The sequence below is a fragment of the Callospermophilus lateralis genome, chromosome 5 (assembly GCF_048772815.1).
Source record: "Callospermophilus lateralis isolate mCalLat2 chromosome 5, mCalLat2.hap1, whole genome shotgun sequence".
NCBI lineage: Eukaryota > Metazoa > Chordata > Mammalia > Rodentia > Sciuridae > Callospermophilus > Callospermophilus lateralis.
Window position 1 is genome coordinate 63,696,763 of NC_135309.1, and position 110,487 is coordinate 63,807,249.

At 52.4% G+C, this 110,487-nt stretch overlaps 2 protein-coding genes across 3 annotated transcripts; both read left to right on the forward strand.

The window, feature by feature from the left end:
• The first annotated feature begins 27,670 nt into the window (after positions 1-27,670).
• Arsi (arylsulfatase family member I) lies at positions 27,671-33,074 on the forward strand. The gene is made up of 2 exons (XM_076855929.1): positions 27,671-27,981; positions 31,598-33,074. The coding sequence occupies exons 1-2, from the start codon at positions 27,671-27,673 to the stop codon at positions 33,003-33,005; spliced, it is 1,719 nt and encodes a 572-aa protein (XP_076712044.1). The 3' UTR covers positions 33,006-33,074.
• Positions 33,075-40,610: 7,536 nt separating this feature from the next.
• Positions 40,611-100,453, forward strand: Camk2a (calcium/calmodulin dependent protein kinase II alpha). Of its 2 annotated transcripts, XM_076856722.2 has the most exons (19): positions 40,611-40,672; positions 56,091-56,185; positions 63,009-63,068; positions 69,642-69,696; positions 70,592-70,657; positions 70,741-70,813; positions 73,431-73,533; positions 74,759-74,842; positions 74,978-75,072; positions 75,961-76,083; positions 76,440-76,523; positions 77,689-77,731; positions 80,492-80,532; positions 85,558-85,590; positions 86,564-86,612; positions 92,976-93,051; positions 95,582-95,676; positions 99,285-99,513; positions 99,718-100,453. In XM_076856722.2, exons 1-19 carry the CDS (start codon positions 40,611-40,613, stop codon positions 99,719-99,721), a joined length of 1,470 nt encoding a protein of 489 aa, XP_076712837.1. In that variant the 3' UTR covers positions 99,722-100,453. The 2 variants fall into 2 exon arrangements, with proteins under 2 accessions (XP_076712837.1, XP_076712839.1); XM_076856724.2 differs by lacking the exons at positions 40,611-40,672; positions 56,091-56,185; positions 63,009-63,068; ... (8 more) ...; positions 77,689-77,731; positions 85,558-85,590 and having other exon boundaries at positions 80,340-80,532.
• Positions 100,454-110,487: the final 10,034 nt, after the last annotated feature.

A 110,487-nucleotide genomic window follows, 5' to 3' on the forward strand; every position in this document is an offset into this window, starting at 1 on the left:
TTAAAAAGAGTCTATTTAAAGAAATGAATAATAATACAGGTGCTGTCCAGACAGAGCCTATGGGGTGAGGGGGGTATGGGAACAAGTGAAATTGGGCAATACTGACACACGCAATCATGGAACAAAAAAGTCATATATTCTGAGAATCAAAGACCATTGAAGTTTAGAAGCCCAGAGAACACAGAATCTTAACACCATCGACCCTAAAATGTACCATGTAAAACATGAGACACTGTAAAACTTGGTCTCTCACAAAATATTAGCAACTGGGGGAGAGAAAGCCTTAAAACCATGTGTCAGTTCAGTCTCCTCATTTTGATCTTGAGAAACTGAGGATCCAAGAAACTAAGGCTAGGATGAAATATTACATGTGAAAAAGCCTTGTCAAACATAGAGCCTTCAAATACGAGGGGTATTTGCAAAGGGACTCCCCAAATCAAAAGGCCTCCACAAAGACACAGGTCAAGACTGAAAGCAGCCTCCTTGGTCCCTGTCCTAGCATCTGTGACTCTCTAAGGTCTCCACAGCTCTTGAGGCTCTTGTGGCCCAGGCTGGCCTCTTCCGGGGCTGAGGTAAGTCTAGGGAGGGTCAATGGGAGGCTATGGCCAGAGATCCAGGATGGAGGCCATGTTCAGAGCTACATGGAGGGTGCTGGGGGCACTTTTCATCTTTTCCTCTTACTGAGCTGTAGCATTTCCACTTGCAAAACTAATGAGTTGCTAAATTTCTGTTCTGTGATTTGAACTCAGCTTTTCCCTGGGGTCTCAGGTTCTCCTTCTGTCCATTAGTCAGGCACCTAAGCACCTCTTAGGGCTGCAGGCTGATTCCAGGGTCTTATTTATAAAGAAAGTAGAGCTCCATTCCACTTGGGTTTGGAGAGTCTCAGTGGGGACCAACATTAATCAAGGCAGGGTCTTGAGAGCTGCTGATATAGGGAATGGCCTTTTTAGGAAAGGTCCCTGTGTCCTTACTTCTACAAGAGTGGATTTGTGCCTGGCGTGGTGGGGCACGCCTGTAATCCCAGGGGCTTGGGAGGCTGAGGCAGGAGGATTGAGAGTTTAAAGCTAGCCTCAGCAATTTAAAGAGGCCCTAAGCAACTCAACAAGAATCTGTCTCTAAATAAAAAATATAAAAAAGAGCTGGGGATATGGCTCAGTAGTTGAGTCCCCCCCAACCCTCCCGCCCCACACACAAAAAAAGTGAACGTATTTCTCCATGTACCTGGAATTTATCTCTCCTTGGCCAGGGGTACCTCCCTTGGAAATTTGGGGTTCAAGGTGTGGCCACCAAGCTGGACCGTGTGATGAGGTCAGAATCGCTGTTCTGACTTAGGGCTTCTGGTATTCAGCTTTTAGAATTGCCTGCCTCACTGCAGGCACAACATGTGGCCCTATCTAGGGCCCAGCCCTCTGTCACATTATAGGGAGGTGGGGACAGGGTGGGCCAGCACTTCTTCTAACCCCATAGCCGATGGGCCCTTTCTCCTAAGGCCAGACTGAAGGGAACTCCTTTAGTTGAAGACTCCAGGATGCCCAAGGCCCTCGGGTTGCCCGTTGCTCATGGATGGCATCCCGTCTGCCAGGACCAAATTTTCACTCTCACTTTTAAAGTGTGCTTTGCCCTCCCTCTCCCCCAAGAACTGTTTCATGTGGCTGGTGGGAAGGGAAGTACCATGGGTAGCTGCTTCTCTGTAGTTGCCTGGCTGGGCCTGCAGCAGGCCCTTCTTCCTGAGGTCACCACCCGCAGCCCACCTCCCGGGAGCCAGGGGCCCTGGGTGTCAGGGATGTGGATTCCTGTGTGCATTCCAGGTGCCCCACAGCAGCCCCACCAACATGGCTGACCCTTTTCTGCCCACCATCCTCCAGACAGGCGCCTGGGGATGAGGAAAGAAAGGACCACTTCTCCTCGCCGGGCCTCAAAAGCGGCTAAGCCATTCTCTCCACATTAATCATGGAAAAGACAGCGTGCCCCAGCGGGGAGGGAGAAAGCTGCCTTTTCATCTGTCTGTCTGCATGGGTCTTGACACAAAAGCTCAGCCCTGGCTGACCTTGACAGCTATCCCACCGTCTCTGGCCCACTGGGTTCTCTTCCACCCACAACCCCAAAAGGTAACAGGACTGGGTTACTCTTCTGAGAAAACCGTCCACAGCCTGTCTTGTGCCCTGTGCCCCGAGGAGGCCCGCTCTCACTCCTTGGCACCGTCCTCAGGCTCCCTGCCGGCCCTCCCTGGCGTTACCCTGGGCTGGGACTGTTAAGTATTTCCTCATTAAAGCCTTGGCTGCTCGCACAGGCCTGCAAGCCAACACCAATAGTTACAACCGCCCCGGAATGTTTGGACAGATTTCTGCAGTTACGAGTTTCTGAAGTTGAAAGGTTTTATGGACGGGGACTGCGCTGGTATAGGGGAGCCCATTTCTCCAGGGCCCAAGTCCTCTGTCTTAAGATCCCAGCAGCAGGAAGAGAAGAGAAGGCATGAAGGAAGACTTGGAGGCCCAGCAAGGAGTAGAAGGAATGCGGCCTGACTGCCCCCCACCCAGGGATCTGCTGAGTTGGGGATGGGAGTGAGGTCAAGGCAGGGGGGGGGGACACCAAGGAACACTCCGTGAAGGGGGAGCAGCAAATCTTGGGTCCCTTTTACAATCACATGAACAACCATTTGATCTGAAGGGTTTTTCTTCCCAAGGCTGACAACCTCAGAGCAAGATGGAGGATTCTGTTGTGAGCTTCACAGGGTCCAAACTGGACCCAAAGTGTGTGTGAGTGTGTGCCTTCTGGGGCAGAGGTTCCCTAAATTACACTAAAAAAATAAAAATTATTTTGAGAGAGGTTCTTGCTAAGTTGCTGAAGGGGGGCCTCTGACTTGCAAGCCTCCTGTCTCAGCCTCCAGGGTTGCTGGGAATATAGGCATGTGCCACCAACCACACCTGCATTCTAAATTGCACTGTATTTTAAAAAGGTATTTGTGATCCGCATTACTAAGTTGTACTTACTCCCTCCTTGTGTTGATACACAAATTGAGGCCCATTCATTTATTCAACTACTCATTCATCAAATATTTCTTGAATGTCTCAGCACCAGAGGTCACCATGGGGAGCCAGACAGGAGGTTCCTGTGGTAGGGTGCTGACTGTCCTGGGGCTGAACTGGGAAGTGCACCCAGAGTGAAGGTAGAAATGAGAAAAGAAGTATTCAGATGGCCAGGTGGCACGGGGAAGATGCTGGTAGGGGCTGGTGGATAGAAGCTGGGTGGTGAGAAGACGGCTCTGACAGTGACATTTCAGCTGGGGCTCCAAATTTAAAGGGAGCAGCCAGTGCTAACGTCCCGAGGGGGATAAGCTTGGAGGGCAAGCAGGGAGGTCAGGGTGGCAGGTCAAGTGTAAGATGCAGCAAGCAGATGAGGCCAGCAGGGTGGATTATGTAGGTTCATGGAAAAGAGTTTGGGGATCATTCTGGAGACAGTGGGAAGCCACAGAGAGTTTGGAGCAGAGTTCAGAGATTCTGAGGGGGTCAGATCGGGCTCCCTAGAACAGCTCTGACTTGGAATCCCTCTTCCCACTGGACCACATTGCTTCTCCCAGTCATCCAGGTTCACTCCCTCTGTATTCTTTGTGGAAAAGGAGGAAATACAAGAAAGGATCTTAGTGGCTAGAGTGATCTTCCTGATTCTCGAAGTTCTGGAGCTGTGGCATGAGAGGACCCTATTGCAACATCGGGTCCAGGAGGGAAAGGCACTGGCCCAAGGGGACCCTGTGCACCGATGGCAAAGCAGGGACCAGGCCCAGCTTCTCTCTCAAGCTTCTGTCTTTCCACTGGTCCACATACTCTGTGTGATCACAATATACTCTGGTCCCAACAACTAGTCACAGGCCAGAGCTAGGCTAGGGCCTGCAGTCAGGGTTGCCGGGATCCAGAGCCAGAAGAGATGACAGGTAAAGAGGAACCAAGTGGTCTCGGGAAGGGAAGCCAGGAGCAGGGCCAGGAAACCTGGTAGTTCTTCCCCATCCTACAGTAAACCCACTGAAACACAACAAACACCTACTTCTTTTCTATCTTATTTTAATATTTTTTTGAGTTGTAGATGGACATGATACCTTTATTTAATTTATTTATTTTTATGTGGTACTGGGGTTCGAACCCAGGGCCTCACACATGCAAGGCAAGTGCTCTAGCACTGAGCCCTAGCCCCAGTCCCCTTTTCTATTTTAAAGAAATTCATGCTCATATTAAAAATTCGTCATACAGAGAAGTAGAGAATAGTTCACCTAGGATCTCATCCCCCAACCCAATTGAGCCATTGATGAATAATTTGCTATATTGTATATTATGCCAGACTAAATGGGTATATTGTAGGTTTTACTGAATAGATAATTTTGGGGTTTGCTCTCTTTATTCAGCTGAACTCTACCATCTAATGGAAAACAGTGATGTATAAAAGAAACAGATGGACTTTCAGGCCCAGCAGCAGAACTGGTGTCATGTGTGTATGACCTAAACAGTTGTAAAGAGTCCCTCGCTTGGTTTAAAAAATTCGTGTGTGTGTGTGTGTGTGTGTGTGTGTGTGAGTGAGTTACTGGGGACTGAACCCAGGGCCTCACACATGCTAGGCAAGTGCTCTACCACTGAGCTACAACATTCCCAGATCTTTTTATCTTTTATTTTGAGACAGGGCCTTGCTAAGTTGCCCAGGCTAAACTCAGACTTGGGATCCTCCTGTCTTGGCCTCCTGAGTAGCTGGGATTATAGGTGTGCACCACCATACCTGGCTTAAAATTCTTAATAATACATGAGAAGGGACCCCACATTTTCCTTTTGCACAGGGCCAACCAATGAAGTAGCTGGTTTTGCTGGGCAGTCTGGATGAGAACCCCCGCCTCAACCCTGGCTCACAGCCTGATCTCGTGCATGTTTAACCTTGCCGTATCTTGTTTCTTGGGCGTTAGACAAGATAATTGTAATATAGTCCTTGCAGGGTCATGGGGAGAAGTAGATGGATGGCTTCCCAGGGAGCCCTTGGACAAGCAGCTGTCCTCTTAGGTGCTTCTGCTTCTCCCAGTCCTTCTCTTCCAGGGAAGCGCCCCTGCTCTGAGGACTGCCCCAGGATCTGCCTCTGGAGCCACCTCTCCTGACTCTCCCCTGCACTTTGGCATGTCTACGAAGCCCTGTTTTTACTTCAGCTTGTGACAACACGTGCCCCTCTTCTCCTTCCTTCTCAGCTGTGGCCTCAGAGCTTAGATTTCACAGAGCAGACAGGTTCCAAAAGTTTTTAAAAATTAAGAACTAGGAGACTGAGATGGGATTGTCAACTATTTTCTTTGGCTAAAGACATTTTTTTTTTTTTTTTTTTGGAAAGCTATTGTTGAATGCTGGGTGTGGTGGTACATGCCTGAAGTCCCAGTCCTCTGGAGGCTGGGGTAGGAGGACTGCTTGAGTGGAGAAGTTTGAACTGGGCTGTCTCGAAAAAAAGAAAAGAAAAGAAAAAAAGCTATTGTTTTAATACAGTGATAACTTCCTTAAAGAAAGGACTTTTTAATATCAAACAAAGCAGGATGGGTATAATCCCTGAATAGAAGATAATCCTTGAAATGAAGGAAGTGGAGCTTTAAGAAATCCACACGGTGGGCACTGGGGGCTGTTCCTCATCACACTGCTGAAGGAGACCCCTGGTTCTGCTCCCTGCTGAGGAGACGGGGAGCTTTTCTCACTGGCAACTGTGATTTTCAAGGGGTTATTTTTTTTTTCATTCTGAAAGAGCAGCAGGGTCCACAGGTTTGAAAAACTGTTATTAATCCTTAAAAAACTTCCACGTTGAAACCAACACGGGCCTGCTTTTAAATGTTTGTAGTGCCTCCCTCTCCCTCTCGGCTTTCAAGAAGTGGGGACTTCAAAGGCCATTTCCTTGCCGAAATAAACACTGGGGCTGGAGGTAGGGGAGAGAAACATGGGCTTGCGGAGTGGAAAAGAAAATCATATTTTTCTTCTAAACGGGATCCAGACCCGTCACTGTGTAAATGGCCTCTAGTCTGGAGGCCAAACATTCAGAAGGTTGAGGACAAGGGCTGGGGGTGTGCGTGGGAGGTGATGACCAGTGCCTCTGCCCAGTGTGTTCCAAGGTGGGAGCCTGGGTGGCTCTGTGCTCAGGGGCTGTGTTGGCGACTTGAAAATGCTTCAAGGGGTTTTAGAGCTGGATTCTGGAGCCCGCTGGCTTCAGCGGAGGCTCCATTACCTAGAGCTGTGTGGGTGTAACTTTCTCCTGCCTCAGTCTCCTCCTCTGTATAGTGGGGATACTAGTTTTTGTGAGCGTTAAGCTAGTGTAATTGCATAAGATAGTGCCCGGCATTGAAGGAAGCCCTAGGTAAATGTCAGCTGTGGCAGTCATTTGTGAAAACACTCAGAAGACAGGATCTCTCTCCAGTTCGCTTCTCTAAGGTCTTGTCTAAGCTTGAGCCGTTCTTTGATTCTGATCCTTCCACAGGGAGACAGTTGGACTCCCTGGAAGAGGAACAGACCTTTGGCTTCCTCTTGGCCCAGGGGGAGGCCTGCCGCAGGGGTGAGGAGCACAGGGGCTTTGAGGTCTGCTCCTCATGGAGCCAGGGTGTGCCCAGGGCTCTTGCGCCTGCTGCTCTGACTGGGAGCCCCTGCTCAGCCTCCTACCAAGGAAGTGCTACGGGCCACAGAAATACAGGGACAGCTCTGAGAGAAAGAGCCTGGTCCCCTGGTTTGCAGAAGGGGCCAGAGGGCCCTGCCTTAGACAATGGTGGTCCAGGGGCTTCTGGCAAGAAAGGGTTCTTGTGGGAATAGGTGGAGGAGTCCTAGGTCGGGAGGACTGAGTCTTGTCTGGACTGTCATGGCCCCCTGCCTAAGCAGACATTCAAGGCCTGTGTCATTCGCTTTGTGAAGCCCTCCCCTCACTCCTCCCTGCCTGTCCTCTGCTTCGTAGTCACACAAGACCCTGTTCTCCTCCCGTACTCCCTGGCCACATCGCTGGCTTATTTTGTGGGCTACATGCTAACTTCTGTGTTTCACAGAAGATGGATGATCTAGAAGAAGAGGGCCTGGGACATCAGGATCACTATATATATCACACACTATGTACCCCCTGGTTTGGCACCGCACATGACTGCAATAAATATTAGTTGAACAGATAGATCCAGACTGAAAAGATAGCCACAATAAGGGTGATAAAGAAAAAAGGCTGGTTGGGGCTGTGGCTCAGAGGGAGAGAGTTCGCCTACCATGCCTGAGGCACTGGGTTCAATCCCCAGCACCACATACAAATAAAATAAAGATATTGTGTCCACCTATAACTAAAAAATAAATATTTAGGGGCTGAGATTGTGGCATAGCAGTAGAGCGCTCGCCTAGCATGTGCGAGGCCCTGGTTCGATCCTCAGCACCACATAAAAATAAAATAATGTGATGAATTACAGCTAAAAAAAAAAATAAAAAAAAAAAAAGGTATTTTAGATTCATTCACACATGTACGTCAGGTCTCCCTTCCTCCCCCTGCGCTCTCTTCCTTCTAAAATACGTCAAGTGTGTCCTAGGTGCCCAGCCTTATGTTAGGCACTAGGGTGGGGTGGGGTCCATATTGAATGAGATGGAGAAGGTCTCTGTCATTATGGAACTTATATTTTGGTGAGGGAGAGTGACAAAAGGAAAAGCTTTCCCCTAAATACCACACCTCACATTTGAGCAATGTGAGGTGTGGTATTTAGGGGAAAACCGGGCATAAGGGCTGTGCCCTTGGGGTGGGTGGGAAGGAAGGCTTGGCTGAAATGCGGAAGACCTGAATGGAGAGAAGAAATGTAGCACATGGCTACAGGGAACGGTCTCCTGGGGCCCTGAAGGGTTAAGGCCGGGCGGGGAGGGCAACCTGGGCCTCTTCTCAAGCAGTTGGTCGGTTGGTCATGGAGCTCCAGAGAAGCAAGCTGGAAGGTTCGCCCTGGCTGGCCTCTTCTGTGAGGAGGGAGGAAGCGCCCTAGAAGGGAGGGAATAGACCAAGTAGAGCAGAGACAAAGCAGGAGGTGGAACCGGGAGTCCTGGCCTTGTCTGAATATCCTCCCTGGGGCCCATCCTCCATTCTGGAGCCAGCAGTGTCCTAAGGATGGCCTAGGGCACAATCACATGACAAGAAAGCTGCCCAGGCCTCTCAGAGCCTGTCCCATCTGAAGGTCTCTCCGTTCACTCAGAAGACTGGGGCTCAAAGACAGAGGCGAGGTGTGCAGCTAGCCCGATGCTTGAAGAAGGCCTAGGAGCTGAGGAAAGAAGCCACGGTGGCCTGCCATCTGTACCTCCTGTGCTCTGTTCCCTGTGGGGACGATGCTTGCTTTTGTGCCAAGTCAGTAAGTTTGCCACGTGTCAGCCGTGCGCTGAACTATCGGCACTGCCATATGGGGCCATACCACCCTCCCCGCTTGGCAGAGAAGGAAACTGAGACCCGGGGAAGGAAGGCCAAGAGGAGGGACGGGCTCACAGAGAGAAGAGTGGATGGGGCTGGCTGAGCACGCAGACTTGGGACACTTAAGTAGGACAGCTGTGTAGAAAGACAGCCCTGGCAGTGACTGCTGAGCTCAGGCAGAGGCATAGGAAGATGCAAGGTCAGGTCTTCTCCCTGGTGCCTGGGCTCTTGGCCTGCACAGTCCCTTCTTCTTCCCTACCTCACTTGAGTTTCACAAGACCTGGTGGTTAAAAGGGGGACTTTTTCCTCTTATTACCAGGAGGACCCAAGTGAGGCCCAGAAAAATCAAGTGCTCAAGGTCTTACTGGGAGTGGCCTGGTCCCCCAGCTAATGCTCTCCCTAGCCCCCTTTCTTTTCCAGTTTCTGTGGCCTCCATGGGGGAAGCCAGAGGTCAAAGATCCATGTTTTCTGACTCCCAGTTAAGTTGGGATACCTGAAAAGACACGTTGAAGTCCTAACTCCAGCGGTACCTGTGAATGTGAGATTATAGGGAATAGCGTCTCACAGGTGAATAAGATTAAGATAAGCTTGTGTCCTTATGAGAAGAAAGGAGTCACATATAGAGCAACCATGTGAAGACACAGACTCAGAGGGAGATCCCAGTGTGACAGCTGAGCCAAAATTGGAGTGATGAGCGTACAAGGTTGCTGCTGGCCACCACCAGGAGCCAGAGGCTCAAAGGGAGCATAGCCTGGTGGTATCTGGGCTTCAGGTGTTTGACTTTTAGAACAGGGAGAGCCAATTTCTGTTGTTTCAAGCTACCCAGTTTGTGGTACTTTGTTGTAGCAGCCCAAGCAAACCCTGTACGTGATATCCAGCTTTTCTACCTGGTACCCAAACTGACCCCCCAGGAGTAAGAGAGCGGGCCCCATTTGATGCACTGGTTTCCTGAGACCCCCTGCCCTCAGAGGCCAACCATCCCCAGGTGAGCCTCACTGATGCCCAAGGCTCCTCTCTTTACCTTGGCCTGAGTCGGTTCAGAGCTAACAGCATTCTTTAGTCCCACTGTGTGAGGCCAGGTGCCAGCAGGGTGGAGGAGGCAGGAGACCCAGATGTCAAAGATACAGCTCTAACTGAGGACAGACCTCTGGTTGGGGTGACACCATACAACTGCCCAGAGAGGGCTTAGGAAACACTTCCACTTGGTGACTGTCAAAGTCACCCTAAGATTGGTGGCCTATGAACAGGGTCTGAAAAGGCAGGAGGGGTTTCACCAAGCAGGGATAATGCTGATCAATAGTTCAATGTTTATAAACACCTCACGATGCGCTTTCCGTGAATCCTTCCCCCGTATTGAAACCTCACTCCAGCTCCTTGAGCAGGAGAGTCACATGACTGCTTCTGATCCCGTGGGTTGTTGGTGACGAGTCCTGCTTCCCCACATGTTGAAGTTTGAACATTAGAGAAGCACGCCGAGGCGAGCACATAAAGCAGGGTTTATTTAAAAAGGGGTAACATAGACTTCTCCCAGGAGGGAGAAGGGGGCATAGCTGGTGTCCTGGTATCCCAAGACGCAAGGGTGTTTTGTCTTTTTATAGGTCTTAGGCCTCCTTTGTTCTCCTTCTCTCTTCCCCTTATCTCTCCTTCTTGCATACTCGGTGGGCTGGCCAAAAGGTGGGAAAGAGGTGGGCTGAAGGGGGAAGGACAGGATGGAGCAGCCCAGGACACATTAATTAACAGCCTTATAGCTCCCTGTAGGGAGGGGCAATTCCTGGTTCAGGTTACCATAGCAACAGGTTGGAGCCAGGGCAGGTTCTTGATAGGGTGGAGGAAGGGCTCTGAAGGAATTAACATTTCAATCCCTCAGGAGACAGTCTCCAACTTCCTGGACACTCAAATTGGCCTCCTTGATCCAACTGACTGGATTTGCCTATCTATACTGACTGCCTGTCTAATTCAGGCTTCATTTCCATTTTATAGATGAGGAAACTGAGGCCCACAAAGGTTAAGGGCGAGTCTTAGAGAACAGCCTTGTAGCAGAGCCCAGATTCACACACAGGCTGTCTCTTCACCATGACTTTGGTTGGGCGGAGATGGAGGTATATATCATTCCTGAGAGAGGAATGGTAAGATCCAAGACATGGAGAGTCGAGGGCATTTGGGGGAAGAGGGCAGTTTTCCAAGGTAGTGGGCTTGGGGAAGGAGGCAACAGAGAAGGTAAGAGCATTCTCCATGGAACGTGGAGGCTTGGCTCCCGCCCTGGCTTGGCCAGTGTCTAGCACAGCACAGTAATTAAGCCTGTAGCTGTGGAAAGAGGGGGGCCGTGTCTTTGGTAGGAGTCTGGGTGGCACTCTGAATTTGTCAGATAGCTTCCTTTGTGCTGCGGTAAATAAACAACCTGAAAGACTTAATGGTGTCTAACATTCAAGCATATTTTTTTGTTCACGTTACATAATCATTGTGGCTCAGCTGGGGCTCTCTCCTCTGCACTGTCCTCACTCTGGGACCTGGGCTCTGGATGTCCTCACACCAGGAATTACATGTTCTAGCCCAGAAGTAATGCGCAATTCAGAAAGGGCTGCAATTGTCACGTGGTCCCACCCAATCATAAAGGAATCAGGGGGTGGCAATCTTCTACCAGCCAGTGGGGGCAAAAAGCCAGAAATGTTTGCTGAGATGACCACGTAGCTAAGCTGCATTATTAAATAAGAGTGAAACACACGGTAAGAACCTGAGATCCTTTCCAATCTCATTTTAGCTCTCTGATTATTTCGAGGAGGAAAGCTCGGGCAGCACTTGCGTGTCATGGGCTCTTATCCACACCTGCCAGCAGAGAACAGTTCTCAGGCTCATGTCTTTGAACCGCAGCAGAAGCTAGCCCCGATTTACTCCCATTATTTGGTTCTCATTGCTTTTATTTTCACCTTTGCTCGATAAGGATTTTTGTTCATAACAGCAAAAGAACTTTCTTTTCAGAAAAAGAACTTAACATAAACAAACAAAACAAAAAATCAGAGTAAGCTTTAGAGTCAGAAGGTCTGAGTTCAAATCCTGATTCCTCTACTTAGTAGTTACTTGACCCTGGGCCCGTCATCGGAATGCCTGAAGCCTCAGTTTCCCCATCTGCATTAGTAACCACAGCACAGGGTGGTTGTGAAATGCTGGCCGAGCTCTTGTGACACTGTCTGACTCATAGTAAGCTCTCAAAGCTAGAGATTATTGGTATCTAGGTGGGTGGCCCCTCCCTCCCTAGCCTCAGTTTCCCTGCCTCTGAATTGTGTTTGGGGATGCTCTACAGCAGGCTGTCATCCTTGCTTAGGAAAGTCGCTGTAGAAGCAGGTCCTTGAGTGCCAGGATAACTGAACTTCATAGGCAGGGAGAGGACCCCAGCAAGCCTGGGCAGCCTGCCCCCTCCCCTGTGCTGTCCGTCTCTGCAGGTGCTGTGCTGGGCCTCTGGCTGACAGCTGTATTTTCTCTGCTCAGCAAAAGCTCAAATCATAAACAGCAGAAATCGGGTGACCTCCAGCCCCCGGAAAGCCTCACGCCAGGGGCCTGGGCAAGAAAAAGCTCCTTGTGTCTGGGACAGGGGTGGGCTCTGCATTCCTCAGGTCCAACCACTCCGGTAGATTTGCTCCTGGAATGCAGCTGGAGGGCCAGGTTCCCCCCCCCTCCCACCCCCTACCGCCAGAAATAGAGTGGCTAGGGCGTCTCTGCTGTGGTCTCCCACTCACTCAAAGGCTCTGCTGGTGCTGGAGGGCTGAGGGTCACAGCAGCTTGACAGGGCATGGGACGTGCCCTTGGGAAATGGTCAAGCTCTTACAATTTAGTTTTGATCGAGGCATTCTGGGGTCTTGATCTGGAACCCCAGTCTACAGAGTCGTGGACTTGCATTGGCAAAGAAGGGAACATGCTTTGTCACAGGACCGGCCACCCCTGCTCTCACGCCCCATGCTCCCCTTCCCACTGTAGCCCTGTGATATTTTTGCTCTTCCTTCCACACCAACCTTCCTCCTGGCCTAGTGCCAGTCTTGTCCTTGCCCCTGTCCTTGACCTGCCCGAAACACTCCTCCTACCTCTTCACAGGATGGCTTCTCACATCCAGCCCTCACATCTCTGAGTAACCATCGCCTGGGAGAGGCTGCTTCGGGCCACTTGTCTGTGGTGGCCTGCCCCTTTACCATTTCTGTTGCTTTCTTGAATATTTTCTTTTTTGCTTATTATCTATTTGCTGCCTCACTTTCCCTACCAAGATATAAGTTCTACGATGGCAGAGACCATGTCTATAGATATCTGTGTTTTCTCTGCTCAGCAAAGGTCATAACCATGAATATCAGCGATCGTGTGAACCCCAGTCTCTGGAAAGCCCTGTTCTGAACTCTGTCCCGCCCTGGTAGGGACTTACTACATACTTGTTAAACCAGTGAATGAGCGAATGAATAGAAGGAGCACTGAGAAGAAACCTGGATAATATTTTCTATTTCCTTAATAAACCATGAATTCCTGCAGCTCTTGGTGCCCTGCACCATGCTGAGTGCACGACATACGTGTCCCCACTTACTCCTGCCATAGCCAAAGTCACACCGTGCATAAGAGGCGGGTTGAGACTCCAACCCCAGCTACCAGGTTTGACTGTGGCAGAGTATGTGCTTTCAGTCCCCACTCTGGACACCCAGAAATGAGGAGTGACTTGCTCAAAGAGGGGTGGTGGGGTACGAGAGAGACTTCTTACTGCTTCCTACCACTCTCCCAGCCAAGATAGTTGCTGGTACTTTCTGCCCCGGAGCTACTTCAGAGACACGGTGAGGTCAGCATTTGGAGTCTGGGCAGCACAGCGGTAGCTGGGGTCTCTCTGAGTCATAGAAGCCCTGTGGTCCACAGCTCCCAGGTTGTCAGGCCATGACCCGAGGCCACTCATCCGGCTGGTACTTTAGGCTGGTCTAGCTTGAGGATACACAGGAAGACCTGAGGCTGAGCTACAGAGTTCTCAGCCACAAGAATGCTGCTGACTCATGGCACAGGCCCACAGTGACTCAGGGGCTGCGCAGGCACAGCCGTTCCAGGGGAGGGGAGGGAGGGAGGGAGGGAGGGAGGGTCTTGTGGTGGAATGCAGGCCAGGCCTCAGAAGGGCCTGACATGTCAGGAGGGCTCTTCCATTTCAGCAATTGTTATTATCTAGCTGAAAACCCTTAGGCAGCCCTTCCCCTCTAGGGCCTTGATTTCCCTGTCTCTCTGTGAAGGAGACTTTGCAGAGGATGATCCAAGATGGGCTGTCATCTGTGATTAAGATAATGAAAGTCGGTGAGAACCAGGGGATGCAGGCCTCAGATGCCTTGTGAAGAACTGAGAGTGGACTTTGTGGAGGCCGAAGTCTTAGACTGAGAGTTGAGTTTCAGGTTCCAATCCCATTCTTGACGCTGGCTCACTGTGTGATCTTGGTAACATTATCTCATCTTTTTTCTTTTTTTAAAATATTTATTTTTAGTTATAGGTGAACACAATGTATTTATTTTACTTTATGTGGTGCTGAGGATCGAACCCAGTGCCTCATGCATGCTAGGCGAGTGCTCTATTCTGAGGCACAACACCAGCCCACATTATCTCATCTTTTGGAGTCCCCATACCTGCATCTCTCCAAGGCCAACTGCCGATGAGCAGAACGTCCTATCACAAGTGGACTTTTACTGTGCTTTGATCTCTGCTGAGAATGCTCTGCCACCATTTCCGTCTCCTAATTCTTTAAGGGCCTGGGCAATACCACTTCATCAAAAGAGCCTTTTAGAATCTTCTGTTCAGTATTAATCGCTCATAGGTATTAAAATGATGGCACGAATCTCATTTGATGACACAAAAGTGTCTGAAATATATTGTGAAAAAGGAGGCAGAATAAAATGCAAAGATGTGTTTCTATCCATATATATGTGTCTATAAGTAGAAATGCACAGAGAAAAAGTAGGATATATATATGTATGTATATTTATGTTAATTATGATAATCTCTGAGTCATGAAAATTGTGTTGATCTTTATTTTTTTCTTAATATTTTTAAAATTGCATGCAACAAGCATATTGGTGGACAACATGAGTTTCTTTCCAATTAAAAACTTCACCTCCACTTCTTCTAAACTAAAATCTGTCAGTTCTGGTTGGCCCTGAACAGTTGTCTGTAGTGACAGAAGTCCTTTCTTCTTTCCAGGCCTTGTTTTTCTCACCTATAAAGTAAAAGAGCTGTACTCTATGATAGAACTTTCTGCAATGGTAGAAAAGTTTATGTCTGTGTTGCCCAGTAAGGTACCATTAGTTCTTGAAAGGCGGCTAGTGCCATTTAGGGACCTGAACTAATTTAAATCTCAGTAATCACACATAGCTAATGTCCATCATATTGATAGCTCTAAATTCTCTCCACACTCTGATATTGATTGGGTTACATCTTACTTATTAAGCTAACATTTCATTTTTCCAGAAGAGTAGCCTGTTTTCTGCCCTTCAGGAATGTCAGTCTCAACTGCAACCATGTGGTTCCAATTGGAGGGGTTGGGGTTTTTTGTAGATCCTACCCCTAGGCTCTGTTGATTGGCCAGTCTGGGTATCTGACTCAAACTTGGCCAATCAGAGCCCCTCTCTGGGAATTTCAAATTTTGTTGTGATAAAATTCACATAACCTAAAATTAGACTTTGTAAGTATGTGTGGGGCCTGCATATGCTAGGGAAGCACGCTATCACTGAGCTACATCCTGAGCCCTAAAATTAACCCTTTAAAGCCAACAGTTCAATGGCATTTAGTACATCACAATGTTGTGCAATATCACCTCTACCTAGTTCTAAAACTCTTCCAGCTTCCACCAGCCCCTGGCAAACACAATGTATATTCTCTCTGTATGGATTTACCTTTTTGGATATTTCACACAATAATGAACTTTTGTGAACTGGTTCATTTCACTTAGCAATTTTTTTTTTTTTAATTTGTGTTATAGTATACATCAGGGCTTCATTATTTTATGACCGAATAATATTCGAATAGTATGTATTTATCAAATAATATTCAATAGTATAGTATTTACTAATCTGTTTATCCATTCGTTGAAAGGGCATTTGGGTGGTTTCCCCCTTTGACTACTGTAAATTTAGTGCTGCTGTGAATATCCATGTACCTGTATTTGCTTAAATTCATTTTCAGTTCTTTTGGGTATTTACTGAGGGGCAGAATTTTGGGTATTTACTGAGGTAATTCTGAATTTAAATCTTTGGGGAACTGCCGAAATGTTATGCACAGTGGCTGTGCCATTTTATGTCCCCACCAGTAATGACACATATGTCTTCCCTGGTGATCCTACTTGTCTGGAAGAATGAAAATGAATCCAAAGAGGGATCGAGGTGAAAGATGGGATGGGTCCAAGCCCTCTCTGAAGCCTAGCTTTATCTTGTCCCCTTCTTTGTGGTCACACCAGAGATCTCCTCTGCTTGCCTAAGCTGGTCAGTGGGTTTCTCAGTGGATACCTTCTTACTGCTGAGTCAGAGTCTTGAAAGCCTGAGTCGTATTTGAGGGTGTTCTGGATAGAACCCTCCACAAAGTCAGCCACCTATTTCTAGCCTAGACCCAGCAACTGAATCATTTTTAGCTCCTCTCCAGGTCCTGAGTCCAGACAGAACCCTAAGACACACTTGACCTCTGCTGATCATCTGATTGGAAAGAAGGCCAAGGAGGCTGGTGGTAAAGGCTGGTGGGAGGTGGGTGTTAAGGGAAGAAGAGAGCTGGGGTTCCCCTGAGGACACAGTGGAGCAAGGAAAACAGAAGGGAGGCCAGAGGCCAGGCCGGGGGGAGAGGGAGGAAAAGGTGGAAAGAAAAACCCAGCAGAATCGCCAATGTTTAGATGGCCTTTCACAGGGTAATTGAGACAGACTGTCCGTGGCCAAACATGAAGGCAATGTTCTTTCAGCTTCTGAACAGAAATAACTCCAATCTCATTTTCTGGGTAGAGGAAGGAATGGAAAGTGATGGACAGGGGTGGTTTTGGAGACAGAGGTCAGGCCACTCTGACCTCCTTCATTCGGTATCTCACATCTGAGATCTGGGCCCGTGAGAGCAGTATGTTGCCAGTTATTTTTCTAAAAAGGATCTGGGAACACATGGGCACCCAGTATGAGGGCCCTGGATATAGTGGTAGGGGTGTCCTAGCTGCAGGCCATGGGAGAAAGGCCCTGAGAGTAGGAGCAATGTAATATTTGGAGGAGGAAAATAGGCCACGGGTTCCTTCTTAGATAAACCCTGATAGGGGCTTTGATCTTGTAATTATCTTCTAAACACAGAATGGAAAGATAATCCACCCTTCCCTGTTGCATGGTTAGTTACAATTTTCTTCTTACTTTTGGATAGCTGAAATGCATAAAACGCAGGACTTCATGCATGGAGGTTCTCACTGTAATACTGCTATAGGTTTGTGGCTTAGAGACACAGGACTTCTGATAAATTTTACCTCACACATGTATATACCAGTTTTCTAGGCCTGCTTATAACAAAATACCTAAAACTGGGTGACCTAAACAACAGAAATGTACTGTCTCACAGTTCTGGTGTCCAGAAGTCCCCCATCAAGGGTGGGTTCCTTCAGAGGGCTGTAGGGAAAATCTCGTCCTTGCCTCTCTCCTGGCTTCTGGAGGTCTCCTGGCAGTCTTTGGTGTCCTTGGCTTAGATAGTCTTCATCCCAATCTCTGCCTGTCTCTTCACATGACATCCTCCCGTGTTTGTCTCTGTATCTAAATTTCTCCTTTTTATAAGGACGTGAGTCATATTGGACTCACCCCAAACACTTCATCTTAACCTGATTAACTCTGTAAAGACCCTATTTCAAAATCAGGTCATATTCTCAGGTACTGGGGGTTTGACATTTCTGTTTTAGGGGACAAAAGTCAAAGCAGAACAACATGATACCCATCAAAAGGGGAAAAATATTTTGATACATTTATAATTGTATGCATCAAGTTATAGAGAATATTCCTTACAGGAAATAATTTCCATTTTGTCTAAGCATCTCTGTGAGTGAGTCCTCTGCTTCTGATTTTATGGATCTGATAATGGGAAGAATTTTCCACAGCCTCTTCTCTGGCTCCCTGCATTTCACTTCTCTTCAACACACACGTTTCTATTGCCAGGTACAGGGAACAGACTCCTGATACCATTCGAGTTGGGAGCCCATACCTTTGTGTGAGTACACCAGGTGAGTCAGCTCAGTGGGCGGCAAGAGATTTCTACACCAAGTCAGCCAACTCTTACATGTTCTCGGAACCTAAAATTCCACTGAAGGCAAACTTAATGTGTCCCCAATTTAACTTCCCCTGAGCCAGACCCCCCAATGCCATGGTGATTCTAAAGCCATTGGATAAGATGAGGAGAGGAAGAGGGCAGAGTGAAAGTCACTGATCACAGCTGACTGCAGTTCAACTGAGTAGGCCAAATTTTATTGAAGCACGTGACCATGTGAGCCCATTGTCAGGGTCCCTTTTAGGGCTTGGAGAGGTGTCTGTGCTTAGGGCTTAGAGAAACATCCAGAAGCTTAAGCTGTGCTAGTCTCTTGGTCAATCTGCATCAGGACAGGTATCTCTCTCCATCCTAAAAAATTCCCACCAATGCTCATTCATGAAAAACATACTCATCTAGTGTGTGCCAGACCTTGTGCCGGGAACTCTGTTTGCCAGAGCCAAACAAAGCAAATTGAATGTGAATCCAACTTCTACACCACAGCTTCCAGGAAGGAATGGTCCTGGAGAGCCCGGGTGCTCCTAGGGATGTGCCTTGGGCTGAAGGTTAGGCTAGAAATTGGGATCAACCCCTATGGTGAGTCTTTTGAGGGCTCCTGTGAGAGGAAAACTCCTCCTAGGACAATCGGGATGCTGGAACACTTTAGCAATCAGAGCTCTAGACTTAAGGGAGAATCTGTCAACTAACTCCGGAGCATGGAGATGACCCCAAACCAGACCTAGGAGCCATGCTGCTCCCGGGACCCTTTCCCCTGCCTGGAGTCCTGAATGCAGGGACTAGAGATTCAACCTCCAGATCCGTCCCCTGTCCTTGGCCTGGAAATTGCTGTTGAACAGAAACTCACGAATCCCTATATCCACCCACCCTGCCAGGAGCTGATCCCAGCTGCCTGCCTCGGCGCCTGCCCAGCCTCCATCCGGACCAGCAGGAAGAACTCATTTTGGGGGCATTTTTCGCTAAGTCTTAGTGTTTTCATAACAAATAGGTGACAAGGGACAATGCACTCCAAAAGGGCCAAGTGATTTGTGTTGTCCACTCTGTGGTTTCATCCCTGGTGAGCGAGGGGGACACGACAGTCATTGAGTGTTTTTTACATCAATGAGTGGACTAAGGAGATCCTCGACTTCTGGGCGGAGGAGGGAGTGTGCCCATGGTAGTTGGTACTTGCTCAGTTGCAAGTGACAGACTCCAACATAAACTGATATAAGAAAAAAGGAATGTATTGGGTCACATCACCAAATTCTTATTTCAGGTATGACTGGGAAGGTTCATGTGCTCAAATGAGATCATAAAAAAATCCATCTGTCCTGCTGACTTGGCCTTCTCTCTCTTGGATTTAGCCCCAGGTGGGTCTAGGCTTCTAGTCTTCTTGCTCCATGTCCAGCAGGAAAGGGACTAACTTATCTCAAATATTCAAACAAAAATCTCAGAACTAAGTCTCATCATGTAGGCTTGGGTCACTCGCCTGTTCTTGAACTAGTCACTTTGGCTAGGGATGACTGATGCTCTCATGGTCCAAACATGCTCTGGAGCTGACCCACTGGTGGAAGAGGGAGTGGTTATTTATCTATTTTTTTTCCCCCAAGGAACATCTGAGTTCCGTCACCAAGAAAGACGAAATGGTTGCAAGGCAGACCACAGGTAGCTGGCACAGTGTTTGACTAAAGTCAGAATATTTGGGCAAATCTTCCCAGTTCTGAGCTTCTGTCACCTCACCTGTCATTGATGACAATCTTGACACTAACAAAATCCCTGCCCTTTTTCTCATACGAGAGCTTTTGTGAGGTCCTGAGTCGCTGAATTATATACTAGTAGCTAACATTTATTGGGGCATCACTAGGCAATCTGGCCCTGTTCGAAATAAGCCCTTTACACATTTATTTTAATCTTTACAACCACCCATCTTGCTGATGAGAGGCAGGTTGGGAGAGGTTACAAGCCTGCACACTGTCACACAGCCAGGAAGGGTGGAGCTAGGGTTTAAAGCAATGCCCTCCAGCATGAAGCTATATATAAACTGTAAATAATTTTACAAGCGAAAGGGATTATTAGTAACGGTCTGTGCTGTTAATAATAGTAATTTTAAAAAACCCTGAAAGGGAAATTCAAATAAATTCAAACAAATGTTTGTTTAGCACCTACTATGGGCCGATCACTCACCAGGGGCTCAGAAGGAGACACATAAATAACTGTGAAACAGGCTCACTGTGATCTAATAGAGTCATAAACATGCCTGGGGGATTGACTGGATGGGGAGGGGATGCCTGGGGTGGGTCTGGAAGGGTCTCTTGGAAGAGGTGGAATTTGAGCTGAGCTTTCAAGATTAAAGAACTTCAACAAAGTGGGGAAAAGAGAAAATCAATTTGTAAGGGATCGGAAGGACGGAAAGACCAGAGCAGTGTTCTTGGATAAGGGTTAAGTACTTCTATGCAAAATAACTTTCACACCAGCAGGAGCTTGAAAAGTGATTGACTAAGTAGAGCGCAGCAGTTGCCATAGGAACAGAGGCAAGCTTCATCCCTGTCATTAGTGAGCATCCTTGCCTTCGAGCTGTCTAGCTAAGTCCAGGGTGCAGGGGGAGGGGGAAGCTGGGTGGCACTGTCCCTTAGGAAAAAAAAAAAAAAACCCAGAAAGGTGCTGCCCTGGGAAACTGATTTTGGTTGCTCATAGAGAAATAGAGATGACAGGTGACATCTGGGTCTGAGAAGATAGGCAGCCAGAGAAAGTCTCTGCCTTGAAGGGCTTTGGGACGTTCCAAAGCTAGTAGAGCAGGTAGAGGAGGCCCAGGAAGGGAACAGGAAGGGCAGAGAACAGGTCTTGAGAGGAGCTTCAAAGATGGTTCCATTCCCACTTGGTACCTGAGGCAAGGCGCAGCGTGGAGGCGGCTCCGCCAAGGGAAGCCTCTTAAGGCGTGTATCTGTGCCATTCCCAGGTCCACCCAGACCTCCCAGGGCTTCTGGGGGATGCCTGGACATTCTGATGCATTGGACGTGTGGCATCTAATCACCCATGTGCAGAGAGGAGAGTGGAGATCCCATTTACAGGCTGGGCAACAGGAGAGCACATGGTAGGATCTTTAATAGAGTAAGCGTTAGGTTTGAGACCTAGGTTCAAGTTTGGCCTTGATACTTTCTAGCTGTGTGTGGGTGACCTTGGGTACATTATCCACCCTTTCTGTGTTTCTCAGTTTCTTCATGTGTAAGATGTAGATGATAATAATTTTTCTTCTGTCATAGGACCATGTAGGAATTAAAACAGTTAATTGATATAAAGAGTTGTACACATTACCTAACATAATAGTGCTCCATAAATTCAAATTGCTATTATTATTATTATTATTACTTCAAGTGTCAATTTATATCAATTCATTATCCCCTCCCGAGACAGGGTCTCCTTAATGGTGTGAACAGCCGGTATCTCCAAGTTCAGTAGATGATAACAATGGAAACAGTAATCGTTGTTCTTCTATGTACTCAGTGACCATTATCATAAAGGAGGAAGACACAATTCTGCTGCTGGATGTCAGAGGAAGGAGCCTGAGCTTACAGCAGACAGCTAGTAGCCATTAAAAATTTCACAGGCGAAGAATAACTTGATCAGGGGCATGCAGATTTTTGTCCTGAGGTTATATACTTGTAAGAATAGAATCTAAGTATACTGACAATAGAATCTAAGTATAGGAACAATGATAACAATAGCTATCATTTTGAGAGAGCTTATTATACACCAGGCACCGTGCGAAGAGCTTCATGAGTCTTGTCTGTGTAATCCTTCCAACAACCTTATGAAGTGGGTACTATTATTATTATTATTACAGTTTTATAAATAAGAAAATTGGGGCACAGAGAGTTTAACTCAAGTAACTGAGTCACACAGCTAGCAAATGGCAGTGCTAAGCTAGACCATGGCAATCTGTGCCAGGATCACATATTAACCAGAACCTTCTCTTTTCCTTCCCTGAACCTATGAAGGATCTGGGATGGGAGCTGGGGGCAGCCTGGCATCCTTACTTTTGAGAGCCTTTCTATTTTTTTTAGAATCCTCCCTGCACTGTTTCTCTGGGACTTCTCTTTCTTTGAGTGTGTGTGTGTGTGTGTGTGTGTGTGCATGCAGCACATGGAAGAGAAAAAACTTCCGCTGACTAGTGAGGACAGAAGCCCCTGGACATCAAAGTGGGTAGAGCCCCGGATGGATGGGCCAGAGGCAGGCCTGAGTCCCTTTAGGCCAATTCCTCCCAAGGCTGGCAGAGGCTGTGGCGGGAACTTCTGAGAACCCGGAGAACAAGTCCTTTCATACGGCCTCCCTTTGAGCTGGCCTCCGAGTGGGGCCAGGTTGGGTGGGTGGAGGGCGGAGAGTGTGCAGAGAGGTGAGGCCGCAGTCGGGCTGGGCAAACAGATTGGGCAGCGGCTGTGAGCACAGAGCGCCCATTGTGCAGCAGGAGCTCTGCTTTCAATAATCTACTCGGAAGAATGTTTCATTGAGCGCCAGAGAAAGAAGCCATTGAAATGCCCAGGGCTGGGCCCCATGAAGGGTTAAAGGCAAGAGGACTATGGGTGCCCAGGCTCTTGCCACTGCTGGCCCAGATGCCTGATATAGGGATCCTGACCACTAAGACAAGGGCACATGGTGGGACCACCCAGAGGGCCAGAAGCAAGCATCAGAGGGGAAGTGTGGTCTTCCCCCAGAAATGCAAAGGGGTACCCAGCATCAAGATGAAAACTCCTTTCCTCCAAGAACCATTTTACCCAAGTAATAGCCAGCAGGCACTGGGCCTCTAGGTGCCCCTGGCCCTGACTCATGTGGTAGGCGTGTCTCACCTGGACTCCCGACGTGGACATGTAGCAGGCACCCCTGCCACCTACTCTCTATGACACATCCTCTCTCCAGTATGGCTTTCTGAAACTCCTCCGAGCTTTCCATTGATCATTAATTGACTATAATTAATGATGCAATCATGGGGATCATGGGGGTTGCAGTATGAGCCAGTGATCACTGAGCAAGATGACTAAGGTGAACCTGGGGGATCTCCTCTTCCTGAGAGAAGGACGTGGAATGACAGCTAGCAATAGAAGTGGGATTCTGGCCTCCCACACCCAGGGCCACACACCATTTCAGCTGCCAAACCATGGGTGCTTGAAATGAAAACATGTAATGGTGGCACCTGGGAATTTCAAAGAGCAGGCAGAAGGTAAATGGCGGGCCTGCCACCAGGAGTGAGCACACTCTTGCTGGTTTGCTGAGAGTGACCTCCAGCATCACAGCGTGGCAGCTCCCACTGAGGACCTCCCTCCCTCCCTCAGCCTGGCCCTGCAACGGAAGGGGAACATACACTGTGCACTTCCATGCTGAGTATTTTGGATGAAGGCCTTAAAGAATAAATGATGGATGGTGCAGCGGCACACACTGGTAATCCCAGCAGCTGGGGAGGCTGAGGCAGGAGGATCTCGAGTTCAAACCCAGCCTCAGCAATTTAGCTTATAAGACCCTGTCTCTAAATAAATATACAAAGGGTTGGGGATATGGCTTAGTGGTTAAGCACCCCTGGGTTCAATCTCCTGTACCAAAATAAAATAAAATAAATGATGTCTTTCTGGTGTTCTTAAAAAGAGGATCCTGAACAGAATTTAAACTCTGGAGGGCAATTCTTCATTCACTTCTGGGCTGGTGATGTCCTTGGGTCTCAGTCATAAGGCTCTTTCCTGCTGCACCAAGTAGTCCCGATCTCCTAGACTTCGGAATTCATCAGCTGGATTTAACGTTTATTCTTTTATTTCTCTCTAATGTTTTTCTGTGAAACTGTATTACTATATAGTGATATAGTAACATTATATAGTCCCTCTGAACTGCTTCTAATATTCATGGACAGGGAATGCGATGATTAGTCTTGTAAGAATTGTGCGTGAAGTAGGGGCCAGCAGACTTGGAGTGAGGAAGGCCTGGGAGCTCTCCTCTGCATGATCAATTTCGGACTGTTCAGAAGTTTTCTATGTTTTCCTGCAAGTCTTTTGATGTGGTCCAGCCTGGACAAGTTGACCTCTAGCAAGAGGGTGACAGCACACACAATCTGTGCATAGGATCTTTGCCAAGGGCAGTAAGCCAGAAGGAAATAATATCTATACTAAGATCATTTGAGTTCAAAGTGACCAAATACATATATATATATATATATATATCCTCTCTCTCTCTCTCTCTCTGTCTGTCTCTCTCTCTCTCATGCATAGCAATGAAAGATGAAGCCAAAACACAGACTTACTCAGTTTTTCACTTTCATATTTCCACACTCCAAAAAGTTGTCTGAGCACAAATAGTCAAATAATGACATTTTTAAGTTGGAAAGAACTTTCAAAGTCCTTTAGTTTTTCTCCCTGTTTTCGTTCAGGAATCTTTTCTATTACCTCCAAAACAAATGAGCCTGTATCAGTGTTTCTGGAAGTCTGATTTCATTAATGAAGTGAAATTCCTGACAGGAAATAACAGGACAACACCCCTGCCATATTTGATCTGCATTTCATGGGCAAATGTTAGGTTGCTTGTAATTTATTTATTTATTTATTTTGGCACCAGGGATTTAACTCAGGGGTGCTTTACCACTGAGCCACATCCTGAGTCCTTTTTATTTTTTATTTTGAGATGGGGTCTTGCTAAATTGCTTATGACCTGGCCAAGTCACTGAGGCTGGCCTTGAACCTGAGATCCTCTTGCTTTAGTCTCCCAGGTCACTACACCCAGATTCTTAGAGCATTTTTATGTGGAGTTATGGGATGAGAGCCCACCTGTGTGAATGGGAAAGGATCTTTCCTGCATGGGGGAACATTGCTAATGTCAATCATCTTGGAAACAGCAGGTCCTGAGATGGAAAGTTGCAAGGCTGGGTTAGCTGGCCAGAGAGGGAATGCCAGCTTTGCCGAGCCTTCCTTTGAGGCCTCAGTGTATCAGCTTTGAGAGACTACCAGGGTCAGGGTAGGACTGATGGACTTTGTCACGGAGGATGAAGGGAGTAAGTACTCTGAAGGAAACACAAAGAGAGGACGCGTAGCCAATCTTGAAAGAGATATGACCTGGATTGGCATTACACTTTGTGTTTATTTCTGCTTTGTTGTCCTTGAAACTTTGGAAACGTCTGGTTTAAATGTTCCAGCCTGGCCCAATGGTGTAACGTCATCTAAGAAAGAGCTGACGGTCAGTGCTTATTTCCCTAGAGCACCAGAGGGCGAATGCTGCCCTCTGAGGTTGCTGTGGATTTGGGGTGATTACTAAGAAACTCCTAAAAGAAATGTGAACTTTGAAGAATAGGAGTCGGCCCCAGAGGCCCGCCCACTCCTCTCCACGTGGTGATTTACCCATCACTGCCATCCTTTTATTTAGCAGATTGCCAGAGTTCCTATAAAAGTGATCCCTTAAATTGGCCTGAATCTGTCTCCTAGTAACTTTCACCCACAGGACTTAGCCCTTCCTCTCAAAAGCACAGAGAAAAATCCTAGACACTCACATCCATGGAGTACTTACTATGGCTGGGGACTTTATTGAGAATTGTGCTGTGTCTCATTTATATCATTATCCACTTTATAGACAAAGAAATTGAGACCGAGGGAGGTAAGATGACTTGCCAAGGGCAGATCCCATGAAAATGACAGGATTTAAGCTGAAACTGTCTGATGTCAGAGCCTACAGTCTTGAACTCTGAAATACTTCCTTTCTTGTCCCTGTGACATCTCCACAGAGATCTGCAGCCTCCAATCTCATCCCCAGGCCCTTTTGGGGGCCAAGCTAAATCCCCACCCCACCCCCTCACCATTTTTCTTTGGGCATGGAGCAAAGCCAAGCATCCCTGACCAGTTAGTTCCTCCTGACCAAGGTCTGGGATAACATAAGGAATGCAAAGCACAGGTCCCCTGACCTCCAGTGACTTGCCCCGCTTTGACACCCAGGACAGCCTCTGCTGAAGCCTCTGGAAGCACCATTTTAGCAACCTTCCCCTCAGGAGGCTGTGCTTTTCCTGTCTGTCCTCCACATTTCTTCTGCCAGAACAACAGGCTCAGTTTTCCCTTCTGATAAATCTGGTCACCCTAAATATGGGGCTTTAAGCAAACAGGAGTGGCTGGCCCCACGCAGCCCTCATTTCGAAATGGAGATTCACAACGGGCTCCTCTTTGCTATTTTTGAGGTCTGGTTTCTTTCTCCACACACAGTGGTTTTAAGTGAGAGGGAAGGATCTTGGCAGGGGAAAGGTGCTAGGAGAGTGAATGCACCTGGGCAGGTTTTGTTTCCCAAAATTCCCAAGACACTGATCTCTTAAGAAGCTCTGGAAAAAAGCGGGTCTTTGGTCACATGATGTCGGGAAATTCAGTGTTACCCACACACTCCTGGAGCTCAGCAGTGTGCATGCTAAACTTTGAAGTCCTGGGAATAAAGAAACCTAATGATTTTTGTTTAACCTGGTTTTCTATTTAAAAATGCAGCATAGTAAAAATCTGGATATGGATGATGCAGAGCTGAGGTAGCAAATGGCCCTAAGGCTTGATATATTGTTCAGATAAGTTCGATTTGGCACACACAATGCTTAAATTTTGCTTTAAATTAGTTACTAGCACTTAATACTTTGAATATTCTCATATTAATCCAGATTGGGGTGTTCTTTTTGAAAAAATTAGAGCATCTGGAGACACTGGTCCACATTTTTTGGTGACAACCAGTGAACAGCTCGAAACAAGGGTGTAGTCTCTGAGTCACTGAAGCCCCAGGGCTTCCCTAGGCATGCAGCTGCCTCTGTCTTTGCACCCATGACTACTTGGATGTAGTCAGCAAACTTTTGTGTGAAGGTTTCCTTGGTGGGAGTTGGCCTGGGTGACCCCAGAAGCCTATGCATCCCTCCATTCATGCAACAGATACTGATTGTACTGTCATTGTGTGCCTGACCCTGTGGATATAAGGCATATGTATACAACAGCCCCACCCTCCTAAGAATCTAGCTGGGAACTGCAGAATGAGGAAGGGGAAGGGTAGAGGAGAGAAAAGCTGGCAAGGCCCCACTTGCCAAAGTACCGGCTCACAGAAGTGAACTGATCTCAGGCAGCCACTATGAACCCCAGAGAAGAAGCCACTAACTTGCTCTGATTTAGGAGAGATCCCGGTTCCCAATCCATCTCAAGGCCTCAGTTTCTGCATCTGTAGAATGACTCCATTGGCCTAGAGAGTGGTGCGCATCCCTTCTAGGGTTGGCACTTACAGATGCTAAGACTTGGTGATGAAGGAATGTCTGACTGGGCCATTCCGGAATTGTTCCACCGAATTCCAAGCAGCCCCCCTCCCTCCTTCTCCCAATCCCGTCCAGGGGCGGGCGCTGGAACCGGCCGGCTGAGCGGGCCTGGGCTCCCTGCCCGGGGGCGGAGCTGTCGCTCTGGCGTCCCGCCTCTCCACCTGGGGCTCGGCCCGGCAGATGTTACAACTTTTTCACGTTCACTCCTGCGGTGTCCCCCCCAGGCCCGCCCACCCGGTGTCTCCCTCCCTTTCCCCGCCAGGGTCCTGCCCACCGCCCTGCAGGGAGCCGGACTGTTCTGAGGACTCCGGGAGGGGCCAAGAGGCCGCCCCGGGCTAGAGGGTCGGGGGGAGGAGGAAGGGAAAGCAGAGGCAAGAGAAATTAGGAGGAGGGAGAAAACTGGGGTAAAAAGGAAGAGGAGAGTCAGAGGATGGTGGAGAGTACTTTTTGGAAGCCGTTCCGCCGCGTCTCGGGCTGGCCGGGCTGAGCTGGGGGAGAGGGATCGAGGGCGGCGCGGGGCGGGCGATCGAACGGGCGGCGGGCGGCGGCTCTGCGCGGGCCTGACCTTCCCCGAGCGCCCCGCTGCGGCCGCGCAGGTCCGACCCCGCCGTCGGGCTGCCGGTCAGGGATAAGACACTGGGCCACCCCCGGGGGCGCTGAGCGCTCTGTCAGCACCCAAGCCGGCGGGCGGGCCGTGCGCCCTGGGCGCGCGAGGCAGTGAGGCCCGGGAGCCCTTCGCGCAGGGACTCGCCGGCCGACTTGGCGATGCACGCCCTCACCGGCTTCTCTCTGGTCAGCCTGCTCAGCTTCGGCTACCTGTCCTGGGACTGGGCCAAGCCGAGCCTCGTGGCTGACGGGCCCGGGGAGCCCGGCGAGCAGCCCTCGGCCGCTCCGCCGCAGCCTCCCCATATCATCTTCATTCTCACCGACGACCAGGGTTATCACGACGTGGGTTACCATGGCTCAGATATTGAGACCCCTACACTGGACCGGCTGGCAGCCGAGGGCGTCAAGTTGGAGAATTATTACATCCAGCCCATCTGCACACCTTCTCGGAGTCAGCTTCTCACTGGCAGGTAGGCATGGCCCGGACCCTTGAGGCTGGGCGTCCAAGCCCTCCAGTACACACTCAATATATTTTCCCTGTTGGAACAACCCTTTCTGGGACCCAGGAAACCCGTACTATGAGCTAATTTTGCTTCTAGTTGGCTGTGGGATGGTTGGCAAGTCCTTGCCCTCTCTGGGCCTCAATTTCTCTCCCCTTACACTGACAAGATTTGTTCATCTTTGAGATCTCACTCTGGTGTTCTAGGACATGCACATTCACACCATGTGGAGAAGACATCTGGTCATCCCTTTGTTAGAGGAACATGGCAGCCTCTGACACTTATTTGGAATACTGCTTCTATTCACAGACTCTGAGCCTCTGTGCAGGTCACTTAACTTCTCTAAGGCTCAGTTTTCTTGTCTATGCAATGGGTCAAAGAGCAGTTTTTATCTTGAAAGGGAGCAGTGAGCATGGAATGAGTTGTGTATGACCTGTTTGGATATTCATAAGTGGCAGCCTTGGTGTCACCAGAAGGATCTGGGTCCCTGCACTACCTCCCTGTAGTTAGATGACTACATTGGGAGAACACTAAGGAATTGATAGGTGGAAAAGAAAGACGCCTAGGATGCTGAGACCCATGTAGCCTGGGGCTGGTTACTTCACTTCACCAAGTCTCTGTTCTTCCATCTGCAAAATCCTCCCAAGTTCCAAGTTGGCTGGGAGCCCCAAGGAGATGTGTTGCTCTCTCCGAAAGGAGTCATCCCCAGGCAGGCAGCAGGATTACAGGATTAAAAGAGCAGGGAAACAGGAGGTGGGGGTGTGGAAGGCAAACTCTGGCCACTTAGGAGAAAATCCTCTGGCTGGGCTGAAGTTAATCCCCCTTGGAAGGGGGCCAAGGCACACTTTCTCTCAAGTTCTACCCCAGAGTCCTGTGTGTGATCTCAGGAGCCAGAGCCTTAGTCTTCTTTCTCCTGGATGGGAGAAACTGAGGCACGAAGTCAGGGACAGCTCAGCCTGGTACCTGTGCTCATGTTGGGGGTCTCATGGAAGAGGGCTGCAAGAAGAGCCCTTTCTTTCTACTATTTGGCACTCAGCGGTTAGGTCCAGATATAGAGGGAGAAGAGGAGAAGGAGGAAGAGAGGTGAGGTGTGCATGAGTTAAGGGGGGGGGGGCATGAGAGTGCCAGACATCACTAACCCCCTGAGGAGGAAGGAGGAATCTGCTTTCCAGAAGAGTTGTGCACAGGTTAGCATTTCTCTCTCTGGAGAGCGGAGACTTTAGGTTTAAGCAGCATTGGAATGAGCAGCCAGCAAAGGCAGCTCTCCAGCCCCTGATCTGTGAAGTTAGCTGAGCGTGGCTGCCCAGCCTCTGCCCCCACCCTCTGCAGCTGGCTCCATGTGACAGATACTTACTGATCTTGTTAGCATTTGTTAATGCATCCAGTCACATTTGGTGAAGCTGGAGAAAGAAGCTGGAGTGAGCCAATGCTTCTCATGTTACTTATTTGCAAATGGGATTTGGTGACTCTTAGCTGGCCCACCCACATTATAAGCCAGTGCTCCATGGAGCCCCACCCAGAGGCTCCCCTGGGACTCAGGGTGCTTCTATCAAGTTCAGACATTTATTAGCTTGACTAAGGCCCTGAGAGGCGGTATCAGCAAAAGCTTTTGAGCATGAGGTAGATAGACTGGGCTCAGGGTTCAGCTTTACTGCTTGCCAGCTGTCTGACTGTGGGCCAGTTTCTGCATTTTGTCAAGCCTCAGTTTCATTATATGTAGAATGGGTGTAATCAGAGTCTCCCTGTAGGCTTTTAAAATGAGGATTAAATGAGATAATGTATGTGTGTAGCACATAATGTTAATATGACAGTAGTAGTTAATTATAGCTAACCAAAATAACACCTCTAAGATAAGGAAGCCAAAACAGAGAGCCCTCCTCCCCGCATTTAAGGTGTCAAATACTCAGGTCTTGAGTAACTTGGATGCCTGAGGGTGAGAAAAAGGTGTGGGATTCTAAACATTTGTGAAGTTCCAGGCTTCTTATTTACTCTGGGACTTTTAAGACACCATAAACAGATCTCATGGGGTCCTTGACCACAGAATGGAGGAGAAGGGCTATGAATGAATAAATGAGGAATTCAGGATTCTGTGGAACATCAACTCCTGCCGCAGGGCGTTAGCCTGCCTGAGTGACTTGGATAGAGGGACTGCATGAGCTCACAGTCATGTGGGAGTTTTGTCTCCTAAAATTCGGGAACTAGATGGGTCTTAGAGGCTTCCCATTCTAGCCAGCCCCCTTGTACACATGAGCAAACTGAGGTCCCCACATGAAAGGAGATGGGGGCAGCCTGAAGAGTTCCTGCTTGCACTGTGCTTGGATTTATGTTCAAGTCGGCTTTACCCCTGACCCTGAGTGACCCTCCTCTTCCTCTGACCTTGGTTTCTTTCTGTGTTTTGAGGATTGAACCCATCAGTACTCTACCACTGAACCACATTCCCAGCCCCTTTTATTTTTATTTTGAGACAGGGTCTCAGTTGCAGAGGGTCTTGCTAAATTGCTGAGACTGGCCTTGGGCTTTTGAGCCTCCTGCCCCAGCCTCTGAGTCACTGGATTTATAGTCTTATGTGCCACTGCACCCAGCTGATCTTGATCTTTTTTTTTTTTTTTTTTTTTTTTTTTTTTAAGAGTAGTTGAATAAATTAGATGAGGATTTGGGTCTCTTCTGGCTTAAAAGCCTCTGAGAGTCATCAGTCATTCATTCATTTGTTCATTTATTGGTCCATTCCATAAGGAACTGAGAGTCCTCTCAACATGACTTGGGTGCTGGGAATACAAAGCCAAGGAAAGGACAGTTCCATTACATATCACTGGGCCTGAGAGTGTGTACAACTGGGAATACTCCCATGGGCAAATAGGACAATGAGGGTGTGTATTAAATGCTGGGGACCCCAGAAGTAAAAGTCACTCATTCTTCGAGAAAGCAGTGGGAGATATGACAGCGGGACTAACATTTGGGTAGGGCTTTCAAGAGTGAGTATGAGTTTGCTCGGGAGAATGGGACTTGCTCTAGGCTCCACAGCAATTTGGTGGCTTACTGCTCAGGACCTTTGAAGTTTGGAGCCAGACTACTTGGGATACAAATCCTACTCCAATTACTAACTATGTGAATTGCCAGGCAAGTGATTTAACCTGCCAAACCTCAGTTTCCTTATTTGGGAAATGGAAATAATAATAGGTACCTTCTAGTTGGTGGTGACAATTTAGTGAGATCATTCATTAAAAAAAAAAAAGCCTTATGCAGTGCCAAGCACACACTGAGTGCTTGGTGTTAGCTATTATCAATGTTATTATTAATGTAGATTAAACTCTTAACTTCTCAACTCCCTAGCTGTGTGAGCCTGGGCTTAAACATTCTGAGCTTTGATCTCTATAAAATGACATCAACTGAAAATACCTATTTCGGTTAATGTTGTGGATCAATGAGAATGCTGAGCCCTTAGGTAGTACCTGGTGGTTACTGTTACCATCTTTTGCTGATAGTGCTGGGACCAGAGCCCCCCTCAGAGTGGTATTGGGGGTGGATTCACAGTAGTGGTGGTCTGTAGCTTATCTTTGCCTACTGTGTCCTCCCTTTCCCCAACCAGGTACCAGATCCACACAGGACTCCAGCACTCCATCATCCGCCCTCGCCAGCCCAACTGCCTACCCCTGGACCAGGTGACACTGCCACAGAAGCTGCAGGAGGCAGGTTACTCCACTCACATGGTGGGCAAATGGCACCTGGGCTTTTATCGAAAGGAGTGCCTGCCCACCCGGCGGGGTTTTGACACCTTCCTGGGCTCGCTCACAGGCAACGTGGACTACTATACCTACGACAACTGTGATGGCCCCGGGGTGTGCGGCTTCGACCTGCACGAGGGTGAAAGCGTGGCCTGGGGACTCAGTGGCCAGTACTCCACCATGCTCTACGCCCAGCGCGCCAGCCACATCCTGGCCAGCCACAACCCCCGGCGGCCCCTCTTCCTCTACGTGGCCTTCCAGGCAGTGCACACGCCCCTACAGTCCCCTCGAGAGTACCTGTACCGCTACCGCAGCATGGGCAACGTGGCCCGGCGGAAGTACGCAGCCATGGTGACCTGCATGGATGAGGCTGTGCGCAACATCACCTTGGCCCTCAAGCGCTATGGCTTCTACAACAACAGTGTCATCATCTTCTCCAGCGATAATGGTGGCCAGACTTTCTCGGGTGGCAGCAACTGGCCACTTCGAGGACGCAAGGGCACTTATTGGGAAGGTGGTGTGCGAGGCTTGGGCTTTGTCCACAGCCCCCTGCTCAAGCGAAAACGCCGGACCAGCCGGGCGCTGGTGCATATCACCGACTGGTACCCAACTCTGGTGGGTCTGGCCGGTGGCACTGCATCGGCAGCTGATGGGCTAGATGGCTATGATGTGTGGCCAGCCATCAGCGAGGGCCGGGCTTCGCCACGCACAGAGATCCTGCACAACATTGACCCCCTCTACAACCATGCCCGGCACGGCTCCCTGGAGGGTGGGTTTGGCATTTGGAACACCGCTGTGCAGGCCGCCATCCGTGTGGGTGAGTGGAAGCTGCTGACGGGAGACCCCGGCTGTGGTGACTGGATCCCTCCACAGACGCTGGCTGACTTCCCAGATAGCTGGTGGAACCTGGAGCGCATGGCCAGCGTCCGCCAGGCTGTGTGGCTCTTCAACATCAGCGCCGACCCTTACGAACGAGAGGACCTAGCTGGCCAGCGGCCTGATGTGGTCCGCACCCTGCTGGCTCGCCTGGCCGACTATAACCGCACCGCCATTCCTGTGCGCTACCCGGCTGAGAATCCCCGGGCTCATCCTGACTTTAATGGGGGTGCTTGGGGGCCCTGGGCCAGTGATGAGGAAGAAGAGGAAGGAGAGGAGGAAGAAGGCAGGTCTCGAAGCTTCTCCCGGGGTCGCCGCAAGAAAAAGTGCAAGATTTGCAAGCTTCGATCTTTCTTCCGTAAACTCAACACCAGACTGATGTCCCACCGGATCTGATGGGTGGGGGTGGCAGGGATCTTCGTTGCCCTGAATAGACTTACCCCCTTCAGTCAGGCCCTACTTATTCTCAGGGAGAAGCCTGAGGTCAAGCCTACATGTGAAGGGTAGGAGGGTGCAGAACTGTTCAGCTGAACAGGTTGGGAACATGGCTGGGGTGGGGGTGGGAATAAACCAAACTGGGAGGCCTGGGTCCCAATCCTGCCTCTTCACTGACTTGCTCTGTGACCTCAGGTGACCTACATGAGCTTTCATCCTCAGTTTCCTCATCTGTAAAATGAGGTCCCGTGACTTTGTGACTGCTAGGCACCTTGTACCTGGGGATATAGTGGCGCCCTTGCCCCCTTGAAGCTTATGGAAAGGCCTTCCCCTGCACTCTGGGCCTCTGTGGTGCTGCTTGGGTGACGGGCCACAGGGAGGCAACTCCAGGCCAGACCCTAGCTGGGGCATGGTGGGCTGACTACTCTCTAAAGAGACCCGTGAGAGCTGAGGGTAAAGGTGCCAGGTAGGGAGGGCCCTCATGTGGCCTGGCCAGTCCTGGTGCCAGATGGCATTGGGAACCATGCTGGAAAGCTCTTCCTTCTGCTTCTAGGCACCCAGAGAAGTTATCTGGGCCCTAACCTCCTATAGTATCAAAAGTGGCAGAAACAGCTGTGAAAAGAGCCCCAGAACCAGTATTTTCTTTGACCTTGGCATGGTCCTTTCGCTCTGGGCCTGCCTTTCCCTATCTGCACATGGAGATGCAGCCCTGGCTCTGCCTACCTCCCAGGGCTGCAGAACACTGGCCAAGCTATAGGTCATGGAGGAGCCCATGAACCTGATTAAAGTGCCCTGACACAGAGGCAAAGGATGCAGTGCAGTCTGTGAGCACATGTGTGGGTACAGGTGTGTGTGCATGTGCGTCCTGAGGGCAGGTGTGAGCTCACGGTTGAGTGAGGGAAGGGGAGAGAAGGTGGACAGCTTCGCTAGGGGGCAGAACATCTGGATTCCACTGCATGTCCTCAGGCAAACCCCTGGCCCTCTCCGGGCCTCCGTGTCTCCCTGCACAGCGGATCATCTGAGAGCTCTTTCTACTTGGCCACAGTGGGCGTCTGGTGTGTGTGTCTGGGGGTGCGGCGCCGGGTGTGGGGGCGGGGCGCGGGGTTGCGCAGCCTTCCTGCTGCACAGTGCTCGCTCCTCATCGCACACAGCGTTCTGCATATCTCCCTTCAGGTTCCAGTCGGGCGCGGAGTGTGTAGGCGAAAGCCCTGCTGTGAATTTTGAAAATAGTTATTTTTGTCGCTGGCAAAGGAGGCCTGTTAGGACTCGTCAGCTTGTGGATGAGCGGGATGGGTGGGGTGGGGTGGGTGCGGTGCGTGGGGTGTTCGGGTGTTGGTTACAGTGCCGCATCCCCACCGCAGTGATTGAGCCCAGTAGTGAGGGTCTGGCCTGCGGCTGCAAGGTGGAAATGACTATCCTGTCCTGGGTCCTTCCTCTCAGCCCTGTTCTGTTTGCCTCTTGTCACTTCCCCACCTGAAACCTTTCCTGGCTTCCCTGATGTTGAGGCCTTCTGCTAGGGCAGGGACCAGGGCTGCAGAGGCCTCCAGAGTCCAGTGACCCCAGCATTTTTGCTTGCTCAGGAGGGAAGTTCTGAAGAAGTCACCCATTAGAGTAATGTTGTGGCCGGGTGTCCACCATGGGCTGGACTTTCCACTGTCTGCCCACAATTCAGGATGCTCCAGCTCTGCCAGGTGCTTTGTGACTGCTATGTACCTTGTACCTGGGGCCATAGTGTACCACTATTGCTGCGGCACGTTGCTAGACCTTGCAGAGACGCACAGCATCCGGGGCCTCCTTGTAGATCCAGGTTTGTGTGAATTGTATCAATGCCTCTGGTGCCTGCTAAGTTGGCCTTGGGCAAGGTGGCCCAGCCTCTAGCTGCAGCCCCTGTTTCCCTTCCTGGGGCCTGTGCCTTTTGGGGCCACAAGTGCCAGACCACAAATGATCTTTTCTCCCCTGGGGATCAAGACCTATTACTCCCTGCTATTAACTTGGCCCCAGACCATAGAGGCAGTTGGGGATGGCGGCTGATTCCTGTTCCTCACGCCCTGAGAAGGAGTCTGGGCCCATGTCTCCATCAGGTTCTCAAACCCAGTTCAGAGTTCACGTAACTCAGAGCCTCGCTCCACCCAGAAACCAGCAAACAGCCCAGGAGCCCCATTTAAGCTTCAGCCTGCAATCTGGTGGTCCAGGCCTGAAAACTGGTGGAGGCTCTCTTTCTCTCAGGGGTTGTGCCATGAGAGGCTCAGCCTGCTGTGGCCTCTGCTGTGCCCAGCAATCAGCATTCAGCATGTCCAGTGCCCTTCTGCTCTGGCCTCCTGTAGTCCCCTGAGTTCTCTTTCAGTGTGCTGGGTCTGCACTCTGGCAGACCCCCATATGGCACTGTTGGCAGGTGCTTGCAGCACCCTAGTCTCTGTAATAGGTAGGAGCTGGGGTGAGGGACAACCAGAGTTAGTCCTGGCCTCTTCAGTCATACATCTGGGGGAACAAAGCCCAGAGATGCTTGCTGAGGTCGCCAGTTTCTCCCTTGGCTGGACCAGGTGGCAGCAGATCTGTTAGCTAGTGAGTTAGTGCCAGATAGCAGCCTGTCCAAGCTGGGTCCTGCCTGTGGAGTCCTGGACTCTAATGACCATTCCCTAGGTAGCCTGGAGAGACCGCCACCCTTGCCAGGGCTTTAGCAGTGTTTCCTTCTTGTACTAGGTGCCTCCTGGCTTACCCTGGGACATGGGCAATCACCTCAGCCAGGAAGAGGGAGGGCAGAGCAGAGTGGGGGAAGGAGCAATTCTGGCGGCCAGGAATTCCCACTTCTCATGCCTCTGACTTGTGCAATGATGAGAGGGCAGCCTCCCCTTTCTGGGCCTCGGTTCCCCACTTGTTAGGGACATGTGCTCTCTAGTGCAAGCCTAATAACCCAGGGCAGGGGTGCTGATATCACAAAGACTTGGGTTTGAACCCCAGCTGCATGGCCCTGGGTGGGTAGGCAGCACCACATCTGTGCAAAATGGGCATGATTGCACCTGTCCCAGGCGGTGCGTGATGTCAGGGACAGATGTTACTGTGCTGAGTGCTTACTTCAGGGCCTGGCTCTGTGGTGGGAATAACTACTTTTCAGGTCCCTGGAATCAATAAATGAAGATTTTATCTCCATCCTTTTCCCACTGAGGAAAACCTCTGCTGCCAGCTCTCCAGGACTGGAAAACTTGGGTCCCCTCACTGCAGGTCATGCTGTGCAGTCCTTGGCTCTGCAGCCACTGTCCTCTGTCCCATGGCTCCCTGCTTCACTCTTCCCTGCAAGGAAGGCTTTTATGCAGGATGCTTTGGGGGACAGTGCTGCTCTGTGATACTTGACTTCCTTCTGTGCTCGGCCTTGGCTTTGCTTGCTGCACTGAATTAGCCTGATCACCCTCCATCCAGACCCTTGATAGGATCATTTCTCTCCTGGCCCACTTTCCACTGATTCTGCCCCACACTGGCTGCCCTTAGTGGGACAGGCCCCACGGGGACCCTTCAGACAGCATGTTTTCCTTAGTGCCTGCTCAGGCCCTGTAGGACCCTGCAACACTTGGGCATAACATGCATGTGAGCATGGGGTGGACTGTGGGAGTGGGATTTGAGTTGGCTGTTACAGTGTCCCTGGGGCTCCCACTGCCTGCCCAGGAACCAGCTCCCGGCTCCTTTTATTCTTCCCATCAGTGTGGGGCACTGCTTGTGTTCATAGCCAATCCCTATCCTGGCTCGTGGGTGCTGTGCTCAGCAACTTCCAGGGCTCCCACCACTGGATACAAGCCCATGGCACGCAGGCCTGCTCTTGAATGCCACATGCATGTTGCAGATGGGGGCACACGTGCTGGCTCTCGTGCCTGCCATGGCCTCGGGGAGTGGGGAGTCTGGCAGGAACAATCCCCCTGATGCAATCATCGGCTCTTTCTCTCAGCACCACAGAGGCATGGCTGGCTCCTCGCTGCCCGCCACCACCGGGCACAGCTGCCAGCCTTTCGGGCACAGAGGAAGCAGTGAATTAGTGGTCATGCCTCCTCGGCAGATTGGCAGTTGCATTCAGTATGGGGGTGCCTGTGGGAGGCAGTGCCCACACCCCTGAGCTGGGTTCTAGAAGGTTCAGAGGGGCATGTATGCGTGTGTGTTAGAAAGGCTTGCCAAGGAAGCCTCTTCCTCCTCTCCCTCCCCTTCCTCCTCTCTGTCTTGCCCAGACATTCCTCCATCACCATCAGATGCATCCTGCAGCCTGGGAACTGCCCCTCCCCCCATACTGCATACACAGGAGACAAAGTGACAGAGACTAAGACACAGAAAGGAAGGGAGACAGAAGCTAGAACAGAAGTGGAAAGGAATGGGAAAGATGGGGAGAATGGAGAAAAAGGCAAGAAAGAGAGAAGAAAGGAGAGTTGAAAGTAGAGATGGAATCTGGGAGTGGAGTGGGGTGCGTTGGCCCCGCACCTTGAAGGCACGTAGGCCGCCCCCGTGGTCCCTGTCAGAGACAAGGAGCCAGTTGGCCCTTCTGGGCTCCCTGAAGCCCTTCACATCGTCCTCTGAATTACTGCGAGCTCTTCTAGGAACCTGATGTGGGGACCTCCCCCATGTGCTCTGCTGGATTCTGAGTTCTGTTTCATCAGTGGGAGGGGGAGAAGCAGCAGAGTGGTCAGCCAGCCCCAGCCCCAGCAGGACCTTTGTTCAGAACCCTAGATATCCATTAATAGGCTTTCTGCACACTTACCTTTTGTTCTAGTAATTTTTTTTTTTTTTTTTTTTTTTTTTTAGTACTGGGGATTGAGCCCAGGGCCTTATGCTGGGCAAGTGCTCTACCTCTGAGCTACACCCCCCCCCCCCTTCTTGTTTTGCTTTTGGTTTTGTTTGTTTTTACTAATTTTCAAAGCAGAGATGTGATTTGGTTGGCAACTGATGAGCTGGAGGTCTAGGGACTTTTTCTCCTAGCCTAGCCTTCTAATCCAAATCATGAGCTAAACTCCTGTGGGGACTCAAGAGAACAGCTCCCCAACATGCCAGGACTTGGAGATGGTTGTGTGTGCTTCCATGATTCAGCAAGAGGTGTGACGGGAAAAGACTTCTAAGTCCTGGCAAGTTCCCCACGTATTGGACACACATATTATGTCAGCCACTGTGTTCATCTCACTGGATCTATAGAGTGGCCATGGAGATAGGAAATATCATTTACTCAATTTTTCACACGAAGAAACTGAGGCACAGAGAAGTTAAGGTACTTATTCAAAGTTGCACAGCCTATGAGTCACATAGTCACCCTAATGACTGAAAAATGTTGCCTGTCCTCTCCCCTGGGCAATGGCTGAGGTGGCCTCAGTGCTCCTGGGTGTGAAGGCATTCCACAGGCCTGGCGGAGGATGGGGGGGGGGCATCAGGTGGCAGCGCAGCCCTTCCCCTGCCTCCCCACACATGTGCCTCTAGCTTGGCCGTGGTGTTCTGTGCCCTGCCCGCTGCCCACCGCTGTGTGGTCCCCAGCGCAGGCCTCTCCTCTTTGCCTCTGAATTGCAACGTTGGCGGCAGAAGCGGGAAGCATATTGTGTGCAGAAACAAAACCGAGTGGTTTTTCCTTTTTCTGAAGGTGGTAATGGTGCAATTAGTGGCTAAGCCATTACCCCCACCCCCCTGCTCGCTCCCCTCCTTCTCCTCTGCCTCCCTCCCTTTCTCTCCTGGGAAAAGTGGCTGAATTAGAGAGCTTGCCCCTCCTCCTCCCTCCACTCCTGACTCCTAGGAGGAAGGGCACAATGGGGGGCTACTTGATGTTGCCAGGGTCCTCTGGACTTAGGCTTGCCGGTCAGGGACTGTTGGGATTGGAGAATACCAAAAAGCAGACCATAGTCTAGCAAGCGAGGCAACCAGTAAGGCAATTTGGATATTCAGAGGGGTGAGCTAGAACCCAGAGCGTCCGGATCCCTGATCCTTCTGTCTGTCCCATGCTCGCTGGGGGGCAAATGCTGTCAGGGGGCTCAGCCTGGGAACTGTGAAATGAGCTAAGGGATACTTTTCCCCCCCTGAGTGGAGGAGGTAAGTGTGTAGAGTCAGAAGTTCCAAATACAAGCCAGAGTGATGGGATAATACTTTAATACTTCCCTTTTCTTTTTCTAGAAACTGAAAAAAGACCTTATGTTTACATAGTTCCCAAAGGCCTTCATGACCCTTAAGCCACGGGAACTTCACAGCCTTTCTCTGCAAGGGGAGTTTTGTTCCCCTATTTTATAGAAAAGAGTTGGAGGCTCAGAGAGGGTCAGTGACTTGCTCAGGGTTACAGAGTTTATAAATGCCAGAGCTGGAATTTGAACTCAGATCCTTACTCTTAAACTCTAGTTCCTTTTCTTCTTAAAACCCTGGGTTGTAGGTGTTGCGGATGCTCTGAAGAACTGCAGTTGGTAGGGAAGTTGCCCATGGAATTTGGAAATGAAGCTTTCAGAGCAGGACAGGGCAGGTCCATGGCCTCTGGCCAGCCCCTGGTAAGCCAGGCCATGCTAACCTCACCAACGCTGCCTCTTGCCTTTTTTACCTTGACTTGAAGCACAAACAGAAACTGGGACATGAGCCCCAGGAGACCAGATCTCCACTGTCCCTCTGGGCACGTAGGTTGCGGGAGAGGCTGCAGAAGAGGCCTCAGGAGGGACCCACTATCACAGTAGTGAGAGGTCAGGGTGAGCAGGTGGCCAGAGTTATACCATCCACAATCCTGGGGTCTCCTCTGCACTTCTTCCCCAAGCTAGAGAACCAGGGTGATGGACAGGGTGGCAGAAGAGCAGAGAGGAAGAGCAAAATAAGAAGGACAGAGGCAGAGGTAAAACCCAACCAAACCACAGAGGGGAACACAGAGACAATTATAGAGACTGAGATCCACAGAGAGAGACATCCCAATGAATTAGCCATCATTTCCCTGTAAACCTTAGAACCCAGCTGTTGCCAGGGCAACGGGGCAATACCTGTCTCTCCAGAGAAGACGAAGTTGCCAGGGTAACTACATCCTGTCTTTCCCAAGGACCATCCTGGAATGTGGCACCCACTGGCCGTTACCATGGCAACTGCCTCTTTGCCCCACTTAATCCCATCCCGTCTGCTATAAGGGACTCATAGTTGGAGGTGGGGGAGGTGGGAAGGAGAACATGACTTGTGGACTAAGTTTGTTCTCTTCCCCCTTCTCCATGCCCCTCAGTGCCTCACCCTAGGGGTGCCGAGTCCACCCTCCCTTGGCCCCTCACAGGCTTGCGGTATTGTGTGCGGTAGAGCCAGGGCGTCCGGGAGCAGGTTTTGCAGTAGAAGGCAGGCAGGTGTTGGGGAGGCAGTTACCGGGGCAACGGGAACAGGGCGTTTCGGAGGTGGTTGCCATGGGGACCTGGATGCTGACGAAGGCTCGCGAGGCTGTGAGCAGCCACAGTGCCCTGCTCAGAAGCCCCAGGCTCGTCAGTCAAGCCGGTTCTCCGTTTGCACTCAGCAACACAGGCAGGCGAGTGGCCCCTAGTTCCGGAAGCAGAGCAGCAGCGCTCCAGTCCTGGTGCCCCAGCCCCGAGCCTTGCCTGCCTGTCCAGTGCCAGGATGGCCACCATCACCTGCACACGCTTCACAGAAGAGTATCAGCTCTTCGAGGAACTGGGAAAGTGAGTTGCACCTCAGGGAGTCCTGGAGGGTGCAGGGGGTCAGCCTCTAGGGCTGGGGGGCGTGTGCCTACATTGCTCGGGCTCTCTTGTGCACACAGAGGAAGGCAGGCTGCATGCTTTTGGGGCACTCGCATGTGCACAAGGTGCCCAGAGTCAGGCATAGGCATGTTTGTGGGTGCAGATGTGCCAAGCCAGCCAGGTGTGTGTGTGTAAGGGTGATAGGTTGGTGGTCTATGCCAGTGTGTGTGCACATGTGTGCAAACATGCACAAGTAGACACAACCTGGGTGCTCACAGATTCTTAGAAACTTAGGGTTAAAAGGGATTTTCCTACTCAGCTGGAATCCCTTCTCTAGTTTCTCTTGGATATCTGTGGTGACGGACAGTTCACCACCTCCCAGGTAGCCCTTCCTGACTTTAGACACCTACAGCCCTCGTTCAGAGTGGCCAACTTCCTGTAAGCATATCCTCTCCCCACTGTCCCCTTTCCAGCTCCTACCAGAAGTGAGGGCATAGGTACAGGAGGGGTTAATATGCGAAGGACTGGTGTTAGGTGGAGGGGAGGTACAATCAGCAAGCTGGGGGGACACCACTGCTGCAGGGATGATAATATGAAGGGTGAAGAGCTGGGATCCTTTGGCAAGGTTGCCCAGCCCCAGAGCCCATTTTATGCCTCTGATGACAGATGCGAGAAGGGTGGGAGGGTGAGGAGCCAGGGGAGCGTCTTGAGGGAGCCCAGTAGACTGCAGAAGGGGAAGGTCCCTGGATGCCCCCAGCTAGGGTTGTGGAGGACCTGGGATGATCAAGGGTTGGGGTGCAGTTTGGAGGTAGAGGGTGCCCCGTGGGCAAAGGAGCGCCAGTGCCCTGGTTAGTTATCACTGCCGTGGCAGCTGGAGCATGGAGGGGAGGGCCTTTGGAAGCAGGTGTGTGTCAGTTGGAGGTCTAGACATGTGAGGCCAGGGTGCATTTTGAGGCGGAGGTTGATGCGTGCTGTTGTATAAGGACTTTCGAGGAGAGTTGGTCAGGTTGTATAAGTACTGACTCTGGGGTACACTTGTGTGCACCAAAAGGTGTGCAAACATTCATGTTTGCTTGTGCACCAGAAAGAGGTGCTTATGTGTGTGATTGGTGTGTACAGCTTGAAGATGCAAGTGTGCCCTGCAAAGGTGCACATGTGTGAGAATGTAGAGTGCTGTTGGCTGGGTTGCACGGGAGTGAAGGTGTCACTGTGTGTCACTGTGTGAGTCCGTGTGTGGCAGGTCAGAACTGGGTGCACATCAGTAAGCAATGAGTGTGGGGCCTAGGCATGTGTGAAGACCCACACGGAGGCATGGACTCAGCGGCATTCCCATGGGGTCTACATGTGCACATCTGTGAGATGCCTACAGGAAGGCGTGTGTGCATATGTGTGTGTGTGTGTGTGTGTGTGTGTGTGTGCGTGTGCGAGGCCTGGGCTCACAGGCTCGTGTGGGTGTTGTAGGCGTGTGTGAGCTCATGCTGGTGTATGCATATGTGTGGGAGGTGGGCCTATGGCTGTGTAAAGCAGAATGCCTGCACACGCACGCGCACGTACACGCACACTCACGCTCAGCCCATCCTAACACCTAGAGACACAGGCCAGCTTCCTTATGCAGACACACACTCTTGTGCAAATGTGTTCATTCTTGCCTGCAGACTTCCTGCCTTTCTGAGTGTGTCTTTGTGCTGGAAGTGGGGGAAGGAATACAATGTTTAGAGCTGCTCTAGAGGACTGGGATGTCCCCCAAATTCAAGCTGGGACTTCTCTTCAGCTGGTCTCCAATGCCCACTTGGAACCTAGGAATTGTCTGATTAGCCAGGAGCTGCCTTTAAGATTGCCACCAAGGCTGGCTTGTGGCAGGACTGCGTCACCGAGCATAGTGTGATGGTTGGAATGTGACTAAAGTGCTCAAAGTGACATCAAAAGTGCTGCTCTGCCCCTAGAGGAGAGGCTGTCAAGATGGGGCTTAGTATGGGTGACTTGCACAGAGACCCTCTGTGAGCCTTGCCACCCTCTGCCTGCCTGGGCTCTTGGAAGGACCAGGGCAGGAACAGGATTTCAGGGGAGAGGGAGCCCTGGCAGGAAAACTGAGGGTGACAGTCTAATCAATGTCAGACCTCTTCCTTCCAGAACCCTCAGTGCTCTTAACCTTTTCTAGGTCACATATTCCTCCAGGAATCTGGAATCTGATGAAAGTCTAAATTGACATTCCCCAGAAAAATGCACAAACCTACAAAATGTTGCGGACACTGTCAGGAGCTTTCAGGGGAGGACTGTGCCTGGGCCTGAGTTGAAAGACGCCTGGATTGGAGAGAAGGGGCTGAGGGGCCCGGCCCCACATCTTCTAATGTCTGTGTTACGAGGTCCAGGGCACACCGTGGAGGAGGCAGGCAGCTCGGGCTCTGTCTATCCGCTTCAGTCTGAGCGTCCAGTGGGGCAGGGTGGGCTGGCGGCACTCAGCTCTTAGCTCTGTGACACTGGGCACTCTGTGACACTTCTTCCCTCATCTACACCCTGGAGATTAAAAAGACTAGTGAGGATTAAGTGGGATGGCGGGTGGAGCTGCAGCCTTGAGCCAGGGCACACAGGGACTCCAGCAGGACATCACTGCTGGGTTGGCTGTTGGGCTCTGGGGTTGGGCAGGGCTGGGGAAGGGAGCAAAGCCTTCTATTTCCCTTTTCTCTGGAGTCTGTGCAGTGTGGGGGAGGGTTGGCCAAGGCTCTCCTGGGCTGGCAGAGAGGCTTTGGCTCCCCTTCTATCAGGGGGGCAGTGAAGGTGCGTGCAAGGCCTACTCTTCAATTGGTGACTCCTGCCCCTTCCAGCCAAGAGAGTGTGGTCAAAACCCAGAAGCCAAGTCCCCTTCCAGAGCCCACTCCAGGTCACCAGCAGGAGGACTGGCAGAGGAGGCTAAGTTGACTCTAAAAGGGGACATTGGGGCTTTTGGGCCTCCTTCAGCTGGGCCCTGTGCTGACGAGCTGGAGAGGAGGGCAAGGACCCTCCAGGCTTCCTGTCCTGCCCAGTGAGGCCTGGCTTGTCACTGCAGGCCTTCCAGGACCCCAGGAAAGGGCAGGCTCCTGGCGGAAGGGGAGCTGCTCTTCCCGCCTAACGGGCAGCCAGCTGGGGGCTGTGGCTGGAGGCAGGGCCCTGAGCAGGGGTTTCTGGAGCTTCCAGATGCTACCAGACTGAAGGCCCCACCAACCCAGAAGAGGCCAGAACTGAGTTCCAGGTCTCCTAGAGGGCTGGCATGAGGCTGTCTTGTGGGTCCCAGAGATGAGCTGACTTCCCTGTCCCCTGACCCTGACCCTCATCCCTCCCCAGGACGAGAGACATGGGTGGCCGGAAGAGGAGCACTGAGTCTGGGGGGCAGGCAGGAACAGGGTGCTGGGTCACAGCTCCCACATACTCGGCCTTCTCCGAAGCCCAGGATCTCTGCGAAGGCACGAGTGCTGCGGGTGGGGGCCAGAGAGACGCACAGAGGAAGGGGTCAGGGCCAAAGCAGCGGAGGAGGAAGGAGGAGGCCTCCTCCAGTCTTTCCCAGACAGGGCTTCAGATCCCACCCCTGCCACAGAGGTTAGAGAGACAGAGAATCACCCTGCAGCCTGTGTGATCACTGGGCTGTACAGGAAAAGCCTCCAAAGGAGATTTTACTTGAGAGAGGAGGGAGGGAAGGAGGGAGGGAGTTCAACCCACTCGTTTCTCTCTAGAAACAAGGATCTGAAATTGACTCAGGCAGTGCTGGGTAGGGGGAGGGTTGCGGGGGTGTGGGTGGCCAGCCAGGTTGACGGAGGGAGGAGAGGCCGGCCCCTGAGTCCGAGCCTTTCTTATTCCATGGATTTGCACTGTGCACCAGGCTGGGTCGGGCTGACTCATGGGTGGCAGGCAGCGTGGCCCAGAGGCAGCCCCCCGCACTGGGGGCCAGGGTCCTGGCTGCTAAGGTTCAATCTTGGGCCCAGACTCTGATGCCTGTTGAACGTTCTTAGCAACCCCACCCTTCTCTGACAGAGCCATTAGGAGGATGGACGATGTCATAGTGGAGAGAGAGGCCACCTAGACATCAGTGCCCCACCCAAAGATGGGAGTGTGCCGTTATTCGGCTTCGAATAACCTCTCATACCCAGAACACTCTGGGGCTCACCAGGGGCACCTCCATCCATTAGCTCTTCTCTGGGTGGGGGGGCAGGCAGGGCTTATTTATCCATCTCACAGATGAGCAGACTGGGGTGAGGAGGAGGGTGCCTAGGGGATGGCACCCAGGTCTCCAGCACCCATGCATGTTCTGAAGGTTGCTGAGAGGGGCTCTCTGGATGCTGTAACCAGGGAGCATCTCCTCTCTTGAGCACAAACAAGGGAAAAGGGGCAGTAGCCTCGGGGCGGGAGGGACTCTGAACTGTCCCTTAATTTTCAGCCATGATTCTGTCTTGAATTTGCTGGGCCACCCTGGATGAATCACTTATCCTTTGTGTGCCACAACTTTACCATCTGTAAAATGGGGATCAAATCTCCATAGATGCCGGAAATGCTCCATTAGGGTGCTACCCCTTGCAGCCTCTCTTTGTGCAGGATTAATGAGAAGTTGCAGACCCTAGAGCATTGGAATTGAGAGGACCATAGAGAACGCCCATCCATTGCACAGACAAGAGACAACAACCAAAGGGAAGGAAAGTGATTTGTCCAAGGCCACAGTGAGAAGCAGTGGCAAAAGTCAGGAACAAGAGACAGTGATTTGCAGGGATCAGAAACCAAAGGATGGGAAATTGGGAGATAGGACCTCAAGAGGGGTGTAAGGGATGGCGGGCACTGTGGCACATGACTGTAATCCCAGCATCTTGGGAGGCTGAGGCAGGAGCATTGCAAATTCAAGGCTAGCCTCAGCAACTTAGCAAGACCTTGTCTCAAAATTAAAATAATTAATAAATTAAATTTAAAAAGAGGGGGTGTGAGGACAGGGGAGGGGATAGCCTTTCCTCATGTTCTCCCTCCAAGCCACCCGAGCGGCAGGCAGGCACATGTTCTGGTGCATGCCGCAGCCCTCCACCCCCACACTGCCGCCCCCACACGGGCTGAGACACACTGACACTCCACCGAGCCTCCCTCCCTTCCTGCTACCTCCCTCCACAAGCACACGCTGACACTGCTGCCAGTACCCCCAGCAGGCTGGCCCAGGCCTTCTACGCAGGGTGAGGGCCTCCCTCGGGGTCGCACGCCAGCATCCCTAGGCTAATGTGCACACACGTGCACCTTCACATAAGCTCACAGGAACACATGGGTGCGCACACACACACACACACACACACACACTGGCTGCAGCAGGACACAGCTCAAGTTCACCTCCTAGTGCAGGGACAGCAAGATGATGCTGGCTGGGTTCTGGGTTCTCTCTTCTTCTCTGTCTCTCTCCATCTCTCTGGTCTTTCTCTCTCTCTCCGTCCCTTTCTTCTCTTTAGGCAGGCCCCTCTCTAACATAGCCCACCTGTCCTGTGTGCCCACTCGTGGCCTGTCCATTCTGAGCTACTCCATGCACCGTAGGGAGCCTCAGTCCAGGTGAGCCTTGCACAGCCCGCTTGCTGAGACCCACCTCGAGGGCACTGCTGTCTGCTACGTGTCAGGTGGCTCTATAAGGCCAGGAAGACTTACTGTGCTGGAGAAGGTTAGGGTCTTGGTATCTTGTGGTCACATAAAAGACAAGACTCATCTTGAAGTCTTGAAGACAAGACTGATCCTTGAAGCCATTCAAGTCTTTCCTGAGCAGATCCTCTGTTCCTAGCCTTGGGCTGAGCTCAGCCTGTACCACCTGCAATCTCTGCCCTCAGGGGGCTTGCGATCTGCTATGAAGCCAACATTAATTAAATCACTTTAGAAATTATTATTTAAATGCATCTGGATAAGGGCTATGAACAGAGCTGTGAGCTTCAAAGAGACCTCAACTAGTTGGAATGAGGGAAGTCTCAGGGAAGAGTCCCCTGAGCAGGTGACATGGGGAGCTGGGGGCAACTAAGAAATAACCAAGTTGGGCGCAGTGGTGCACACCTGTCATCCCAACTACTCTGGAGGCTGAGGCAGGAGGATCACAAGTTCAAGGCCAGTCTAGGTAACTTAGCAAGACCCTGTCTCAAAAAAACAAAAAACGAAAACAACATATAAAGGGTTGGGGGCACGGTTTAGTGGTGGAGCACCCCTGGGTTCAATCACCAGTACCAAAAAAAAAAAAAAAAAAAAAAGTGAACAAGCGGAAGGGGAGGAAGAGTGTTCCTGAGAGCGAGACCAGCACAGGCAAGGGCTCTGAGGTGTGCCCTTCAGTGAAGCCCGTCAGCCCCCAAGGGACCTGGGGTCTCACTCTTCTCTGGCCTGTGCAGCCTGCCTGCAGCTTCCAGATGCTAGGTCCTAGTGGAATATTAAAAGGCTGCTATGGTCTAGAAGACGGAACCCAGGCAGGGCGGGAATGGTCTGGAAGCCAAATCAGGAGAGAGAGAACACCGAGGAGCAGGGGGCCTGTAGCAGGGAGAAGAGCCCTGTAGGGGCTGCATCCCCCCGACCCATGTCTGCAAGGGTGTCCTCAGGGGCAGAACAGCAGAGTAATACAGTAAGGGAGGCAGATTTCATCTCAGCACCAGGAGGAACTTTCTCACGTCCACAGCTGCTCCTCTGCCCCAAGATGGTGCGGCCTCAGGAGTCAGCGCTGAGGAAGCTGCCGTATGCAATCCACACCTTAGGCCTCCCTGGTGTCCCTTCGCCCCAACATCCCTGCTCTCACCTAGTGAGATGATTGCTCCAAGAGTGAAGAGGGAGACAGTGCAGGGCCAGGACAGCCTCAGTTCCATCCAGAATATCTGAATAAGAGCAGGGGTGCAGGGGTGCACACCTGTCTTCCCCGTAACTCAGGAGGCTGAGGCCGGAGGATCACACATTGAAGCCCAACCTGAGTAACTCAGCGAGACCCTGTCTCAAAATAAAAAAATAAAAAGGGCTGGGGATGTAGCTCAGTGGTAGAGCACCCCACTGTTTCACAGGTGGGGAATTAAAGCCCAGAGAGGGCAAGAGCCCTGCCTGCCCATGGCCACACAAATTGGTGACACAGTAGAACTAGAGTTCCAGACTCTTTCCATTTCAGCCCAGGGCTCTTACCCCTCGGAACCACTCTGCCGGACACATGCCCATGGTGAGGGCAGGCTAGGCAGCCGTCAGAGGCCAAGGTGAAATCAGCTCCTCGGCACCTGCCCTGTTTGCCGCTCTCCGGCCCTCCCTCTGAGCACTGTGAAGAGTTTTCTGTTTTTCCTTTTTTCTTTTTGTAACCCATTCAAGAAAACCCATGTACAGCCAAAACAAGGAATATGCTGGAACTTCTGTTGGTTCCATGTTCCATGCAGCAAACAGAATCTTCTGGTTCCCAGGCCTTCTGTGTCCCCCACGAGGCTTCTGCTGGGTTGGCGTTGGGGCCCCCGGGGGGTGGGGGGGAGGTGGGACAGCTCGTCCCTGCAGCATCTTCTGGAGTCTGGGAGTGGGTGGTGCAGCCACAGTGGCGGGCAGCAGGGGAGAGGAGCCGTCTCAGTAACGGTCCCGGATTATCCGTCTGTCTGTGTAATGCTGTGGCTGCAGAGTTCTGCTCACAGAGCTGCTGAGACAAGCTGAGGAGGGGAGGGGGCAGGCAGGAGGAGGGCATCCCAAGCCCAGCCTGTCTTCTCTGATCTAGTTGCCATTTGGGGGAACCAGCATAGCTGTGTTTTGCTTGTTTATTTTTAAGAAAGTATACTACCACTGAAAAAGGAAATAAAGAAAAAGAAAGAGAAGGCTCCAATATTATACCAACAGTCGATCACACAGATAGGAGAGCTGAGGCCCCCAAAGAGACAGCATTTGATTAAGGTACACAGAGCTTCTGGGTACAGGGTGCACACCTGTCTTCCCTGGGACTCAGGAGGCTGAGGCTGGAGGATCACACATTCAAGCTGGGGATGTAGCTCAGTGGTAGAGCACCCCTGGGTCCAATCTCCAGTACTGGGTGGGGAAACCCCACCTTGTCCAGGATTTTCCTTTGTTTCTGAGCGAACCTGGGCCTGACTTTTCAACCATTTGGGGTTGAGGAGCCCTCGGTGGTTCTCATGTAAGTGACCCTCTCCCAGTCATGCCCACTTGCTCTTGCATGCACCAGGCTGCATATCTCCTGCCAATCTGCCTATGTTACAGCCCACTGGGCTCCAAATAGGGTCCCTCTGATCCCAGAGTATGGGGTATTGGAAGAGCAATGGACCCTGAGTTCAAGGTCTTGGCCTTAGTTTCTTCATCTGTGGAATAAGAGTTGGCTTGCATGGTAAGGTTTGACTGGGAATGTGGTGTGGCCCCCACTCTGGTCCAACAGGATGCTGCTCTGGTGGCCAGCCCCAGCTGTTGCTTTCCCCCAGGCGCTCTAACCCTATCTGTTCTGGGCAATCAGATCAGTCGGCCTAGGTCACCACCAAGAGATTTGGATGCTAATCCTTTCACAGGCCACTAGTCTGTCTGCATCTGGACCTTCTGAAATCACCCCAGCTCATCTCAGAAAGCCAGATGCTTATGTATCTTAACAGAGTGGGGAGATTTGGGGGAAGAGAGTGGCTTGCCATGGAGCATCCAGGCAAGGAAACGAGCAGGTCAAAGTGTGGAACCAGAATTCTGAAGGGGGGGCGGGAGGTGTGTGGATGCAGATTTCAGTCCTGAGTGATGTCAGTGGCTTTAGCCATTTGGAGAGTCATGGGCTGCTTTGTGAAGCGGAAGAATATGCGTCCTTTGCCCAGAACAATGCACAGACACAGCATCATTTTAATACAATTTTAAGTGGATTCATGAATGCCCAGAGCCTCCCCAGAGATCCCAGCTAATGGCCCCTGGTACAGGGGATGGAGGAGGAAGTTGTCAGAGGTTGGGTGGAGAGGGAACAAGGAGCTTTAATGTGGCTGGGGGACTGTGGGACAGCAAGGCACTGTGGGTGAAGGGGGATGCCAGGGACAGCAAAGTGACCTAGAAAAAAAAGGGGGGATAAGCCTTGAAGCAGTGTGGTCACTGGGCCCAGCGATACCTGGTATAGGACAGCGAGGCGGACCAGGGCCAAAGGGGGGGCTGCCAGGGGCAGTGGGGAGGGGAGGCTTTGGGTGGGTGAGCCTGGCACGAGCATTGCTTCCATGGAGCCCTGGGGGTGGCAACCAGATTGCAGTGGGTTCATGGAGTGTGGGAGGTGGGAAGAGGAGGCGGCGGATGTCGGACATTTGTTCTGGAAGTTTGGCAGCAAAAAGAACGGGAGGGAGGAAGCAGCTCTGGCTGCTGGGTTGAGAGAAAAGTTCTCGTTGTTTCATTTTATTGGGGGGAATATCTGAAGAGGCAGCCAATGAAGGGAAGATTGAAGACTGTAAAGAGCCCAAACAATCAGACCCAGATGAGGCCAGAGTGCAGGGAGAGTTCACGAGTGTGCAGTCTCCGGGGGCCTAGGGGATAAGAGACCCCCTGGAGGAGCTCTGAGTGGCTCCCAGGGAAGGCGAAGAGGTTTCCCTTAGAGGCAGTTGGCAGCGACTTCTCTGCCTGCAGGGACACTCACAAGGACTTCTATCCCCTTCTTTCAAATGGGGAAACTGAGACCCAACAGGATAAGCAAGCTGGTAGTTGAGCTGGGTAGGGACGCGGGTCTTCTGTCCCCCACCCCCAGTGCCCTTGCTGCTGCACCTGGCAGTCATGTTCACATTTCAGGGTACTCCAGGCTGGAGCAGGTGGCAGACCCCCGTGGCTGGCAGCCCACAACGCCCAGGACACGGCGCCTGCCAGGCAGCCAGAAAGCAATTTCCCAGTGTGAATCCTCTCTTCACAGCCCATTAGCACGGCCCCACATTCTCTACAGCTCTGCCCTCTCTGCAATCTGCTGGGTGCCGGGTGGGGCCTCCCTGCCAGCTCACACTCGTGCCTGCACACACCAGGGCAGCTGCTCAGCCTGGGGAGCAGCCTTGCCCCCCACTCCCACCATGGCCTCTACACAGCTCCTCCCTGCTTGCTTCATCCTGAGCTTGGCCAGCAAGGTCCATTTTATTATCGATGATGCTAACTGTTCTCACCCCTTGCATATCACGGCCCCTGTACAGGGCATTGTTTCTTGAGCATTTATTATGCTCCAGGGATTCTGCTAACTCCAGCCTACTGATTATCTGAGTCCTGGAAGCCACTGCACAGGGTGGGTACTCTTATTGTTCATATTTTACAAGGGAGCAAACAGGCAGACTACAGGGAAGCAACCTGCTCATAAGTGGCTGAACAGCAATTTGAACTCTGGTTGGGCAGGTCCAGAAATGCCTACTCTTACTCACTGAGAATTGCATTCTCTGACATGGTAGGCATTAGCCACATAGAGCAACTTCAAGGAAATCCAATTAAAATTCCATTCTGTGGTCCCACTGGCCACACGTCCAATGCACTACAGCCATATTGCCTGGTGGCTGCCCCACTGAGCAATTCAGAGTATTTCCACCATCACAAGAAGGGCTGTTGCACAGACCTGGGGTATGACACTGAAGCTGGAAAGGCCTCCACACTATTGTGCCTCATTCCCACCCCAGCCTCCACATTGCCAATGAAGAAACTGAGGCTCACAGCAGGACCCAGCCCTGCCCAAGTCCTCCCAAATTCCACCCTTCAGTGTCTAACTTGGGGTGCTCTACTACTGAGCTATACCCCCAGCCCTTTTAATTTTTTAATTTGTTTTCTCTTTTGAGATGGAGTCTCACCAGGTTACTCAGTCTGATCTTAAACTCATGATCCTCTTGCCTCAGCCTCCCAAACAGCTGGGATTACAGGTGTGCACTCCCCTTTCTGGTTTTTAGTCTCAATTGTGTGCGATGACTCTCATCGGCCCTTGTCTTCCTGATCCCTGCCACTGTGGCAGGCAGAGGGGCCTTCCCTCCTACAGACGGAGACTGAGGCTGCATGGGTAGCAAGAGGTCTCCCTGGCCCAGGCCCTTTCTTTACCTCCTTGGGCCCCTCTCCTCCCTGCTCTGTCTTGTTCTGCTCCGCGTGCTTGGCCCTGAGCCGGAGCTTTGTCTCATCTCCCTAGCACCTGGGGAGCTGGTGCCCTGCTCGGATCCATGAAGTGCAAGTTCCAGCCATGCAGTCTGCTAGGGGTGGGCCAGGACCGGACCACAGGTCTTTGTGACCACAGAGTCCTGGTTCTTGAGGTTATGGTCTCTCCTGCCTTTGGTGGAGTTAGGAGAAAAAGTCCACGTGATCTGAATTCTCTTCGCAGGGTCACTGGGAATATGCCGGCTCACTCGAGGCCTCAGTTTCCCAGTCCGTTAAAAGGGTTCTGACTTCACAGAGCTGCTATGCAGGCCAAGAAGGTGCTTGTTGCTTGTGCACTTGGGGTGAAGAAGCCCTCTGGGTCAGTAGTTCTGAGCTGGTTTTGAGAAACGCCTCCCTCAAAGCACCAGAGGAAAGCCATGCGCCCCTGCCCGGGACAAACGCACACACCTAACCTCAAGCAGATATGATATTCTTGTTCTTCCGTGGTTCAGAATCCCTGCGGCCTCCCTGCCCAAGGCCTGGGCCTCTGATCAGGAATCTCTGATTCTCGTGAGAACTTGGCCCTGTCCTGAGCAGCAAGTTTCGTGAGTAAGACTTCTTTTGCTTCATAGATAGGGCTCTTAGGCCCCTGGCTCCTTAGGGCAGAGCCCAGGCTCATAGGTCCCATCAAGCTCCCAGTACAGAGCCCAAGTGACGTCCCTACTGGTACTGATTCCAGGAGAGATGGGATATGTAACAGGACTTCCCCAGAAGGTAGTTAGGGCAGGGCCAGGGTTAGAAAGAAATCATGTATTCCCACGGTCCACACACAGGGGTTCTGATTTAGTAGGAATCTATATTTTTAAAATATTCCCAGGAGATTCTGTAGCTGCCAATTTGATGACCACGAACCTAAAATCTTTACCTAGAATAGAGTTTTATTTTTCTAATGGAGAAACTACACTTTATCCCTCTATCCCTCTATCCACTGGACACATATTAATTGAACTCTAGCCCTGGACTGAGCACGGGCTAGATGCTGGTGCAGCCCTGCCCTCAGCAGCTGGCCGCCTTCCTCTGTCCCTGCCCGCCTCTCTGTGGAGGGTCAGAACCCTTCCCAGAAGTGGCCACTTTAACTGTTTTCTCCCCAGGGCTGTTGAGAATCTAGGTTCCCAGCTGGCAGGAACCTGAAGGTCTTTGGGTCCATCCCCCTGTCTGGATTCGAGAGATCAGTAGTCCTCTGCTATCCTCAGATGCATGTTCCTGTCCCTCTAAAAATCCTGCCTAAAAATTCTCTCTTGCCATATTTCCGTTTCTCTGGCTCTTGCTTATATCAACCTCCTGCTCCTACACGGAACACTTACAGAGGCCCTTTGGGTACCAGACAGACACTGGGTCCCTGGTGCTGGGGCCTAGAGAGGGAGGTGCAAGTTCTGGCCTCTAGGAACTCACCCAGCTGGGAGAGACAGGAGGTGGACGAGCTGCCGCCATCCTGGACCCGATGGGGAATATGGGACCGTGGTCTTGTGATATAAGACAAATATATAGTTGGTCTTGTGCCTGGTGGATAGCAGAGCTCCTAAGACTCTGCTAATTTCCTAAGGGATAGGGCTGTCCAGAGCATCTCGAGTTCTAATATTTGGTCTTTGATCCCAGTTCCTGACATATTAATCCCCCGGAATTTCTCAGGGGCTAGGGGCATCTTTTGTTCTGATGAGGTGACTCTTGGTGGTCTTCTGGATGGGGCTGGCATGATTTGCTTGAAGCCTTCAGCCCCACCCCCACCTTCGGGGAAGATGAGAGGGCTGGGGCCTGAGTTAATATTCCTTCTCACCCACGTGATGGAGCCTTCATAAAGGTGCTGAGGGGTGGGGTGCAGAGACCTTCTGGATGGTAAACAGCCATGTGGCAGGAGGTTGGCACACCCCAGATCCACAAGGACAGAACCCCTGTGCTCAGGATGCTTCCCAGCCTTGCCTACCTCGTCACTGGCTGTCCATCTGTGTCCTTTATCATATCTTTTGTTCTATAATAAGTAAATGTGTTTTTCTGAGCTCTGTGAATCATCCTAGAAAATTCTCTAGCCCGAGAAGAGGGTTGTGGGAACTTGCAGTTGTTGCTAGCCAAGTTGGACAGAAGGTAACTTGGGGACCCACTGCTAGCGACTGGCATCTGAGATGAGGGGGCTGTCCTGTGCATGGAACCCTTAACCTGTGGGGTCTGCACTAACTCTAGAAAGCATTGTAATAGAATTGCGGGACACAACTGGTGTCCACAGAGTAGAATGGGTTGGTTTGAAAGAAGCTGTCTCTATTTGGTGACCAGAAGCACGGTAGGAGTGAGTCAGGGAAAGGAAGTTTTCCTATACAAGAGGGGGGGGGTCCAGGGGTTCAGAGGAGGGACCCACAGCAGGAGCAGAGTCTTGTGGGGGTCACGGGGCCTACTGCTTTCTTTCTGGTGAAGAACAGGCAGGGCTGCACACCTCAGGGCGGACCTACCATTCTGCATGGATTCTGGCCTTTAGCTTTCCTATGAGGTCGTATTTCTGGGTCCCTTGGGTTCATCCCGCCTCTGTCTTCCTCTTCCTTCTCTAGAGCTTCCGGACTGCTCACTTCCTGCTGCCCAGGTGTGGATTCAGAGACAGCGGACCCAGGCTGTGAGCAGGGCAGACCTCCTGTCAGAGGCCTCCTCTGCTTCTGTCGCTCTCATCTGAGTGACTTGGCTGGCCTGTTTTCTTGGGTGGGGAGATTGAAACTTGGAGGCTGTGTTGGGGAACCTGGGCAGGAACCCAAGTGGGCTCACTTGGTGTAGAAGTCAAACACCCAGAGGCGCTGATCTCGGAGATGTGGCCCTGCCTGTAACTTGAGCCATCGACATGGAGCTCCACTAGACCTTAGAGTCCTGAGCCTCCACTCTGGTCACAAGGAGTCAGAATGGCCATTTTAGCAAGATGGCTGGATGACCTGTAGGAACACCTGTGTTTGGGAAGTCTGCCCAGGAGCTCCTCTTCTTGCCATGAGTATGTGTTTAGGGCAGTGATGGTTGTGGCCAAGGTCACTGTCAGGCCCCTTGGAAGCCTCCTTGGTGTAAGTTGTGGGGCCAGATTGCCTCTGTGGGACAGAGCAGAGTGCAGCGCTTGGTGGTTCCTCAGCTCCAGATCCAGCCCTCAGGCAGGTCCCGCCTCAAATCCTTTTGAGATAAGACTCCAATTGGGAAATATCTAGACTTTTAGGTTTTCTTAAAAAACTAAATGATGTGGGTGATGAGCTCCATTGCATGGGACAATGCTCCATTTCCCCATGAGCTCTGAAACCCACAGTCCTTCCCCCAAGTTCTCTTCTGGTCATGGATACTTTGAGGATAAAATCCCAGGAGCCTCTTAAAACACAGGAAAGGATGCTCAGCCTCACTCTTAATATGATAATTAAAAACTAAATCAATATCTATTGTCATTTTCCATCTCTATTACCAGCAAATATAAAAAAGGTTGATAACACACTGTGTGGACAGTGGCAGAGGAAATCGGTCCCCTCACATATTAGTGGGAAAATAAGCTGGTGCAATCACTAAATAAGATGCACAGCCTCAGTCTCTATCAAAATTGTGAAACAATGTCTACCTCTAGACCAAAAAAACATCCATTCTAGGAATTTATGCCACAGATGTGTGTGCACATGGGAAATGTAATCCTAATACCCAGTACAAGGTTGGTCAGTATAGTACTCTTGCAATAACTAAAAATTGAAACTAACCCACTTGCCCTTCACTAGGGGACTGGCTGGTAAAGTACAGGACAGTCATACAATTACATATGATATAATGAGGAGCTCTTTATGTTTTGATATGAAGAATGATCTCCAAAATACATTACTAACAGAGAAAAGGAGGATACAGAACAGCTTTGTGAGGGGGTAGGTATCTGCATAAAGAGGCATAAGGTAGCAGCGGCTACCTCCAGAGAGGGAACCTCAGAGACTGGGGTACAGGGTTGGCAGAGTCTTTTCACTGTCTGTACTTTTTTTAAAAAAAAATCTTTTGAACTTTGAGTCATGTCCATGTGTTACCTACTCAAAGAATAAAAGAAGCTAAAGAAGATTTTAAGAGACCTGGATTCTGTGGTTCTACCACTACAGGATTCCAAAGCTTTGCAACTTGGTGAGCCAAAGTTTTGGTGACCCCAGGAGGCTGATCTTGAGTGAGACCAAGCTTCTGGGTCCCTCTCTGGCTCTCTCCAGTCATGCTGTTCTGAGCTGGGCCACAGCAGTCCCTGTGCCCCTGAGCAGCTCCAATAGCGGCTTCCCTCCCAGCACCGAGTAGCTGTGGTGTGAACTGCAGTGTCTCCAAGGACACAGCCCCGGGCCTCTCACCTTCTCTGCCTTCTCTGTCCTCCCAGGGGAGCCTTCTCCGTCGTGCGCAGGTGTGTGAAGGTGCTGGCTGGCCAGGAGTATGCTGCTAAGATCATCAACACCAAGAAGCTGTCAGCCAGAGGTAGGTGCCTGGCCCAGGCCTGCCCACCTCCAGGCTCCCCTTCCCTGCCGCCCTCCTCCACCCCTGGGCTTAGAACCAAGACCCAAGTCCATCCCCCTGGATGCTGGCATGGGAGTGCTCCTGCCATCCCCTCTGCCTGATACCCGAACCTGGCTGCTTACATGGCTGGCCCTGTCTCCACCTTCAGGTCTCAGCTCTGTTACATCCTTGGAAGAGCTCCTCGGGCCACCCAGTCTGAGGGAGTCTCCCCCTTTTCTCTTTCATACTGTTGATTTCTGTCACCGCTTTCCCCTGACCTAGCCTCATCCTATTTGCTGGGCTGTCTCCTGGTTTAACATCTTATTCTCTGGACTGTAAGCTCCAAGAGGGTGGGCGGGTCTCATTCTGAGCTCTCTGCTCAGCACCTGGGACAGCGCCCACACTAGCTACTCCAAGAGCCCAGTGAACTGCAGGGGAGCTCTGCTTCAACCACACCAGCCCGCTCTCTGGTCCCAAAACAAGTGGTCTCGGAGGTGACCTAGGTTTTGGGAAAGATAGCTAACTAATTCTAATTTGCAGAAAGGTTTGGGAACCTCAGGCCTAGGACCTTACCAGTGGTCCTGGAACATCAGCATCAATGTGCCTGTGAGACTGTGAGAAATTCAAAAGCACTGGGCCCCACTCCAAACCTAAAAACCCCAATCTGCATTTTAACAAGATGCCTGGGCGAGTCACATGGACATGCAATTTTGAGAAGGCGGCCCAGAAAACTGCTCCTCATTGGCCTGTGTTGAGGGGCAGTAATGGCCGGGACCATGGTCAGTATGTTGGAGAAGATGCCAATCTCCATCCCAAATGAAGCAGTGCGGGAGCGGCCTCTGCCCATCTGCTCAGGGTGGTTCTGAGGGATGGTGTGGGTGCGGTGGTGGTGGTGAGCTGTGTAGAGGAAGGGAGCCATCGTGTGAGGGCAGGCTTCGTGTCCAGGTGTTTGAGAGGCACAGCTGGGTCTGGGTCATGCCTGGCAGGCCTAGGCTTCCTGGAGGTCCCGCTGTACGGGGTGCTCCCGCTGTTCCCTGCAGGCCTCCTGGCAGGCTCCGTGTTGCACTCTGTGTTGCTGCCCTTCATCTCTCCAGTTCAGTGCTGTTGGACCAGTGCTTTCTCCTAGTCACTGACCTCCCCTGGTGTCCTGCAAGGAGAAGAGGCTCAGCAGAGGCAGGGCCTCTGAAGGCTCAGGGCTCACCCATGACATGGCAGGGTGAAAAGGCCAGACCGGTGGAAGTTCTGGAGCCAGGGGCAAGGAGCAGGGTGGGCAGAAAAGCTGGCAGGAGTCCAGAAGGCTGGCTCTCATGTCCAGAGGCCTGGATTTACTGTTGCTGTGTGGCTAGTGGCAGTCTCGTGACTTCTCTGTGCCTTGTGTCTCTGGGGATCAAGGGAGATGTCCCAATCTCTGAGATAGAGGGAGGATGTGCTTAGAGTTATGACTTGGTGGTGACAGGATGAGGTTGTCTCAAAAGGGGTGTTAGGAATAGAGATCTCCTTGGATGCTGGGGGACTGGAGGGCCTCACCACCATCTCAGAGGCACATCCATACACACACACACACACACACACACACACATATGGAGGCTGAGAGACAGAGGTGCATAGGAGGGTGGAAAGGCCACCTCTCCGTTTGGGAGGTGACTAAGCGTTCCTGGGACAGTGTGTGCTCTGGCTATAGCGGCAGTCACCTCCAAGACCCTCCCTCTGGCTATTGGTTGAGCTTTGGCCCTGTGGCCCAGGCCTAGGTGAGTTTGTGGAGAGTGGGGGCAGGGAAGGTATAGGGAACATTCGGGAAGAAGTCTGCCAACTGCCAGGCTCTGCGCCCAGCGGGAGAGGAGCAGCATCTCTTTGTTTGCCACTCACGGTGCCTCCAGGGGGTTCTAGAGCTGAGTTTTTGGCAACACACTCTGACTCCTCCTGTTGGCACTCCTGGGGGACTTCTGGCAGCTCCCGCAGGGGCTGTGCCCATGGGGGCTGGAGGGGCTGGGGGCATCTGTTCTACCCTCCCAGGGAGCTGCGGCTTCCCTGTCCCCACCCGGCCTGGCCTCTCCTAGCAAGTGATCCTAGCAAGTGATTCCCAAACCCAGAAGCCATTTCTATATGTATCTTAAAATTAGTCTTAAAAAATGCTTATAGTATGATTCAAAAAACCATAAAGAAATTAAGTGAAAAGTAAAATTTTGCCTGTCCCAATCCTTGCCAAATGTCCCTGGGAGTCTTCTTAAAAATGCAGCTGCTGGAGCTCTGCCGGCGAGGGGTGGAGTCAGCGGGCGAGGGGTGGAGTCAGCGGGCGGGGGGTGGAGTCAGTCGATGAGGACCGAGCTCCTGCATGGCAGAATCTGGTCGTGGCAGCTGGCTGGCAGAGGCTCAGAGAGGCTCCCCGTGCCCCTCCTTGTTAGGGCTCTGGACATGTGGGTGTGTCCAGTGCAGCCAGAGGAACTAGCTTGGGGACTGTGAGCTCCTGACTCCATGCCCCACCCCCAGCCCAGCGGGGTCACTAGTGAGGCTCCCAGGGGCTGAGTCTCAGCACTGGGTGGGAAGCAGAGTGGGACCTCATTGGGCTGCACCTGAGTCCATCGCAGTCCTTCGAAGGAGCCCCGAGGAGGAGTAAGGCACCTGTCTCCTTTCTTCCCCAGTCTCCTCCCCACCTTGCCTGGACCTTGGAATTACTTCTCCAGCCTCCCAGCGTTGGTAGCCCTGTTGATGCCCTCTGCAGCCAGAGGGCATTTCCCGTTCCCAGACTTGAGGCCTCTTTCCTCCCTGGCTCGTGTGCCCCGTGTTTGCTGGAGCCCAGTCCCTCTGAACACAAAACCCCACCAGATGTGTGACTGTACTTCCTCACAGGCCTGGGCTGTCCTGTCCTGCCCTGCCCTGCCCTGATGGGACTGTCTGGCCCCCAGGGACCTCATGCAGTGTCCACCCACTTAACCTCAACACCCTATCGGTGAGCCACCCACCCAGGGAGGGAAGAGTGCTCCCAAGATGTCACGGTGGGCATTAGAGATGATGCTCCCGGGTACCAGGCAGGAAGCTGGAGACTCTTGGCTTCTGGAGACTTCTTACCAGTGAGGGACTCTCCTGAGCTGGATGGACTGTAGAGAATTAATGAATTATCAGAAAGGGAGGCAACACAGGATGGTCATTATGGATGCAGACTGAAATCCAGCTCAGCCGTTTGTCTGCACTGCTACCCTGGAGAGCTGCCTGGGAGCTTTATCTTAGGCCCTGGGAAGTCGGCAGGGACCCACAGAAGAGGTCCGCCCTCTGTGTGCCTGTTTTCTAGGGAATGAAGCTGAAAAGAATATTAAACACATAAATCAGCTGGGTAGTCTCAGGAAGAGGTGAGTAATGTCAAGAAAGGCAGCATCATGGGGAAGCAGTGGGACAGGAGGGAGGCTCTGAAGGAGGTGACATTGTCCTGGGACCTGTCTATAATGAGAAGGCAGCTGTCCCTGGGAAAGAGCGTTCCAGGCAGAGGGAACAGCATGTTTAAAGGTGGTGCGAAGGGGCTTGGTGTGCCTGAGGCCAGAAAGGTGATTTTGTGGCTGTAGTTTCCTGCCCACATGAGGCAGTACCCAGCCTGCTACTGCTGGCTGGGGTGGAGTCTGGATCATATCATAGGTCCATGGGGAGGCTGTTAGAGTTTGACACCGAGGAGTGACAGGATCTTACTTAGAGTTTTAAAGAGCTACTTGCTGGGTGCTGTGGTGCACCCTTGTAATCCAGTGACTGAGGCGGGGTGGAGGGGAGGGCTCAGGCAGGAGGATCACAAGTTCAAAGTCGGCCTCAGTAACTTAGTGAAATCCTGTCTCAAAATAAAATATGAAAAGGACTGGGATTGTTACTCAGTGGAAAAGTGTCCCTGGGTTCCGTACCCAGTACTGCAAACAAATAAATAAACAAATAATAAAAGCTCTTCACCTGCCATGAACGACTGTGTGGGTCAGGGAGTGAGCCTCAGGGCTCTAGTTTCTAAAAGGGCCACCGGACAAGTGGTTTTGATAAGGGGGTCAACATTTTATTTTATTTATTTTTTTGTCACCGGGCCTCCATTTCCCCATCTACACATCAGAATGAGAAGTCAGAGGTCAAGAGAAACATGGTCCTTGTCTCGAGGTTCTCCATACATTTGGAAATGACAATGTTGCAAAGACGGTTACAAATGTAAATATTTGCATCCAATAAATACTGCTTTTAATGGTAAAAGGTACCATGCAGGGCAATTGTGGCATGCCTAAAATGATAATCCCAGTGGCTCAGGAGGCTGAGACAGGAGGAGCGCAAGTTCAAAGCCAGCCTCAGCAAAAGTGAGGCACTAAGCAACTCAGTGAGACCCTGTCTCTAAGTGATATACTAAATAGGGCTGGGGATGTGGCTCAGTGGTCGAGTGCCCCTGAGTTTAGTCCCTGGTACCCCCATACCCACCAAAAAAGATAAAAAAAAAACGATAGCTCCTGGCATTCCAGTAGGGAGGTCTGGTGACCTGACAGCGTGCCACCCACCGGTGGAACTGTGCTCCTGGCTGACCTCACGTGGAGAAAACACCAACATTCCAGATTAGGGCTCTGCATGTGTCACCTGGGCCAGAAGATTCCCTGTCCCCTCGGATAGGCCTGGCCTTGACCTGCCTGACTTCTGGTTCTGTGGAGCTAGAGTGGGGGCATCTGTACGGAGTAGGGAGAGGGTCCAGCTCCCTCGGGGTGCTCCTAGTCAGTCTTTGATGGGAGGCCCCTCATTGGCCCAGGAACCGACATCCTCTGCCCTGGAGGAAACAGAGGGAGACTGGGGGCCGGGGGAGCTGGATGCCTCCCCAGCCCCCTCCTCTTCCCTGGCCTGCAGCAGGTCTTTCCCCCGGGGCTGAGCCTATGGAAACAGAATTGGACTTAATTGCTTTGCTGGTGGCAAAGCCGCCTGGATCTTGGCTTTGGTAGCCTGGAGGGCAGCCAGGGACTGCTCCAGTGTAGGAGGATGGGGAGGGGGAGCTGGGTGCCCAGGGACAAGAGCTGGGACTTTCTCCATCTCTGTCACCTTCCTGGGTACCTGCTTTGCAGGGGCCATTCAGTGGCCTGGGCTTTGGTTCTGGATTAGCCTCTGAGCATCTTTGCGAGTTCCCTTCTGCGGGCTCCGCTTTTCCCACCAGCAGATGGGGGCGGGTGGAGGCGGTGGCTCTGAGTTGGAGCAAGGAGAACAGCTCAGCAGAGTTTAAAGCCCAACTCTGAGCCAGCCTCAGCAACAGTGAAACCTAAGCGCTCAGTGACACCCCATCTCTAAATAAAATATAAAATAGGGCTGGGGACGGGGCTCAGGGACGAGTGCCCCTAAGTTCAATCCCTGATACCCACAGGCCCCCCCCCCAAAAAAAAAAATCCCAACTCTGGAGCCTGACTGCCTGGGTAAAAAGCAAGGCTCCCTCACTCCCTATGGGGGAGATTGGGGACAAGTACTTACTCTATGAACCTCTGTTTCTTCCTCTATAAAGCCAGAAAAAACGATAGTACCTCTCTCAAAGGATTGTCGTGAGGGCTTTAATGGCACCTAAAGCACTCTGCATAGGGCCTGGCACATGGTAGATACAGGTTGAGCATCTCTGAGCAAAACACTCTCAGTCCAAAATGCTGCAAAATCCACAACTTTATGAGAGTTGACATGCAGCCACAAGTGGGAAATTCCATTCCATGAAACTTCATTTCATGCACAAAGCTATTAAAAATATCAAACCTTCAGTTTGTGCATAAAATGTAAATGAAACCAAAGAATTTTGTGGCCCGCTTGAGTCCCATCCCCAAGGTATCTCATTATGTCTATGCAGATATTCCAAAATCTGAAAAATTTTTTTTGAACTCTGAACAATTCTGGTCCCCAGTGTTTTAGATAAAGAACTCTCAGCCGGTATTCTTCATTTGCTAGTAGTTTCTCTTTAACCATTTTGTTTTAAAAAGTAGACATTCGCTATGGAACTGTGAGAAAAGCACCACAAAAGGAATTGGAAAACCGCTGATCCTGAACAAGGCCTCTCTCCCGGGTGGGTGGGGCCTTGGGCAGGGGTCATGGAAGGCAGGTGAGAATGAGGGGGCAGGCTGAGGCTGCCACTTACCCTGCAGGTCCCTGGTCCCAGAGTCCTCAGAAAGGAAATTGGTGATAGGTCTTCCGGAGAGAATGGCCACTCCTTTAGGAAGATTCATTCATTGAACATTTGTTCTTTCATTCAGCTATTCTTGAGCACCTACTGTGTGCCAGGCATTCAGGCAGATGCTGGGGTACAACACAGCACCTGCTCTTAAGGATCCAGAGGTCCATCGGGGCCCTGAGAGTGCAGAGGAAGGCCCTGCCAGCCTGCCTGTCAGGATAGGTGGCCAGGAGCTGGTGACATCAATGGACGGACGGGTGGGAGTGAGTGATGGCCGGTGAATGGCAGCTGGGAGGCGGCCGGGAGATGTTCCCTGTTGGAGAGCTGCTTGTTCCCAGAAGGAGGTGGCCAAGTGTAGAGGTGGAGGTGTGGCGCTCAGCAGGGACATCTGGTCGAGGGGCAGGAGTTGGCATCCTGGGCTGCTTGGCCCAGGAAGAGTCTAGAAGAAGGCCCCACCTTTGAGAGCACTGGAAACGGAGGCCCACGGAGGGGGAGGCCTCACCTGGCCTCCCTGCCTCCCACTTGCCCCACTGCCTTCCTGGAGCTTCCCAAGGCCCAAAGGCCAGCTCCTGCAGCCCGAGCTGCCCTGGCAGGGGTGACAGGAGGAAGCCCTGTGGAGAGCCGGAGCTGGAGGCCGCTCCCTCCCCTGGGACTCACCTGGTGTTTGTGTTTCAGACCATCAGAAGCTGGAGCGTGAAGCCCGCATCTGCCGCCTGCTGAAGCACCCCAACATCGGTAAGCCTGGGGGCGTGGGGTGCCCGCGTGGCGGCCCCTGCCTTGCCCATCCTGGCGGGCGTTGGCCTCATGGAGGGCAGCTGCTCTCTCTGTGGTGGAGGCAGCCGAGGTGGGAAGGGGGTGTCTTTGATGGCTTCCACCTGCCGCAGAGACCAGCTCGTTCCCGGAGAAGGTGAAGAAAGTCCCTTCCTCCTGCCCCACACTGCGGCAGCCTCCCTCGGAAAAGCTGTTTCAGGACAGCTCCCGAGGCCCAGACGGAGATGAAAATAGGCCAGAGGCACACCCGGCCCTGACCTGCACCCACTCCCCAGACTGGTCCCCTGCTAAGTCCTGGGAGACCTGCTACCACCTGCCTCTGAGAGACTGTGCCCCGGGGGGCCAGGACAGAGCCAGGGCAGCAGCACTGAGTCCCCCTGCTGTGCACCTGGGGGTTGACCCCTGCCAGTCAGGGCTAGGGTTAGGAGGGGAAGGGCTCAGCTGTCCATCTGTCTAGTTCTGTCCGAGATTGGCTGTGTGACCTTGGGCAGGAGCACTACCCTTTCTGAGCCTCTTTCCCTATCTTCGTGAGGAGGGGGCTGTGTGGATGAGGGCTTGACCTTCTCTAATCACCTGGGCACTTTGTGAAAAGTGCTTCTGACTCACCGTCTGAGGTGGGGCCTCAGGCTTTGCAGTCCCCACAGTGGAGAGGAGATGCCAGGCTGCTGAAAGAGCACACCTTGCCAGGGAAGGCCTCCTGCTCCCAGGGATGGCTTCACCCTGACAGTGCCACACGCATCGCATCAGGAGGGGAGCCTCTCTCCGTGCCCGGGCCCCCAGGGGTCACCGCTCCTGCCAGGAGAGGCCCCAGGCTATTGATGTCCAGGAGGCCCCTCCCCCACTGCACAGCAGCAGCCAGCGGCCAGGGCCAGCGGCAGAGAGGGGGCAGCCAGGTGCTGGCCTCAGCAAGGAACCTGCTTGGACCCTGTCCCCATCTGCTAACTTCCCACTGGGTGGCCCTGGGCAGTGCCCGCCACTCAGGGCCTTCCACCCGCGGGTTTGAACAATCTCCATCTCTGGCGATAAGCCTTGTGGTTCTTACAAAGGGAGGAGGTGGGGGGGGCTGCTGTATAACTGCAGCTGTCTCAGGTCAATGCTGCCTGCTGTGCGCACCTCTCCCATTCCCAACCAAGAAGGGGGGGCAATGACTTGTGCGCTCTGGCGGATACCAACTGAAACTCAGATCCTGGGTTTGCTGCTCAATTGCTGTGTTACTCTGGACATATTGCTTAGCCACTCTGAAGCTCAGTTTTATCCAGAGGATGGAAATGATACCTGCCTCATAGATGTGATAATTAGATAGAGCATAATGCAATGACAGACCCCCCGCAAGTGCTTTGTGATTGCTCAGCTGCCCTTCCCAGTCCTCCCTTTCTCAAAGAAGGATCTTATCAGAAGACACCCTCTGGAGGGGCGGGGCTGGGGTTGTGGCTCAGCCAAAGAGCACTTGCCTAGTACGTGAAAGGCCCTGGGTTCGATCCTCAGCACCACATAAAAACAAATAAACTAAATAAAGGTATTGTATCCAACTACAACTAAAAAATAGATACTAAGAAAAAGAAGACACCCTCCTGCCTGAAACTCCAGAAGCTTATCATTGCTCAGAGCCATTGAGATTGTAGGTGATCCACAGAGACACCATATAACATGCTGATTAAGAGGCTCAGACACATCAGGTCTCAATCTCAGCTCTGCTGTTTACTAGGTGTTTGAGATTGGAGGGATGTGAACCTCTCTGAACCTCAGTATCCTCCTCTGTGAAGTTGAAATAATCATGGTATCCAGCTTCTAGGACTGTTGGGTGGGTTAAAGGAGACAGTGCACTTGGCCCCAAGCTACACTCAGAAGTGACAGCTGTCATCTTCATGGCTGTTATCATCACCGAGACATTTATTTCTTCCTTCCTTCATACACCTGATGTCAAAGGACACCTGAGGACATACCACAGGTTGAGGCCTCTACTAGGCCCTGAGGATGTATGGGAGGAATGAGGACAGGGTGGGCATGGCTGGGCATGGCTGGTACCCAGGGCTCTGGAGGGCAGAGCTGAACGTCTAGCCAGGAAAATCCTGGAGGAGTCTTGAGACATGGCCAGGGCTAGAAGGGCCTGGGAGGGGCCCAGCTATCCTCCCAGCAGCTGCTTCCAATCTCCTTGCAAGGAGACACAGATGTGGCTGCAGAATCCAAGAGGGCAGCCTGTGCTCAGAGGAACTAGCCTGCATCTCACCCAGCCTGCGTGGCAAATTCAGACAAGGGCACTGAGCACGGTCTACATGTGGCCACTGCCCAGCCCCAAGGCGACCAGGTGAGGGAGGTGCCTGGCTCAGCACAGGTTGGTCCAGCTGGGGACAGCAGTACCCTGCTCTCTGCACCATCACCACCCATGCTGGGGAAGGCCCCAGAAGGCCACCCAGGGCTCAGGGAAACTTGGTCTGTGCTAGGGACAGCCTGGGGGCTTGGTAGGTGATGGGCCAGATGGCTCTGTCTTCATTTATTGAGCTCTTCCTAGCACTGAGTACTACGCTGAGTACTCTACAAGACCCTCACATTAGCACCCGGAGCACTCATTAGAAATGCAGGCTCAGGAGGCTAAGTCGTTTGCCCAAAGACACAGCTTGTAAGAGGTGGACCTATGAGGGGACTCAGTAGGCTGACTGCGAGTCCACGTTCCTAGTCACTCCACTTAGCTTCCCAAGTGGGCATCTGGGTGTCCCTCGGGGCACCCAGGGAAAAGAGCAAGTGCTGCCCTTCAACTTCAAGACAAAAATTGCATCCACTGGAACCATCACAGGAATGTCAGAATTTCATAACTCTGGCTGCATTACTGAAAACTAGGTTACAAATTTGTTCTGTGACAATATTTAAAAGTCAAATGACAGCATAACAATGGTCCAGTCACTCCACCAGGGGGCAGGGCTACTACTGTAGCCTGCTGTTCTTGAATCCTGCCTTTCCTCTTGGGCTCATTCCTCAGGGCAGCCTCCATGATAGGAGGGGAGGCTGTGTGTGAACATGACACTGAGAGAAGTCCTGTCCCCTGGGTTCTGAGGAGTGATTCCGCTCTCTCTTAGGGACTGAGGCAGACTCCAGTGCTGTTGTATAGGTGGTGCACTGCCCAAGTGGGGGCTAGTGTCCAGGCTGTGTGCCCCTGCCGGGCGACTCAGAGGGACAGCATTTTATAATAGCGCAAAGTCATCACAGAGCAGGAGTCTGCTCCACAGAAAATCCCCGCCACCTTCTGTCTGTTTTCCTGATCCCTGAGGGTGGGTCTGGGATCCCGCTCTTTTGGGGGGCTCCTTCCAAAGGTGTGGACCTGGTTCTGAAACCCCTTCCTGAGATGGTTCTCGCGGAAGCTTGGCTTCTCAGAGCTTCTCACACTCAGGAAAGGGACATTAAGACCACCTCCTTCTAGGGTAGACAAGAAAGGTCCACTCCCCAGGACCCATTGGAGATAGATGGAAGAAGAAAAGGGTCTTTTACATAACTCCCCCTGACACACTCAGAATCCACATTAATTGCAGATAAATGGGACAGCAAATACTTTTTGAAACCTCTCCTGTAGCTGCCCACCTAGAGTTGAGATCGGGTGCCATGTGGGTCTCTGCAGTCACACCTGGCATGTCGTCTCAGGTCAGGTCTCAGCAGGGCCTGAGACAGGGGCGGGGTCTCTGCAAGCAGCAGAGGAATGTTAGGCCCTGGCAGTCGGGGCTCTGGAGGGGAGGTAGGATTGCTGGGTTCCATCAATCAAATGCACAGCTAAACACACACATGAATTGTAAAAGTTTAGCCTGCATGTACTTTTAAATGCACTAAAAATTAAAACAGATTAATAGAACAACAGTTAGAAGGGTAGTAAAGTAAGTATAGGAAAACAGGAACTGGAGTGTGGGTATAGAGGTTTTCACATGACTGTATGTATGGATTTTTAAAATAATAAAATGTTGTAAATTAAAGCAGGATTATCCTGTGTACATCTTGAGATTATTATTTTTTGCTTTAAATATATTTAAAACATTTTGGTTCTTATGTATTAGTAGTTATCCTTATTTAAGAATGTCTTAAAATTTTAGCCTGGTGTGGTGGCTCATGCCTGTAATCCCAGTGACACGAGAGGCTGAGGCAGGAGGATTGCAAGTTCAAGGTCAACTTCAGCGATTTAGCAAGACCCCGTCTTAAAAAATAAAAAAAGACTGGAGACATAACTCGGTGGTAGAGGGCCCTTGGGTTTTAGCCCCATTACTACAAAAAAAAGTATTGAATTTTTAAAAAATATTTTAATTTTGTTATTTATTTTTATGTGGTGCTGAGGATCGAACCAGTGCCTCACATATGTGAGGCAAGCGCTCTGCCATTGAGCCACAACCCCCGCCCAAATTTTAATTTGAATCGGTGTCCTGGTCGGTCCCATCTCTGGAGCTCCGTTCCCATCCTCTGCAGACACCCACCTGGGACTCTATCCAGCCTGTCTCCTAGTTCACTTTCTAAACTTGATGTGCAAATATGAAAACCACAGCAATTCAGGGGACTCAGTATTGAGTCAGAGATACAGGCACACGGCACAAATCAGTGGCACTAGGATTTACAGTGAAAAGTGAGTCTCCCCCAGGACCTGCTTCCCAACTCCCCTCCCCCAAGGCAGCCCCACACCCACTTCTCTGTATTCTTCCAGAGAAACTTACGTCGTATAGAAGCTTAAACACTTCCTTCAATTTGTTTATTTATTCTCTTTAGTTATACATGACAGTAGAATGTACTTTGACATAGTATACATACATGGGTATAAATTCCCATTCTTGTGTACATGATGTGGAGTTACACTGGTCGTGTCTTCATACATAAACATAGGAAAGTTCTGTCCCATTCATTCTACTGTCTTTCTCATTCCCATCCCCTCTCACTTCCAACTCCTCTCCTCCTGTCCAATCTGGTGAGCCTCTCCCCATGATTGTGAGTCAGCACCTGCAAATCAGAGAGAACAATTGGCCTTTGTTTTTTGGGGGATTGGCTTATTTCACTTAACACCATACTCTCCAGTTCCATCCATTTACCGGCTAATGCCATGATATCATTTTTCTTTAAAGCTTTGAGTAATATGCCAGTAATATATCACGTATTCTTTATCCATTCATCTGTTGAAGGGCATCTAGGTTGGTTCCATAGTTTGGCTATTGCGAATTGAGCTGCTAAAAACATTGATATGGCCATGTCACTGTAGTATGCTGATTTTAAGTTCTTTGGGTATAAACCCAGAAGTGGAATAACTGGGTCAAATGATAGTTCCATTCTAAGTTTTCTGAGAAATCTCCATACTGCTTTCCATAGTGGTTGCACTAATTTGCAGGCCCACCAGCAATGTATGGGTGTGCCTTTTTCCCCACATCCCCACCAACATTTTTTTGTTACTTGTATTCTTGAAAACTGCTATTCTGACTAGAGTGAGATGAAATCTCAGTCTAGTATTTAAAAAAAAAATTAAATTTGTTCTAGTTAATTACACATGACAGTAGAATGCACTTTGATATACTATATATAATGGAGTATAATTTCTCATTCTTCTGGTTGTACATGATGTAGAATCACACCAGGAGTATATTTACATATGTACATAGACTAATAATGTCTGATCCATTCTATTTCATTCCTACCCCCATACCCCTCCCCTCCCTTCACTCCCCTACCTAATCTATAGTAACTCTATTCTTCCCTAACTCCCCTGCCCGCAGTGTGAAATTGGTATCCACATATCAGAGAAAACATTCAGCTTTTAGTTTTGGGGATAGGCTTCTTTTGCTTAGCATGATATTCTCCAGTTCCATTCATTTACCAGCAAATGCCATAATTTTATTATTCTTTAAGGCTGAGTAACATTCCATTTCATATATATCTATACACACACACACATACACACACACACACACACATATCCCATTGTTTTCAGTGTAGTTTTAATTTGCATTGCTCTAATTGCTAGAGTTGTTGAACATTTTTCACATATTTTTTGACTGTATCTCATCATCTGCGGAGTGCCTGTTCAGTTCCTTGGTCCACTTATTGATTAGGTTATGTGTTTTTTGCACACTTTCTTTTTAGAAAGAACTGTACATACTGTTTTGCACTTTGCTTTTTCATCAAACAATACAATCTGGAGATGATTCCAAGCCAGGGGATCTAGAACTGCCACATTAACAGCCATGTAATTTTCCACTGTGTGGATGAAGCATGATTTTCAGAGCCAGCATCCCTGCCCTATGCCATGTTCATGTTTAGGTTGTGGTACAGGAAAGGTTGAGAGCCCTGTCCCGTGAGAAGTTGGTTTTGGCCCAACCAGAGGCATCCCCAGGCCTCTACCCTTCCTTTCAGAAGCACAAGAATAATCTGGGAGCTCTGGATTCCTGGGAGTTTGGCCTGAAGAGGCGACAGCTCCTCGGCAGGCAGCTCAGGCTCCTGTCCCCCCTGCCATAATATGGGCTGCAGGGGATGTGGGGGGTGGGGAGCAGTGTGTCCAGGTGTAACCAACTGCCTTGGCCTCTCCCACAGTCCGGCTCCATGACAGCATCTCTGAGGAGGGACACCATTACCTGATCTTCGACCTGTGAGTCTGGCCCCACCTGGGATGAGGCATGGGTGTGGGGGTGCTCGGCCAGGGTCCCCAGCGCTCCCTGGCTGGGTAGAATTCCCTCTTCTGGTCTACATGTGGTAGGTCTGCTCTTTCCCCAGATGTGGTAGGTCTGCTCTTCCAAGCCCTCCTAGTTAAACCGCCAAACACTTTTAACTGTGATCATATACTTATTTATTTGGGTACTGGGGATTGAACTCAGGGGCACTCAGCCACTGAGCCATGCCCCCAGCCCCATTTTATATTTTATAGAGAGACAGGGTCTCACTTAGCGCCTTGCTTGTGCTGAGGCTGGCTTTGACCTCACAATCGTCCTGCCTTAGCCTCCCCAGTCACTGGGATTACAGGCTGCGCCACCACTCCGGGCCATATATTTATTTTTGTTTCTCTTCTATTCGTGGCTAGTGATGCTGGTTTACCATTCATAGGGGTGATATCAAGTTTCCTTTCGGATGGGTTTGATTTGTCAAAGCAGGCAGGCGATGGCAGTCTTCCGTGGTGGGTGGAGGGTGGCCTGGGAATCAGCAGTGACTCTGGTCTCATCTGTTGGCGGGGATCATGTCCGTTGGGGGCAAGGACATGGAAAGAACACAACCAAACAGTGGTTGGGCTCCTGCAGCGGTGATCCTGCAGTGCTCTGGGTGCCCTCTGCCACCAGCCAGGACCCTGCCCGGGGCGGGGTCTGAGGGGCGGGGGAGGGACCAGGGGAAGGGAGGGTGTGCCCGTGGTGGCGCCCAGGGGCCTCAGGTCCCTCTCTTTTGGACTGAGGTTCTGAGGTCCCTGGGCCCTGTCCCTAGCTTCTGGGAGACTCCTCTAGGCAGGGTGGCGCCTGGGGCTTCTGTGGGAGGGTGACTGCGTGCCTGTCCCCCAGGGTCACTGGCGGGGAGCTGTTTGAAGACATCGTGGCCCGGGAGTATTACAGTGAGGCTGATGCCAGGTAAGCGCAGGGCACTCCTCCTGCCCGCTGCCCGCTTGGTGAGGAGGCCTGTCCTGGGCTGACCCTTCTCTCTCTCTCCCCAGTCACTGTATCCAGCAGATCCTGGAGGCCGTGCTGCACTGCCACCAGATGGGGGTGGTGCACCGGGACCTGAAGGTGAGCGCCCGCGATGGGTGTGGCCAACCGGAGTCCGCCCAGCCCAGGGCCCCTCTGGCCCTTCCCAGCTCCCATGGAGCAGGGTGCAACTGGAACCCCTTTCATTTTCCTTTTGGGCAGGAGGGAATATCCCCCCACTGTCTTCGGAGGAAGCTGAGCTCAGGAAGGCAGAGCAGCTGGGTTTGGGCTCCAGGTCTCCTGACTCCCAGCCCCAGTTCAGTTAGACCCCCGGGGCCGCCCGGGGTGCAGGGCGAGGCAGAGTCCTGGAAAGGTCCAGATCCCAACCAGGTTACAGTTGCTGGAGCTGCTTGGTCCGACTGGCTCCCCTCTGCCTGCTTACTCCTCCTTGGCGGGATGTTGGCTGAGAGAGCTCCCTGACCCAGACTCTTGTTCGGGTCTCAGGCAAACGGCAAGGAGAAAAAATAGGACTTGGGGACCTCTAAGTACCCCTCTTTCCACCTAAGAGATGGACAGGACTACGCAGCCTAGGACTCTCCTGGCCACTCAGCCTTGCCCTCTTCTCTTGGACATGGTGGACCTCCTCTGCTGGGCCTCATGGCATCAGGGGCTGGGAGCATCTTGGTTTTGCAAAATAGGACGTTAAGGTTGAAAGAGTCCAAGGGCATGGATTTCAGTTGTGCCTGAGCAAGGAGCACGGAGCCCAGGCCTTCCAACCGCAGGTCCTATAACCTCAAGTCCAGTGCCCGAAGGCCACTTCAGACAGCCCGTACTTCTGCAGCAGCCAGCCCCTTCTAGGGTGACCCTTTTGTGTATCCATGGAGCCTCTGCTTATTTGGCCTTCAGTGACAATGAACTTACTTCCCATGGGGCTGCCCCTAGCTGTCCCTTGCTCTTTCCTGTTGTGGGACTCTGTCCTGAACCCCAGTTTGGAACCACACAGATATCAAGCCTTCCACTCTAGAGAGACCTGATCAGCTTTGTGGTAACCCCGAAGTATTGGCGGGGTGGGCTCCCCTTTCCTACCCATATGTGAGTTCCAGGCCCTCCTTCCCCTGGATACCTCCCGGGTGCTCCATTTGTTCCAGGCCTCTCTTGGGGACACTGCTCTGATAAGCACCCCTGCCCACCTCTAACTGTCTTTGGCAATCCAAGGCTTCTGACCTGTGCCCCGGGCAAGGTCCTTGGGGTTTGATCCAAGAGGGTCTCTGGCCAGAGGCAGGGCAGCTCTCCCCGAAGGCCTGTTCCCATTATAGCTCCGGCCCCTGCCCGGGTGGAGGAAGGAAGGAGGAGAGGCTGCCCAAATTTAGGCCACTCTGGATGCACTAATTAGAGGCACATTCATCAAATCAGGGCAGGACGGCCACTGAGACCCAGGGCACATCGAAAGTACAGTCCCTAGAGGACAAAGGCAGTCTTCAGGAGCCAGACAGGGGGAGCTGTACTTGTGTGGGACCAAGCTGGCTTTGACAGGGAAAGGTTGGAGGTGGGACCCCTCGAAGCCCCGCTGCAGAAAGGGTCAGAGGAAGAGTGGGAGCCAATTTTCTCCAGTCTCTTGGCTCCTCCCCAAGCAGCCAAGCTCAAGCGCTGACAGCTCGCCTCAGCAGGGTGCTTCCTGTGAACTGTCTGGGTTGATCCAGACACCACCCCATCAGGGAGGCCTTGTCTCCGTTTCCCTGAAGGAAAAAACTGAACTCAGAGAAATGAAATTATCTGGTGAAGTTCCACAGCATAGAAGTCACGATCCTGGGACCTGAAGCCAGGATGACCCAAGAATGGAGGGAATCTTAGTCTCTCTTTGTCCTGAATCCCAAGGTGGAGGGGGACCAGCAGGAAGTGGAGAAATTCTGAGGGTCTGAGCCAGTGGAAGGCAGCAGCCTCAGTGATCCAGAGGAGAGATGTGGGGCCTCCCCCCAGGTCAGCTGTGGTCCTGGGGCCAAGCTCCATCATCTCTCGACCTATAGTGATTAAGATGGAGTCAATCCCTGTCTTGAATCTGACTCCAGCCCTTCCAGCTGTGTGATCTTGCTTAACCTCTCTGAGCCTCGGTTTCCTTAACTTTATACATGTGATAAATATGTAGGTAACAAGAGACAACACAGATGACACCTGATGACTCCTTCTTTCCATGGAGTAATCATGGGTGGGGGAGCTTCTTTGAAGGAGTATCGTGAAGGTGAGCTGGACAAAGGGAAGAGGATAGGCTTACAAGGCTGGAAGGCAGAGCAAATCAGGCAGGGGAAACAGGAAGTGCAAAGGCCCTGAGGTGGAAGGTGGCAGAACTGTTTCAAAGGATGTCAGGTCACTGTGGAAAGCAGTGGTTGTTGGGATGGTGGGTGAGAGGATGCACTTGGAACATAATGGCTGGTACACAGCAGGACCCATAAACCCTTCTGCTTCTTTCTTGTGGTGATGGCCTTAGCACCCCCACCCTGTGCCTAACCTCCCCTCAACCCAGCTCCAGACTTGGGGTGGCTGGTGGAGGAAGGGTTTTTCTGTAGAAGATGGAGAAATTGCCAGGGAATAGCTCCCTCTCTGTCCTGGGGCCGGGCCCCTGGGCTGTGTGGCAGCTCTTCCTGTGAGCCCAGTCCCCAAGGTGCACTTCTGAACCTGCTGTCTCTCGCCCTCTCCTCCCCCTTTTCTTCCTGGTCCTGGGAAGCCGGAGAACCTGTTGCTGGCCTCCAAGCTCAAGGGCGCTGCCGTGAAGCTGGCGGACTTTGGCCTGGCCATAGAGGTGGAGGGGGAGCAGCAGGCATGGTTTGGTGAGTGGGGCGGGAGTGGCAGGGGCGTTGGGGGCCAGCCAGGGTCCATGCTGCACAGTCCACCCCACCCAGCCTCCAGCCAGTCAGTGGGTGGTGCCCACCCTGTCTCCCTGGGGCCAGGTGCAGGAACAGGGCCATCACAAAAACCATAACATGGCTTCTTCAGGTGAGCCACGTGGTCACCGTCAGCAGGGGCTTCTGTGGACAACCTCAGCCTGGATGCTGCAGATGAGGAGACTGGCTAGGAAACTCGGAAAAGGTCAAGAGCTTAAGAGGGCTGGAGTTAGGACTTAAGCTCAGATGGCCCAGTGCTCTCTGGGATTTCGGTATAATTCAAAATCTGGTTATGCTTTTTAGTGGACAATAATGATCAGTGGTCAAGGACCAGAGCTCTGGGTTCAAGTCCGGACCCTGCTACTTATGAAGTGTGTGGCTTTAGCAGAGTCATTTCACCTCTCTGAGACTTTGTTTTCTCAACTGTAAAATGGGGATAATCATACTATGTTCCTCAAGGTCTGTGTGAGGATTAACTGAGACCAGGCTTATAAAGTGCTCTGCCCAAGTTCAGCACGCACACCCAGTAATTGGTAACTGTTCTATGATTACTTGCTAAAATACTTCGTTTGTCTTTTATTTTGCTTGATCTTCCCCCAAACACTGGGAGGTATTTAAAATAGGAATCCCTAATCCTTCATTTGTCACAGGAGGAAGCTGAGGCTCTAAAGTAAAGAAACCAGATAAGGAAATTAGGGGCAAAGCTAGAGTTAGGGACAGGCCTCTGGCCTCTCATGACCAGCTCTGACAAGGCAGTGGGGAGTGGGGGATAGGAATGTTAGCTCTCAGTGCAGAACTGGTATGGCAAGAGCTGAAGGCCACCAATAGTTGGTTGGTAGAGGGGCTGGGAGGGCTGTTCTGGGAAATGTATGACCCTGATCAGGACCCCGTGGGAAGGAACTCTGTGATTGATTACTGCTGTCTGCCACAGACTTTGCCATGGGGAGTGACGGCCGGTGTGCTAGGTGCCTGTCTACCCTGGCCTAGGGACTTTGCTGGCTTACAGAGCCCACCAGGGTTGCACGGTGTAACCCCCAAGCTCTGGGGGTCAGAGGCTGTTTGTTCCAGCTCTAGATGACCCTCATCCCCTCTCCCAGCAGGATCTGGCTCCAGATTACTCACATGCCAATCTCTGTGTGTCTGTCTGCCTGTCTGTGTGTCTGGGGAGCAGGGTTTGCAGGGACACCTGGATACCTCTCCCCAGAAGTGCTGCGGAAGGACCCATACGGGAAGCCTGTGGACCTGTGGGCCTGCGGTGAGTCCATCCAAAGGCCTGCTCCTCCCCTGGGCCACCCAGGCCCTGGGTCCCCACACTCCTTTCCATCACCCTGCCTTCATCTCTCCTCCCCGCAGGGCAGGGGGCTGAAGGTTCTCCTGGTCTTCTCCCCAGGGGTCATCCTGTACATCCTGCTGGTTGGATACCCCCCATTCTGGGATGAGGACCAGCACCGCCTGTACCAGCAGATCAAAGCCGGTGCCTATGATGTGAGTGTTGCTCCTCTCTCCAGCCACCCTGCCCCTGTCATCCTCTGGTCCCCTTCTAGTGAAGCTCAGAGATCTGAGGAAGGACATCTTCCTCCCGCCTTTCCAATCCCCCTAGCTCCCCGGCCACTTTCTAGAGCCGGGGCAAGGGATGAAGCCCAGGGGAGCCTGAAGATGGGCAGGGCCAGGCAGCTCAGGAGGTGCCTAATGAGTAGGGGCTCGAAGTGACGCGATCTGTCCTGCAGGGGCCCTGGAGGGCAGAAGGGAGGGGGCAGCCCTGAGCTGTATTTTTTCATTTTTTTCTCTCTCTTTTTCTTACATATACAAATAGTCATAGTAGCTCACATGTCCGTAGCACTCATCTGATTGTTTTATGCACTTGGAGACATGAGATCTTCACACCAGGCTACAACATAGACACGAATACCATCCTCACTTTACAGATAGGGGAGCCTCTGGCCCTCGCATCCATCCATGCTTCTAGCTACTGGTGTCCATCAAGCCCTGTGCCATGAGTCCTGTGATAGTCACACCTCGGCATCCCAGAGATGGCTCACGACAGGCCCAGGTCTGGGGGAGACAGAGGCAGGACCTGGACCCAGGTCTTCTGATTCTTCTGTCTGGGCCATGACCACGGTCAGCCCTTCTCTAGAGAGGGCACAGCCTCAGGATGACAGGGGGAGGTCTCCTTTCCCTGTGACCAGGCTTTCATCTGTCCTGGTTCCCAAGGCTCCGACCCTCCCCTGGTCCCGAGGAGTCCCGACTCCTGGCCGTGGGGGCTGAGTGGATGGCATTAGCACCCCTGCCTGCTCCCCTGCCAGTCAGGGGCTGGGGGATCGCAGGGGTGGCCTGGGGCAGGCTGGGCAAACCTGGCCCCTCTGCCCCTTCCAGTTCCCATCACCAGAATGGGACACCGTCACCCCAGAAGCCAAGGATCTGATCAATAAGATGCTGACCATCAACCCATCCAAACGCATCACAGCTGCAGAGGCCCTCAAGCACCCCTGGATCTCGGTGAGCTTCCCACAGCAGGGACCCTCCCCAGAGTCCCTCTAGACTGCAAGGTCCAGGCCCCTGTGGTATCCTGGCCCTGCTCCTGCCTGGGGCTGATGGGGCTTAACCAGAGAGACTGACCCTACTGTGATGCTCGGGGACAATATGGAATTGAGGGATGTCCTGTGTTGGCACATGACCAGGAGTGTCCCTGGCATTGACCGTCGGATGCCAACATCCTAAGCACTCTGCACCATCCCTAGAACAAAGAATTATTTTCCCAAGAAGCCACCACACCTTGTTAAGATGCCCTGCTGCCCGGACCTAGGCTGTCTTCCAGCACATCTCACTACAGACCTCTCTTTCTCCTCCTCCAGCACCGGTCCACTGTGGCCTCCTGCATGCACAGACAGGAGACCGTGGACTGCCTGAAGAAGTTCAATGCCAGGAGGAAACTGAAGGTAACAGGTCCTTACCTTCCATACCCCCCAGGCTCACTAGTTCTTTCCTTCATTGATTCCACAAGCATTTATGGAACACCTACTGCATGCTAGACAGCAGGCTGGGATTTGGGGAGTGAGCAGTGAATTAGACCCCATCCTCACCCTGACTGAGCTCGTGGTCTGGTGGAGAGGACAGACATGTGACCAGGACATTGCGGGGCCATGGTGAGTGCTGTGCCGGGGCTGTGGGAGGACACAGTGGGTCAATGGCATTCCCAAGTCTGGAAGGTTCTGGAAAGGGTCCCAGGAGGCCTTCCTGGAGTCAGCTGAGACCCTAAGGATAAGCAGGGATTGGATTTAGCACAGTGTCCAGTCAGAAAGGGAAGGTGCTCCGGACACCGAAAGGCCCTTGCTGGCGGCGGCGGGAGGGGGCATGACCTCCTGGAGGACCAGAGGGGGTTGTGAGTGTCTGGAGAGAACTTTGGGGACAAGAGATGACTGGGCAGGAGACCACTGTGGGGTGAGAGGCCACAGCACTGAGGGAGGATGACTGTGGCCAGCATGATCCAGGAGAACCCGGTCCCATTCACTGCACAGTGAGCTGTGTCATAGAGGAAGTCTCAAAATGGAAATGGGGATGCTTAACGTCAGAGATTTTCAGATTCAGAAAGCGTCTGAGTCAGGTCTGAATCAGACAGCAGGAGGAGCAGGGGGTGATCCCCCAGCCCTTTGCCGATAGCGAGGGCTTCTCCACAAGGAGATCCTCCGGGCTTCTGAGCCGTGGGCCACAAAGCAGTGAACTAGCCCTGGAGGAGGGATGCAAGGTCTCCTGTCATTGCCCAGGCAGGAAACTTTAGGAGTGGCCTTTAGGAGTCCCCGCCAGTAGGTGTCCTCAAGTCCATCAGCTTTGGCCAGGCCACGGGTCCTATTAATATCTGCGCCTGGGATGGCCCTGTCCCAAGAGCTGTGCCGGCCAAAGCCGACTTCTCCAGGGAGGGTGGGGGAAGGGCTCTGGGCTGCAGGGTGGGGGTGGGGGACAGATGGGGGCACAGGGGCAGAGGCTTTGGATCTGTCCCTGAAGAGACACCTGCTTGTCCTTCCCTACACCCCTCCCATTTCTCTGTCTCCCCTCCTCCCCTTACCTCCGGCCTCCTTCCCCTGTCCCCACTCTTCTCTGTTGCAGGGAGCCATTCTGACCACAATGCTGGCCACCAGGAACTTCTCTGGTAGGTGGTAGGGCCTGAGTCACCAGTATGTCCTGCACTGGTCTGCTGTGAGCATGGTCTTGTTGGATATTTGGGTGTCTTCAGAGTAGGGGCTGCAGAATGTTTCTGGACTGGGATTTAGCTCACTGCCACAAACCTGAACCCCAAAAGGAAAGGAGAAAGGTCAAAGGTGAGCAACTCCAGGCCTGGTTAGATGTGAGTCTCGCTCTCCTGCCTCACAGTGCACTGGGATCCTTAGAGGGGAAACCTGGAATGTGGAGGATTCTGGCCCAGGAGGGATGGAGCCAGGACCAGGGCGCAACAGTACTGCCCAGCTATTGCGGGAGCCCTGTGCTATCCAGTCCCCACACTTCTGCTCAGATAGCCTTCATGACAGGGAATTGGGGGGCTGTTGCCATCCTCCTTTTTCTGATGAGGAAGCAGAGTTTAAGGGGTGAGCTCTGACATCAGGTCAAAGGTTAGAGAGAGGCAGAGCCTGCCTCATAGATATGAGCAGCCCAGAGCAAGTACCCTTGACCAGGCTGGGTCACCAGGAAGACCAGGGCCAGAGTTTCCCTGGCTCCTGTCCCAAACCGGGCTGGTTAAGGCAGGGAGTGCCCAACTACCTGGGCATGTGGCCCCAAAGAGAGAAGGGGAAGGGATTATTGTCAGGGCTTAGCAAATAGCTCCTCTTGGTATGTGGACCAACTCCAGGCCAGTGCTGCCAGAGGTCTGTCTCTGGGGAGCCCTGGGCGCTGACGGGGCAGCAGAGCAGATATAGATGGCAGATATGGCAAAGCTCACCTGAGGGGCCCTCAGACTGGGCTGGGGCCAGCACAGACAGCTGCCATGGATGCGTGCCCACACTGTAGCCAGGGGTGTGTTCTGAGCAGGGTACAGGCCTGGCTTCCCTCAGAGGGTCCACCTGCCCATGACCAGCTGGGATGAGCAAGGCCCAGAGCTGGGAGCATTCCAGAACCTCAGGCTTGGGCTTTCCCCCACACTTAGCTGCCTCCCTACCCTTTCCCCAGACAAGGAACCTGTAGTTCCTTATACTGAAAGATGAGCTATCTAGTCAGAGTCTTTTTTTAACACTGAAGCACCCTGGAGAACTCTCATCCAGAGCCCAGAAAATGGTGGCCTGTGGATTAGTTCCAGTATCTAGATGTGCTTCAGGAAACCAAGGATGTTTAAGAAGTTATTCTGGAATGGGTTTCTAGCTCTTAAAAGTCAGGAGACTGGTCAGACACAGTGGCATGTATCTGTAATCCCAGTTACTCAGGAGGCTGAAGCAGGAGGATCTCTTCAGCCCCGGAGTTCTGGGTTGTAGTGTGGTCTGTACCATTGGGTGTTCTTACTAAGTTTGGCATCCATATGGTGACTTCCTAGGAGTAGGGGACCACCAGGTTGACTGAGGAGGGGTGAATCAGTCAGGTTGGAAATGGAGCAGGTCAAAAGTAAGTAGATTTCATAGAAAAACTCAAATTTCTGAGATCTCTTGAAAATCAGTCTGGCCTTGTCTGTCACAGTGGGCTGGAGCTGAGAGGGGTCACCCTCCTTGATGCGTGTGGGACAAGCACCCTCCCATGCTTGTTGGATCCTCCTGGTCCAACTCACAAAAGTCTACGGATGACAGGCAACCATTCCTTTCAGACACCCAGAGGTGCCCCGTTATCCCTTGATCTGCAAGTGGGTGACTGGATGACAGCTTGCAGGGACCGTAAGTGGCAATGTGTGGGGACTGGAAGGCTGGGCCAGCCATGAGCCTTGTGCCTTAGAGCCCCTGGGGCATGGAGGCCCTATACCACCACCACCCCTGCCCAGTTCACGTTCCTGAGACTGCCTGGAGAAGGGTTTATCACGGCTGCCGTTTATGGAGCACCAGCTACACGCAGGCTGAGCGCAGTATTTCACAGATCACGGTCTCATTTAGGGCACTTGCTTAAGGTCCGAAGCAGCCGGATGCCAGGTGGGGCAGGGCTGGGTGTTTATGCCATTTCCTGGCTGATGCCCACTCCCAGGGCTCCAGTGAGGAAGTGAAAGAGGGGGAGGGGAAAAGCCCAGTACTGTTCCTCTGCTACCACCTGCCACCGGTGGCCAGCCTCTGCGTGGGGACCCAGACTCTGATGCTGGGGAGGCCTATGCTGCCTGAAGGGAAAACCAGGGAAGGGCTGCTCTGGCAGGGGTGGGCCCCGGTGGGGGGCATCTGCTTCTTGTCACTGGCAAAACGCAGCCTGCAGCTGTCCTGAGTGAGTAGGCAGGCTGACACATGACCTCTGCAGCCGCATGGGGCTAAAATTAGAGAGGGCGGAGGGGAGGGAGGGGAGCGTCCAGCCCCCAGGCCAGGCAGCAGGCCTCCTGGTTGGCCACCAACAGCACAGTGGTGATCGGGATCCAGAGGGAATCCCCAGGCTGAAACAGCCACCCCACAGTCCCGGAGCACGTTGGATGCCTCCCTGGACCCATGAAGCCAGAGGGTTACACTTGAGATTACTGAGGACAGAGGAGTCCAGGCCCACCCAGTGGGCCCCTGGCAGCGCCTGGGCTGCTGAAGAGGGAGAAGGAGGAGGAGGAGGAGGAGGAGGAAGAGGAGGAGGAGGAGGAGGAGGAGGAGGAGGAGGAGGAGGAGGAAGTCTCTTCCCGGTTGCTGGGCCGCCTCCGTTCCAGGACCGTCGCCCCCTTGGCTGCTCTCCGGCTGCTTGTGGATGCTGCTCTTCCTCACCCTCTGGGCCCTGGTGCCCTGCTTGGTGTTGCTAACCCTCTACTTTTTCTCCTCCACAGGAGGGAAGAGTGGAGGGAACAAGAAGAACGATGGTGTGAAGGTGAGCCCCCGGGGGCCTGGCAGGGCCTGTCTCTGGCCGTTTCTGCCTACAGGGATGGGTTTTGAGGCCTGGGGCAAGACCAGGGCGTTGCCGATGTGCTCTGGGCAGACACAGGTTATGTCTGTGGCCAGGCTGTCCCCAGACCCAGCGAGCTGGGCTGCGGCATCATCCTGTCACCATGCTTGTGGGGAGGGCAGCTGGGGGAGGGGGAGATGGCGGAGGGAGGGAGGGAGGGAGAGATAGGTAGCCTGGGGTTGGAATGAGCCCAGGAAAGAGAAAGATCAGGTTTCTGGGGGTTCTCCAGGGCTGAAGAACTGTGAGCAAGGGGGTGGAGGGAGGGACAGAAACGGTATGAGGGTTGACCTCCTCCTCCTGCCCCAGTGTGGGTGGACTGGGCTGGCCCCTACCTGTTGCACATGCTAGTCCAACCCAGAAAACCCGTGGGGAACGCAGCCATTCCTCTAGCTTGTGGGATCCAGAGGTGCCCCTTCCCTGCCAAGGCCTGCTGCTCCAGTGCCAAGAATCCCCTCCTTTGCCCACCAGGCCTGTCCCCTGTCCCCATCCTGATGCCCGAGCTATTTCCCTCCACACCCTGCTGGCCCCTCCTTCCCATCTCTTCTCTCTTTTCCCTTTGCTTTCTGGGGCCTGTCCCCTTGCTCTCTCAGCTCTCTCCTCCCCTGCCACCCTATCACCTTGTGGGTTCTCCTTTCTTGAGATCTTGCTTCCTTCTGGGCCCAGTGCCCCACCTGGCTAGGGGCCCAGGACACTAGAAGGTGAGATGCTCTAAGAACACTGTCACCCAGGTGTGCTGGTGGCTTCATGGCTTCATTACAGTCTCTGGCCACCCACTGGCTTTGGTCTGCCAGAGATTGCATGGGGGTGGGTCTGACTAGATGTCCAAGGCCAGGATCGAGTCTCCTCTCTGCCCCTTGCCTCCTCCCACTTGAGTTACCTCTAGGGACGATGGCTGGGGTATGGATCTGGTGGTCATTTCCAAGATTTCGGTTCCAAAAACAGACAAGAAAGAAATAAAACCCCATCTCATCCTTTTCCTTTCTCTTCCTGGATGCTTGAGGGACACAGTCCTGTGCCACATAATGACATTTCAGTTAACAGCAGATGGCATATACAACAATGGTCCCAGATGATTACAGTGGAGCTAAGGCATTCTTATGCCTAGTATTTTCACTGTCCCTTTCTATGTTTGGATACATAAACATCACTGTGCTCTAACTGCCTACAGCCCTGAGTGCAGTACCACGCTGCACAGGTTTGCAGCCCATGATCCCTAGGCCCTGCCGTGTAACCTAGGTGTGTAGTAGCTATGCCACCTAAACCACTGATGTTCACATAATGACAAAATCATCTCAGGATGCGTTTCTCAGAATGTGTCCCTGCGATGCTTGACTGTACCTAGCTAGTTGGTTATTAGTCAAAGTCAGTGGTTTTCACATTGAACTCTTTGGAGCCCACAGGTTCTGGGGAGACCCTTCTGGCAGCAGATGGACTGGCTAGCATTAGGAAGGGGGAAGCCCCATTCGCAAGATTCCCCCACACTCCCTTCCACCAGGACAGCTTCTAGTCACAGTCGCCAGGGTGCTTAAGAGATCAGGGTGGGTTCACCAGCAGCTAGACCTTGGCTGGTTATTTAAACTTCCTGAGCCTGAGTTTCCTCTTTCATGAGACGAGGCTGAAAGGATTCCCACCTCCTAGGATACTCACAAGGATTAGCTGGGATAATGTGCTTAACACTGTGCTAGTGTGGGATACGGCACGTGCACACGAGATGCTGGTCAGGATTCTTTTTTCAATTTTTTTATGTTAGACTTTTGCGTGAAATTTCCCTTGAAAGCAAAGTTTGTTCAAGAAAATATTTGGAAACCACAGATTAAAAGCCAACGCAGTTTATCAAGTTAATGCACACCTGTCCAAACCCCTGTGTGGCCTCTGGTGATAGGTCTGGGCTAGCCTGCCTTTGGAGCTTTTGTGCAGCATGGATCTGCCACAGACTGGGAGCAGCTGGAGGGGGCCTCTCTGCCCAGTGGGTAGATGCTGAGCTGGGGGTATTGGGCCCTGGGGAAGGCCATCTTCCTGGCCGCAGTTTTCGGTACATGGCTACAGAGGCCACAAACGCTGTTGTGCTGTGGCCCAGGTCAATGGAAGAGGAGGCTGCAGAAAGAGAAAGGCCGCTGGGTCTGCTGCTCTTGAATGTGACCCTGACAGAGGCTGATGAGGAGCCCTGGGTATAGGGTCAGAAGGGGTCTCCCTTGGGCCGGTTGGAGGCCCAAGAAAGAAGCTCTAAGTTCTGCTTCTCTCTAGCAAGGCCAGGAGGCCAAGGCTGGCAGAGGGCAGTGGGCAGGAGAGGTTTGCTGGCCGTCACAGAGCTTTCCAGTGGGCTCAGCTGAACAGCACCACCGCTTCCTCCTCAGGGTGGCCTGGGTGTGGGTGAAACCCAAAGGCCATCCATGGACAAACCATCTCTTTATGTAGCTCCATCTGGGAGCCTGGATGGAGGAGGGAGGAGGTCCTTCTGGGAGATGCGAGTAACTCAGGAGGCCTGCCAAGTCGCTCCCAGAGAAGGGAGGGTAGTGGGGCTGGGGGAAAGAGTCTAGCCATGTTTTCTTCAAGCCAAGAAGCCACGGTGAGTCTGGGCCTCACGGCTGCCTCCCTCTGAGGATCGTGGTCCTGGGTCTGTCATCTGTACAAGGGGAGCATTGTGGTTGTTTGCAAGGGTTGGTGAGAAAGTCACCCCGGAGGGGCCTGGTGGAGACACACCATGACCCTCACGTGTCCAGCCAAAGGGGGACATCCATGCTCTTCCTGAAGCCTGGTCCTTAGAGACCTGCTGCCATTTCATCTCGGGCTTCACAGGAAAAACAGTGGTTGGTTCCAGCGCTGGAGGAGGGAGGCCACCTCCGCTGGAGCTCAGAGAAGACTGCACTTTGCGGGTCTTTCAGGGCTTTTCAAGGCTGATGTCAATCACATTTGGTTTCCAACCCCTTGCTGAGCTTAGAACCTCCCTTTACGCGTGGTTCTAAGACAGGTGACTCTGCATTCAGTGGAAGCCCTTTCCAATCACACTCTAAAGCACCGGTCGATATGGGTTGTTGGTGGCATCGTTATTTGGTGATTTAGGGAAATTGAGTCTTTCTCCAAGAAGCAGTGCCTGCCCTGACACCCATCGGCCTCAGCTTCTACCAGGAGGGGCCCACTGCTCCTACCCCTCACCCCACTCACTGCCCCTGTTGGTGTCCCATCCGTGCCGTCGTGACCTCTCTCCCCATGTCCCATCCTGTCACTGTGCGTCCGAATCTGATGCAGTCTTTGCTCTGTGTTACCTACTCGTGTCCCGCCTGAAACCTCCTGGCCCCTGCGAGGCTCCTCAGGTTTCTGCTGACAGCTGAGCTCTGTGGGCCTGTCCCCTTCCCCACACACTGAGCCTGGCTTGGCTCCAGCCAGGGCGGGAGGCCAACACTAGGAGAAAAAGAGAGGAGAGGACAGGAGAGGAGAGGAGAGGCGAGGCGAGCAGGGCAGAAGAGCGGCTGATGCAGGTGGTTGGCTGTAAGCCACACTGTCCCGCCCAGCTGGGGAAGATGCAGTCTAAGGACATGATCACAGAGATGCCTGGTGAGCCATCCCTGCTAATCTGTGGAGGCCCCCCGTTGGAGGGCACAGGATAGATTCTGGCACTCAGAAGGTTGCTGGATTATGGAATTAGAAAGCCCAAGATTAGACCTGAGACATTAAAGAAATATCAGAAGCCCCATCTCCATGGTGAAGGCTGACGGTGGTGGCACCTCAAGTTTCTCACAAGGCAGCAGGATGAGGGGCCTCCTGGCCTTTCAGGCATAAGAACATCTAGGACAGGATGAGGCTTTGAAGGGGCGTCAGGCTGTGGAGACCTAGAACCCCGGGCAAAGGACAGAGCCCTGCACTCAGGTCTCAGATGTGCCAGTGGCTTGCTGAAAGAACCTGATCAGGCCACTGCCCCTTTCCGGGCCTTAGTGTCTCGTCTGCCAATACAGATGCCAGTCTGGACCTGCACTTTCTCTAAGTGTGAGCCCAAGACTCCAGGCTCTGAGAGCCAAAGGAAGGAGAAGGGGATCCGTATTTGCACACCCGCTTCCCTTGGCACCACAGCCAGTGCAGGGGATGCTACCAAGTGCAAGGACAGGCCAACTGGCAAGGCCACAGGACTCCAGCTCTAGACTCAGCCTCACTTCTGGCTGTGTCTCAGTTTCTCCATCACCGTAAAGGAGCCAAATGGGATAGTAGCTGGGAAACTGTAAGTGCCCGAGGCCATTTAGGGGACTGGCCCCCTTGCCTGGCCCTGATAGCTCTCGTGTCCCCTGGGGATATTTCTGGAAATGGAGATGTCCAGTTCCCACCCCAGATCTAGTTATCAAACTCCTCAAAGGGGACCTCATTCTGTACATTTTTGGTGAGTTTCCTGGGGCTGGGAGGCAGCTCAGTGGTAGAGTGCTTGTCTAGCCTGTGCAAGGCCCTGGGTTTGATCCCCTCACTGCAAAAGAAGGAAGGGAAAAAAGAGGCACATTTCCTGAGTGACAATGACACTCAGCTGGGAGAGGGTTTTTTTTTTTTAGCAGAGACATGGGAGCCTCAGGGAAGGCACTCAGCCTCATCTGCCTTTTGTCCTTCAAGAGCACTAGGCTCTGAAGGCCTTGGGCAATTGGGAGCCAAAGTCAGGATTAGCTCTCTCCATCAGAGTGAGGTGTAGTAGGCAGCCCTGGTCCAAGGGAGGCTTGGCCTTGAGCTTGGTTGTTATCTTGGTGGACCCAGGTAGCTGTACATGAGGACCCAGGATTTCAGCCTGAGAGGGCTGGCCCCGCTAGGCCAGCTGTACTGGTGGCCCTGATGGCTTTTCCCAATGCCAGGCCAGCAAAGGACCACAGAGGATGACCCTGAGGCCCATCCTCCTTCCAAACATCCCTTGTCGTTTCTCTGCTCCGTGCCGTTTTCACGCTGTGTCTTTTCCTGTCCCATCTCTTCTCCTTGTTTTTCCAGAAAAGAAAGTCCAGTTCCAGCGTTCAGTTAATGGTGAGTGTCTGCCGTCTCCTCCACGCCGGTAAATGCTGGGCCTCGACCCTTCCTCCCTTGCTCCTGCCTCCCTCCTGCAGGCTGCACGGGAACCCGGGGCGGGGAGAGGGTGCTCAGGGCGTGCTTGGTATGTGGGCCTTGTGTGTGTGTTGTGTGTGTGTGTGTGTGTGTGGTGTGTGTGTGTGTGTGTATTGTTTGCGTGTTTCTGTTGACACCTCCAACTCCACAGCCCAGGCCAGCAGGCTGACAGCAGACCTGAGACCTTCTCGGATGTGAAGGTGGATTTGAGCACAACCCCATGTCCAGCCCTTGGCTTCTGGCTTCTGCCCACCCCTCTGCTCTAGAACTCATCTCAGGGCTTGGTTTGTGCCAGTTGCGGCCAGGGTGGGGCTGTGTTTGGCCAAAGTAGTAGGTGCCATGGAGGTCCCCTGGAGCTTGTAAGTCTGCTCGGGCAGAGGAGCCACCAGCCCTGCCTCTGTCTAGGGCTGCAGGTGGCCCACGTCCCTCTTTTTCTGGATCCATGGCTGTCTCACTCAGTTGTGTGGTTTTTCTCCCCTCTGAAAAGCCCACCCTCTCTCACACTGGGCCTCCCTCTATCTGTCTTCCTCTCCTGCCAGTGTGTGTATTCCTTCCCCATTCTGTGGCCGCCATGGTGTCTCTCTGCTCCTCTGCAACCCCCTCTTTGCCCCCTTGAGCAGAAAGGACCCAGGAATCCCCCTCCAGCCCTTCCAGACAGGCCAGGGATCTCCTTGCAGTACCCCTTCATCCGGGCCCCACCCAGCCACCTGCAGAGTGGGGCCCTCCCTCCTCAGGCCGGGAAGTCTGGCAGGGTTTCAGGCAGCATCTGGATGGCGGAGCCGTTTGGGACTTCAGACACGGTCCACATTGGCAGGCAGCTGGGGCAGCCCCCGGCTGGCCACACCTGTGCCGCTCACCAGACAGGCCTCACCACCTCCCTCATTCTCTTTGGCAGGAATCTTCCGAGAGCACCAACACCACCATTGAAGATGAAGACACCAAAGGTAGGGGACGGTCTTGCCTCTGGCATCTGGCCCCCAGACTCCCTGGTGCTTTCTGGGCAGACCGCTTCACCCCAGAAAGACCCATGCCAGCCTGTTTCTTGTGCCTGGGTGGAGCCTTGCCCCGGCTCCTGACAACCGACACACCGTGGGGCACGACGTCCCCGTGTGGGGTACCAGGTCACCGGAAGGGCACAGATGGTCTTTTCTAATTTTAGGTTCATAGATTTTACTTTAATACATATTAGAGAAAAAAATTAATCACAAATTCAAGTCATGAATGTGTACTGGTGGTATAAATTTTGCTTCTGAAATAAGTGTTTCTGAGAGTTTCTTTTTTAAAGTGAGTTGATATTTAAAGCAGGAAGTAATAATAGTAAAGAAAGGAGGAGGAGAAATCTAGAATATTCAGTCTGCTGGAGCATGGAAAACCGTGCCGAAGACCAACCATAAATGCAAAGGTTATGGTAGCTAAAGGCTACAGCCTATAAAAATTCTCAAATGAGGAATGGGGGCGCGGATTACCTGCAATCAGGTGGTAAAAGAGGACATGGCAAGAATAGCATGCACGGCTGTGATTTATGAATACTTGTTAAGTCCTGTGCCTGCTCCCGGGACTTTTTCTGGTCTAACATGCTGGGGCTTCAAAACAACCCTACAAGGGAGTTCCCTGTGGTGGAATCTGTTCTCCAGCTGAGGAAAGGACAGAGCCTAGGTAAAGTGGCCCCCAAACCAATTGACCAGCAGGATTGGGAGTTGAACCAGGTCTGGTCACAGGGTAGGTAGCAAGCATTCTGGGAGGCTGGAGGAAGGAACAGAAACCCTGGTTTCTGCCCAGGGGACACCAAGTCCCTGATGTGTTAACAATGTCCTGCTGCTCCGCCTGCACTGGATACCTAGCCCTCCTCATTTCCCGTGACAGAGAGCCCGTCAGGTTCAGAGGTTTGTCTATTCCAGCAGGTGCCAGAGACACCTGGGGAGTCTATGAAAATACACAGAAAGTCCATCCACAGAGAGGAAACTCAGCTGTATCTGTTGAGACATTTTCCAGGAGTTTTGATATTTTGCTTTGAAAAGAAGACAATGTCGGGGAAAGAGAATTTTATCATGGCAATCTTTTTGCACAAATGTGATTCAGGCTTTTAGGCAGCTTTGACACGCCTGACTTCTGCCAGGAGCCTAGAAGATGGACCCAGCCTGTGGGTATCTCTTTCGAGTCATTTTTAACTTGGGGAATCACAGCCTGGTCTAGCAAATCAGTGGTGTTCTATGGCAGTACCAGGTACAGCTTTACAGATGCCTTCTCTTGAAGGATTGCCCACTAGGGTCAAGTCAGTGTGCGGGGTCCCCCCAGGTACAAACTTCTAACCACATCCCCTGTGACTCTCCCCCTGTGGATTCTGATTGTGTAAGTCTGTAGTAGACCAAATCATGGGGCTTCTAAGATATTCTCTCTTTCCCAATGGTGAGAGAGAGGCTCTGGGATTCTGAGGCAACCGCATATGGCCTTATAATCCTGGCCTCAGGGCAGACAGGGATGGTGGAGGTGGCCTGGCTCTGTACTTCCCTGCTAGAATCCATTTGCTGGATGACTTTGGATAATATATTCAACTACTCTGAGACCCAGTTTCCTTAATACCAAAGAGGTGATGATAATAGTACCAACCGCAGAAATCACTATTCAGATGAAATGAGAAACTGCATATAAAATACATCTACCAGCCAGGTGTGGTAATGCACTCCTGTGATCTCAGCGACTCCGGAGGCTGAGGCAAGAGGATTGCAAGTTCAAGGCCACCCATAGCAACTTAGAGAGACTCTACCTCAAAATAAAAAATAAAAAGGGCTGGGCATGTGACTCAGCAGTAGCGTGCCCCTGGGTTCAATCCTTAGTACTGTAAGAAAATTAGTAATAATAAATAAAAATAAAAGTATATTCACAACATTTAGTATGTGGTAAGTGTTTTTTTAAAAACAATCTTAATTTCTTTTTTTTTTCCAAACTGAGTTCATGATTGACAGGAAGTCACATGACATTTTCTTAGATTATTAATCTTCATCAAAGATTATATTAAGAAACTACACGTTAAACAGAGAAGTATTTAGAATAGAATGCAAACTGCATATGCATAATTGTGTAAAATGGGGCCATCAGAGACATTTTCTACCTGACACAGCAGCTTCCGGTGACATTCCTGAGGCCCCACGTTTGCTATCATTCTCCTCTTACAGGGATCAGGAGAGGGCACTTTGTCTTGAATTTTAGTTCACCTCCGCTTCTCTTCTCGGGAGTGTGAACCCTAGAGAGGAGGAAGGGCATGCATGTATCATTTACTGCAGAAGGGGACCCTGTCTCCTGCCTCAGTTTCCCCACATGTAGAAGAGCCGGGGAGGCCATGTCTGTTGGAAGAGCTTCCGGCCCAGCCAGGACCTGCTCCTCATGTGGGAGGGGGGAAGAGGCCTCCTGCCTCCCCCAGCCTCCCCAGGCTCAGAGAAAGTTCCCAGAGAACTCTTTTCTGGTGTTAACTTGTTAAGCCCTCTTACTAAGTGAGAATAGCAGCTGGTGGGGTGGACTCCGAACTAACATTAAAGTTAATTAGAAATGTCATCCTCCAGGGAGCAAGTTCCCCCGAGGAAAGGAAGGGACATGAATATTTCAGAGCCCCCTGGCTTCATGCACAGGTCTCTCGCTTTCTGAACTGCCCTAGGTTCTTCCAGCCTTCCTCTCCGTTTCCCTACCTCCTCCTGATTAGCTCCATGCAAAATTAATTTTCTCTCCAATCTGAAGAACTGGGCAGGGACGTTCTGGGAACTACTAGTTAGGAATGCTGGTCCCATCACACAGCCTCAGCATACTGTGTGATCTTAAGAGAGCACCTTACCTTCTCTGGGGCCTTGGCCTTCCCATCTGTAGGGAAGCACTCTCAGATTGGGTCATCTGGCTGAGTACCTGGCAGAGGAGAAATGCCAGATGTCACCACCAAGCATCTGCGGGATGAATTCCTTGCACAGCAATGGGGTTTCTGCGGGCACAGAAAGCTCAAAACAAGAGTGGGTTTCCTATGGAAGAAGCACAAAGACTCTAGATCTTCTGTCCTAGAGAAGAAAGCCGGGGAAGCTCTTATCCACTGGGCTTCGACTGTTGGCAGAATGGTGTGCCAAGTGGCAGGCGACACAGCCTCGAGCACTGTCACGGGCTGCACTCTTGGAGGTAAAGGGTCCAGAACTCGGGAGGGGATAGAGAGCTGATATCCTGCATTATCTGGGCCACACCTGACTGTGTGCCCACCCTCAGAGAGCCATCCAGACAGCGCAAGGACCCTTGAGGAGTGCTTGGCCAGCTTGAGGGAGGACCTGGGAACCATATTCTGAAGGCTCTGTATCCAGAGAAGAGAAAACTGGATGGCAGGAGACTCAGACAGGCTCTGGGTGGGAAGGTGCTCACTCCAGAAGGAAGAAAGAAGACCAGAACTCTACCTAGGGGCTTCCAGGGACACTGGTGTCAATGTGGAAGAAGAAGGAGTGTACACATTGCAAGTCACAAGCCACAAGGATGAAGCAAGACTGAGCCGTCCTGTCAGGCCGCTGGGAAGCCTCCCTGCCCTGGGTAGAGACACAAGGCTCTGCTTCTGAGATTCCCACATGACAAGAATCACAGCTGTCTGTGGTGGAGTGCCATTTGCTGTCTGAGATGCTCGACCCAATGCATCCTTGTTTACATGAGTGGCTTGAGGTTAGGGTCTTGGAACAGCAGCTGGCTCTTAGGGTTAGCTATCTCTGTGTTAGCTATCTCTTAACTCAGTCCTCCAGACAACTCTTTAAGGTAGGTACCATTAGTATCGCCATTATGCATGTGAGGAAACTGAGGCACGGGGCAGCCCTTGATGAAGGACATGCTACTAATAAGTGGCAGAACCAGAAGAGAACCCTAGGCAGAGTCTGGCTCCAGAATCCATGCCCTGGACCACTTTGCTGAACTCCCTGCGATGGCAGTGACAAGCAGCCCACAGGAGGTAGGACAATATGTGGAGGCTCACGGGATGACAAGCTGGAGGGGTCTCCAAGTTCATGGGGAGAAGGCAAGTGTGGTGGCCTGGGTCCCATGTTCCATTAGGAACCTGTTGGTCTGCTCTGTGTTGTCACCTCTGGCTCTGTGTGGGAGTGGCTGGACTGAGGTGCTTCCCGGCAGGGCTGGGTTCTTCCCATCTTCATCTCCTGCTTTCATGAAGGTAGGCCGAGCTGACCAGGAGGCCAGGGTCTGGAGCACTAAGGGACGCAGGCAGTCAGAAGACTTGTGCTATTCCAGGGAACCAGGCAAAGGTAGCTGCAGACTCTGGTTTGGAGCCATCCACTGGTTCATTCATTCGCTCTGCACCAAGTGCTGCCTCTGCCCAACCCAAGCATGGACCCAAAGTGACGGGGAGAACCCATATGACCAGGTCATGCACATGGTCTCAAGATGGGCCCATTTCCAGCCAGTTGATGCTAACTGGAGCCAGGAGCAAAAGAATTATTTGTTTGTGTGGTGGACATTAAACCATAATCGCTCTATCTGTCTAGCACCCACCACAGGCCCAGGGGAGCTCTGGGCTCAGGTGTGGGGGAGATGCTGTGCTTTGCAGCTGCCAACTCTTGTTGGGGTCCCAGCTCTACTGAAGGCAGCCATTTAGCTTCTCTCCCTCTTTGGTTTGCACCACTGTGATATGGGAGGGAAGCTTTGCTGTGAGGCTCTGAGACTCTGTAGGTTAAGCGCGTGGCTCAAGGCTGGGTGTGTTCGTTCATTCATTCAATATTAAGGGGCTGAGGGGGCGAGGCCTATTCTAGGCTCCAGGGAAGCCACAGCCCAGCCCCCGCCAGCTCATATTGAATTGAGAGACAGGAAAGCATGTGGGCCAAGCAATAGTGAAGTGGAGCGTCGGGATAGTGAGTAGGCTGGGGCACCTGGGACTGCAAGTCAGGCTTGGCACCTGCTGTCTTCCATGTCTTGGGCGAGTCACAGTCCCTCACAGCCTCAGTTTCCCCAGCCTGGAGGAACGGTGGTTCTGTATGCCCCTAGGCCTCAGGTGAGCTCTGGGCATGGACAGCTGGGGAGAAGGGGCAGGCCAGGGCCTCTGCCAGGCTTGGTCTTCCTGCCAGCTTCCAGACTAAGCATGCTGAGGCCAGGCCTGAGCCTGCTCTCCAGGCAATGTGCTCACCTACCTCACCTGGGACAGCTCCAGTGGCCAACAAGTGGCCAGGCATGAGGCCAAGCCTGGGGGAGGAGGGAGGCGTGGCCTGTCTCTGGGAATCTGAGGAAGGCTTTTGCCAGGCTGTGCTGGGAGCCAGGATGCCTGGCTTCAAACTCCTTCATCACTGAGGCTTGTCACCTCATATGTGACTTGGGGACATGCCAGCCTTGCCTGCCTCCCAGGGTGTTTATGAGGAGCAGAGGAGGCAGCCCCTTGGCCTGGGGGGGACAGGGTCTTGCAGAAAATGGCAGTGCTGACAACATGCACCTACTATGTGTCAGGCTTTTGAACAAGTGCTGCCTGTTCATCACATCGTCCCACCCACATGACACATTAGGACCCTGGGAGGAGGACGCTCTCATCTCCACTTGGCAGACCAGCAAACCATCTTGTGGCCCACAGCTGCACAGTCTGTAAGGACCTGGGCCGGAGTTCAATTAAGATCTGCCTGGGACCCAAGCCCAGCTGGTTTCCATTATGTGTTTGGCTCTGAATGAATGAAGGGTGATAATGTCCTCCATTTTACAGAATGGGAAACTGAGGCTCAGAACATCACACATCTGATAAGAAAACACATCTAACTCTCCACTAGAAAGGTCAGCTGCTCGTGGTGTTTCAGTGGCAAAGAGGGGAGAGAGTGACTGGGATCCAAGAATGCTAGAAAGATCTCCACAGCTCAATTCCTGAATCCTGGGGAATTGAACCAAAATCTCACTCAGTCACAAGGATGGGGGAACCTCGAGGCTGTCCTTGGTGGGGCTTCAGATTTGGCCATGATTTGCATGGCCAAGGTAGAAGGGAAGCATATTTTGGAGTCAAGACCTGGGTTCAAACCGGGTCTATGGAATGTCCACCGTGCTTCTTGGTGGCAAAGGCTTCCAGCTGAGACGCCTAGGCCCTATGTAGTTGAGAGAACTTTCACCTCTCTTCACCCTTCTGGGCCTCAGTTTCTACTTCTTTGAAATGGGGAGAATGCTATCTACCCTGCAGGGACAAGCAAGGATAAATGAGATGATCTGTGTGAGGCCTCAGGTCCCAGCACAGGGTCTGCCTGGCACATGGGGACTCAGGAAACTGTAGCTGGTATTTCATTACTATCATCATCATTATTATTTCTGTGTCCCTTCCTGCCTTACAGTGCGGAAACAGGAAATTATAAAAGTGACAGAGCAGCTGATTGAAGCCATAAGCAATGGAGATTTTGAGTCCTACACGTGAGTCAGTTGGGCTCATTCTGCATGTCCTGCCTGGATCGTGGTTCAGGGGGTGCCAATGGCTAACTTTGGGGGTCCCTGTCGCAGACGCTCATTCATTCGCTCACTCTGCATGTGCTGTGAATGAGACTGAGCTCGAGTTTCTGTTCTGCACTCAGACTTGATGCTTCAACTTGAGCATTCCGCTCACAACACCGCTGTGTACTCAGTCCTCCGTCCCCTGCTCCCCGTCCTCATCTTGCTCCCAGGAGGAACTCCATCAAAGCTCCTTTTCTTCCTCAAGGAAAGAGAGGGTGTCTCCACTCCAGTATGGGAAGGAAGGGAGGGAGGCGGGCCCCCTCCTCAGTCCTGCCAGTCCAGCTCCTGTCCTGGACCTCCTCAGCCTCTGACCTTGGCTGGGCTGGAGCAGGCAGGGACCTATAGGGTGGGTACCTTCAGGGAGCAGGGAGGAGCAAAGCACCTCAAAATGGAACCCTGAATTAACGTTCCAGGGAATAAGGCACCATGCACACAAATAGCATCTGATGAAGCAGGTAGTCTGTGACATCCCACAGTCGCTGCTGGCCTTTGCCAAGAGAAATGAGCATGGGCTTGGCTGGGGCGCCCCCTGGTGGTCCCTCCTGCTTTCTTGATCTGGGCCAGAAGCAGACTCTGCCCGTCCCAGGGAGCAAAATTTTGGTCTTAGGCCTTAGCATCATTTTGGCCAGTGCTGATGAGGCCCGGCTCTGGCGACCCCACATATGCTTTTTGGTAGAGAAAATCTGCCAGCTGAGGCTGAGTCACCTTGCCTGTTAGGTTAAGGTGAGTTGGGAATAACCTGGCTGGGGTTCACACCTTGGACAGTCTATTCCTGGTGTTCATTGTGCCCAGGAGCTGAAGTGTGCCTCCCAAAGGCTCAGCAGCCAGGACGGTTCTCGGGGGGAGGGTGGATTCTGCAGCAGTGGGTGGCAGAACCCCTAGAAATTCACTGATTTTCTCTGGAGGAACAAGGTGCTTGAGAGGTGCATGTTGAAACTGCAACTGGCCTGTCCTGTACATATGTGTGTATGCACTCGTACACATATGTGCACGTTTGTGACTGTGTGCACAAGAAGTGTGCCCGAGTGTGTAGTCACGTGTATGCCTGGGTGTTGCATAAAAGCCCAGAAACAGGTTGTTAGGCTGGTCTTGCCACTGGCCCTAGAAAAAACTAAATTGGGATATATCATGCCAATTGGGATATATCAATGACTCTGGAAAGGCACGTCCAGAGAGCAAGAGAGTGGGGGGACCCCACAGCCCCTATGCCCCTCAGTGCCATTTCTTGAGACCCCTTCCACCTCTGTGATGTCACTTTGGCATCTGCAGCCTACCTTAGGTTCTGACTCTTGCCAAGACCTCTGGGGCCCTTGTCTGGGCCCTGGAGTCTGGGTGCTGTGTGATCCCTGAATAAGCCCCTGCATCTCCCTTAGCCTTGGTTTCCCCATCTGTACAATGCAGCCTCTGAGTCCTGCCATTCTAAGAGGCAGGGCCACCTAGACCTCCACCAGTGGTGTGCTTAGTCTCCCACACACTCAGCCCCCAGCTCCCACCCTTGGAAGGTTCTGGAGCTGACAGTGTCCTGAGCACCCTGTTTGGTCTGAGCACAGATCCCATCTCCCTGGCTTAATCTGGCTGGAGAATCTGAGGTCTTGAGTGGAGAAGTGCACTGTGGGGTCACCTGAGCTTTAGGCAGCTCAGGTAATGCTGGGCCTGACATCCTCCTCCAGTATCCCTAATTCTACCCTGGATTGGGTGTTTCATCCTTCCTGGGGCATTTCTTGCCCCTGGCTTCATTGCTTTGCCACAGGGGTTTACACTGTCCCTCAAAAGATTCCATAAATCTGGGGATGAGGGAGATAACTTGTTCCCTTGCCCAGCTGGTTGTCAGTGTCTCCTGGAAGGAGCAGCTGGCTGATCACAGCCTCTGTTTGCTGAGGGCCTCCTCAGCCACGCCCCCGTGCTCCTCCCTTCCAGGTGCTCCTCCTCTGATGCCATTTTCTTCATCTTCCGGAAGGGGAACTGAGGCTCAAGTCAGGGCACTTCTGCAAAAATTAGCAAAATGCAGGGACTTATTTGGCCTGGTGAACAGAGGTCCCTTTTATGTAAAAGAAACGGTAGCCACCTACCTTCACATCCTAGGAAGACAAATTAGGGAACACCCCCTCTGGATCCACAGCTCAGGCCGGGGCCCTGCATGGGAAGCAGAAAACAGGCTCTCTCTCCTGTTGGCACACTTTGCCTACAGCAGGACCCTGCTCACCTATTCGTGTTTCTCTTGCTTCAAGAGGTTGAGCCACTTGCTTGGGGTCTCATAACCATAAGTGGCAGAGCCAGGACTTGTACCTAGGTTTCCTGGATCTAGATGGCACCATCCACTCAGCCACGCCCCACACTTGGCAGTTTGCAAGCCCCTTCCAGCGGTCTCACTGATGGCCCTTCAGGGGCTCCCCTGCAAAGGCCACAATAAGAAGCTGCCCCATCCCCTCTTTCCTCTGGCTTCCTCCCCCAGGAAGATGTGCGACCCCGGGATGACGGCCTTCGAACCCGAGGCCCTGGGGAACCTGGTCGAGGGCCTGGACTTCCATCGATTCTATTTTGAAAACCGTGAGCAATCCCTTCTCTCTGGGGTGCCTGTTGTCTGCTCTCGTTCCATGTCCTGCCGGATGGCACAGCAGGGTGACGGGCAGGGCCCCAGGGGCGGCTCAGGAGCCAGAGAAGAGGAGGATTCCGTATGGACCAGGGTTGGTACCCTCTTGGTTCCCTCTCCTAACCCTGGCCTCTCCACTGCCAGCCTGACTGGCCATTGTCCCTCCTGTGGCTGAGGATGGGGCAAGGTGGGGTGGGGGGTTCCCAGAAATCAGGGATACTGGTGACAAGCCATTGCAGCCCTCTCCTATCCTTGACCCTGGGAGGGGTCTGGGGCAGGCATTAGTTCCTGTTTCATAGATAAGGGAGCCTTCCCACTGGCTCACACCCCAAGCTACATGTCTGAAGCCATCCCGGCTGCCCCGCTGGTCACAAGCTGGCTCCTGGGTTGTGGTGCACATGCCCCCTGTAGGCGGGCAGTGCAGGAAAGAGGGGGGGACAGCGAGCTCACACTGCTGTGCCCCTGCCTGTTTGTCTAGGTCTCTGTCCTGCATGTCCGTCCTTTCTGGGCCTCTCCTCTGCAGGAGAGACCTTGCCAGCTTTGCAACCAGGGGCTGTCAGGGGGCTGCAGCTGGGCCTGCCCTGGGGTGCTTTCTGCCTGTGTCTGTGTCTCACCTAGGCCACGGGTCGGACAGGGACCAGGAAATGGGCATGCAGGTTAGACTCATGCAGCTTTAGGATCTGGAGGAAGGACCCCGGAGGTGGTATATCTGGGGCACCCCAAGGTGAGGGGCATGTACCACTAGGACTATGCAACAGGATTTCAGGGCTGTGCAGGCACCACCTGAAACACCGACTAACACAGGGAGGAGGCTGTTCCTTCTAAAATCTCTTTCCATACTCCTGCTCCAGCCTAGGGGAAAGGCTCAGTTGGGTGCTAGCCTATCCTTACCAGGTCTCCAAACTAATGTCTCTTTCTATCAAAGATTAAGCCAATTCTAGGCTTCAATCCCTGGCAGGCAAGAGCCTGGGATAGAGTTGCATAACTTTATTTTCTCTGGACTTAGTATTAAGTTTTTATTCTATGATACTGATTGTTCATTAATGCTTGTGCGCAAAAGTTTTCTTTCAAAATAAACATGTAAATTAGTAAAGTGAGTCAATCCAGGAACATATCTTCATGAAATAAGCACAGGTGGCCCTTGTATATGGTCAAAAGAGCAAGGTCGGTACTTCAGTGACCGAAGATCTCGTCCAACTCTTTGTCATTCACAAGGGGAAACTGAGGCCCAAAGAGGGAAATAACTTGTCCAAAGGAAGCCAGAGGCAGAACCTAAATCTGATTTCACACTCCTCCCATTGCCAGTGTCACCAGCTCCATCTGCACAGTAGCAGCCTCCAGGTAGGGGGGACATTCCTTCTCTGGCCTGTACCCTCTTTAACTGAATTTTATAGGGTACAGACTACAGGGGACCCCTCCCTAGGAAAAAGCTGTGAAGAATGAAGCTACATCTTCCTTTAATAAATCAGTAGCAGTAGAGATGAAATCCTTATGTGAAGAGGGGTGGCTGGGCCCCATGGGTCTCCATCACCCTGGAGTTCATACACAGATCACTGAGCTACTACCATACCTCTGTTCTATGGGGGCGCTGGTCACCTGGTATAAACTCTCCTGTCCTGACAAATCAGAGCAGAGACCAGGCCAAGGCTCCACTTTGAGGGTGCAGGGATGACCATGGGGCCAAACAGAGAGAGGAACCCCTGCAGTCCCCATCTGCCTGTGCAGCAGCTGCCATTTTAGCGCTGGCCCATGTCTTGACAATCTGGTCACGCCCAAGGCAGCATCCACAGGAGCAAAAGGCCCAGAGTGGACACTCACTCACACCCTCCATGTGGCTAGTTCTTTCTTGTCGAGGGCGTGGCCTTGTTTCCCACCCTATCCATAGGGTGGATACTGGGGCCTTTAATCTAGATGAGAGATACCATGTTAACATGGTGTCCTGGGGACCTCAGTCCTTAACAACTGTGGTAATACCCATCCCCCTGACAATGCTAAACCGTTCATCCCTTCTGGAATTGTTCTAGATTGTCCTAATTCAGTTCCACCAGGAGCCTGACTTCTTTTAGGTTCTGTTGTAGTACTTTCAGAAACTGGCCCAGGTTGGGCCAAGTTAGATGGCTTCTCTGGACCTCAGTTTCTGTAACTACTAGAGAGATGCTTTAAAATAGATGGTTTTGTGTGCCTCCTCCCTGCATGCTGTCAGAGACATTGCACAGATGCATTGTTTAGGAGTGCCCTTTGACCTCTGAGGTTACCCAAGTCAACGACACTAAAGCTCCACCTTCTGTTTGCCTGAGAGCCCAGAATTCTAAGCCTGTTATTCTATATGTCGAAGACTCATGATTTTGGTGATTTACGGAAAACCCTGGAATGGAGGCTATTGGGTACTTTCTGCAATCCAGAAAAAAATTAGACTCTTTACACTTTTCAGGAAATAAGTGGCTCACAAATCTGGCTGCATATCAGAATCTGAGAGTGGGGACTGGGAAGGGAGATTTTTATTAGTCTCTTAAACTGGGGTGTCTAGGGGTGGAACTGGAGAGTATGTATTTTGAATCAGTTATTCACATAGGACCTATATTGGGGCTACTCTTCAGGGTTCCTTGAAAGGGTGAAAATCAGCCAGCTGATTCTCTAACCCACCCCTGGGTCATTGTCTTTCTGTGCTTTCATTTTTTATCTTGATGAAAAAAGAAAAACAGCTGTTCTATAATAATAATTGTAGTGGTGACCTCATATAGCAGGAGCTAGTTCAGGTCCTTTTATCAGTTCAGTCATGATTACAAGAGCTATGCATCCCCCACTAAATTCTGAAAAGCTCCATGGCCTCACTCCATGACTACCAATCCCAAAAGTTAAAGGTTCTAAGATTCTACAATTCTCATATTCTCCCTGTTTTCATAATTCTGTAAGTTTCTTGTGGAGGTGGCCGGCAGGCAGCCCACAGGTCATATCTGGACTGCAGAAGCTTTCCATGTGGCCTGTGTCATGTTTTAAATTCAAAGTCTATACCACTAATTAAAAGTGAAGAGTTTCCTAGAAACATGCAGATTTCCAGATCCTCTTGAGACACCCAGCGTGGCAACAGGGGTCCCACCTATTCACATGGTAACCCCAGCAAAGCTGTGGGCCAGGCACCCACTTCTTTAAGATGGGACAAGGAGGTCTAACTGCCACAGTTCCCATCACTCCCTGTCATCTCCCTGACCCAGAGGGGTCCGTTTTTGTGCCGGAGGCAGGTAGAGCTCATCTAGTTCCTTAATCATTTTGGCCTTATAATTCCATGTATCCAATAGACTATGATTGTAAAATCCCACTCCCTCCTGTTTGGAAAACTCTGCGTGTCTGAAGTTCACTGCGTCTGCACCGGGGTGGGTGGTCTCTGTTACCTAGCAGTTCTGCGGACTCCCAGCTATCCAAGCCCTCTCACAAGACTCCCCTTCTGCAAATGAGGCAGGGGGAGGGGCCTCCCCTGATAGGGCTCCTGCGAGTTGAGAAAGTGAAGGAGGGGAGGCAGGAGGCCCCCCAGTTGCATCTGCTCTGCCCCTCCCATCCCTGCCTCCAGTGTGGTCCCGGAACAGCAAGCCCGTGCACACCACCATCCTGAACCCCCACATCCACCTGATGGGGGACGAGTCCGCCTGCATCGCCTACATCCGCATCACGCAGTACCTGGACGCGGGCGGCATTCCCCGCACCGCCCAGTCAGAGGAGACCCGCGTCTGGCACCGCAGGGATGGCAAATGGCAGATTGTCCACTTCCACAGATCCGGGGCGCCCTCCGTCCTGCCCCAGTAAGAATCCTTCCTTCCTGCTCGCCCCAGGGTGTTCTAAGGCATGGGGGGTTGTTGGCCTAGAGCCGGGACCTGTCTCTGAAGCCACGGAGCAGGGTGGGAGGAACCCAGGTTCCAGCGCCCAAGCTGGACCAGAGCCCTGGGAGGCGGTGGGCGGGCTCCCTCAGGTTCCGTGGGGCCCACCATCTGCACTGTGCCTTGCAGTTGAAGGACCAGGCTGGGGTCGCCGCGTTGCTGTGTCGCAGGGGTCCACTCCTTGTTTGTGGAATGTGCTGCTGGTTCTCCCACTTGGATCTTGCTGGAATTCTCCCCATCACGTTGTCCCACCACCGCCACTCTCAACTCTGTACCTGCATCAAGAAAACCTGCTGTTCACAAAGCCATCACGACTGCAGAGCAAATGGCCAGGTCTCCCAGCCCCAGTTCTCAGTCTCTGCTCTCCCTCTGCCAGGGAGGGGCTTCCTCAGGCCCCGGTGCCCAGGGTGCTGGCCCCAGGGACCCCCAACCTCTATCTGGCGGCTGTTGGCCTAGTCTGGCCTTGGCTGTAGGCAGAAATGCCCCAGCCGTGTGTTCAGGGAAAAGGAGGGGCATGTGCTGAGGATCTCTCCTCCTCTGGGGTCCCTGGGGAAGGGCAGATGAACACCCCAAGTCTCCAGAGCCAAACTCCCCTGTGGGAGAGGGTAAGAGAGGAGCAGACTCTAGGAGCCCCTGCTTCAAACTGCTTCCTGACCCCCTGCTGGCCTGCGCTGCCCTCCAGGTGGTCAGCAGACCTGGCCCCCCATGTGGACAGTCCCACCCCTCAGGTGTCCCCACTTGCTGCCTTCCAACGCTAACCCACCACCCGCCCTCCCATCGTCCCTGGAGAATTCCGGCTTGGTCCTATCTGAGAGGGGATCTGGTTGTGTTTCAGGGTCAAAAGAAAGCAACCTTTGGGTATCACTTCTACTTGGACCGCATGCCTTTTTATAGCCAAACTTCTGTGTATTTCGTAAATGGATTTTGCGTTAATGGATATTTATGTAATAACTAGACCTCTCAAATTATTGTGAGAAGGGTTGGGCCGGGAAGAGGGGGGGGTGGGAAGAGGGATGAGAGGTAGTTTTTATTCTGTTCTAGATTTTTTTTTGTTTTCTTCTTCTTCTTTTGTCATTTCTGAGATGGACCTTGTCACCTGTGGTACTCTGAGGCCAAGGGGGGCTCAGCCCAGGGATCATGGTGTCTCTGCCATTCTGGTCTGAGGTGAGCCAACACAGGTTTTCCTCCCAGGATGGGGGAGCATCCGATGCCAGTGTGACTAGGAGATGGCAAGGCAGGGCAGGGAGCAGGGAGGTTGGCAGGATGGAAACATCCAGGCTCTGTTTTGCTACTCCCTCAAACTCGGTCCTATGACTGCACTTCCCAGGATCTCATCCCATCTGTCTGTGCAGCCCTCGTACCTCTGGGGGCCCCGGGAACACGTGTCCTCACTGCCTCTCTCCCCCTGGCATCTGGTGGCCAAAGCAGAGCCCTGGAAACGTCTACTTGCCACGCCTCCTCCTGGACCTCAGGCTCTCCTCCTCTCTGCTCGCTTCTCCTCTCGCCCACCCTCTTCCCCTGGGATTGACTCTGGTGTGAGGGCCTTGGCACATCCACGGGGATCTGCTGTCTGCACTGTTCTCTTTGCATGACTTTATATGCAGTAAGTATGTTAAAAACAAAAATGAAAAGAAGAAAAACAGCAAAATCAATCTACATGTTTTGGACAAAATAATAATCATAATAATAGAGGTTGTATTCTCAGTGTCCGACTCGGGATTATGTTGCTGCCTCTCCGTGCTTCTGGCCTCTGTGTGGCCGTGTTTTGCCAGCATGAGATACTGTCCCCTCGGGAGGATTTCAGGGGAGGAAGAGCCACATCTCCAGGGTTTTGGGAGGAGGCTCTGGGTATTGGGAGGAGTGGAACTGGTGAGGTCATTTAATCCAGAATTTTCTGCCTTTCCCTATCACGAGCTGTCTGCTGGGTTCCTTTTTCAGTCCTGCTGCCCAAGGACGGGTGAGACAGGCTGGGCTGCAGGCCAGGAAATTGGCTGCCGAAGCCTCCTGTTTCCAAGCTGGTCTATCGCTGGCCTCTGTAAGTTCCTTTGCAGAGACCCTGATGCCCAGGCCTCAGGGTGGGCTCTTGGCCTGCCCCAGGTCCAGAGGGCCTCTCAGTACTGTCCAGTGATCCTATCATCCCAGCAGCAAAACCACCTGTCCCTCTGTGAATTGCCAGGTCCCCCCCAGCCGTCCCCAGCCAAAGCTGAGGGTGTGTCCTTCACCAGGGGATGCTGCGATTACCAAGCAAGTTCTGGTCCCTTCTTCAGCCTCAGTTTCCCCATTGGTTAAAAGGGTTAAGTATTCCCACTCAGGCTGATGGGGGATCACACAGATGGTGACATGAAGCCCATCTTGCCTGTGAGAACTTCCAGGCTTCCTCTCTGACTGGCCTCTAATTTGCTTCTGGGCCTGGCCAGTCCCCACCCTCTGCCCCGCTGGCCCCTCGGTCCCCTCTTTGGTGCCATCTGCTGCTCATCAGCAGTGGCTGCGGGGGGAAAAGAGAAGTGGTAGGAGGGTTAGGAGGCTTCAATTCCCAGCTCTGACCAGACTTGCAGTGTGACCTTGGGCCCATCCTTTCCCGTCTCTGTACCTTGGTTTCCCTACCAGAGGAAGCTGAGCAGAAGGACCCCAAGGTCCTGCCTGTTATTGGCCGACACACCGCCTGCCCACCATGTGCCTCTCCAAGTGCTAGAGAAGTGGAGGCAGGTTCCTGCCCCAGGCCGAGATGGCCCCCAGTGTGGAGGTGGGTGGGTGACCGCCTGATGTAGGCCCCGAGGCCCTGGTGACCCTGAGGCAGCAGGCGGGAGAAACTGGCAGAAAAAGCTTCCCAGAGCCCACCCTCACCAGACTCCATGCTCCTCCCAAACACCCTTTAGATGCAAAAAATAAAATAAAATTAAAAAACCAAACCCAAACCAAAACCCAGACTCCAGCATGCAAACATGTTTACAGGAAAGCACTCTCCTGGGTCTGTGCCCACCATGGCTCGTCCCCTCACCCTGGCCTCCAGTCTCCCTTAGGAGGGAGACCCTTTGGGGGATGTGTTTGACAGACTCCCCATGCTGGTTTCTTTGTTATTATTTGTTTTGGGTTCTGTTTTTAGTTCTTTCTTTCCTTTTCTTTTCTTTTTTTTTTAAATATGTGGCTGTGAACTTGAATGACCACTGCTCAAACTTTCTGCTGGGAGCGGGCGGGCGGGGAGGGAAAGGGGTGTCTGTTTTATTCTTGGTGTTTTCAGTGCAATAAATAGCTACAAACTTCTGTGCACTCCATGTCTCTCTCTGTCTTGGCCAAGCACCATGCGCTAAGAGGGGTTCCTTCTCTGTCCCAGATCTCTCCTGTGGAAAAAGACAAGTCCCAGTCTTTATTCTGTTGGACTGGCTTAGATGACACGCTCAAGGTTGAGCCAATCACTCAACCCCACACACACCCAGAACCAGGGATGTTCCTGTCTTCTCAGGTTCTTGAGGGTACCTTTAACAAGAGCAAGAGGGTGGGTATGGGTTCCCATAACAACCAAGAGGTAAAGTCTTCCTCAGCCCCCCAAGGGGTGGGGAGGGGGTGTGGGGGGGGGAGGGGTTGTGGTCTCCAGGCCCTGGCTTTCCTTGTAGAATGAAGTTGTTTCTGAAATCCTCCCTAGCCTTCTCTTCCCTCATCCCAACCTCCCAGACCAGCCTCAGCCCTCAGAGCACCTGGTGAGCTCTCTGGGGAAAGGTGTCAGAGGCCTTGTTACCTACAGTTTGTGGGCGGGGCCTCTGATACAGGGGCCTTGGGCTGGGGAATTGGATGCCAGGAGAGGCCCCATTGGCTGCAGGGAGATTCTCTGGGATCCAAACTGCTCGCCTGTGGCCAGGCGGAACCAGGGTGGCAGTGCAGTGACTTTGTAGCTCCTTAGCCCATGATAGAGTGGCCAACCACCTTGGATACTGACACGAGATGCTTGGTGCTAATCTCAGGCTTGTTTCAGGCAAACTAGGTGAGTTGGTCATCCTAAGCCATGCCCCACTCCCAGAGGCCTGCATTAAACAGGGCCACAGTGGTCCTCCCTGGAGCCCACAGTTCCCTTTAGACTATGCTCCAGGTTCCTGGGATTCCAGAGTCTCCGCCCCAGCTGCTTTCCCAGTCTCTCCTTACTGCTGAAGTGTGGGTGGCCAGGGGGAGTGTGTATGGGGAGTGTATTCCTTACCCACACGGGAAGACTGCTGCAGCAGGAGCCAGGCCAAGGCTGAGAAGAGCAGGAGGGACCTGGGGACTTCTCTTCACACCTTGTCCTGGAGCTCACAAACTCCCAGCTCTACCTTCAAGCTGGACTCTTCCCCCGGGGCAGTGCAAAGGGCTTGAGGGCTCAGGCTGCTATTACAGACAACACCAGCAGGTGGCAGCACAGGAGCAAGTCCGACTGTCCTCTGCCTCTGTGTGGTTCTCACACTTGGAGGAGGACCGATGACCTCAAGAGACAGATAGCCTTCAACTCTCAAGAAGTACCAACTCTACCAGGCACAGTGGCACATGCTTGCGATCCTAGTTACTTGGGACCCTGAGGCAGGAGAGTTGTAAGTTAGAGGCCAGCCTGGGCAAATTAGCAAGAAATAAATAAATAAATAAATAAATAGAGCTGGGGATATAGCTCAGTGGCACAAAGTCCCTGGATTCAGCTCAATCCCTGGTGCCACAAATACACAAAGTACCAGCTCTCTTCAAAATACTCTCCTCATCTCACAGGAACGTGACGCTCTGTGGTTCGCAGTGTGCTTACACAACTCCTCCTGCCAGTCACGACAGCCCTATTTTGAAGATGAAGACAAGACTCAGGCAAAAAGGATTCTTACAAGACCATGAGGCAGGACTCACCAAGCCTTCTAACTTAGAGACACAGTTCTCACTTCCCCCAGGGGCCTCCCTTGTCCTGGTCTGTGTTTCCTTGACTCTGGACACCAGCAAATAGTGACTGGGATTCTCAGAAACTCCCCTACCCTTGACCTTCTGTCCCTGGCCAGAGACTCCCTCATCTCTTGGTTGTCTACTCCTAAAGTCCACACTGCAGGTTAAGTCCCTCGGGGGGCTTCCATGACACCCTCTATCCTTTCTCTTCTGTCCTCTCAGTCTTCAGCACAGCTGTCTACGATGGGCACTATCATCATTCTCTCCATTCCATGACTGAGGAGACCGCTGTCACAGGGTGAGGAAGCTGCTCAAGATGGTCCCAGGCATGAGAGAGGGAAGGGGGATTTGGACTCTGAGCCACAATTAACACCTGCTTCCCTGAGGAATGCTGGAGCCAGGTTGGGCTCTGGGGAAGGATCAGGAAGGAGCCAGATGTGTCTCCTGTCTCCCAGGAATCCCTGAGGCCATCTCAGACAGTGAAAGCCATGCACAGAACAAGAATTCAGGGCAGGCCGGGATGGGGGCTGGACCTAGAGGTGCAAACCCTGGGGGAGCCTCGAGGAAGGAGGAGAGATGGTGTCTGGAGCCTGGAGGCTTTGCGGAGGTGCTCACGGGAAGCATGGAGGCCAGAGCGAAGGTCAAGGGCCCAGAAATGGGGTGGGAAGGATGAAAAACATTAGGAGGAGCCACAAGTATCAGGCTGAAAGAGAGCCCCCAATGCACCATGATGTGGTTGTCCTTTTCTAAGACATGGTGAGCCCCCAGCAATGGAAATGGCCTTTCTCACACCTGGATTTTAGTAACTCTTTCAGGAAACATCCTCCAGCAGGTGCTGGGAGGGTCTTCATGGGCACCTGGGGACAGGTGGAGCAGGTCCATTCCTGTGGAATATACCCCCCCTCCTCATCCTGCCTTCCCTGGGCCAACCTCAGCCTCCCTCTGCACCTGGGCCTGCCAAGGTCTCAGAGGCTACCTCCCGAAGGCAGCCTGCCCAGGTGGGCTATCCCTTCCCACCAAGCCAAAAGGGGTCACGTGACCTTAGATGAGTTCCATCCCCTCTCTGGGTTTCAGTTCCTCATTATAACAATTCCTTTGAAACTGTGGTCCTTAAATATGGGAATGGGTCTGGCAGCGGCAGATTCTTCCTGGGAATTTGCTAAAAATAAAGATGTTTCAGACCCCATCCTCAGAGATGAGAATACATTAAGCTGGGCAGGAGTCCAGGCAGCCGTCGGTTCAGTGAGCCCCAGGTTAGGGAGTCCTGCCTAGAGCATTGCTGCCCCAGTTCCCAGAGTTACACAGGGAGCCAACCTCAGGCTCCCCACTTCCCCATCCTCTCCCCTGACTCAGCTAGATCAATATTGACCCTCCCCTGCCTCTAAACTCCTGCTAACCCAAGCCCAGAAGCTCTCTGAGACCCTGACCATGGTCAGCAAAGTCAAGGTCAAAGCAAAGCTTGGGGTTCAGATGGTTTTCATTTTTTTAATATTTATTTTTAAATTATAGGTGGACACAATATCCTTATTTTATATTTATGTGGTGCTGAGGATCGAACCCAGAGCCTCACGCATGCCAGGTGAGCACTGCACCTCTGAGCCACAATCCCAGCCCCTCAGATGGTTTTCTTACTGTGCCCACTCCTATCTTGCGCTCCCCACCCCTCCCCCATCACCACCCTGGTTCCTACTGGTTTGGCTTGGGCAGACCAGCTCACTGGGGAGACCACCAGAGCTCCTAATTTTTAAGCTTGTCCTGCCGGAGAAATTGAACTGCTTTCCCACCAGGTGGAGCCAATTCCAAATCCATCTCTGAAGAAGGAGGCGTTGCTCCCCTCCCCAGGTCTCAAGACGTGGTCCTTCCAGAAGGCTGAAGGGGTGGGTAGAGGCCGAGGGTCCACTTTGCTCACCTCTCTCCCCAAGCCATCAGTGGAGCCCACTGTTCTTGTTCAACCCTTTAGTTATATAAAAGGAGACTCTGAAGCCCAGGTACAAGAGCCTTGCCACAGTGCTGACAAACCCTGGGCCTTGCTTGTTGGCTCACTGGATCCAGGAACACCCATCCCTGACCTCCTTCTCCCCGGGCTGGTTGGAGGTGGGAGCTGAGCCTGTGTTTTTTTTGTTGTTGTTGTTTTTTTTCACCTGTACAAGGAACAGCTGGCTAATGAGAACCATTCCACCTAGAAGGTTTCTACCTGCTAAGCTTTGCCTTTAATAAGCATGTTGATAAGCTTTTAAAATTAGGTTGTGTGTCCAGTATTATCTCATTTAATCTCCTCAAGGGGATAACTATTCTCTCCACTTTACATCTGAGGATGCTGGGGTTCAGAGAGGTGAAGTAGCATATTTGGCTGGGCTGAGGAACCAGGATTTGGCTTTGACTAGCGGATGTCCAAATTCACTTTGGCTCCAGTTCCTGACAGCTCCCTGGGGGTTGCAGCTCACAGATGCTGTGGACATTAGCGGGAAAAGGCTTTTTTCTCCCAAACAAGAAGTGATCCAGGATGGGGATGCTGGAGGAGGCCAGAGGGGGCCGGCTGCTGCTCTGTCCTGTGGGAGGTGGCCAGGGCAGCAGGAAGTCAGGCGGAGATGAGCTGGGGGGGATGCTGGCTGAGGATCCTTGGCGGGCAGGCAGTTCTGGACGCCCTTCTAGGGCAGGACCAGCGTCAGCGAGGCCTCAGTCCCCAGAGGGAGTGGCCTGGAGCTAAAGGAGCCAAACTTTCCATGAGCCACCAGCAAAAAATGAGTCTGGAAAAAGTGGCCACCACAGACCCTGAGGCTGCACAACCCAGGTCACATGAGATTCAGAGGGGACTGCAACTGTCTTAACTCTTTGCTGGTTGCCCCTAGAGCCACCAGAGAACTGTGCTTGATTTGCCACTTCCTCGTGCAGAGGTGTGAGTGACAAGGGAAGTCCAGTCTCTGTTCTGGAAGAGTTGGTGGTGGGGCAGAGACCATGGACACAAATGGGTTCCTTCAATTAATAGATGTGTGTCTTATGCCACCAAGACCCAGGCCAGTGCAGAGGCCCAGAACATTATCCCACCCCCTAATGAGGTTGCTACCGAGGAGGAAAAGGAAAACGCTGAAAAAACTACAGTTTAGGCAAATGAAGTGACCCCCGCCTGGATTGCATGGCTCAGGAGGGAGGAGCTGGGAGTGGGCCTAGGTCTGTGGCTGGACCATCTGAGCCCTCTGCACAATCTCCTGCTGCCACCCTGGGCTCCGAGTTCTAACCACACAGAAAGAAGATGCATTGTCTCTGAAAGATGGGAGTGCCCTTTCCAGGCAAGGTTGGGCCATCGGGACTCACCAGCTGTAGGGCTGAGTCAGACCCCCTGAAGATTCTAGGAGTCCACAGCTGGTTGGGAACTGAGGAAGGCTTATGGAGGAGGCGTCTTCAGGAGGTATCTAAAAGGATGGCTAGGATTCTAGCGGGTGGATGGGAAGACATGGGGTCAGGGAGGAAGCAGGATCACGTGGGCCTGCTTAGGGTATAGCGAGGACTTGAACCTGGTTAGGGTAGTGGAGGGGAGCCCAGAGGGTGGAGTCTGCAGAGGACCAAACACTAAGGTAACCAGTGTGACTCCTGGTGTCTGTGGACCCTCGCCTGACCTTGGGAATCTGGCTGTCCCTAATGGAGTGGTAAGGAGCCCCTCCCCGTCCTCTTCCCTTGTTCCCTCCATGTTGGCACTCTGAGATCAGAAGCTGCAAGTGACCGCAGATAGTGGAGTCTCCTCTCATTGCTTCCTGGAACCCAAGGAAATATGTACTTGAAAAGTCTTTGAGAACAATGCAGGGCCTCTGCCACACTCAGGCAGGCATGCGTGCAGCCTCCCAACTTCAGGGCCCATGGACACAGAAACGGACACTGAGCCAAGTAGATGACCACGTGGGGGTGGACAGTCCTGGCACATTCTCACGTGGGACCTCGGGCAAGTTCTGTCCTCTGGGCTCCTCACCCCCAAGTCTGCAGAGCAGTCAGCCTGCGGAGAGGCCTGGAGGTAGAATGGAGCAGTGCTCCTCGCCATCTTTTGCCCACGGTTCAAATTGCGAAATTTCTTACAAAATCCCAGACTTAAAAAAAAAAAAAAAAAAAAAAAGCCAGGAGATCTGGTGGCCGGGACCCACACTTCTTAATAGAGGCCTGCTGCCTTCCCTACTGCCCCAGAGTCCCCCCACCCGCTCCTGTGTCTCCAACACCCACTAAGGGTCAGTTGCCAGTTCTTCTCCCACTTATACCAATAACTTTTCTTGCTTGGGCTCCCTGACTGGCCCTCTGGGCCCTTGGGATGGCCACCTGCCAGGACATTCTAGGAATTCTACACTGGGGTCCTACCCCGGAGAGAGCTGACATTTTCCCAGTCAGTTCCCTCGAGGGGCAGGGCCTGGGTGGGGTCTTTTTGGGTCAGTAAAGGGCCTGGATGGATGGGACCTGGATGGGCACAGCTGGGAAATAGTGAGGGTGGCAGAGAGGAGTGGAGGGGCAGGAAGAGCTGAGAGCATCGGAAATGGAAAAAGCAGGACAGAATAAGGACGGGGCCAGGGAAGGCCAGTACAGGAACCTTAGGCCCTGGGCTGGGATGGCACAGAGGGGAGGGGAGGGGAGAGGAGCTAAGGGGAGGTGGGAGGGGAAGCAGGTGGGACCCAGAGTCTCCAAGACCCTCCAACCTCACGCCCGGGTGAGGAGTGCCTCCAAGACCAGTGCTTACTCCTCAGACTGGGAACTATGAGCACCAGTGTCCCGGCCAGGATCCTGGCCCTGGCTGAGGGAAGAATGCCTGGTGAAGGCCATTCCCCATCCTCAGTTAGTCAGCAAACTGGAGCCAGGCCTGGTAGTGCACGCTTATAATCCCAGCAGCTTGGGAGACTAAAGCAGGAGGATGGAGATTTCAAAGCCAGCCTCAGCAATGGTGAGACACTATGCAACTCAGTGAGACCCCGTCTCTAAATAAAATACAAAACAAACAGGGCTGGAGATGTGGCTCAGTGGTTGAGTGCCCCTGAGTTCAATCCCCAGTACCCCTCCCCCTAAAAAAAATTAGCAAATTGGTCTCTTTCCCCCACCTGGAGCCCTAAACAAAGAAGGATGGGAGGGGCCTGGCCCTTTGTAAAGGGAAATTTATTAATACCCCCAAAGCACAGCCCCTTCCTTTCCACCCCAATCAAAGCCTTGCAAACACCTGGGCCTCTCATTTGCAAGGCCTGCGGCCCTTTCATATGGCAAGGCCCTGCCTCCAGTGGGTGGGCAGACCAGGAGATTCTTCCCTGGGACCCCCTAGGCTCCTCCCAAGCCTGGTCTTCCAGATCCAGCCCTCACCTGCAGGAAGGGTAGAGGGGACGCTGCAGAGGGAAAGAAGGCAGTTGAGGAGGGTGACACCTGCGAACCCTGGTCTGTGGCTCACCCGATGAGAACCTCAGCTTGTCCATATGTGACATATGTAGTTTCTAAGGGCCCAGAGTTCATCTTCCTTCCTCAGCTCCCTGCCACTCCCACCACTGCCACAGAGAAGGGCAGAGCACGTGTCAGAAGCCAGGAGAGCTGGGAAGGAGGTGGCTGAGCCTCAGTTTCCCCATCTGTCCAGTGGGAGCTGGAGCACCCTGTGCGGCCTGCCTCCCGCTCTCAGCAGTAAGGAGACACTGTAGGAGGATGACCTCATTTGGCATTTATTAACAATCAACCAAGAGAACACAGATGGGTGGGGAGATGCCAGGAGAGGCAGGGCACGAGGGCCCGCCATAGCCCCCCCCCCCAGGACACCTGCTGCACCCGGGAGGGCCATGTGCTGGACACGGGCTCAGCATGCCTGCGCATCTCATTTCTCAGGGACCCACAGCTCCAGGACTGCCCTCTGCCCTCATGCCTGCCCAGAGCAGGTGGGTGGCATCAGGACCAGACGATCCTGTTGGGACCATCTCTGAGACCCTCGGTTGCCCTTGACATTCACAGCCAAGACCAATTTTCCAGCAGCGCCTGGAGCTGGAGGTGATGGTAGGGGCTGCCAGGATGGGGCAGAGG

Excerpts from the sequence above, each read along its gene's own strand:
- Arsi (XM_076855929.1), top strand. The coding sequence starts at position 27,671 with ATGCACGCCCTCACCGGCTTCTCTCTGGTCAGCCTGCTCAGCTTCGGC. Across the intron at positions 27,982-31,597 it reads AGTCAGCTTCTCACTGGCAG|GTACCAGATCCACACAGGAC; the intron begins GTAGGCATGGCC and ends TTCCCCAACCAG.
- Camk2a (XM_076856722.2), top strand. The coding sequence starts at position 40,611 with ATGGCCACCATCACCTGCACACGCTTCACAGAAGAGTATCAGCTCTTC. Across the intron at positions 76,084-76,439 it reads TCAAGCACCCCTGGATCTCG|CACCGGTCCACTGTGGCCTC; the intron begins GTGAGCTTCCCA and ends CTCCTCCTCCAG. Across the intron at positions 77,732-80,491 it reads GGCCACCAGGAACTTCTCTG|GAGGGAAGAGTGGAGGGAAC; the intron begins GTAGGTGGTAGG and ends TCTCCTCCACAG.